Genomic DNA, 116,284 nt, shown 5'->3' with positions numbered 1-116,284 from the left:
ACTTTTGATGACAATAGTGATAAAGAGGGTTATACACCTGCAAAAATGTACTTAGTCAATTGCATCATGACAGCCAATTCTGTTGGAACCATAAAAGCACACAAAAGGCTTATCAGAGAAGTGATAAAAGCACACTATTCCATCCTGTAAAAAAAAAAATTATTATCACATTATCCATCCATCCATCCATTATCTATACCCGCTTTATCCTTTGCGGGGTCACGGGGGTCTGCTTGAGCCTATCCCAGCTCATTTCAGGTGAGAGGCAGGTGTTACACACTGGACAGGTCACCAGTCCATCGCAGTCACAGTATTCAGTTAGTTGTTATCTATGCCTTGGTTATAGGATGAGCAGTCCAGTTTAAACCAGAAGGTCCTCCAGTGTAATGTTTTTCAATTAATCTATGGAAAACATTCATGCATTCTTTATACCTGCTTCATATTTATCGGGGCTGCAGGGGAAGGTGGAGCCTAATCCACCTTAAAGGACGAGGGGTAAAATATAGCTTGGACAGGTGCTCAGGAAAACCTTTGTTAGGAAATCATGGACAGAAGAATACAGCTAAAGGGACAAATAAGCATTGATGTGAGCCTAATCTACACTATACATGTTAGTGTATATGATAGTCTGGCCGACCATATTGTGACATGCATCGTTTCCCGATTGGTTTGTATGCCGATCACATGCCATCCAGAGGCAGGCTGTCTTACATAACTTTGTACTGACTAATTAAAATCAAAGACGAATTCTTTGTATCAAAGTGTCTGTCCAGTGATGGACAGACATTTCCATTCCCGCCTGTTAATTAACACTGAAGCTCACACAAGCCACAGCGTTCACTGTGAAGTTTTGATCTGTAAAGAGTCCATGAGTGTGTTCACTCAGCACAATCCACATATGCCATGGGCGTGACACTCAAAGAGAACATCGCTCGAGTCTCTCGCTGTATCAAGTTATTAGACGCGAACTGACCAGATTTAATTTGAGCTTTTTCCTCACATATGGTAGCATTCATCCATTATTCACCAGCACTCATGAAGCACTGAAGTGCTGGGTAGAAGCATAAGCTATGTTCAAATGAGGAAAAAAATGATCTACATGTTATACAACAACCACAGTATGATTGAAGGTTAAGGAGGAAAATATTTGGAAAAACCCATTCTACATATTGTGAAACAATTCGGGAATAACTGGATAAATAAGATGGTAATCTTATTAATGTCTATCTATAACACTGAAGAGTGAATTAAAAGGTTAAAAATGGTCTGTTGTGGGGTGAGGTGCACAGGAGACTGGAGCGGCAGGAGTTTCAATAAGGTCATTTTAATTAAACATAAAGGGCTGCTGAGCAGGATACAGACCAAAGCAGCCAAAAAGCCCAAACCTGAAGGGATCAGGCTTGAACTAGGCAGAACCAAAAATAAAGCAAAAACAGGGAAGCAAAAAACTGTAATGTTAAGTAACAATAACAAGCCGAACCAAAAATAGGATGAAGGGAAAGAATACTGATATACTGACAGGACTAATGAGGCACATGTGCAGACACTCAGGGCAAACTAGGACAAAGGAAGACAAGGTTAAACTAAACACACAGGTCCCGACTTTCAAGAAAAAACATTGTAGTTACCAGAAAACCGATAAGATTTGAGGCAAAACACAAGACAAGACCCGAGAACACCAACATAGAACTGAACCCTGAACAACACGACAAAAACTGACCCTACATTTTACAATGTCAGACTCATCCTGGGCCACATCATCACCATGGTTACCAGTTGGTTACCGGTTATATAGCAATTTCAAGGCTATTTAAATATAGTTACTGTTGAATCGTATGTTTATTATACATGCCTCTGCATTCATTTATTATTAAAAGACCTAAATCATGACTCTCACAATTCAGGCTACCAGAAAACGGTTAGATGTACCGGTATAGGTCTTTTTTTTTTCAATTCTTAGATTTTTTGATACCTTTCTTGGATTCTAACATTCTATAACTTTTCTTCGAGTTGAAGCACAGAAACAAAGAGAAAGTTTTATCAGTTACCTCTAGGGGTAATATTGGACTCAGATCTGAACTTCAACAGCCACATTAAATCAATAACATTAGTAGCTTTTTTTACCATCTAAAAAACATTGCCAGAATCAAAGGAATAGTGTCTAAAACAGCTTTGCTTGTGTACAAGTCTCCTCATGGCTTAGTGCCAAAGTACATCTCTGACATGTTGGAGTCATATGAACCAACTCAGACTGTGAGAACCTCAGGGAGTGATCTCTTGCTGGTGCCCAGAGTCAGGACTAAACGAGGTGAAGCTGCGTTTCTGCTTTATGCTCCAAAAATCTGGAACAGTCTTCCAGAAGATGTGAAACAGGCCTCAACTCTGACAATGTTTAAATCCTGGCTGAAAACAGTTCTATTTAGCTGTGCACATGACAACGGAAAGGATTTTATATGCATGCTTTGTTTTTAATTTAGTTTAATTAATAATTAATACATTTTTATTTTTTTGAATGATTTTATTAGCCTTTTTGTGATTTTATGTAGCTGTAAAGCACTTTGAATTGTTCTCTACAAATAAACTTGCCTTTAAATATCCTTCCCTCTGAATAAAGGTTTCTTTTCTCCGCGGCATACTGAAGAAATGAGATGACTAAAATACTAATATCATAAATAATATATAAATAAAATAAATATATATATATATACATATATATAACATAATAAATTAGTAGCAATAACAAAATATTGATGAGACTGACCAGCATGTCTTGCAAGTTCTCTTAGTGTTTTGTCTATTAAATTTGTAGGAAAATCAAGACATGATAAAATTGTTGGCACGATAAAGGTACCGCATAAACATCTATTAAACCAATGTGTTTAAACCATAAACTTATGAAAACATGTAGATGTAACTAACCACGGATTTAAAAAGTGAAGCTAGTAAGAGCCTCAAACCTGCATTATATTCAGTAAACAACCAGTTTGTGCTTTAGTATTTGGAGGAATTACTAATGTCAAAGGGTGAAAAATAAATATTTTGTAAACATTCACAGATCAGTAATTTTCAAATCTTTATTCTGACTTTCCTGTTAATCACAGCAGTTGAAATATTTGACTCTAGTTGCTGATCTTTTGCCTGCCAGAAAAATCCATCTATGTGGGTGTTTTGGAAGCCATTCAACTGTGGGTCGCCACTGCTTTAAATCTTCTTGGTCATCCACTTATTGTTAACTACTTTTGTCTGATGCAGAGAGTAGATCAGAGACACGCTCCATCTCTGTCCCCTATTGATCTATTATAAATGAGCTAGTTGAGATTTGATCCACATGTGCTCAGACACTCATCTATTTATGCAACTTTACTTCACCATCCTCTTCTCCTGGTATGCTGATGCAAATTTTTACAATGAATCTTTGGTGACTTACCGCAACAATGATGTAAAAATCTAAAGAAAAAAAATCTAATGTATATACATTTATGAATGACTAATTAATGGAGTATTAATAAAACTAAATTGAATTTAACTGAATTCAGTTGAATTGAAGTTACAGTGTCCCTTGATGTTTACGGCAACAATGATGTGTTTGAGCCGTGAAAAGGCACAACTGCAGCAACTGATGGTCAAAACGGGGGCTGCCTCATGCGCACGCTTAGAAAAAACACACAGAAATGAAAGATTGTGTTTCACAACTCTATATTTAAAAAAGAAGAAAGCCCACTATTGAATTTCAGATGAAAGAATCATCACTCCCTCTACTTTCTGCTGTCCTCTGATGCCCACACGCTTTTACCTCTTGGCTATTCAGCACGATCCTCTCTTAGCTTTTCATCCTCACACTCTTTATATCTTTGAACAGCTCCTAAAATATATTAATTTTCAATCTGTGGACACTAAAAAAATCTACGTACTCTGCTTTGAAATGTTTTGTTTTTTTCAGCACCACCAACTGAATTCTGAGTCATCCATCACTCATTGTTTCTTCTTTTCTTTTCTTTTTTTCCCACCTCCTGAGTGTGTCAATAATACACACGCTCAGGGATGCTCTAAAACTCCACTCGTCATCAGGGCTGGTAAGGAGGTTGCTAAGATACAGCACTGAGCTGATGTGCCTCATCATAAAGCATCAGAGACATGCTTCATATTAGGCAGAATGTGAAGTCAAACCTCAGCAATTAGAGAAATAATATTCAATAGCTCTATATAGATAACAGCCATACTGTATTTACATAGACTGATGCCGTAACAACATAGATGAAACATTTGACAGTTGCCATCCATTTTTCAGACCCATTCATCATTATGTCCTTTTTAAATGTAACTTTATGAAAATTCCCCAGCCATTTCATTAAGTACACTTACGCCTAATAAAGTGTATTTACTGTATATACATACACTCATGACTTTATTAGGTATACCAAGTGTAACTGATGAAGTGGTCAGTGTGTGTATATATTCCATCCATCCCTTTCCTATACCCGTTTTATCCTGTGAAGGATCATGGGGATGCATATATTCTTTCTTTCTTTTTTTTAATTCAATTATTAACCAACCATGCATTTTCCCTCAAATTTGGATTTTTTTAGTCTTTCGCTCCTTTTTTAAAATTTCAAACCAATCATCATTTCCTCCAGGCAATGCATGCTGCTGTTTTCAACAAAAGCCCAGAATACCCAAACCTGTAAAACTCTAAAACTCTAACATGCAGATGAACTGTATTAGCTTAAAAACATAATGTAGAGGATTATTTAGATGCCAAAGATATCAAGGTGAACTTGTGGTTGAAATAAGTCTGCTGAATATGTTGTAACTCCTGTTCACTGATCCAGCCAAAATGTGTATGTTGTGTCCCGGTGGGGATAAATGGGCTGAAAAATGGGCCCTCGTCTATATATCATTGTCATTGTCTGGCTCCATATTGGCCCCATGTGAATTTCCCACTTGGGGTCATGTGGTTAGCACAAATGGGACCCAGATGAGCCCATACCTATCCATCATCCGTGTACCTGAGCATAACCAGTGCAAGCGAATTACATGGGTCCAACAAGGAACCAAATGGGAGAATGTGTTGTTATTTTTCATCCAATCTATATCAGATTGGCCTAACATAAAAACATTGGCTGGGTATTTTTTCTCCAGAAGATTGAGCTATTGTAGCATGTTAACTTCACATATACTGTTGGCCTATTTTGCAGTAAACTCAATTAATATATTGCATTTAGTCCACCACATAGCTGCATGAGGACAGTTGACAGAAACTATCATGCATGCTAACCCTGACTCCTTAAATATAGAATCCCCAATCAACCTAACATGCAAACATTTGGATCAGGGTAGGAAACCAGAATACCTGAAGAAAACCCAGACACGGGGTGAACAAATAAGCCCCACACCTGCCCGTGCTGGAATGTTCATGTTTATTTTCTTGATGTGAGGTGACAATGCTTACTCGCGTAATCCAGTTTAATTTCCCTTGGTGGAAATTTGTCGGCAAATTCAGTGAAAGCCCTAAAGATGCTCTTGCAAGAAAGCTTTTCGATGCTGCCACAAAACAAACTAACAGTCTTTAGTGACTTTGTGGCTCTTAGATATGAATATTTAACAATATGGAGCAGACACAAGCGGAGGGACGAGATATATAAAGAGTGTCTGAGGTAAATAATAGATGATGTGTCTCTTGTGACTGAAGCATGTTTACTGGCACACTATTCACCGGATTAATCCTAGTGCTGTTACTGTAATTGCTGGATGTACAGAGTTCTTCACATGAAATAGGTCAACCAGGTAAATCCGGGTGAAAGCTGTTATTGCATTATGTTGGTATCGAGTCATCGCGTCCATTTGTTTACATAGAAAAATGAGGTCACAACCATTTACTCTTAATCGTGCGTTTGATGGTGGAGTCACACATAAAAGTCAGGCGAGGAACCTGATTTTGATCCAATTTGCATTTGAGCCAATATTTTCTGCACTTTATTTGTTTGTCGCTGTCCTTCACATGCTGTTTGGAAAAAGAGGCTGCCAACTTTCAGTATCTATTTGAATTAATCCTGGTTCAAAATATTTCTCTCTAAAAAACATAAATCCATTTAATAATTTGTTTGTATAAAGGGGACATTTAATTATGACCCCAATTTATTTTTTTAAAAGAAAAAAAAAGATTTGGGACACTGTAAAATGTAAAAAACACAATGGGGAAATGTATTCTCTCATTTAACCCATTTCTAGTCAAACTAGGAGCAGTAATCTGCCATTTGCACGGCGCCCGGGGAGCAGTAAGGGTTAAGGGCCTTGCTCAGGGCCCCTCGGTTGCAATCCAGGGGCTTGAACCTGGGTCCTCTAGACCCCAGCCCCCCCTCTGTAAATACTAGGCTACCACCCCCCATAAAATCTCATAAATTCATAATTTATTCAAAATGGAACATAAAAAAAACATCAAATGTTCAAACTAGGAAAAAAAGAGCATTTGAGGTCATAATACAAAACAGTGGGGACAAGTTGATGCTTACGGCCGTGTAGCATCTCCTCTTCTTTTAACAACAGTCCTTATACGTGAGGAAACTGAGGAGTCTTTAAGGGAATGGAGACATTGTTCACATCTGATCTAATATTATGAGCTCTTTAGCAGTCCTGGGCTGCCTTTATTGTATTTTTAATTCCTAATATTGGCAAATATTTTCTGCAGTGAAAGTACTGGACTGCAAGCATGCCAGTTTACCACCTTGGCTCTTCTCCCATGACTCCTTGGTTTTGTCATAGATGTGTTTTAGCATTGTATTATTGAAAAATACAAGGCCTTTAACTGAAGAAAAAACTGTTTGGATGAAAGCATTTGTTGATCTGAAACCTATACCTTACCGAGTGCTGATGACGAACAGTGTGGTCCCTCTCTTCAATAATCCGGGGGATGCAGTGTCCATACTTTCTGAAAATAATACCACAGGACAGATTTCCACTCAGTCTCAGTCCATTTTAAATTAGCTTCGGCCCAAAGCTTTGCATTACAGAAATGTAAGCTGGATTTCTGGATGGCATCGCAGACTGTCCATAGAAAGTGACTCCCAGATGTGTTCCTGATTGCATGCAGACCTTTCCATTAGAGTCACACCTGTTGTTATTGCAGTGAGATGCAGTGTAAGACCCTTAATGGCACTTTTCCATTAGTACCTACTCAGCGCGCTTCTACTCGCCACGCCCCGTCTTGCGCTTTTCCACTACGGGCCGAGACGGGTGGAGGCGTGCCAAGTAGATACTTTTTCTGTACCTGTACTGCCGAGGTTCTGAGCGTGTTGAGTCGGCCCTGTATCTGACATCATCACAATACACGCCACCGATTGCCCGGGGCGGCGGGGCCGTCAGACGTTTGAATCAGGAAGCGGGAGTCAGTAGGAGAGCAGCCCGAGGCTTCTTCATTTTATCCGACAGGCAATGGCAGCGCAAAAGTCTGTTTCGTGATCCAACTCTGAGGTGCAGATGTTCATAAACCTGGTGCTGAGGAGAGAATTAAAAAGGGATCTAGACGGGCGATAAGGAACGACCAGATCTACAAGGCACTCGGTCACTTCATAGCTGAAGGCTCCAGCTGAACGCTGATTTATGGTTCCACGTTACACCAACGCAGAGCCTACGGTGTAAGGTACGCGGCAACGCGCACCATATGCCGTAGGCTACGCCGTCGATTTAGTGCGGAACCATAATTCAGGCTCTCATCAGCGCCGACGAACAAAATTTAAAAAAAAAGACGTTGCCGCTTGAAGCTTCTTTCACTCTAATTTTTTAACTTGATATCGAACACAAGCCACAGACCCAGACAGCACATATATCATCTCCTCCAGGTTCTACATCTTTAGTGTTGTCTTCTCTGTTTAGATCACACAATCAAATACGTCACAGCAGCTTCGCTCCAACCCGCCCACTTCTCACCACCTGGGTGTCCAAAAACAAACGAGGACAAAGCGGGTGGAGGCGAGACAAAAAGGGCCATAATTGTGTGTTGTGTGTACTGCTGCTACTCAAGGCGAATTTCCCCACTGAGGGATGAATAAAGGACAATCTAATCTAATCTAATCTAATTATAACCTGAAGACCACGGCCATGCTATACTGATTTTTGACACACATCTCATCAAATTCTGTGAATACTTTGATAATGCTACTGTATTGTAGATGAGTCTTCACAATTTTCTGCATAGAAACATTATCTTAAAACTATAAAATAATATGTATGTAGATTCTCACAAATGGCATCTCCGCTCATCTTTACCTCTTAGAAAACCTCCAAGATGCTCTTTTTCATGTTACTTAACTGTTACCATTTAAGCTTATCATAGCGAGATGTTCCATAAGCTGTTTTGTTTTTGTACCTGTTACTTTTCGAGCTTTTTGCAGCTGCTTTTTTTATTTTTGATATATTGAAGGCATCAATTTAAAAATGAACTAATATTTTTCATGAAATGGTCAAATTTCTCACTTTCAACATGTGTGTGCTTGACCCACAAACACATACCAATTATCTCAACTGGAAATGCTGAGACAATCTACGACAAAGTCAAAATCACCGTATTTTTGATAAAGGACTCAAACATGTAGATATGTTTATGACACTGTGCTTTTTGGCCAAAAAAAAGAGGTTTGTTTTTAAAGCCAACCATGGTGTTTTCATAATCACCCATGCAGATTTCAATAGCTCCACCTAGTTGGTTCTAGTTCTTCAAATAAATTACAGTCTTTTAGTACCAATTCTGAATCTGACAGATTATTTACTTTTTGCATTTGCCTCTCTAAGATTTTGATACCTTTGCAAAGACAATCTATTAAAAATAACAGGAACAAAAGTCCCAAACAAGTATGTGTTTGAGTCCCAGTATGCATACTGTAGAGTAGTCCTCCTGTGAAGGGCATCGTTATGGGTAAAAAAAAAACCTGAAATATTTACATTTTAACTGTGACCGAGGTAGAAGATGCACTGATGAAAGATAATTTACAATAAGTATTGTGGCACTAAGATGTCACAACAGGGAGACAGTTAACGGTTAATAAAAGTTTTAAAACTCATGGGAGATTCCTTGTAAATGACTACTGAAATAAAGATGCTGACACTAAATATACATGTGAAAAATGTCTCAAAAGCCTTACTGGTAAAACATATCGTGGCTTTGATGATGATAAATTACATGCAACACCGCGTAGTCAGGCGCTTGAGTACATGAACATGAATGCATTGGATACATGCCATGTAAGCACTTTGTTTGGAATATGATCAAAACTGGGATGAGAAGCGAGACCTGTGTACAGATTTTGAAAGGGGAAGAGTTGAATTTGTGAGTTGAGAATCGAGGCTAACCTGATGTGGGGTCATGTTGCCTTTTATACACGAATGCTGAGGCAGAATGTTGGCAGATTGTGCTGATCTGTCAATAATAGCGACCTTTGTGCCTCCACTGCTGGGTCACAACAGCCTCTGCTCTTTGAAGAGCAATTCATGATGCCTCTCAAATATGCCACATCTTTCTGTTAGCTCCTAAAAACTGTACACTTAATAACTTTTTCTTTAGTCCATCCCTGCATATTTACTCTTAAGGCAAGTGTATCTTTTGTTCACAGATTTAACTTGCTGGTGGTTGCACATTATTACTTTGAATGACAGCCAGAATGGTCCGCTGCTTGTCAATAGGCAATACAGTAAGCGTGACCGAACTAAGGGATTTCACGTCTCAGAGCAACATGCTGGAAGTCGTTCTTAAATTTTCCTCATCTTTTATTCGTGTACCAACGTACATCAGTGTAAGGTGGTACCAACCACAGGCTATATAAAACAACTAACATTAGTACCAATAATATGTTTTTCACCTTTAATTTCTTAAAGGTATAGCAATGCATTTAACAGAGATTTCAATAACTTCATAATAAGCCCCCAGACACCACTGAACAAAACCAGTTTAGCGCACTTCTTGTTCTCTATGAACACATTTGTAAATTTCAAAACCTTTTTTTTTTTCTTATAAATGTCTCTTAGAAGAAACATTCAAATTGTAAAGCTCCAGCTTTTCAACATAACTTACTCCAGGAGAGATTATTTGCAAAAGAATGGTGAAACTCAAATTTCCGATTAGGTAGTGCTGCGTGGGGTCGTGTTTCCATTGAGCGGTATTTGTCTCTGTATGAGTGTAACTCTCAGTATCTCGTCCTGTGAGACCTCCATTCAAAACAACGAAAAAGAAAATCTCAACTTTGAAGAACATCTTTAGTCTTTCTCAACACTGTTGGGAAAATAGCCATGATACAGACAGCAGATGATCAAAGTTTTTATGTAGGCCTAATGCATGATGATGAGGTATAATAGCACTACTACATTGTATTGTCCTCTCCATTCATCCTTAACACCTGTGGCCAAAAAAAGCTGGAAACTAGATTTTGATGACTTCAGGTTGGTTGACGCCCAGCGCTGTAGTGAAAATATGAAATAACTGTATCCATTACTCTTTTGTAATAAGATGTATTATCGAATTGCCTCCAAAACCCACCTTGCGAAAGCGTAAAAAGGTATTTGCAAAACTTGGGAGTTGTTTTTTTATTTTTTTATAAATGATTGCCGGTTTTCTTTTTCAATATTTAGGTTTTGCGCAAATCTAAAAGTAATGGAAACGCGACTAATGTATAGTTTCCAATTTTAAAACGCAACAGTAAAGCAAGATATTAGTATATTAGTCTTGTGTGGGAAAAAATGTTCTTTTATATCAAAAACTTAAAGATTTATTGACACGTGAAACAAATATCTGGCTCTAAGACAACTATTTATCTGTTGGATGTTATTCAAAGACAACTTGCACTGAGGTTTTACAAATCCTCATCATGAATTTGACTTTAACTGGATTGCTTTAAATGCATAACATATGATTTTGAAGCATCACTTGATAATAAACAATAAAAAGAACAAAGGAAAATGAGTTTAACTTCAAATTTGACCACATTTCAGTTTATTTACAATTGGGTCAGTTCACATGTGATGATCCACTCCACTGGATCATGAATTCTTGCACCAACATGAAACGATCACATTGCTATATTGTCACCCAGCAGGGCAATATTAGTAGTGTTTAATACAAACAGCTTTACAAGGAGAAAAGGTGAATCAGGATTATTGTTTTGCTCAGGAGACTCTGAGCCCTGACTTGTAAGAAGATAACACTGCATCTCTAAAAACAAGTTTTTCAAGTTGCATAAAAAGTATGTACACATAAAAAATATTACAAATTTAATTGAAAGACTAGTGCCGTTGGAGAGAGTAAAACACATGTGAAAAAGTTCAAGATGACATGGACGGAAGAAGTTCTGCTAAGATTGCTGAGGAAGGTGACAACGTGTGGTTATTTTCAAAAACGGTGTGTGTCCAGCACACACACGTGTAAACTCACTAATGTGCACACAGACTCCCTGAAGAAGAGTGAGGATAAAGGACTTTGGAGACCCTGGCTAGCTGCAAATTTTGTAAAGGTTGAATTAAATTGCATGTGCACCCTCACTTACGTTCAGCAAAACGTTCAAAAATAGGACAGATGGAGAATTAAAAACAAAACAAAACAAAACAAAAGAAGAGAGGCAAAGAAGGCAAGAAGATATTTTATGCCTACCAGACAAGGTGACTGTCACTCTCCAAACTCCCTTTTTTAAATATTGTCCCTCCAACTGTTTTGAAGCAGATCAATAATATAATCTGCCAAATGGCTGGTAACTTGCCACAACCAAAGTCTGACCAGCCTCTGGCTGGTAGCTGGTCTTCATTCCCAGCCAAGTGACCATGTCAGCAGGCAGGAGGCACGGTGACTAGATGCTACGAGCACTTCCACACACACACTGCCAGCGTCCCTCCAAAGAACATGTAGAGCAGGTTCTTCACTTCATGTGTGATCTCAAAGCCAAATGCTTCACCAATCACCACGTGCCAGGAGCTGCCGTATTTCTTGTCCATGGACTCCTTGATCATCTTTGCTGCACTCTGAGAGATGAAGGGTGGAAAAAGTGAGAGTAACATTAAAGTGTATTCAGGCACTTTAAAATAGCTATGACAAGGAATTTTTTGGAAGGTCATTTTAATCCTAATCCTGGAGTCACATTTTAATTGATGAGGGACCGCATAAAAACAAGGCTGATATAGCTTAAAACACACACCTCGTTGTTGGTGGCAAACATTTCACAGGCCGTTACACACAGGTCCACGGTCTCAACCCTCATTTCCTCGGCCATGTCTGTGTGCTGAGGACAAACAAATTGTAAGAACCTTCATTCTGCTTCTTCTACTTCAGTATTATATGCAGGTATGCGATTAGACCACTCACATACAACGCATACTAAAGATGGTAAAAGTGACTTATGAGAGAAATTTTAAGATTAAATAGTTGTATGTAAATTTTCAGTCACAAAAGACGTCATGTGTTACCTGGTAACAGGCAACATGCAAACTCACTGTTACTCAGTAGTTGAGCTCAGAATAAATGTATTAATATTCATCACTGATAATTAATATCAATCCCTATGGGAAAAATTGAATAGTCATAGCAGCAATGAAGTAACAAGTTTAAAATGAAAATTAAAAATAAAAACATACAATAGCATTAACATAAAAACTAAAATATACACTTATATTTAACAAATTAAAAAAATTACTATTAACAGGTAAGACAGCTAGTATTTTCCACCTACTCAGTAACAACAGGTGTATACTATGCACCTAATGTTGCTCAGTATATACAGATAAACACGAGCATGTAAACAAAAACCAACTAATGATTCTTGTAATGTAAGGATACATCAACATTAATGTTTTTTTTTTGTTTTTTAGAAATGTAACAGCATTGAAACAACTCGACATTGAAAAACTGAAAAATTCGGATCCCCCTGCAGAACCCAGTTACAGTGAATGCAAATGTTGCAGTTGAACGTTGATAGGAAACAATGTAGCTACATTGATTTGCTTAGAAAATCTGGGGTTTATTGCTCTTCTGGGTCAAACTGAGTCACCAGGCCAGGGGTGCTTGATTATTGCAAAACTGCCAAGGTAATCATGATATTGGTCACGGTTGAAATCATAATTATTTAAGACAATAATCTACTGACTTTTGAATAATGTTCCATTTTTCAAACGTCACATAAAAATGTTGAAATTTCCACTGTAAACTTAAATTGGTAGTAATGCAGACTAAATACGAAAGCTTCAAGCCAACAGCGCAAATACTCCTGGAGTGGCTCAAATAACATTGTAAATGTTGCCAGAAACACCAGTGTGACCTCGAAATTACTTGGGAATCACTCTCCCATAGCCGAATGGAGCCTGTGCTTGCTGTATCTATGCCATTATAGAACATAAAGTGAACATAAAGTAGAATATGTGGGAGTCATACGGACTGCTTTGTCCTCTGACTTCAGACACTGGCATAAATTAATCTACAAAGCTATTCTTGGTGTTCTCCCTTGCTACCTACAGACGTACATCACTTTAGCATCCATCCAAAACTGTAAGTTAGTGTCTTCACTGATGATATGCTTTTTTTTGTGGTGCTGATGTGCATTTCTCATATTTTTGTTATCAATATCTGTTTTGTAGCTCCTGTGTTCTTAATGGTAATCAAGAAAGAAAAATTGAGATTTGTACAAATTTAAAAAAAAAAAAACGATTTAAGAGTCCTGTCTTGTCCTGTGCCTTAATTACACAAAAGATCATTAGTCTAATTACTATATTATTTGTTGAAATATCTAAGTTTCACTTGGATAAAGTTGACATAAATATGCTTGCAACTGAACTGTTCACACTTTAGTCACACTGATTTCAGCTATGAAATGCACCAGTTCATGAAGTTATGAAGATGTTGTAGGAGTTTGGGAACAAAAGAGCTGATGAACTCTTTTTCTCTCCTTTCAACTGCCGGTGTTGTCCCAAAAAGTGATTGCCTGCCAGAATCGGATTTCTTCTGATTTCTGGCCGCGGGAGCGTGCACGGCAACCCGTTGAGCGATAGCGCTAAAATGTCAGATTTTCAGATTATGAAGCTCAAGAATGAGATCAAGTCATATTTAGGCAGAAACAACTTTTCATTAACTGTATTTGGCCTTCAATCAATTTTTGGCAGGTGAAAATGCCTATTTTGTGTTGTAATGGTCCTTTAAAAGAGTAAAAGCAATCCTGTGAGCTCTAGTGTTTATATTATGAAGTTCAAGAATGAGATCAAATCATATTCAGGTAGAAACAACCTTTCATTAACTGTATTTGGCCTTCAATCAATTTTTGGCAGGTAAAAAGACCCATTTTCAGGGGAGAAATCAGATTCTGGCAGGCAATCACTTTTTGGCACGACACCGGGACCCAACAGTAACAGAACACTAACTGAAAAGTCATTATCATCGTTAATAACGGCTAGATTCTTGTGAATTCTAACCCACTGAAACTACACAGTGTCCTGCTAGTGAGTGGCCACAACAATGTTGTTGTTTTTTTTAATATTAAACAGAAAATCCTACAATTACAAAAAGTTGATACAGTATAAATATTCACAAGCGTATAGAGCTTTATGCAAAATGTAATTCATTCAGAATACACACAGTTTTCAACGTGGTCATACATCATATCAGAACTATTGCCAATAACGTCAGTAAATGCACTTGGGTGGTTGTTGACATGGGTGCAGATCCGGGGGGGACGGGGGGGACATGTCCCCGACAATTTCTGAAAAACATGAATTGTCCCCCCCAATAAAAATACCCTAAATTATTCAAAACTGAACAAATGTATTTTCAGACTTAAAGGTTGAATATGTAGAATATTTATTACAAATATATTTCTAAAAAAATAATACATCCACGGTGCATTTTGAGGTGTACAGAATGAAAGCAATGGGTCCTTTTTTTTTTTTTAGAACTGTTTACCACCGTAACTGTATTAAAACATTGTGACGACCCTCTTTGCCTTCCTGCCTTGTGGCTGGTCTTCTCCCTTGCAGGTGGCAGTGGGAGGGGCTGAGGGTCATCAGAGAAGTGGCAGCACCTGTGCTCAATGAGCCTTTAAAAAGCTCTGGCTGCTCACTTCTCCCCTCTCTCTCATCCCTGATGCAGCATTTTGTTTGTGGTTTGGGTTTGCTTTAGTTTTACACCTTACACACATACACCCACATTGTTTCCCGCATGCACTCACTTACACCACTGATCTACTGACTACACACGTCACACTTAATTAAGGTTCTTCTTTTAGGTTTATTATTTGGTATTATTTAATAAAAAACATTTTTGATTGGCTTTCCTTGTGTTGCGTCTCCCTCTTTGTCATGGCCGTGCGGCCCGGTTCGTGACAAGTGGGGCTCGTCCAAGGTTTGATTTGTTACAGGCTGTTTGGTGCCCTAATTGATTTGGGGATCAGTTAGTTTAAACAACTTGTTTAGGGCTCCATATTTCATCCATATATCAATTGATCGTGCATAAAGTAGTCCCATAGGATAAAAGGAAGATGGTGAGAAGAATTTGAGATGAGTAGACACTACATGCCCAAAACCCTTAAAATTATGATTTAGGAATATAACAGTTAAGTAAGCAATGACACACACTGTTGGCTGTTTAGGACAAATAAACAAGAAAGGTAAGCACAATAAATGATTCCCTGTGCAGTATTTTTTGGCGAGCCTTTACCAATGGTGTGAGTTGCATATTGGCTAAAAATTAAAATCACGTTGGTGTCCCCCCCAGTCCTGACATGGATCTGCCCCCTGGTTGTTGAGCTGTCCTACCCTGATGAGAGGGAAGCTGCCCAGTCTCTTGAAGTCGGCCTCTTCTTTGTTCCCTTCTCCAGTCCCAGCCATTCCGACTCCTGCAACAAAACGTGTGTGCATTACACTTTCACATCAATGTACTTATAAAGTCAGAGAAAGTTCCATCAGGAGAACGGAGGCTGCAGCGGTGCACATAACAGTGCTGTAACCCGACCCTGCAGACTGGTTAGCTCCATCACTTAGCTCCTTCCAGCTAGCGACTAAACATATTTCACCGTGATTCCCGCTAGACACAGCCTTTTCTTGCCATAGCAATACTGCCAGAACCCACACAACAGGAGGACAATAAACATGACCGGTCTTTATCAGGCTTACAACTATTAGCGAATCAGGCTGCACTTGCTAACGAATTAGCTTAGCGTGTTTTAAAGCAAAACAGCTGATGCTACTGAATGATGTTTGCAACCACACAGTTATTATATTCAAATACGGCGTAGTAATAAAGCGACTTACAGTACATTGTGTGTAGTGAGTAGATGAGGAGTGTCACAGGCATGCTTTACTTACAAAACGTTTCTACAGCGAAAACTTATGTTTGTCTCTCAGACCGGTTGTTAGGGAAACAACCTGAGCAGCGCGCATGCGCCCCGCCCCCTGCAGCCGTTCTCCGTTCCTATTGGCTGAGAGTCAGTCAGGGGATTTAAAGCGGACTGTCAAGACCACGCCCCCTCTCAACACACCACATAGCTCTGATTTGATTTGATTTATTTTATTTTATTTTATTTTTGTACATGTAAAAAACAACACTTCAAGATAAGGTTAAGAAAAGAAAAGAAAACAAAAAATTTCATCCTTTAACACTTGATATCTTAATTTACATGTGCAAAAAAGGAGTAGGAAGAAGTGTAAACTTATTTAATCCTACCCCACTAATCATTTAATCCGTATTTATAAATACTCACACACTGTACTCACACTGCTAAAACAGTATTATTATTATTATTATTATTATTATTATTATTATTATTATTATTATTATTATTATTATACTCACACACATACCTATACATACATACATACATACACATAGTTGAATATTATTATATATTTGTACACACATGCCCATATATATATTTATATAAATATACTTATTTACACTATACTGTCTCTATTAACTGCATCTGCTCTATATCTATGTATACACACCACTCAAGAAAGTCCAGCCCAGTGCTGGTGTGGGCTATTCTGCCTAAGTCACCTAGCTGGGCTAAGATCTGGGATGGAGTTCTGGTAGGACTCATTTTGGCCTTGGAAGTTCTTGTTTCAGATGTTGTTACCAAAACAACTGAAATGAGGACAGATTTAATGAGAACAAATGTAAAGAAACATTAGTTAGCATCATGAGTTAAAGGAGCCGTCTGTAAGAAATGGCCAAAACTGGTACTGCAGTCACTTTCAAAATATTGTTGAGCGGCGTGTTCCCTCCCCCTCCTCCCCCCGACCAGAGGTTGCCAGGTAGGCTGCAGAATGCAGCAGGAACGTAGGCTGCCATGGCTGCGATAATTAGAGCCGAGCTGGCAACCCGGATGCCGAAACAATACTGACTTGGTGATTGGGAGATAGGTGGAGGGTGGAGCTTCAGAAACAATACTGACTTGGTGATTGGGAGATAGGTGGAGGGTGGAGCTTCAGGCCAAAACAAAAAATGACAACATAAACATCAGTTGAGGGCTGCAACTCCTCTTTTTAAACTGGAATATCCTGGCTTGAGTGCTGTTGTCAGTGACATAAGTATTTGAAATGAACATGATTTTTAAATGTCTGTTGACATATCGGGGTCATTTTATGATTCGTTTTATTATTGCTCTTACATACAGCTCCTTTAACATGAGCTAGGCTTAAAAAGTAGTTTGTGGTCATTGAGTTAAAGGAAAACTCCAGAGTAAATACAATCCTAGGTCTATGATTAGATGATAAAGCATGTAGGAACCAATACAACGCGAGTTGAATCAGTTTTGAGTTGGAATGGACTGGTCTGTTCAAGTCAACTATTGATACAAAGTACTCTCCAAATACACAAAACCAGGAGAGTTCATGGTCTGTTCTTCCATAGAACTGGATTGGAACTTCCATCCATCCATCAATCCATCCATCCATCCATGGATGGCAGCAGAATCTTCGGTTTTTATGTTTTGCTTTTGGTCAACTTTGAATTGGTAATTACAGGTTGTCACGTTTTTGGTTGATTTATGTTAGAGGGCTCCCATTTAGCTAATTCAAATGGTTGCACAACAATAAATTCCTTGAAAGCGTATCACTTGTTCCGCTTATATTTTATTGATCCTTTTGAGTCAAGGTTTATTTCGGGGATCATAACGAACACATCTGACACAGATAAACTATTCAGCTATTTTTATACACTGAGACAGATCATTGGATGAAAAACTGACATACTCATGTACCAGTTCAAGCTTATGGTTAAGGTGAAATAAGGATGCCAAAACAAAGTAACCCTGTGAAAATGTGCCATGAGACAAAGGAACATAAAAGAAATTTAAACAGATAGCAAAGTGTTGGTGATATAAAGACATTGAGAAAAGTTCTTATAAGAAAGGGGGAATGTTCTTTAATTATTTTAATGATAAATGTGATGCGAGGCAAAGTAAAAAAAAAAAAAAGAAAAAAGAAAGAAAAAAGTGTCACAGACTTGACTTAATAACGAAAAAAGCTGTTTGAATGATGGCATTATTGAGCCCGGAGCAATTTGAGGTGAACGGCTGGGCAGCAGTGGATTTATAAGAACATACACAATTGAGGATCAGCAAGAGTTGTGTGACTGCAGAGCTTAGAGCAATGAGGCAAAGTGTTGGCAGCAATAATAAAATCCATCTTTCCATCAATCCATCTTATCTTTGCCTGTGGTCATGACAAAGGTTCAACATTTCATCCCCCATATTTGAGAACAACAACAGAAAAAGGCACGCGGTAAAACGTATGCAGTAGAAATGATGTTATCTGTGTTGGAATAGGCGGGTGGTGGATCATTTGTACATTTCTTTTAAGAAATGCATCCCTCAGACAGAGGTAATGAAGGTAAGCCGCATCTATAATTCAACAGCAGAGGAAGCAGCTTGTTAGGATGGAAAAGGAAGGCCGCCTGTGACTCTGCTAACCAGCTGTGACAAGTGATACATAAACAGCAAGATGGAGCCAAAAGTAAAAAAAAAAATGTAGTGATGAAAAAATATTCAGTGACTGGGTGACTCACTGGGTGACAGACTGATAAACCAACTGAATGACTGGTTGATGACAAGCTGAGAGACTTAATTTGTACTCAACACATGCAGTCATGTGAAATAGAAAGTAGAACCTCCTTTAATTCTGTTATTACTATCAGGATATGATGGAAAATCATTTGGACCTAACTGGGTTTTGAAATGAGGTAGTACTAGCTCAGATGAACAGCATATAACACTTTAAACTATTTAAGTATGTTAAGAAAAACTTGTGCTGTGCATTAAAGCCAAATATCAGCCCTTTGGCCAATACGATCTGATATGTACAGTAGCTCTAGACTTTTGTCCATTTACTCTGAGCATTGGGTCTCACTTCAAGGTGGGCTTGCTGGGGTTTCCACCCCTGAGAAGATGAACTACTGCGGTACATTTTTTCAAAGGGTGAATTATCTTTCTCACCATAGAATGATGGTCTCCAAATTGTTTGGAAATCACTGTATTATTCTTATCAGACTGGTGTGTAACAACTATTACATCTTAAGGATCATTGCTGAATTTATGAAGTGCTTTTATTTTGCGACACCTTGCTGCTACTGCCTCTTTTCCCTCCAGCAGAAGCAGTAAGGGTGTCCACACTGCTCCGGTATAATGTCATGTGTTGTTCTTCATTTGGGGTTGTATTTATTCAATATTAAGATCTGATAAAGACAACATGTGTTATTACCATGTCCCGGTATTTGAAACCATGGGTCATGGACTGTTTTGGTATAGTATAATTGGAAAGTGTTATAGATATATCTAATTCTGCATTTCCTTCAACCATAATGCATTTCCCACTTGTTGATATTTCAGTCTCGACCTACAGAAAGCCTGGTTCTAACAAAGCTTTAGTTCCTGCTTCACAAAAGTTCCATAGGAATATGAATAAGCAGGTGCAGACAATAGATGGATGGGAGTAGAAACCATAAAGTGAGAAAATAATCTTATGAGATATTATCAGTGGGAGGTTACGCATCAGCTCACTGTTAAGCTGACAGCAACAAATGTGTGTGGGAAGATCAGCAGTCACGAATCAACATGGTCGTAGTTAAATCCGTGACTAATATATTATGTCTACAAGATCATACCCTCCATTATGTCTCTGCTGATTGTTGTATCCGTGCACATAAGCTGCTTTTACACCACAGGAACCCTTTTGTAGTTCTTCTCCCTGTGTTTCACTCAGCGATGCAGCTTAAACGTGGTTCAGGCTGCAGCTCTAATTATTAAGAGTCATCTTACCAGACAGTGCAGTGCATTTCAGAAGCATCCTTACGCGTCCCAGAAGCAACCCACCATTCTGCTCTGCTAAAGAGACAAGCTGTCTTATTTTGACTTTCAGCCCTGGCTGAACTGCAAGTTAGACACAGGAAACGGCATGGAGAATTCAGTTAGTCATCACCATGAAACATCACGAATGGACAATGATTTCTATGACATCGATGTTAGTCAGACTAACGATCAGACAGCTCTTGGAAGTGTTCCACTTCTAAAGCACCCCTGGTGGTCCCTCAGGTTGCCCTGAGGATGGAGCAAAAGTGCAGCACAGCCGGAATCTGGCTTTTATGTGTTCAGTGGGAACCGTTGGTTAGAACTCCTAGAGAAAGCTCCTCTTACACTTTTGTGTCAGCACCACATTCTGCTTGTAGTTCACAGAACTGGGTTTTTTTTGCTGTTTTTTTTTTTTCTTTTTCAAATATTGAAACAATGTAGGAGTGCGGTTGATGTAGGCAGAGAAACGACGGAGATTAATTCCTCTTTGGAGAGCACTCCATTTAATTCAATTCACACAGTGAGTAACCAAAAACCACACTCCGAAAAATGTCAGCACCTCTGAGGTGTGTCTGTACTTCTTAAAGTAGCACGTATAATTAAAGGAAAGAATATCCCTTGTAAAAGGAACAACAAGGCATTGTAACATGGGCGAGGTCGCCGTGAATTATAACTCTGAAAATTAACAATTATCCTGTGTATGTATATCCACCACAACAACATGAATTTTTTGATGATTAGTTCAGATGCGAGCATGAAGTGGATTGATTTTCTCCATTTTCTCTGCATTACCCCTCATACAAGCACTCACAGTCAGAAATCTCCTCCGCACTGAATGAAAATGTTGCTGCTGCTCTTGTGCAGATTGTTTTTTTTAAGTTCTCTCTCTCTCTCTTTAGTCAGAGTGAGCGTGGAGCAATTTGAGTGAACCAGGATGTAATCATGGTTGAGTGTTGAGGGGTTAGAGGGGCCCGGTGCAACCGGTGCAAACAGCCACATGAGCAAGGATTGTAAATCTGCACGGCTCTATACTGCGCTCATACATCCATACAGACAATATTTATTACTTAAAATAAGCATTAAGGGGGGAAAAATGACAATGTACATGGAGAGATGATAAGGTCAGGATTTATTGACTTGACATGCAAGAGAGGAATTACAATGTGATTTTCAATAACCTACCACCCACTGATCGGCAGTTGCATCACTTCTTGCGTGCTCTTCTGTGGCACGAATGCAACCAGAGGAAAAGGTCTGTCGTCCCCAGATAATCTCCCCAGGTCACAAAACCTTTAGTGAACCCCTCGTAGCTGGAAATGTGTCTATACACCCATGCACATAATCATGTCAAATTAGTCTCTGCTTAGATCGTTTTTTTTTGGGGGGGTGTATAGGTTTTTTTGTGACTTGCATGAGGATGCATCTTAGATTGGCAAATCTTTTAGAACCTGTTTATCTGAATTATGCCTCAGCTAAAAGAAAAACCTCTAAAATTGCAAGCACTCATGACCTCAACATACGCCACACACAACACTTAACACACTTATTTGACGTAATCTTTGTAGTGAGAACTAATTAATTGTTTTCACAAACACTTTATTGTTTTTTTAACCTATTTTTGAACAATATCATAGTAGATTCATGTTGATGCAAATATAGATAAGCACAACACTGCCACAGCCATCAACAGCCAAAAACCAGGGAGATGAAGAGATACACGGGGAGAGAAGAAAAAAAAAAACAAATAAACATCAACATCTGTTGTTCTCAGCGCGCAAGAACCAGGCAGGCACTTCAAAACGGAAAAATATAACGAGGGTCTTATTTCTTGAGGCAAAAAATGATCTGAGGGATTGTTTGTGTTGCAACGAGAGTTTATGTTGCTGCACAGTGTTGAATGATTACATGTTGGGTGTTTGCCAAAATGAGAATCAAACCCTCAACCTCAGTGTCTGGCTCGCTCTGCCTTTAATTCCTGGGATGTCCAGCGAGACTTGAAGTCATGAATCACAGACATGTTACGTAGATGGTAAACATCTGAGCAAAACCACCTCACCAGGAGCGCTGAAAAGAAAAGCATCGACCCAATTTCAGAACATGCTGTGTGGAGAGCACCACGGTCCTGGCTGAAAAATGTAGTTCAAATTATATTATCCTTGTTAGCAAGAACTTGAAATTGTTAGCACAATATCTATGTGCTGTGATAAAGAGTGGCTGTTGAACATATACAAAAAAGATGACTGTGAGACTAATTACCTTTCCAATCCAATGTCATTATTTTCCTTCTATTCATTTGTTGGTTTTGCTGCTCTTTTTTGATTAAAGCACAGCTGTAACTGGAGATCATCGTGTCTTAATGACAGCAGACCCAGCAGCAAGAGAGAATGTGTAACAATGGGAAACTCTCTCCAGTCCAGACAGTTGTGATGTTCACAGTCAAAAGTTAAAGTGCAAAATGGTTACCATGCCATCTATCCAACGCTTGCATTTCCGTCTCTGTCAGTGATGTCAATATGTTAATATGATTACAAAATTCATCTTTATTGTGGACACCGACACTCTTACAGTTTTTTTTTCCAGAAGCAGGAAATGTGGCTTTGCAGAAGACACTCATGCAGAAATACTTACTATCCATGTGGTCTACACTGAAGGGAGCTGCAGTTTTATCAAACTCATCATGGCATCAGTGTCTGTTTGTTGTTTTGTGAGACGTGAACTGTTTAGTTTACAGATCAGCAGGAGAGTGCTGCATTATCCGACCGCAAACCACCATCACAGTGGGCCTGTAAATTCTGTGACAGGTTTACTGCAACGGGGACAGACTAGCACAGAGCAACACTACCAGAAACACATTACACATTATACATTTATAAGTAAACCGTTTTACCAAATCATGGTATGCAGTACACTGTAGAAAATCTAAAAGCAACACAGACGTTACTCAACAGGATCACACACAGTTAAAAATGAACAGAACTCATTTAGTTTCTCATTGACTAACAAAGTCAAAACAGCCACAGATGTGTTTCATAAATGAATTGTAGCTTTTAACGCAACTTACTTGACACAAAATGAGAAAAGACAGAACTTTCTGTCACTGTGTTATAAAATTAAAAAAGATATGGCAGCATTACAGGTTCATTTCATAACCGCACAGAAGCCCATCAAAGCCCTCAGCCTAAATATTCATATAAGGTCTAACACATTGATAAGACAGAGTATGGTACATTTAAATAAACCCATTCATACGTCTATTGTGTAGCGTTGTCCATTAACTGTTCATGCCATAAGCTGATCCCCCCATAGTCTTCACTATGGTGACAAAACTCACCTCAGAAGTAAACACATGAGCGTTGACGCCAAAACAAAGAACAAAACAGATAGATCCCTCTCTATAACTTAGGCCACGAACAAGCTTCCCACTTCCGAGAAGCCAATTTTACTCTAAACCTCCATTTGAAATGCCTTTAGGCATCCAGATGGACTCTTAACTTGACCCCTTCATTGTTTGGGGCTGGAGGGGCTGGATCTCTGGGAGGCATTGCACGGGTCTAGGGATTCTTTGGTGGCACCGCCGTAGACATCTACGTCGTGATCGGTCCAGGGGGCAATGTTTCCCAGAGCTGGGGAGCTGCAGTCGGCCAGGGCGGCCACCTCTCCGGGCTTCAGCACCCGGTCCCAAAGGTTGAACAGGGACAGTTCTCCAACCAGGGCCTGAGAGGCATCAAAACGCCCCCCGAGGGTATCCTTGGACACAAACAGTTGGCAAAAACAAGTCTGAATGTCAGAATGTAAACATGAAAAAAAAGAAAAGTATTGCTGGGAATACACCAAAGTCATTTTTTATCATGGTTGACACACTGTATCCAAATAATAAAAATGGTTTATGGAGTGCAATGGAAATAAGTGAAATATCCCATGAGGTGCATTTCAATCCCAGAACATTATTCCAGGAGCCAAAGTCTTCTGAGGCGGTCCTTTTTTTTTCTATCAACTCCATTTCCACTGCATTCTGAAAAAAGGCCCTTTAGTTTGGCTTTTGGGGCTTATGGACAATGAGGGCAATGGTAATCCTTTCTTTTTCCTTCCACAATAGAAACACGCGAGGAAGTGTACTTTAGCCCCACTCCCTTTAATCTGTTGTTCTTTTAGAGCTTTTATTGAACTTTTCTCTTGCTACAGTGGGAGCTGTCTTCATCACAGTGATGCACACAGTGATTCTCAGCTGATTGTATGATGGAGTTGAAATTTCGTGTGTTTTCAAAAAGTAAGAAAAATAATCCTGTGCCACAACTTAAATTAAAGAGGTTTAAAGAATGACTGTGTATATCAGAGTCAAGAAGATTGACATAAGGAGGCAGGAAACAAAACAATTGGAGCATTTGACCAATCACAAATGTTCAGCACTGACCTCTAAAATCAGCGCTCCCTAATTAAGCTCCTCGTTTAATGGATTCATAGATCATTAACAGACTGGTGCAGACCTGGATGACAGGCTGATGGTGATCCATTCATTTGAACCAGGTGTGTTGGAGCAAGAAAACCTGGACTATAAGCCGCTACTTTTTTCATAGGTTTTCAACCATGCGGCTTGTACAAAGGTGCGGCTATTCTGTGGGTTTTTCTTCCACCGCTAGGGGGAGTGCTAACCGGAATTAGAATAAAAACTAAGACAAAATAAATGCAAAGAAGAATACGCTACTTCTTCTTTAGCAGATAGAAGTAGGTAGAAGCAGATTTCAAACAGATAAATAGATAAATAAATACTGGTTATTTTCTCTTGGTTCTGTCCAGTTTTAAGTCCAGTTAAAAGACACCGTTAGGAAAGGATCTATTTAGGTACAAACATGTACATCATTTACAGTTCAAAATCGCTCTGTACATGTAGTAAATATCTAATCTAACAACATAAATATCTGCGGCTTGCATATCTTTTTTTTTTTAAATAGAGCGGATGCTGCTTATATGCAGGTGCGGCTTATAGTCCAGAAAATACGGTATATATATATATATATATATATATATATACATATATATATATATATATGTGTGTGTGTGTGTGTGTGTGTGTATCCAATTCTGCTTCAATTTTATGAAAACCAGTACTGACATTGATATACAGTATATTTCTGAAGCAAAAATGAAACTTCCACCAGCAAATTGCTTTAGTACTGAGTTGTCTTCTCTCGTTAAATAGAGTTTAAGCCATGCACAGATATACTGACTCCTGATGTTTCCACCTAAATGAGATTAAAAATGTTTTCCTCCTTTCGGACTACTCTCGCGAGTGGGATTTCCTAGGATTTTCCCCATAAAATTGATCCAACACATTGGCACAAAAGTAATTCATCAATCATCCACCAGGGAGATTAGAAGAAAACACTTGCTCCCTCTCAAATCTATCCATTAAATCAATTCTTGTCTCATCATTGCGTCATCTTGCTGAATTGGACTCATGCCTCCCTGCTTTATATCCTTTCTGCATGAACAATGAACCGCAGAATGAGCTTCAGTTTCTTGCTGTGATAACATCAGATTTCATAATGGTTATGTAATGTAAGAGACTCAGTAATGAAGAAGACGAGAGGCTCCCCAGTGTGAGGATAAACACAATTAGGCTTCTGCCTGTGCATGTGTGAAGAGCTAATGACTGTCCCTGAAAATAGCTCTTTATATATCTATGAGCCTCTTCATCCACAAATCCTTCCTTCAACCCACATTACTTATCAGAGGATCATCTTCACTTCCACCAACCACCTTCCCATCCATATGTTTATCCATCCCTCCATCCATCCATCCATCCATCCATCCATCCATCCATCCATCCGCCTCACCTGTTCCTGTCCCAGTATGAGAACCCCCCCTGGTTTGATGGGATGCCAGGCTGCGAGTCCCTCTCCCCTCCCTCTCATCTTCCCCCCCTGGTAAGCCTTCCACACTCCATCCCTCAAGGTCCAGCTGACGCATATGTGCTGCCACTCATCCTGTGGCAGGGACAGAGGAAGCTGCGCCACCTGAAAGTCAGAGGACACGGTTGCTCTGCTTACACCCTTTTATTTCATCAACCTTGGACTAGGTCAAGCTCCATGAACGGATGTTGTACAACAGTAGACATTCATGTGTTAGCATGAATGGTTTGTTTTGAAGAGTCCTCCACTCCTTGCTTCCATAATAACTGAAAGAGTGGGCATTAAAGTGTACAAATCTCTGCTTTGTGACACATCCACTTAATAGTGTGTGTGAGCCGTGGGTCTCACCATGGCATCAATATTTAAACAGTTTGTCCTGAACTCAGTGCCTTTTCTAAAGAAAGTTTTTTTTCTTATCTCCTCTTGTTTTCTGAGATTTTAAATATGAATGCGTTTTTCAAAAGCACCATCTGTTTGTTATACCTTTTCTGTACACGTTGGACTCCAGAAACCACCTACAGACTGATTCCAGTCCTACTGAGTGAAACACTAATGAACAGCTGTGACATTTTCAGTTTTTACTCTATTTTTCCACCTCTCACGTACTGTGTATGGCACATAAGAAATACATTTATAAGCACTGTTCTGTGGAACATTATAATCATTTAGTCATTATTTCCTTTTGCTTGACCTAAGAGGCTTAAAACCAAACCTAAAAGGGTGCTAGACATTCACATTTTTCACCAGAATGAGCCATCAATTTAAACATAAAATCCCTTTTTATCATCTACATTAATCATTAGGGGTGGGCAAAAATATCAATATGGCAATATATCGCAATACTTTTCCAGCCGATTCAATATCGATATTCAAAATTTGAATATCGATTTTTTATTTTTGTTTTATTTATTTTTTTATCCCCGATTTTTTTCCCATTATATCACCCAGTGCTCCTACCTAAGTGACAGTCCTGGACATTGCCACTCTCTACCAACCCTGGGAGGGCCCTGCACTGAGCTCAGGTTTTATTTCACGTTTTATTTCATTTTATAATTTATTTTTTATATAACACAATTGCCTGTCCTTAAAAAATGAAAAATAATGGACAGAGGTTTATTTATTTATGGATTTATATCTATACTGACTGATCACTGTGCCTGTCCTTGGTTTTAGTACCATCTTTCTGTATTTATTATCATTTGCCACATAATTAAAGCAACCTCATACTAAATTTAATGTTAATTTCATATGATGTAAATAATATGAAAAACATATACAAATATGTTCTAACTTTAGCTTGTATAGTTATAATAAAACATTGTTTTGACTCAGTTTGTCCCATGAATTGTCACTATAATCTGATGAACGTGCAACTCGGATTTTAAGATCCATCACTATCATCTGATGTACATATATACAACTTGGATTTTAAGATGTGTAATGCATTTTTAAATTTTTCGGTGAACTATGTAGAATATAATAATCGGGATATCGCATAATCGGGATATCGCAATTTGTATCGTATCGTGGCTCAAGTATCGTGATGCATATCGTATCGTGAGGTCCTTCCCAATACCCACCCCTATTAATCATCATCTACATTTATCACATAGCTGCTAATTTTTACCCCCAAGCTCCAGGTATGAGAAACAGGTACTATTGTTAGATGTGAGACAATCTTCATACCTTGTCATTGATGAGCAGCTCTACAGGATTGTGGACCCCCTGCAGCAACACCAGCTCGTTGGGCTGCCCCGGCACCGAGTACGAGAACGGGGTCCCGATCCCCCCCTCTTTGACCTTGAGCCACACACAGGCAGTGAACGCGTACATCTCAGTTATCTCCTTCCTGACCAGACCGTACATGTAGTTGGTCCTCATGGGGAAGGACAGCACAAATCCATCGGGGAAGGGAGGCTCTGTCAGCGCTTTGGAGATGCAGATGGAGGAGATGAAGAGAAACAGAGATTCAAAGAAAGGCAGATGAAGAGACAATGAGGAATTTAACATTCAAAAATGCACACTAGGACAGTAGTGTTACTTTTTCTCTTCCAGTTTATGCAAATGCACACACATGCTTGTGCTTTGCAAGCGCTCCATTGATCAGCCTCTGTCACGTGAGGCCACACTCGCTCCTAAAGCAGAGAAGCTGCTCGAGGAGATTTGGGGAGCCACACATTTGATTTTCTTTTATTATCAGCTTTCACATTGGCAGTCCTCAAATTCTCAATATGTTTCCAAAACATCCACCTATCAAATACACATTGTTCTCTGGGATTTTTGTTTTAACTAACAGTTCCATTCTTTCTCACTGCGAGATCATGTAAAAAACTTTTTTTTTAAACCACGTTTTCTTCCAATTAAGGGATAAGAATCAGTCACATTAATGTAAAGAGTAATAGCAATTTTAAATCTAGCAAACAAAGTTAGCAAATGATTCCAGATAATTTAATTTTCATTTGATTTATTTGAGCTGCATGAATTTTTCACGACTTGTCCCTGTTTGACATTTCACAGCCTACGGCTCTCATTAATGATGTTATTTTAATCTACAGTTTTTTCTCCACTGCTGTGATGACCCACTTCACCCACGGTGCTAGTTAAACTTTCATTTCACCCCTGTCTCACAATGCTCTCATGTACTTTAGTTTGACGATGCAGCTGTCTTCCCCCTAATAAGCATCAATTTATTGTCTGCAACGTTGCCCCGAAGACTTACTGGTCTCCAGCTCAGTGACGCGGTGGTTGACGGTGTCAATGCCCTGGTTGATCTTCTCATGTTGGCCCTGTGTCTCCTTCCTCATAGCTTGCCGCTCCTTCTCCAGCATCTTTATCTTCCTCTCCAGCTCCCCCTCCAGGTCCTCCACCCTCCAGGTGCCCTTTCCTCGACCGAGGGGAGCCTTTGAGGAGGGCTTGGAGCCGGGGGAGGCTGGGGAAGCAGGACGACGGCCTCCGGGAGCAGCCACTGCTGGTGGAGAGGAAGCGCTGCCGGTGGGCGGAGAAGGAGCCTTTCCAGAAGTACCTGGCGAGCCGCCGCTGCTGCCGACACCACCGCTGCTACTTGCGCCCACAGATGTGTCAGTGAGGTTCAAGGCAGCAGGCCCTATCTCCGCCTGCAGGACGGAAGAGAGAAAAAAAAGTTTGTAGCAAAAAGCAACTGCATCGTAGCCAGTTAAGCAACTTTTCTTCTCCTAATAATACATACTGTATTTTTCTGGACTATAAGCCGCACCTGCATATAAGCCGCATCCGCTCTATTTTTTTAAAAATAATAAAAAAAAGATATACAAGCCGCATCCGCTCTATTTAAAAAAAAAAGATATTTCAGCCGCAGATATTTATGTTGTTAGATTAGATATTTACTACAAGTACAGAACGATTTTGAACTGTAAATGATGTACATGTTTGTACCTAAATAGATGCAATAACAGTCCTAACAGTGTCTTTTAACACGGCAGCAACTTTGCTGATTAAAACGGGACAGAACAAAGAGAAAATAACCAGTATTTATTTATTTATTTATCTGTTTGAAATATGCTTCTGCCTACTTCTATCTGCTAAAGAAGAAGTAGCGTATTCTTCTTTGCATTTATTTTGTCTTAGTTTTGATTTTAATTCCGGTTAAGGCGTCCCCTAGCGGTGGAAGAAAAATCCACAGAATAGCCGCACCTTTGTATAAGCTGCATGGTTCAAAACCTATGAAAAAAGTAGCGGCTTATAGTCCAGAAAATACGGTAATCAGTTTGTTTGTCCAAGCTAGAACACGCCGTACTTAAAGAATGCTAATCGCATCAAGTATGAAATAAGCGTATATAATGAAGACACGTGGATATGTTTTATAGTTATTTTACAATGTGCCTAAATCTATTTTTGGAATAATAAACCATGAACCCTCACCCCCATTAATATTTTTGTTACTTCACAGTAAATGTGACGTGCCATCCTGAGGGCGAATTGATCCCTCAGCAATAAGAAGCAATGTAGCAGAAGCTTAAACAGAAGCATGCAGCATCTCTATCAAACATTTTGTACAGTGAGAACGCTATACGCTTCCACACTGTGATAGTCACCATGAAGAAAAATGTCTGCACTAAAAATAAATCGAGTTAAGTTGATAAAGAGTGGAAAAGAGATTTGTGCCTTAATAATTCTGCAAAATTGAAACGATTGCTAGTGAATTTGGTATTTATAATCTTCTTACAACTATCTTTAGGCACCTCCATCACCCCACTTGCGGAAAAGCTACTGAAGGACGGAGCAAACAAGTGAAGGGAACATAATTCATTAGTGACAGCACACAAAAATCACCTCAGTACAGCAGGTCTATAAGGGATCCACATGCAAGTCGGAGTAGAAAAGATCATAAGGAAAATGTGATGGATCAAATCAAATGAAAAATATTGGTTTTCTGTTTTAAGTGTGATTTATTGATTTATTGAATTATTCTGAGATTTTGTATGATGATGCACCTGTGTTGGATATTTTTCTATGAAATTGGGTTTTGAGGAACCAACTTTTCCAGCTACCATGCTTACAAAATGTGATCGCTCCCTGCCAAATGTTTTTTCTTTGATACATACTGTATCTAAAACATCTCTTTCTAATAAGACACATCGATTAGACTTCAGAAAGGAGAGCCTTTCTTTTGCAAGATAAAATTATGTTATTGTCAACAGCGTGACACAACAATGATCTGCAATATGTTTTCTTCCTTTTAATTTTCTGTCTATCTTGTAATTGGATTTCCAACTCTGTATAATTTAATTTCAGGTTAGATAAAGTCTCATTGCTCAAGTGTCCATGAACAGTCACTATATCGATAAGTGTCACTTGTATTTTATAGAGAATTTATACAATTTATTGTATTGATGGTAATAAAGATAATTTATACACTAAAGGTAGGGCAAGAGATTTCTGGGTGATGTCAAGTTTGTTGATACGAAATCAGAACATCAACAAAACATGGAAACTAGCTCCTTCCTGTCCCTTGAGCGCTTGCAGAGAAATATCCTCATAAACTGGTGTGTAGCTGAACAGTGAATGTGATAAGAGGTATTCTGGGTTTAAATTCATGTAGAATTCCTTACCTTACTTTTAATCATCAAAATTAAATTAAAAAAATATGGTCAGGGCTCACCTACCAATTCAGTGGCTATTTAGAATTTTGCTTGTTGGCCGATGACATCTACAATGACTTGGAGAAATAAAGACAATAAAAGGAGCCCCTTCCCTCTGATGCTGTAACAAAAATAATGTTTTTTATCTTTTTATTTTATGTGGTTTAAAATAGTTTTATTGGTAGTAGAAAAGCGCAGCAGTGGAAGTGTTGGAAGACTATGCAGAGCATGAACTGTAAAAAGGTGTTGGTGAAGCAGAGTAAATAGAGGTAGTGCTGTTAGTGTGGATGAGACAGCTGCGAGAGCGATATATAATATCAAGAGAGTTGCTGAGGCAGGATCTGAACATCCAGGATATTAATTCACACTGACAGAGACAACCTTGTAACTGATTGTGCTTGGAAAGGACCTGCAGTGATGCAGCAGCGTTTGTAACGTTGGTGTCTATGCATACAGTATATGTTAGCCTGCCTGTGTCTCGATCTCAGCCCACACAAATACGCACAAGGATGACACCCTGCACTCCCCCCTCCGCCACTCTCCTTCCTGTCCAGCTAGCTGCATGTTTTATTTATGTCTCTTATCCTGTTGTTGGATGCTGGGGTAGAGGGTGAAAGTATGAGGGAGGGAAGATTTCCCCTGAGAACTTGCGCAAGACAGAAAGGACATCTGTGTCATAAGTTACTTCTCAGAGTGAGGTGAGCTCAAGTTATAGGAGGAGGGGAAAAAACAGAGCTGGGGAGGCAGAGAGTGGACTAGACAACAGAAGATGGCATAGAGACCCCCTCTGAGAGGCATGACTATCTCTCTGCTATTGAGAGATACAGATACAGATAACCTGAAGGATTTTTCTCATTTTGGTACACAAATAAGAAAATCAATGAAGATGACTTCTTAACGTATATTGTACATCGAGTTCACAGTCAAATTCAGCCTAACAGTGGGATGTGTATCTGTTAAATGGACCAAATAGCACTATGCATATGTAGTCTATCTAAATTAGACCGGGAAGGATTACAGTGAGCATAATTCTGCTATGTGTCCAATTATCCTATAACTACGGAAGAATATTAGGGCCATGCAAGAGAAGAAAAATTATGGAGTGGAAGATTTTTTTTTATTGTGCACTTCGAGAAAAAAGTTGCAATGTCAAGAAAAAAGTTGAAATGTCGGGATTAATGTTGAAATACAATTTCGAGGAAAAAAGTTGAAATTTCCTTTTCCTCAACATTTCAACTTTTTTCACGAAATTTTTACTTTTTTCTCAACATTTCGACTTTTTTCTCGACATTTTGACTTTTTTCTCAAAATTTCGACTTTTTTCTCGACATTTCGACATTTTTCTCAACACGTCGACTTTTTTCTCAACATTTCGACTTTTTTCTCGAAGTGCATAATGAAAAAAAAATCTTCCTCCTCTAAAATATTATTTTTTTTATTTTTCTCCTGCCTGGCCCTAATACTCTTCCGTATATTACCACACACAATTTGAGGAGAGTATACCAAAAGAACAACAGGTTTGGGTCGTTCTCGTTATTCTTTCGTGAAGGATGAATTTTATGGATCTGGTTAAATACAAACCAGTGCAAATAATGTTCAAAGCAAGGAATAATATACTACCAAAAAATATCAGAGGAATGTTCACAGAGAGAGAAAGGGGCTATAATCTAAGGGGAGAACTAAATTTTAGAAAACATAAAGTACAAACAACAATGAAAAGCATGTGCATATCGAACTGTGGAGTGACTCTGTGGAACAGTTTGGAGCAGGAAATGAAACAAAGTACTAACATAAATCTGTTTAAAAAGAGATACAAAAAATAATTTATAAACAGGTATATGGAAGAGGAAATGGGTTAACGAGGAGTGTGAGAAACTAATAAAATAGGGAAAAAGGTATATTATACTTGCTTAAGATATGTTTAGATATTTATGTGGCTATTTATGTAGTATATATTAGGCTATATGTTGAGAGGGATAGTTAAAATTATGTTATATATGTTATGTATTATTAGGTATGTAGCACATATATATTTATAGGGATATTTATGTAGTTTATATAGTGTATATTTATATAGATTTATATAATATTTGTATTTTCTATATATTGATATAATATGTATGTAATATTTATATTTTCTATGTACTTATATGGATAATTATGTAGTAATAGGCATGTGTACGTAGTATTTATATAGACTATATGGATATTGTGTATAATACTAACAATAATGTAAATTCATATAAAGGGGTAGGAACTAGGAAAAAGTGTATACTTCCTACTCCTTTTTTCGAAAATATATGTGAATATGAAGATGTTACTGTTACTTTTATTTTTTTTAATTTTTTTATATACATGTTCGAAATAAAAAATGAATTCATTCATTCATTCATTCATTCATTCATTCATTCATCCATTCATCCATCCGTTCAAGGCGTACCTCGAGCTTCTCAATGCGGTCCTTCAGCTCCATGATGGCCCTGGCCAGCTCCTCCACGGCCCGGGCCGTCTGCAGCTGCGCGGCCGCGGAGGAGCTCACGTCGTCCCCGGCCATGGCGCGGCGGCCGCCGCTCCACACCCCGACGCTGCGCGCCGGCGACGGACTCCTCTCGTCCTCCAGGCCGCTCTCGCACTCGCTCAGCTTCCCCGTCAGCTCCCGGATGGTCCGCCGGTCCATGAGGATCTGGTCGTTCTGCTGCAGCACCGTCTGCCGGAGCTCCTCCGCGGCCGTCCGCAGGTCCTCATCCCCGGCTCCGGCTCCGTACAGCGGGTCGTCCGCCTGCTCCTCCCGCCGCAGGTCTCTGCTCCTGCAGTCCCCCGCGGGGACGGGCTTGCAGATCAGGCGGCTGAAGCTGAACTGTTTGGCCGACCCCGTCCCCGTTTCCTCGCCGAGGTGGAGCTCGTTGAGAGGGGGCAGCTCCAGGCCGAGGCCGCCCAGCCCGTTCCCCTCATCGTAGGAGCCGGCGCCGGTGAGGGCCCCCAGGGGCCCGGGCTCCAGCTGCAGCAGCGCCTCCGAGCTCAGGGTGCCGTTGTCAGCGGAGGGGGCCCCGCGGTTCCGGGGATAAACGCTGGCGACGATGCAGATGACCGCTCCGAGGAAGGCCAGAGTCCCCGCTCCCACCAGCACCACCACGAACTTCATTATCACTGTGGATATAAAGACACGGTTACAAAATAAATACAGCAAATAAGACGAATAAAGCCTGGATTATGGTTGCGCGTTAAATCGACGCGGAACCATAATAGTACTGTACAGTGCGCGTCGCCGCGTACCCTACGCCGTAGGCTCTGCGTTGGTGTAACGCGGAACCATAAATCAGCCTTAATAGTCTATAGGCCCATATACTCGAGCAGCCTTCCATCACGACCCTAGCCATGTCAGTCGGTTAACTCAAGCTCCACATTTCACACTCAAAACAAGAGCTGTTGTTTTTGGACAAAGATGTGACACTTATAATAATAATAATAATAATAATAATACCTTTATTTATAGAGCACTTTTCCGAAACAAGTCACAAAGTGCTTTACATGCAATTAAAAACAGGAAACAAACAATTGGTACAATATTAAGACACAATTGAGAGATAAAAACACTTACGTGGAGTAACAGCTGATTCACGACTGTCTGTGTGCCTATGGCGCTGCTGTCGTCTTCCTGCCGCTCTCAGGATGTAATACTGATGGCACCGCGTTGTCTGCTTAAAGATGCTCCCTCTCTGTCTCCTTGTTGCTAGGCTGCTCTCCTCCGCGCGTTGCCATGGCGACCGCTGTTAGGGGGAGGAGCCACACCCGGGTGAGAAAGTCAGAGTTAAAAGACAGCCTCCTTCGGAAGCTTATGTACAGTATGTTATAGTATGAGGAGGAAAACGGGAAAAAAACGATGAAACATAGGTCGAAATATGGAGTTTGAGCATGCATGTGTCCATAATGTATTCATGTTTTTTGAGTGGGTTGGTCTAGTTCATTTGAATTCAAATCAATTCATTTCTGCTCAGTTTTAGGCTTACTTCAAAAAGTAAGTACATTTTGGCAATAGGAATTAGTTAGTCAGAATGAGTATTAACATTAATATTAGTCTAGTATTGTTATCATCATCCATTATAAAAAATAAGGATGCCATGAAGCCAGCCTATACAGATACTTTGATCTTTGTCTTAACCCTTTCTTTCTGCCCACATTTTCCGTCTCATATATATATATATATATATATATATATATATATATATATATATATATATATATATATATATATATATATATATTATATTATATATTATTATTATTATATATTTGGAATATAATCTATTCCAATCTATTCCAAATTACTATATATCCATTTGGAGAAGAAACTATATATAATAAATATATATAATAAACTATATATAATAAACTATATATATAAACTATATAGGCTATATATATATATATATATATATATATATATATATATATATATATATATATATATATATATATATATATATATATATACGAGACGGAAAATGTATACATATATGTATATATATATATATATATATCAGTTTAGAGACACAAAATCTTTTATTTTTATTTTTTAACATTCATTAAAATTAAAATATGACTTTCAAATCAGTTGCAAACCCCCACAGAGGCAAAGTACAGGTCTGTATGTGATCCACATAACAGCAAGTACACTCATAAACCCACACACTTATAGGGTCACAATTTAACACATCAAGCCTAATTGCATGACCTTTTTGGCAAACACACAAGCGCACAGACTGTCACACATATAACATTGGTCTAATATTTAATGCAAATATCTGTTAAAGGGATGGTTATAGTGAGTGGTAGTGCGGAAAGAACAGATGCTGTAGAACAGAAGAGAAAACAAAGATGTAGGACTTATGCACAAAGGTCTTTCAACTGAGTAGGAGTAAAAGAGTCCAACTTCCATCTAAAACTCACCTCTGACTCTAAAAGAGATGATCCCTTGCTGACACAGTAGTCCTCTGAGGCTTTATAGAGGAATCACGTCTCACTAAAACGCCCTTTTTGCTCTTTCTCTTTGTTCTCTTTTCATGCAAGTTTGAGTTAAATGGAAACATGTAATGCAGAAAGTACCCTCTCATTATGAAATGGTCACGTAACCAGAGAAGCTGCTCATCAAATACTACAACCATAAAAGAAAGTCTCAACTTTGGACTCTTTCCATCAGTATATCTTGTATTTTGTGTAGTTACAATTACAAAATTGTCACTCAAACCTCCATATGCAACATTTTTGAATGATAAAATATTGAGTTTACATATTGTTTAAATATTGCTGCATGAGCAACGACTATAAAACAGAGCATGGCAATATGAGCAGGAATTAGAACAAAGTACGAGGTGAATCTTCTAAGGTATCGTCTTTGCCAAATTCAGAGTATACGCTACCCAAATGGGGCGCGCATCACGTACTACAAAAGGATTGCTTTTTAGACAGGAACGCGGTGCATGGAGTGCTGCTTGGGTATTTGCAAAAATAGTATCCCTCAGGTGCTCTTCAGTCGGGGAGATCCATAAATTGTTGTAGACAGAGAACTGAGGCACTAATGAGGGTAAGATTAATAAAATGCCTTTATTATTGCATGGCTAATCCATTAAAAGCGTGTCTACGCGTTTCAGCCAAACTGGCCTTCGTCAGGACAAAAGTGAAATGTTTGTCAGACAGCTCAATTCACAATTAAATAGGTAATTTCAAACAGCTGCTCAGTGTGAGCAGGTAGGAGGTCACATGACCTGAACAGCAAGACCTGCCAATGACAAGCAGAGGGTGAGAGGCTCTGTACTGAAAGAAAAAAAACAAAATCACAGTCAATAAATCAACATTGCACATTTAAACATTGCCTATAGTCAATTCAATAAATCAAAAATGCATACAAAATAAGTATTGAGCCTAAAAAGAAACTAAGGAACCGTCAGAGTCAATCTTAAAGGACAACAGAACACACTAATAGTCAAAGAATGAATACAAAATACACTTACAGAAAAGGAGAAAAGTCAAGTTCTCCATTCAAGAAGGGTTGAATGGAGAACTTGACTCTGACGGTTCCTTAGTTTCTTTTTAGGCTCAATACTTATTTTGTATGCATTTTTGATTTATTGAATTGACTATAGGCAATGTTTAAATGTGCAATGTTGATTTATTGACTGTGATTTTGTTTTTTTTCTTTCAGTACAGAGTCTCTCACCCTCTGCTTGTCATTGGCAGGGCTTGCTGTTCAGGTCATGTGACCTCCTACCTGCTCACACTGAGCAGCTGTTTGAAATTACCTATTTAATTGTGAATTGAGCTGTCTGACAAACATTTCACTTTTGTCCTGACGAAGGCCAGTTTGGCTGAAACGCGTCGACACGCTTTAAATGGATTAGCCATGCAATAATAAAGGCATTTTATTAATCTTACCCTCATGAGTGCCTCAGTTCTCTGTCTACAACAATTTAAGGATTGCTTTTTAGTTTGCAGAGAAGTGCATATATCTCCCTCACCTGAGATGTATTCATCTATGTTTTTCGGTGTTTTTTGTGTGATTTGTAATTTTTTTAAATATCTTATATACAAAAAAAAAAAAATCAACCTCTGCAACTCAGCTTGAGATGTTTTAACCATGTTCACAAATTGCAGTTAAGCAGGCTTTAATCCCAAAACAGACAGAAAATGTTCCTATTTTCTCTCTTTATTTTAGCTCTAACTTCATGTCTCTTACAAGCAGCTATGCTTTATTTTCTTCTAATTGCTGAATAAGAACATTAAGTATTATCTTGCATGAAGCGCATTGTTTTCGTTTCAGCTGTTTACAGAAAAATAGTCACAATCGTCAAACATTTTAGATTCCATTCAATCCATAGTGACCAATAACCCAGATTCTGAATTAATCTCCAGAGGTGACTGCACAAATATACATGCATATGCAAACCTTTCCTGCTGTCATCACCATCGTTGATGTCATATTGATGCACATTCAAGCTCCTCACGCTAACTATCATAAACTAATGCCCAACATCACCTACGCCCTATCAGCAACCATGAATCTGAGTTCTCTGATATCTCATTCATGGGGTTAATCATACTTCTCAAAAAGCTGCAGAAGCCCAGTTATAGTAAATAACAGCTTTTCCAGACACCATAATTGCATTTTGAATAAGCTCCACCCTAGACACGCATATACTGTACAGATGTGGGCCACTGATTTCATGATTACTATCTGGGTCACAAGCTGTTTGCATCCAAAAAGACATGGCAGAACATCCCATGAACTAATGGAAAAGCCACAGGTAGTACCATTTTCTGCATACATACACTAACAGTATGGTGTAATAAAGTAACTGCCTGTGGAAAGAGTCAAACTGAAAAAATCCTCTAGACGAGAAACAGCCGCCATACCTCTCAAAAAGTGACAATTCCTCTGATTTCAGAAAACACATGCTGCAAGTGTGACGCTACATGCACCCAAGCAGTTCAACAGCGCCTCCCTGTGGTACACTTTGGTATTACGCTTAAATTAACTACACAATATTTTAGGTAATTTTGATCATTCCTGTGTTCAGAAAATATTAGGTGAAAGTACTACTCAATGTGCTTTAACATGTTTTTGTCGGTATAAGTGGGGTTCTCTTTAGACCACAGTGATCTATTCTGAAGGCCTTAGAGACATGTAAAAGTAAAACTTGAAAGGTGGTGCAGTTTACCATTAAAAATTGTGTAACTGCAGTTTTAGCAGCTTTATGGCACGAATTTCCCAGAGATTATTTCTGCATCCTGACCCTGACATCCGTAAGCAGTAAGCAGGGAAAATGGTATGAAGGGACAGCTTAAGAGGCTGCCCGTTGTTTTTTTTGTTTTTTTTAAAGAGCTTTTAATTAAAAGCCTTGTACAAGAAACACACAGAAAACAGTAACAGGAACAGCAACACTGAATACATAATCTGTACAGTAAGTGTTGGCAAAACATGCTTCATAAATTCAGATACATAACAATGACATTCTCCACCTCCTCTTTATTACCATCAATACAATTTACTTAATTCATATTAACATAAAACCAGACAAAACTGCAGTCTTGATACACACAAAAGAAAATTCTGATCAAACCCATACTGGATTATTAAAAATGACATTAAAATAAAAAGCATCACATTGGCATTATTATGCATATATTAAAAAGTATTACAGTACAAACAGGAAAAAAACATAATTAATTACTTGAACATCTTAATTCATATATTTAAACAAGTATCCTTCCTTTTGGCCAATTAGTGCCAAAGAAATCTAGCACTTACAAGTTGCAACACATGACTTGGAAAAAAAAAATGTCAAGAAAAAATAAAAGCATTAAATTCGAATAAAATCAAGAGCCCTATTTGGTTGCAAGACAGGCCACTAAGTTCAGTTGTGCTACCCTATACATGAAAGAAAATGAAGAAAAAGCATTGTTCAGCAGCCCAGTATCTTACAGATTCACCAACTGCTAAGTTATTTACCACCACCTAAAGATATTAAAGATACAGGACATGAAAAATAGCAAAATAATCTATTCCAAATTACTATATATCCATTTGGAGAAGAAACTTACCAACTCAGTGGAAAATATGGAAAAACAGTTTTAGTAACTGTAATTTATTTCTTCAAATAACGGATGCGTAATTTGTGAACAAATCCTTCCATGTTTAACCTGGTAGAGTATATGAGAATAAGTAGAACCGGTGCATGACACGGGAGGAGGCAATGCCATCCTCCAGAAGACAGAGCATGCTGTTCAAAGCGTTCGGAAAACTCAGAAACCGATTCATTACAACAACGTGATTGTTACAGTCACCAAGCCTAAGTCATGATTAATGAAATGTTTTTTTTAGATATTTAATGTGACAAGAGCCAAAGTAGGGTGAACAACAAAGCTATAAGGCAACACATCCAGAGGAATTATAACATCCATTAGATTAAACATCAACTTCAGAGAAGGCGTGGTGGAAAGAGCAGCAAGCACCACAAAAGTAAAACCTCTGTGAAGAGTGTTGTTTTTCTGTCAAGTGGGGAAAAAGCAAGAAAAATCTAATAAAAAAAAAAAAAAGAGATCACTTGAGCTTTCTGGGATTCAACTGGAGGTGACCTGCAGCCATAAACCTTGAGAAGATTTGCCATCAAGAACACAAAGTTGATGGATCAAGCCCTCTGAGATCTAACATCTTTTCAACACCAGGCTACCCGATGCCATCGGTAAGACGACTAGTACCAACAGCGTCTTCAATTAAAAATATTTTGTTTCGTTTCTTACGAAGACGGTAAATCTAATTCTGTAAATTGAGAATCTGATTTAGCTCTATAATCACCTCAGAGTGGCCAGAATATACAGTGATGTAAAAAAATAAAGCATATCCTATTTCACTTTCACAGTTTGATATTGTATTTTGGGAGATTTAAAAAAAGAAAAACAAGATTACAGGTTTTTTTCTTAGGTAAATACAATTTAAGAACCTCACAACATTAGCTATCACACTATACTCACCATTTAACAAAACCTAAGCCAAGACGCAGAACTATGTATCAAAAAGAAAGTGGTTCCATGGGGGGGAAAGGCACCAGTAATTAAGCAACTGCTGCTCCCTTTCAGTCTGAAAAGGGTTGCAAAGCCATTTCCAAGCAATTTTGAGTCCATCATTCAACAAGATTATTAACAAGTGGAAAGACGTTTACCCATATTGCTATGACTGCACACCCAAGGTTTACCCAAAAGTCAGACAACGGTCAAAGAAATTGCAAACAACCCAAAAGCTACATTTCAGTCTCTACAGGCCTCAGTTAGCACGTCAAATCTAACGATGCCCCATTTAAAAAAGACTGTACAAGTATGGCTTGCTCAGAAGGGTTATCCAGGGGAAAGCCTCTTCCCCCATAAAAGAAGCAGAATAGCTTAGGGTCGCAAAGTTGCAAGTGAACAAACTTCAAGAATACTGAAACAATGCCCATGCTTAACAACAATGTTGTTAGGCATGGTGGGGGAGGATTGATGGTCTGGGCTTCCATTGCAAGTCAGTGCACCTACATAGCATTCAAAATAATGTTTAATTATTGCATTAGTCCCACTGAAATTGTAGTTTTAAAATGCAAGTAAACATCTTAGTCCATCTGAAACTGAAATTGACCAACCCTCTCAAGTCATACCAACAAACGCAGACAAGGCGGCTGAAGTCGTGCTAATACCTAGACTTACAAATTGATACAGAGAAGAAAAATAAAACTAACGCTTACAGGACGTATGAAATGTACAGAGCTGTCGGTCTGTCCAGTTCACCGTTTGCCTTTTTTCAAGTTTGCTGTCCCAAACTAAGCCAAAGATTGATCTGTAGTTCTGGTGTGTGGCGTCAATAAGAAAACAGTTCAGCCACCCATCCCCGTGGAGTTCCTTTCCATTCACATGCATGTATATTGGAAAAAATAAAGTCAGTTTATTAACAGGGCGAGCTATAAGTGTCACCCGACTGAACTGTGCATGTAAAAGTATTGACTATACGTGACCGACAGCTGCTTGGCCGAGCTTGGGTAACACAAAAGACCAATGATGCGAAGGAAAACAGCTAATGTACAATAGAGTAAGTAAAAAAACAAGATTAAAAATTCTTCCGCAATGATGCGCAACATATTTTTGCTACAGGTAGTTCTACAAGATAGACCATCTGTGTTTTTACCCATTGCTTTTGCATTTTGGCTTTGACTTTGATAAATGCATATGGTCACATTTTCCAACGTTATGACCTGGAACAGTTTGTTTTTTTTAAGTTGAGTACTGATACGCAAAATCTCAAATTGAAAGAGGGCGTACTTTCTTTTTGACATGGCTGTACATAATAGATACGTTTATCTAGATGTTATAAATAGGTCAATTTCTGGCTATTCTCTCTCCTCCTTGCAGCTGGTCAATCAACACTTCCAGTGGGCAGCGAATGACTTCACTTCTTACGACAAAAGAAACATCTGGTTTCAAGTTCCTAGCCCTATGACTAAAAATATTGTTGTTTTTTTTAAAACCACCAGAACAGGGAACTATCCTACACCACTTCTAGTGATGGCCACAGCTATTGTTCTACATCTTCAGTCACAGCTCAAGATGTAGAGTGATCTTCCCATCAGAAGATCATAGTTTGCTCCCAAACCTCTTTCATGCAGCAGTTGTATCATATTGGTGCTAAAAGGCCATCTTCGTTGAGCTGCCACCGTTCCTCGTTGGAAATTCACACAGACTGAACGGACGTGGCTCTGTGCAGCACGCCAGTTTTGCGTGACAGAAGTGTTAACGATAAGAGCCACGAGGCTGATCTTTGCATGTCAAACTCATCTCTTTTTAGTTTTATCCCGATCACTACCTCCCAAGGCGGAACAGAGGCACAATGACAACACTCTGCCGTTCTGCCTTGAAGTCACTTGTATACTAAAGTCTTGCTTCGAAAGTGCTGCGTGGAAGGGACGAATGCATTCCCCTAACTCTACATTGTCCCCAATATGCTCATTGTTGCATGATTGCAAAAGGAAAAAAGCACTACATGTTGTGTATATAGAGCACATATGTAACAAGAAGCACTGCACAGGGGGTCGTGAGTGAATGAAAAACACAAAAAGCGCTGATGCGGACCATTTCATACTAGTACTTTAGTATTAAAACATATTAATAAAGAACATTTACTGCAGCTAAAAGACTAACCAGCAAGATATAAACGAAAAGTGTGAAAAGCCGGGTTTTTTTACTAGCTTTTTAAGCAAGTTAACAAATTTCACTGCAGATTTTCCACAGGTCTGGATCATCAGCCAAAAGATTCAACATACTACAATATTTTTTGGTTTAATTTTATAAGAGGCTCATTCTTCAACTTGATGGAGTGAAAACTTTTATGGTTCAATTCTGGCATTTACTCTGGATTCATTTTAGGCCAGTTTAGGCATGAACTGAACACAAGAGAGTTAAAGAAGATGATGGGTTTTAGAGAAATTGAGGCTTGTAGCGAAATAGATCGCAAGGACAACAGTAAGTTAAAAATCTGTTGTTTTTGTCAATTATTTTGAAGCTTTTAAGGTTATGTGTGCATGTAAATACTTGTACTGTACGTATATATGCATGTGCGTTAGAGAGCAAGAGAATAAGGCTTTTAAAAAAATTCACAAACTACAATTACTTGGTTTTTCGTAATGCAGTCAAGTGCATTGCATTTACCTTGCTGTACGGATGCAATGTTCAAGAGTTCAATGGTCTCAAGTGCAAAAACATCTCATTTAACCTCGACTACCTGAACTTCCAATGACAAGATGAGTCAGGAAACTGACAAGACATCTAAAGACTGTCAATAGCAGCCTACACAGCAGAGTATGCATCTAAAAATAGCAGGTTTCTTTTACTTACAGCATGTGTGCATGAAGAAAAGTTGAATCCACACACCAGATGAGGGAGGGGCACACAGTTTGGACAATTGGTATTGCACCGTGAAGGCTAAAATTGTATGTGTGTATATGGAGAATAAAAAATATCATTTTCATCCAAGTCTGCTTCAAAGAGTCAATGCTGTGCAAGTGGACAAAATATGGCAATTTATGGCATATTAGCTGCCGGTTTTGAATTTATACATCATCTTTAAAAAAATAATAACAATAATAATAAGCTTTTTTTTTTTTTCTTTCTTTCTTTTTCTCCTTAAACTCACTGGCTGGGCGGTTTTGATTTATTTTACATTTCATGAACTGTTTCACAAGAATGGACGTACCCCTGTAGGTAAGATAAGATAGGGGCGAAGGGGCAACAGTGGCACGATATTTTTCATTCATCTTTGATGGCAAATCATCTTTATCATATTTGATCTCTTATGGCTTCAAAGTTGAGGGGTCCTGTGAGGTGACAGGAAGCGGGGAGGAAGAATTTTTGGGGCTAGCAGAAGGCGAGGCCGGGCCAGAAGCATGAGAGGGGAACTCTTTTATAGTGACGGTGACGAGGTTGGTAGTCACATCCGTGACGACGACATCCTTGCAACTTGGTGCCAATTCTGGATGCCAGTCAGGGTCTCCCTCGGCAGGCACCCTCTGCGGCTCAACAGGAGCCGAGGTTTGTTCCCCAGAAGTGACAGAAGGAAGTGTGGTAGGCGGCTGATGTTTGGCTCTGCGCTGGGAAGGACTTTTCCTGCTTCTCTCTGTGGGAAGCGAATGGTCCACAGAACCTTCCTCATCACCTTCTAATGAAGAAGATGGTGATGAAGGGAAAAAGGTAGATGTTGATGCCACAGGATTTGCATCTGAGGACAAGTTGGAAGGAGATGAATTTGGGCTCAGGCCCTTCTGGGCTCCTGAAGACTTCTCATTGCTGAGAGAGGGTGCGTCGGTGGCAGGCTGAGACTGTACAGTCTCATTGGTGGGGGATTTTTCCTCAGACCCGCTGGAGCTGGAAGGAGATGGGGGTGACAAGTACTGAGAGGAGGGGGCGTGTTTTTCTCTAGTGCCTGTGCTGGCGCATGAGCCTGGATGAGAGTGAAAAGAAACGGGGCCTCCACACTGCAGCCCGAATGGCTTCCCATACATTGGGAACCCCAACATCTTCAGAGGAGGCTGAAAGGGTCTGTAAGGGCCCTCTCCCTTCTTACCAATAATACGATTGCGAGACGGGATGGTTTGGCGTCCTGCTTTAGTGTTCCTACCACCTGCAGCTGCGCCACCTCTACCTGGCTTGTCAATTACTTTCAGGTTGAGGATGATCCGACCTCTCTTCACCTCCCGAGGTTTCACTCTGCGGTTAAGGATGCGGACGGTCTCAGAGAAGGGGGAAACGTGCATCCGGGAGGAGAAGCCACCTGCGCTGGAAAAAGTGGTCGCCAGGGGATCTGAACGCGGCAGAGGACGCCTGGACATCCGGTGACAGCGGTGAATGTCTTTCTTTAGCTTGTGGGTGGCTGCAAGAGAGTTGAGTTTAGGAGAGGGTGCCACAGATGCAGAAGAGGTGGATGACGATGGTAAATGATGAAGTGAGGCAGAGGAGGAAGGAGCTGCTCGACCGGAGGTGGAGGAAGAAGAGCGCGTTGTGTTCTGCCGGCTACTTGAAGCTTGGCTGCTGGTCTCTCCTTTGTGTGTACGAGCCTGCGGGCGATCACAAATTGATGAATACAAATGTTCCTAAACAGTCTGAGCAGCTCAAAGAACAGGAGGACTACTGTAACTGACTGGCTTACAAAAAAAAAAAACAATCAATCAATAAAATCGGCACTGCCCATAATAGATATAGGGGTCATTTCTGTGGCTACAGGTAGTTTAACATATCTTATTACACCATTCCTCCTCCATGCAGACTGAAAAAGAAAGCAGGGAAGCACAAATGCTTTTCTGAGTCATCTACATTCATCTACATATTTTCGTAAAAGAGAAAAGTACGTTGTAAGATGAAAGCTTGAAACAGATTTTAAAATATACCAAATGAATCAAATCAAGAAATGTTCACTTCTCTGCAAGATGCAGCAGCCTGAACAAAGGAACCCATTTGACCCGACACAGATTAAATTCATTCAGTGTTCCATTTAGCTAAGACAAAATTATTTAGCAGCTCTATATAAATAGCTACATTAAAAATGGAGTACACACACACACATGCACATAATATATATATGTATGTCCAGAATGAAAAGTTGTACCTTCATAACAAAGTTTTTGGGTTTTGGTCCCCGTTTCTTTGGACCATGCAATTCCCTTTCCCTTTCCCTGGTAAAGAAAGAAAACAGAAAAGTGGATAAAGATATAAAAGCATTTTCAACTTTAATTGCTATGAGGCAAATTCTCTTAAACTGGAAATCCCCTAACTCGCTAAAAATATCCACGTGGTTGACAGATCTGATGTGCTATATTAAGTAGGAAAAGATCAAATATACACTTGGAGGATCTACAGGCCTTTTCAACAGCACCTGGAACCCATTGATAACTTATTTTGAGAGAGTGAAACTTTACCAGGAAGTCCTGGAACAATAGCCTGTGGGGTTTGCAGGGACAATGAATAGCATGGGCCATGGTGCAGCACCCTGTAGTATAATGGGTTCTTTTAAGCATGGTTTTATATATTTATGATTATACATAAAGTTTGATGTAGTAACAAGGCTACACTGGGATTGCAAAGATGCACAAGGGGTTTGGGGAGGGGCAAGTTGAGAGGATATGAGTGTTTACAGTTTGAAAAATAAAAATGATTATTTGTAAGTATGTAACTTTGTATGCAAAGTTATTTTCTATTTATAAAAAATATTTTGTTTTTTTATTTGAAAAAGTTGAACCAGTTAAGCAAAATAAAACACTAAAAAGATAAACAAAAGGATGCAACAATGAGAATGAATATAATAAGTAAAGGGAGATACCAGTGATGAAAGTTGTTGATTGTTATAACGCTGTTAAAAGCAGACTGAAGCAGCATCTGAACACGGCCTGATTTCTTTGTTCTTGTGACCACTTGTGTTTCCATTTCATTTCTGCATGCGAGGGACTTTTGACTACCAACTGCCAAGTTTCTCGTAAGCGTTCAGACAGATGTAAGAAGGTATAGAGCAGAGGTCTTTCAGGGTTTACACCTAGGTCACATACAATGCAGTGGGGAATAAAGTAAGCCCTTTTTCAATTCAAAGGCTTAAATATTAAGACATCAAATAAAAAAAAAAAAACAAAGGAGGCTTTCCCAGAGTTAAATAAAAATAGTTAAATGCAACATCAGATGAACAAAACATGACACATTACAATGTGGCATTAAAGGATTATGCAAAAGGTCATCGTGTGGAAAAACTAATCACATTCCATGAATCAAGGGCCTGTAAAGACCTCACTCAATAGAAGTCATGTACAACATTATCAGTCACATTTTTGGGGCAGAATTATGCAGAACGCTGTGATTGAAAGAGACTTCCAGGCACTTGTTTATGCACAAATCTAAAAAGGAGTCACCACCGCATGTCATTCACATCAAGGTTTGGATTTTGTTATGGCCACAGCAACGCACTGTTTCTTTTCTTTTTCAGCCAATTGCCTCTAGATTTGCTGGTGTGCTTGGGATCATTGTCTTACCACACGACCTAATTACGACCAAGCGCTAACAAATCGGTCAAGCAGCCTCACATTTGTTTATAGAATGCTTTAGTATGCAGAGAAGTTAATGATCGAACCGATGATTGCAAGATACTCGCACTCTGTGGATGCTAATCCAGCCCAAGCCTGACAGCTGCTGTGAAATGTTTGTGCTCACATGGTATGCTTTGATTGTTACCAAAGACGTTAGTGTGCAATCTGGCCAAACACGGCTCCAGAAGGCTATTGGTTTGTTTAGAAGCAAATTTTCAATCCTAAACTATGGTCCTATAGTACTTTTTTGAGAGAAAAAGCTTTCTTCTGTCAACCCTTATACAGACAACTATACTTGTACACTTCAACAATGTACTTCCATATATAAACATATGTTCATTTAGGTTTTTGGGAGCATTTTGGGGTGAATCCTCTATAACAGTTGTCTTTAATTACTAATAGAGTGGCTATCCTTGTGTTATTTGGAGTAATGACTTAATTGGATTAATATTTTGATGCATCTTTGATCATTTATTTTGTTTACCTTAGATTTCTATATTGCATGTATAGCAATGTTTGTTTGATAATATGTAATATGTCAGTTTTTTTACAAGGGAAAAGTACAAACTTTGATTACACAGTGTAAAAAAAAAATCATTAAACAGTGAGAATAAATAAGTAAATACATTTGCACTCCTCATGAACTAAATTTACTTCTACTCACTTCTGTTCAAAGCCCATTATCAGTCTGTCATCCAAAATATTCTCCTCTGGCTCCCAAGTGCTGTGCCTACACAGAGCAGGAGCAACAGACCAAAAACAAATTACATTATTACAAATATATGTGATTTCAAACAAATTATATTTGATTCTCTTTTTAGCCGAAATTAAAATCAAACAAACAAAAAAACCTCACCAAACCATAAAAAGACTGGGCTTTTGAAATAACAGTTATGTAACTTGGAGTAACACTTACTTCATGGCCCATCCCTTCCATTTAACTAGGTACTCAATTCTTCCCTGGAAGAGAAAGACAAATGGCGGAATATCAAAAACTGATATGGAGATCAGATTACATATTTGTCCAGTAAATAAAACCATCCATCCATCCATCCATCCATCCATCCATGCATACGATAAGATAAGATAAACCTTTAATAGTCCCACAGAGGGGAAATTTGCAGTTTACAGCAGCAAAGGGGATAGTGCAAAACAAGAGGCATCAATAGAAAAATAATAACACAGTAATAATAATAAACACACTATAAACAGTAACTGGTATACAATAATAATAAGAAGAAGAAAGATAAATAATAAGAAATACTAGTATATAAAAAGATAACAGACGGATATTTACAGATGGATATTTACATAATTGCACGTTGCAGTGAGTGAAAGATATTGCACATACATACATATACATACATACATACATACATACATACATACATACATACATACATACATACATACATACATACATACATACATACATACATACATACATACATACATACATACATACATACATACATACATACATATTGTTAATTACATGTTAAACAAGGAGTTACAACAAGTTGAACCTGGGAATATTCTTGATAATTCTCATTTGGATGAGAGCTTTTCTTAACCAAATATTCACATTTACTCTTACTAAAATCAAAGTAAGTCAACAGCTATGAAGTAGTAGCTGTCAACTTGGAAGTACCATTCGGCCTGGAGGGCCTGCTGATTCAGAGTACAAGTACACAGATCACTGCAAACAGCAGCGTGTACCGTCATCTGTAGGCATTTCCAAGCACATAAGCTTTGCAGCATTGAGTTACATTTCTATATGCACTCAATTATTTGTGGTCGAGTTTTTTGTGAGTTCTAGGTAAACACTGTGGCTATAACTATATCTCTCACACACTGAGATCGCCATCGTTAAGCTGCCTTTAATGTGGACGACACACACACACACACACACACACACACACACACACACACACACACACACACACACACACACACACACACACACACACACACACACACACACACACAGTGACTTCATAGCTTTAGCTGCCATTAGCTGGCAAATAACTCACGTCCCTCCATTTCACAGCACAGCCCACATCCCACAAAACCGGGCTGTTTTGCGGCTCGCCCCTTCTATTCTTTGCGTGTCTGTTTTTATTGCCCTGCCAGTGCCCGCATCTGTTTATACGAGCCGTGACTTATCGCCTCTTCTGCTGGTTAGCGCATAGCTCGCCCTGGCTAACAACCTATACATGCATCCGCCACAGTCTGGAGGCCTCTAGGACTGTCTCACAAAATTAGAATACTGTGATAAAGTTCTTTATTTTCTGTAATGCCATTAAAAAAAGAAAAGTGACATACATTCTGGATTCATTACAAATCAACTGAAATATTGCAAGCCTTTTATTATTGCTGATTATGGTTTACAGTTTAAGATTAAGATTCCCAGAATATTCAAATTTTTTGAGATAGGTTATTTGATTTTTCTTAAGCTGTAAGCCATTATCAGCAATATTAAAATAATAAAAGGCTTGCAATATTTCAGTTGATTTGTAATGAATCCAGAATGTAATGCTGCGTTCCATTTACCTCGGAAGTCGGAACTCGGAACTAGGAAAGACGTCACAACCGAGTTATCAGCGTTCCAGTTACAAAGTAGGTAAACAAGTTTGTAGTTCGCATATAGCACATGAAAAATGTAAATTACACTATAGCAGCATATATATGCCGAACAATACTTGTATACGACTGATTTAGTGTGACCAAAACTAGAATGAAGTGCTACGAATTTTTACAGAGCTCTCTTCTACTGTTTACAGCCGGGACAGCCATCTTGGAATGTGAACTCGGGGATGGTGAAGACTCTCCCACTTTCCCAGTGGGAAATCCCACTACGAGGGGCGTTCCAGTTGAAAATTCCGACTGGGAACTGGGAAATCCCCACTTCCGAGGACAAATGGAACGCGGCATATGACATTTTTGTTTTTGTAATTGCATTACAGAAAATCACAATATTCTAATTTTCTGAGACAGTCCTGTATAGTACCGCATAGGCAGCGCTAAAGTAAGACCGCTCGGAGCCCAGCAGAGCCCAGCTGAGCCCAGCAGAGCAGAGCCCAGCAGAACCGAGCCGGCCGCGGCCACACATCTGCAGGCAGAGCCCGCACCACGCGGGGCGGGAGCGGCTCACCTTGCGGACGCGGCGTTTCAGGATGGATTCCGCGGCGAAAATGCGATCTCCCGCCGCCGAGGGTTCCATGTCTCATGCCCTGAGCAGGAGCTACCTGTCTCTCTGGTTTGTGAGGAGGTTTCGCTGCTGTCTGTCTGCACAGCTCGACCACTACTACCACACTGTAGTGTGAGAGAGAGGCGAGACGCGCATATGCACTGCGCAGCCTGAATTATGGTTCTGCGTTAGGTCGACGCAGAGCCTACGGCGTAGGGTATGGTGTACGTTGCGCGTATGCCGTGGTACCCTACGCCGTAGGCTCTGCGTTGGTGTAACGCGGAACCATAAATCATCGGCGGCGCGGCGAGCCCGCTATCTGTCACGTGGCCAGGGTCAGCCCCTTCGGTCGCCATGGCAACGGTTAGGACACTCACGAGGATGCGAGGAACAGCCGCGCACAAGTTTACAAAATAACATAAAGAACTTATTTTGCTGGTTTCATTTATTTATTTATTTTTTTTTTACAAGTTTTTCCAAATCACAAATCTTTAAGATAAGATAAGATAAGATAAGATAAGATAAACCTTTAATAGTCCCACAGAGGGGAAATTTGCAGTTTACAGCAGCAAAGAGGATAGTGCAAAACAAGATGCATCAATAGAAAAATAATAACACAGTAATAATAATAACACACTATGAACAGTAAACTGGTATACAATAATAATAATAATAATAAGAAAGATAAATAATAAGAAATACTAGTATATAAGAAGATAACAGACGGATATTTACAGATGGATATTTACATAATTGCACGTTGCAGTGAGTGAAAGATATTGCACATTAATTGTGTTGGCAGCACCCTTCTAAGCTTGGTTTTGACCTCACAGTCCAAGAAATATAACTCCAAAAATATATGAAATCATAAAGCACTACATTTAATTTATTTATTTATAGAAGAAGTTGCAGGTAGCATATAATGATGCGTTCAAGATCCTCCTTAAGCTTCCAAGATGGACAAGAGCAAGCACTTTATTTGTTAATTGTTGTGTCCCCACCTTCCGTAACTTCTGAGGAATTTTATGTTTAAATTTATGTGTCGACTCCATGAGTCAGAAAATTGTCTAATAACTGCACTCACTAACATCAAACGGAGTGATACAAGGTACACATCTGGACTATGGACACATTGGAACAGATGTTTGCATGTATTTTAATGTGTGACCTGTAATTTTTATGTATTTTTATGTATTTTATATGGAACCTTTTGAGTCTGTAATAAAGTATTCATTCATGTTGTTCACTAATAATACCTTATATATCGTATTGTGTGGGAGTGTGGGGCTCGACGTATAAGACAACAGTAAATGCTATAGTATTCTTACAAAAACAAGCCATACGTATTATTATGTAATAGGGTGGGATACTATGAACATACAAATCCATTGTTTATAAAATCCCATGTTATGAAATTTTATGATTTGGTTTATTATAAAATAATGCAAATAATGTATAAAGCTAAATTAAAGTTACTCCCTGTCTGTGTGTGTACAACGGTTTTTCTCAATACATGAGTCAAAATATAATTTGCGTGATGTTTGTAAATTTGTTGTACAAAAAGCTAGAAAAGAGACTAAAAGGAGATGTATATGTTGTGGGAGTTAAACTATGGAATGATGCTAACCTATATTTACAAATGTGCAGCTCATTTTCGGTTTACAAAAAAAAGATTTGTAGAGCAATCTTTGAAAGCTACAAATGTCAATGTTTATTTGTTTTTGTTTGTTGCTGTTCTTCTCTGATATTTATTAAAAAAAATCTTCACTACTATATATGTAAACCTTATTGGTTAGTTTTGCTATTGTTTGTTTGTTTGTATGTAGGACAGGCATTAATATAAGCACTATGCTTCTGCCTGTGCCTTTTCAGTCACTATTTTTTCGATAATGTTTGTGTTGATAATGCTTGTAGTGTGATGTGACTGAATAAAGAATTTCAATCAATCAATCAAAGTCACGCTGTCTGTGAACTGTCTATATTTAGGGTTTCCAGAATCAGAATCAGAAAGAAGTTTATCGCCAAGTAGTTTAACACACACAAGGAATTTGTTGTGGTGATTGGTGCAATACAAAAGAACAAATAATATTAAAAGAAAAAATGTACAACATGTTGGTTTTAAAGTCTGTACAGAGGTGACCTAGGATAAAATAAGATAAGATGATCCTTTTTCTCCCTCAGTGGGGAAATTAACTCAGCAGCAGTACACTTAACACACACATGCAGGGTACGGGTAAAAAAATTACAAAATATAAACAGTATATACATTGGAATGAAAAATAAAAAAAGTAGTGCAGTACGGGAAAAGAAAGAAAAACAGTGCAAAAAAAGCAGGTAAGATGTGTGTAAGGTACTGTAGATAGATATTGCACAGATATTGCACATAATGTGTGTTAATGTGACGCATAAGGTGAGAAGTGGCATCTTTACATTAATGTAACGTAGAGTGGTGTGGGGGGGTAGTCTGTGGTAGACGGGGGAGGGCGAGGAGAGATAGTGAATATATTGGTAGAAGGATGCTGAGTTTTAAACTGCCATTCAGGAGGCCCAGAGGAAGACCAAAGAGGAGATTTATAGATGTAGTGAAAGAGGACATGAAGGTAGTTGGGGTAAGAGAAGAGGATGCAGAAGACAGGCTCAGATGGAGGCAACTGATTCGCTGTGGCGACCCCTGAAGGGAAAAGCCGAAAGGAGAAGAAGAAGAAGACTAGATTAAATTGGTGTTGTTTTTTTGTGCGTGTGTGTGAGCCATGGATTTCATTACATTACATTTAGCAGACACTTTAATCCCGAGCAATTTACAACAAAGCAAAACAATTACTCTACATGGTAAATTGCAAAGTAAGTGCAGTTAAATCAGCATTCAGTTGCAGGTTAGAGGTTAAAGTAATAAAGCAAATTACTATAAAAGGTATTCTTGGAAGAGTACCCCTCGAAGAATAAAAGGCAAAAGATAAATGGAGGACAAAAAAATAAGGGGGAAAAGTGTTTTTGTAGGAGTTTTGAACATGAGCAAAAACTGTTGAAATGTCCTGTTTTCACATATTTTTGTTTTCTTTGTTTTGGTAGCATTAAGATGTATATGCTATAATATATTGTGATTGGTATACAGGGCAGCATGGTTACTTGGTGGTTAAAAATGCTACTTCACAACAAGAAGGCCCTGGTTCAAACTCCAGTTGTGGCCTTTATGTGTGTATTTTGCATGTTTTCCCTTGCAGGTCTAGTCTTCATAAACTACAGTTTTCTCCCACAGTTCAAAACCATGGATGTTACAACTGTTTGTCTTGATTGAATTGAATAAAATGTAATTGATTGAATTTAATTGAATTTAATTGAATTGGATGAAATGCCTTTTATTGTCATTTTACATTGTACAATGAAAATGTTGAGCTTCTCCTATGCCCAGTGTAAAACAATTAAAGTAAAAACAGCAAAAAGTGCAGATATGCAAAATAATATAAAAAGAAAAAGTATGCAGTCTTAAAAAAATTATGATTACTGTACATATTGTATCTTGTATTTGTTCAGGATGCTGATGGCTTTTGGAAAGAAACTTTTTCTCAGTCTGTTTGTCCTTGCTTTTCAGTTTCTGTGGCGCCTGCCAGACGACAATAGCTCAAACAGCAGAGAACTGGAATGTGAGCTGTCATTGGGGATGTTGCGAGCTCTGCTGAGGCACCGGGTGGAGTAAATCTCCATCAGGGAGAGAAGACGACAGCCAACAATCCTCTGTGGTGTTTTGACTGTCCTCTGAAGCCTCACTGCCTCAGTGCAGCTCCCGTACCAGGTGGAGACACAGTACGTCAGCAGGCTCTCGATGGACAAAGGACAGCAGCAGTTTACTGTCCAGATTGTTCCTCCTGATGCTGCTGAGCCTTCTTTATGACAGCTGTAGTGTTGTGTGTAACCATGAGAGGTCATCAAAGATCTGGACTCCCAAGAACCTGAACGTGTGGACTCTCCCCACACGCTCGGCGTTGATGAAGAGGGGGAGTGGGACGGTTCTGATCCTCCTGAAGTCTATAATGATCTCCTTTGTTTTTGCTGTTTTCAGTGTGCGGGTGTAGGAGAGGTGGGGGCCAAGTTTCAGTCTGGGGTCGGTTGGTCAAAAAATCTTTGATACAGGTGCAGGTGAGAGGAGGGAGGTCCAGGATGTCCAGTTCGGTAATTATGGTGTTGAATGCCGAGCTATAATCCACAAAGAGCTCCAGATGTTTTAGCACAGCTTGCAGAACTATGGCAATGTTGTCGTCTGTGGATCTCGCTCAGTGAGCAAACTGATGCAGGTGGAATGTGAGGGGGAGACAGTCCTTGATGTGCTTGAGAACCAGCCTTAATGTGGCTGCATGATGGACTGATGGACTGATGACCTGTCCAGGGCATACTCTGCCTTTTCTCCCGTGACAGTAGGGATAGGTTCAAGTATGATCATACCCTGAATGAATTAGTATTCAACACTGATAAATAGCATATGCTTTATTTCGATTTTAGAAAAATACCCGTGGATTAGTAGGTAAAAATCAAACAGTGCAAGGATGCATAAGGAGGCAGCTGTTTTAACTTGCACATTGTGCGACATGTGCTTAACAGTTAAGAATTGAATGAGCAATTAAAAAAAAACAACACACAATTTAGGTTAAAAAAATAAGAATCAAAAACCCAAACTAGCTGAGGTACACATCCTGCCCTTTTTGCCCTGTGGTGCTGGAAAGAGAAGCAACATTGATCAGAAAGATGAAGAGAGACTGCCTTTGACAACTGACAAAACAAAACTGTGAAACAGTAAAATTAAACCTATTTTACAGTAGAGGACAAGGGGTTAGTGACTTTGATAAATATTAAAATGAAACAAATTACTTGATGTGGCCCTTATCCCTGTGGCCCTTGGAGTGTTATGCTTAACTAGACTCTCCACGACTATCATCAAATAACAAATGAAGGATTATTTATTTGAAAAAAAAAAAGGTGTTCCTCTTTTCCAGTTGAGTTCTCCATGATCCAGAATCTATCAATTTCATGTTTCTAGAAATATTGAGTCTGAGTGATGGTTATTTAATATGGTCAATAATCCAGAACGCTGCCGCCAGAGTCCTTACAAACACCAGGAAACTGGACCACATTTCAGTCATGAAATCACTACACTGGCTTCCAGTGAGTAAAAGGATAGAGTTTAAAATCTTACTGCTGGTCTACAAAGCACTGAATGGTCTTGGACCAAAATACATGGTTGATCTGTTAGTTCCTATGAAGCTCCCAGACCCCTGAGGTTCATCTGGATCTGGTTTGTTGTGGTTCCCAAGAACCAGAACCAAGTAAGGTGAGGCAGCGTTCAGTTATTCTGCTCCTCACCGGTGGAACAAACTTCCTGTAGACCTGAGGTCTGCTCCAACTGTCAGCTCCTTTAAATCAGGCCTAAAAACATCACTGTTTACTGAAGCGTACTCCTAAATGAAATACTTACCTGCTGTACTATACTGCGCTTACTTTTTAACAACTTGTGTTTTTTTTATTTTACCTCTTTTCTTATCATCTTATTTCATTTAATGTGTTATTTACTGTTTAATTGTGTCTTGCCGCTTTTAATGTTGATGCAAAGCACTATGAATTACCTTGTGTTGAATTGTGCTACATACAGATAAACTTGCCTTGCCTTGCCATAGTGGTTTACTAAGATAAGATAAGAGATAAGATATCCTTTATTTTCTCCCTCAGTGGGGAAACGTATTTGTTGTCAGCAGTACACACATATATGGGAGGGGTAAAAAGACTGAAAAGTCAGAAATAAAAAATATATAAAAAATACAAAAGATACGTATAAAATATAAAATGTGAACACAGGATATGAACAGTAGGATATGAACGGTAGTATGAACGGTAGTACTTATATAGTGTCACTGACTGTCTTAGGATCATTTGGTATAATTTTCATTCTTATTAATGGTTTAAAATCATTATTAAAAATACATAAATCTAATTTAAAAACTATCAATGACTTTAACACTAATCAAAGCTTTTTAAACATAACAGCTTTGTAATATAATGTTTCATTAGGTTTGTAATTTTTTCCAGCCCAACAAAAAACAAACAATAAACAAACAAACAAACATATATTTTCATAAATATTGTCATAGAGGACAAACATAATTAAATTGAAAGCGATGAGGGTCATTGATTTGGCCGGTGATAGGTATTTTTTCCTGCGACGTAAACGTCCATTACTTATAATGTCCCACCTACTTATCAAGCAGCGATGTAGTACTTGAGCTCTGATTGGTTAAGCTGACGTCAATCAGGATCCAGCAAGGTTGGTTGCAGAGGCGGTTGTTGATGTAGCTGTCAAAAGTCAGGCGGTCAGAGCATCAGCAGCTAACAGGTAAGCTGCGGGCTTTCACACTGGTTAATGCGCTCAACTCCAGCTGTCAGGTAGCAAACTGTAAAATGTTATATTTTCAGGATGGTTTGTGGTCTTTACATCAAAACGCAGAGTAAAGACCTGCTCGGATGTAGGCAGGAGCTTTTGCCGGTTTTTAAAGTTGGTTATGAAAGCTATCTTGGCTTACTTGAAAATCGTGGGCAGAAGGAGTAGAGTTACTTTTTTATCATTTAAACAAGGACGAGCCTCCTGTATGGCCAGACTTCTTAGACGGGGGAGTATTATGGAGTGTAAAAAGAGCTGGTTGACAGCTAACTATAGCCTTGCTAGGAGTGAAACAATTACATGAATGTATACCATTAAAACAATTGCAAGTCGTCACTTCACTCAGCTAATAGCTTATGGAGACTGTAAGTAATGGATTGAAATCTTTATTTCGAGCATATTAAATAAAAAAGAAAAACAATTACACAAAACATTTTTTTTTATAAAAAACATCAGAAAAGAATACAAATAAGCAGTCATTAAACAAAGCAAAGGGAAATAAACCTTCATGCCCGAAAAGGAGTAGGAGGAAGTAAAATAACTTATGAGGTCCTACCCCTTGTTTCTTTTTCAATTTTGCTTGAATACAAAATAAAAATGAATATAACAGCAAGCTTTAATTTCTCAAAAAATATACCTGTTATTACATTATAAAAATATTACAGCACTTCATTGCAATATTATACCTGAGCATTCTAAATATTATTATAATAAATGATATACCAGAGCAATTATAAATAATATACATATACACACACACACACACACACACACACACACACACACACACACACACACACACACACACACACACACACACACACACACACACACACCTTATCATAAACAATATCATCATTATTATATATACCATTTTATATACGTACATTATGCTGAATCCCCACACAATCACTACCTCATGTCTCCTCTTCCCTGTATTTGGCAAAAATCTTTTCTTTGTATTTGCTTTTGAACCTGTAGATGGTTGGACGTTGTTTCAGCTCTTTACTCAGACTGTTCCATAGCCTCACTCCACTGTTTGAAATGCAACATTTTTTGCTTGTAGTTTTACATGTCTTTAATTTAAAATTAATTGGTGCCCTTAATTCATATCTGTAAGTGTAATGTACCTGCACCTGTACTGGGGATAAAATAAATAATTAATTGCTGTTGACAACAATCCCAGAGACCGTAGAGCAGAGAGAGCTGCCAAAAAAAGGCAGAGCTGAACAACATTTCATAGACACTGTAGTGCAGATTTTTAATTTTGTCTTTTTCTTAACCATTATCCCTCATCTCCATGTTTTCAGGCAACAATGCAATTCCTTGGCCGTCTGCTGGACACAGTCTCCTCCGTGTCGACTCTCTTCACAAACCCCTATCGGGTCAGGGAAGTGCCCCTGTCTGAATATGGAGGAGGAGGATCTGGAGGAAAAGTCGTGTTGAAAGAGGAAGGGCGCATTGTCCTGTTCAAAAACACGCAGTATCAGTCATGGGACTGTGTGCTTATGTGTCCTGAGATGTCAACTGTAGCTCTGAGGTCAGCATTCATCACATCCTCTGTTAAGTAGGAGATCAATGTGAGACATGTCTTTAAGACAAACACTGATCTAAGTCTAAAGTTGCAGATGCCACGGGTACATCTTTGATGTTCACTCACTGTATGGTGTCTTGCTAGTACTTTCATTTTTTTTAATCCTCTCGATTTAGTTTATCAATGTTATGCAAAACGATTGCTTAACAAATTGAAGTATTTAATTTTGAGTAATTCTGAAAAAACTGGCCCTCTTAGTTTACACTTAAAGGAGCTGTATGTAAGAGCAATAATAAAACGAATCATAAAATGACCCCGATATGTCAACAGACATTTAAAAATCATTTTCATTTCAAATACTTATGTCACTGACAACAGCACTCAAGCCAGGATATTCCAGTTTAAAAAGAGGAGTTGCAGCCCTCAACTGATGTTTATGTTGTCATTTTTTGTTTTGGCCTGAAGCTCCACCCTCCACCTATCTCCCAATCACAAAGTCAGTATTGTTTCTGAAGCTCCACCCTCCACCTATCTCCCAATCACCAAGTCAGTATTGTTTCTGAAGCTCCACCCTCCACCTATCTCCCAATCACCAAGTCAGTATTGTTTCGGCATCCGGGTTGCCAGCTCGGCTCTAATTATCGCAGCCATGGCAGCCTACGTTCCTGCTGCATTCTGCAGCCTACCTGGCAACCTCTGGTCGGGGGGAGGATGGGGAGGGTACACGCCGCTCAACAATATTTTGAAAGTGACTGCAGTACCAGTTTTGGCCATTTCTTACAGACGGCTCCTTTAATTGTCAAAGCCACTTTAAAAACGTGATAATTCTTGGAAGCGCTCAATAAGTTGGCAAACTTTAAAAAAAAATGTACCCAAATAATACAAAAAGTAAATTTAAAAGTGATTGCAGAAGTTACATGCAGTGAATAAAAGGAACTTTTTAAAGGCAATTATAATTAATTGCGATAAAATTCTGTGACACATTTGCACATTTACAGTGCCTTTTGAAATCTGATTTTAGTATGTTAACCCTCAACTGTCTGCAGGCTGTTTCAGGTGGCATCAGAAGCAGATGCCATGAACTGGTTTCCACAGTATGCCCTCAAACTTCGACCCTTTTATGAGATACTGCCTTTGAAAGCTGAGACCGTACAGACAGTTGTAGACTGCATCCGCAGCCATCCAGACTGGAGTTCTGCCCACATCGCTGTGGACACGGGGCTGAGGGAGTGTCTCAAACACAACCATGTCCAGAGGTAAGAGTTGATTATTATGCTTTTTTTTTTTTTTTTTTTCTCTTTCTCTTCAGGTTCAGTTCTTAGGACTGCTTCAGTCTCAGTGAAGTTAGGCTTTTGCCCTTATTTCTACTACTATTACTCCTACTACTGTCATTTAGCAGACACTTTTATCCAAAGTGACTTACATCTGAGAGAACATACACCATTTCGGGAGCAATTAGGGTTGCTCAGCCACTATAGCCACTAGACTACCACTCCCCCGGCAGCAACAAATGTCAGCAGGATTTGTCAGCAACAAATGTGGACAAATGTGTTGTTACCTTACATTAGAGAAGGAAAGGAAAATAAGGAAAAACCCACAAAGGTCACTGAGATAACTTGAAACTGACAAAAATAATAAAAAAAAATTAATTGGCTGAAAATCAACTAATGAAAATCAGACATTTCTTTTCAGTTATGGCTCAAAGGAATCATTTTGAAACGACTAATGAAATTGACCTTTAAAAATTAGTTGATACCCATAGAGAACACACAACTTAAACACTCAAGAATGTCAAGGGACAGAACATTGGACTATTCTGAAAGTTCCTTCCAACAGGCCGGATCTAAATCCTTTTGAACATATGTGGAAAAAGCTGAAACATTCAGTTAATTTTAAACCTGAGAGAAACCAGTTTAATTACAAGGAGTGGACCAGTCTACAGGTACTGAAGTCAGAGTCACAGAAATATCTTCATTGCAGTGATGGACTCAAAGGATGTTCAGCGAATACTTAGTTGAGGGTCTCTACTAATTTGCCAAGGCCAGTTTAATTATTTATTTATTTTTTTAAACTAATTCTGTTGAACCACAATTCAAAACCAGTGGCTGATTTTCATTAGTCAATTTTAATGGAATTATTTTTATTAATACTTTTTTCAGTTTCAATTTATCTTGTGACTATTGTGGGTTTTTTTCTGTTCAGTGGAATGGTACTGATATGGTTGTCCACATCTGTATGTGTCAGTCTATAGTTCATACAATTAAAAAAAAAAATGACATTACACATCTTCGGATGTTGGGTATTTAATAAGCCCAAACATACTGTACTTCTTAGTGTTTTTAGTTTAGTTTTTAGTGTTTAGTTTAGTTTGTTTTTTGTTAGAGACCAGGTTCATTGATAAATGAGCCAGCTAAGGAAAATAATAGCAATAACTACTTGTTTGACCTGTATTACCACTCAGGTAAACACTAGCCTGCAATAGAACATCAGCTCCTCAGGACAGCTTTCACACTCTGATATGGCCTTATGACTTCTGAGAAGGCGGGATATTATTTCAAAACTTGCTCTGTGTTAGAAGCTGAGTTTAGCAATCTAAAAAATGCACAACCACTTCAATGTGCCCCAGTGAATTAAAAAAAAATATGATGAATCTGTGTGTCCAGTCAGATCAATGCTCGGGATGCTATAGGTCAGACGCCGCTGCACCTGGCATGTGAGCGTGGCGACCTGGCATGTGTGAAGGAGCTATTGGAGGAAAGCCAGGCTCGCACCGACATCTCAGACCGCAATGGAGAGACACCCATGCACTCTGCCTCCAAGCAGGACTCTCCTGTCATCATCCAGGTGAGACTCTGTCACAGGAAGGAGTTTAATTTGAATAAGATTGAAAACATTGAATTTGTTCTGTTGATCTTATCTTCACATGACCCTCCCTCTCTCTGCCGTGATTCCTCCTCCTCCCCTCATCCAGGCCCTGTGCTCGCGCTTGTGCTCTGGAGTGAATGAGCTGAACAACAATGGGGAGACGCCGCTCCATGTGGCCTGCCGTTTGGGACGCTTGGATTCCGTCAAAGCCCTGTTGGCTGGCGGGGCCAAGTGTGATGTCATTGGTTCCAAAGGCTTCCCTATTCACACTGCTATGAAATATAATGAGACTGGGTGAGTGGGAGGAAGGATGAGAACAAAAACCTACTGAATTAGTTGTTTTAGATCCCACAAAGCAGCATCTGTACATCTGGTGCAGAAGATTATATGGTGTTATAGATATGAATGGTTTCTCTGGTTACTTCCCTGACTTGTCTTTATTTTTAATAGATCACTATGTGGACATGATATAACATACAAAAGGTGTAAAAATGATCCCTGACAGTTGCATTTATCCAACATCGATAAATGTTTGAACTGCAGAGAAAAGAGAAGTTGGTGACCTTTTTCAAAAAGATAAGCATGGTACTATTAAGAAATGAAAGACTTACTAAAGGCACAAAAATTGGAAATGATGAAAGAAACCCTTTAATTGTGTCATAAAAAATGCTAATCTTGAATGAGGAAGACACAAAGCTTCTACTTTATTAATCTGTAAGACCAAACTAAGAAGTCAATACAGTAATACAAAAACATTCAGAACAATAAAAAAAAGCTCAGAAATGGGATCAGTGCATTTCTATGCAACATATTTTGGGATGTTAACTTTGTGTTTATGTTCAGCTGTGTGGAGGAGATCCTGAAGGCAGACCTGGGCCAGCTCCACGCTGAAGACTCTGCGTATGGTGGGACGCCTCTTCACTGGAGCAAAACTGCTGAGGTGACATATAACATATTTATAGTGAAACAGTGTACTTTGAGAGAATTGTACACGCCAAGATAGTATTAGATGTTTCCTTTTGATAAAACTGTATAAGCAGAAAAAAATGTAATCCTGCACAAATCTGTGGCAGTGCTTCTTGATGCTGAGAGTGAGAATCAGACATCAGAATGGGACTGTTAAGCGTAAAACCCTCAGTCAGATGTTGTTATACTTTCTATGTACCAGATGTGTCGTTTGCTGCTGGAATGTGGCTGTGAAATAAACTACCTCAGTAAGACCGGGGAGAGTGCGCTCCACATTTTGACCAAGAAGGGCCGCTTCGACGCAGCCATGGTGTTGCTCACTCATGGAGCAAATGCCAATCTGAAGGGTCAGGATGGGAACACAGCGCTCCACCTGGCTATGAAGGTTTGCACACAAGGCATATCGCTTGTCTGATCTTTTTGGTCAAAACTGATATTCAGGATTAAATCAGTAAATAATTATGCACAATGTTTGGGACTCTGTTCATTAGCTGGACCACATGGAGTTGATCAAAGCTCTGATTGTCTTTGGGGCTGATGTAGAGATCCACAACGACCTTGGGGAAACACCTGGACTCATCGCTGCACGCACCAGTAAAGGTAAGAGTGAAAGAAATGGTGAAAAAAGTGAACTTTAAACTGTTATGTAGATGAGATGAGAATCTTTGCCTCTGGGTGGTGTACAGGAATTGCATTGGATGTTTAAAAAAAAAAAAAAAAAGTCTAGGTTTAGAAAGTGAATGCCAATAACATAAGAACTTAGTGTGCATGAAGTAACAACTGATCTAATTGAGCCTTTTCATAAACTGGTCTTTCACTGTAGATGGTAGAGATCTGCACAAAATGGGAGAACTTTAAAAATGCAAAAGAACTGAGTCATCTTCAGTGACATTTCTCTGTAGGTAAAATCCTATTTTTATGGGAATCAGGATCAGGATTTGAGACTCTCAAGAGGCAGCATGTTCAGAATTATTTTGAAAAAAAAACTAAACTCCAATTATTATCTATAAATTATGTTTCCATATTTAACATTTGTTCCATTACTGTTAAGGGAAAATATTAAGTGAGTAAGTGATTAAACATGATAAACATATATATTTATTTTTATGATCACTTGGTGTGTGTAGCATAAAAATGTTCCTAATAACTTTGGTAGTGGAATTCACAAATGTTCAAATTGCCTCCTTGAGATGTTTACTTTCTGCAGTGGAAAAAAATGAATAAAGGAAAAAAAATTGCAGATAAACATTTTTGGACTTTGGTCTACATCCCAGTAGGGCTGGGCGATATGGACCAAAAGTCATATCTCAATATTTTCTAGCTGAATGGCGATACTCGATATATATCGATATTTTTTCTGTGCCATAATTGGGGTTCCCCCCAAAGCATTATAGCATAGCAACTCTGTTAGCTTCATCTTTTTCTGAGGCAAACCCTTAAAAAAACAGTCAGTTTTAATACAATGCCTCGTGCCAAATGTCACACAGGTACCTTTTATTAACAGAGGTCTGCACAATATCAAAATGTATAAAAACAAATGAAATAAAAATAAACTGCCTGCATATATAGAATAAAAATGCTTCTTGAATAAAATAAAACAAATATCCCTTTCCTGCATAACAATTAAATTAAAATACACTGTGCAATTAATACAATGTAGACAGTAACAGGCAGACTTTTCCACTGAGGTTGACAGTTGTGCAAATAACAAAACATTTGTGCAAATCTCAAATAAAACATTCAAGTCAATTTGTCACAAAATAAGCTATATCAAAATCATTAAAAAAATTTAAATCGATATAAACGATATTGTCTCGTACCATATCGCGTTTGAAAATATATCGATATATATTAAAATCTCGATATATCGCCCAGCCCTACATCCCAGATATTAGTACAGTTCCAGAAGGGGATAAAACCAGGGACTAAATTTACCTTAAAGATCCATTATGTGGAATGTAGAGACACCTAGTGGCACAAACTGGAAATGGCAACAAAACAAAAGCCTCCTATCACACTCTCCCCAACCAACAGTGTGGGGAAAAACAATCCCACTGTTCAACCAATGTATGGTGTAACCCTTCTAGGCTATTATGTGTCAGAAAAGAAAATACCGGTATTTCTTATTTTAGAGCATAGTTATGAATATCGTACTGGACCTTTTGTCAGCAGATCTCCTGAAATAGTACATCATTTGACTTTCTAATAAAAGATCTCATCATTTTTACTCCTCAATTTTGAGTTATTTTCAATTTATTGTTTACACATGAAGGAGACTTGGTTATGAAACCACTTACTGGGTATACTGAGGCTCTAATTGAGGTAAATCTTATTTTCTGTTATTGATTTTTGAAAATGCATGATAATTGCTCACAGCTTGCTTATTTGCTCTCACTCTCTCTTTCCAGTTCTCCATCTGTTTTCTGTCTTTCCACCTGGATCTCTTTCTTTTCTCTGCTGTTTGATGTGTGCATGCCTAACATGTTCGCCTGTTTGTTTGTGTTTTGTATTAACATGAAAGGCCCTAATAGAAAGATACTGCTGGACATGCTGTGTAGTGTAGGAGTCCAGCGTTGCCTCCCTCCCTCCCCCTGCAGCCCTCCTCCCATCTCCGACAGGACCAAGCCTCAAGGCATAGGTAACGCCATCGTCCCTCTCTCCGTCCCCTTCACTGCTCTCTGCATCACTGTCCTCCACTTGGATGTGTGTTTCTGTGTTATCAAGGCAAAACAATCACAGGGGATTTCTTTTTCAGATTCCACATAATGATGTACTTTATTTATTTATTTATTTTACTGAACATGAGTTGCATTTTATACATGATTTTGTCTCAAAGAATCGTAAACCTGGGGCCTCATTTATAAAAGAGTGCGTAGGATTCATACTAAAAGTGTACATATGCTCAAAAGCCAAAAATGGCGTGCGCACAAAAAAATCCTGATTTATAAAACCGTGTGCACCCACACCTGCACGCAATGTTTGCTTTATAAATCACAGTCCACCTGGAAGTTTGAGCACGTGAATTTGCCTCATATCCCACCCTCTACACGCCCACTTTTTACCATGTATGGTCAATGCAAACTACTTGGTGACTGTATTTGCATATAAATGAACCTGCTGAGCATGCGCAGCGCCTGTCTGCAGGCTGTTTCTGCTGTGCGTCAGGATGAATGAGTCGTGTCGAGCCACCGTGCCACTAAATTTCACGGAGACTGAGATCGAGATGTTTTGGATGAGGTGGAGGCCAGGAAAAAGACATTATTTGGTGGTAACAGTAATGACATCACTAACAAAAATAAAGCGAGTGAGTTACCTGTCTGATTTCTGGCCGCGGGAGCGCGCACAGCAGCCCGTTGAGCAATAGCGCTGAAATGTCAGATTTTCAGATTATGAAGCCCAAGAATGAGATCAAATCATATTTAGGCAGAAACAACCTTTCATTAACTGTATTTGGCCTTCAATCAATTTTTTGGCAGGTGAAAAGACTCATTTTCAGGGGAGAAATCAGATTCTGGCAGGCAATCACTTTTTGGCACGACACCTGCATGGCGTGTCCTGCACCGCGGACACGCCGTGCAGGTAGGATGATTTGACAGATGAAAATATCCCGTCAGATCACGCTTCCACATAGACATCAACATTTATCTATGTGGAAGCGTGATCTGACGGGGTATTTTCATCCGTCAAATCATCCTACCTGCCAATATCTATGTGGGAGCGTGATTTGACGTTTTTTTTTCTTCCGCCGAAGCGTCGTACCGATAGATCTATGTGAAGCACATTCTGACTTCCTGCTGTTAAATCGTCTATTTGCATGAAAAAGCCTTTGAAAAAAAAGAAACTGAGATAAAAGAAACGGGGATCGTACGGTAGTATTTTTTGCCGAGGTAGGACAAATCGGCAGAACACCGGCTTGGGTGTACATGGATCTATAAGTCTGATATGTGATGACATGAATCTGGCTTCATTTCACCACCTACCGCCTGCGTCGCCAGTTCCCCATATCTTCAAAATGTTCATGCGCAAGGGTCGGGGTTGGCGTAGACATACGCACATTTTTCAGTTGGTTTTTTTTTTTTTAAATCCCAAAATTTGCGTAGCCGTCTTTCAAGCCCTGTTTTGTGCGCATGCAAGCTTTATAAATGAAGCCCCTGGTCTTTAGCAATGTTTTAACATTTTTCATTCAAATTGCTCAATACTTTGTCAGAAAGAGTTGCAGTAAAAATATTGGCACTTGTTCTTTGAGAAACATGGGAGAGGTATAAGGTCAAGCCTGGGTCATTATAAAAAAGAAAAAAAGTTGTAAAGCAGTAATATTGTTTTCCCAGGCAGTTTTTTCACAAGCAGCATACTGAGGCTGAGGGTTGCTGTGGTGATGGTAACGGTGAAACAAAGCAAATATTGTTTCGTAAGACGTTCTTTTTCCAGACAGCGAAACAATACTTACTGTAGACTCTTTGTAAACTTTCAGTATGACTTGCATAAGACCCATTACCCTTTTCTCATTTTTATTTTTATTTTTTATTATTATACTTTCATGCTCAACTTTGGTATCCTGTCCATGTCCTGTCTCAGTAACCTTTGTGGTGGGCTTGCAGGGTTTGAGGACATCATGCATATTGGTGCTGCAGTGGGTGCTATGCACAGAGGCCCATCTGAAATTGACGGCCCCAAAATAGAGAAAAAGAAGTGAGTATGAGAACATTATTCGGAAGGAAACAAGGAATGTAGAGAGAATATTGCATACTTGTGGAACTTGGCAAAAAGAGGACAGTCTAAAAAAAATGTAATAAAAGATGACAATTCATCAGACTCACTTGGTGGTTATTTTTTATTACAGTATTTAGACACTGGTAGAAGGCCTGAATTGACATAAGTCGACATCAGAGTAAGTAAATATTTATAAGGCATGGCGATTTTGGTAAAAAGAAAAAAATGTAATGTTATGATGCTGCGCAAATATTTTTTTTTTCTTTTAAATAAAAGGATTGTGGATGACTTTATTTATTTGTTATGTACAATTCAATATATTTGTTTTGTCCTTCTTCTGGAAGTTTGTGTATAGCAGTCAAAACAACTTAATGATTTCATTCATATGTCTATGTATTTTGCAGGTTTGACAATATCATAGCACTTGGATGCGCAAATCATTTCCAGTATGTGGTCTGAATTTTTCTTTCTGTTGTGTCCTGCAGGATGGACAGGTTGCTGTGTCTGGATGGTGGAGGGATTAAGGGCCTGGTGCTGATCCAGATGTTGATCGCCCTGGAGAAAGAGGCAGGCCGACCCACCAGAGAGCTCTTCGACTGGATAGCTGGAACAAGCACAGGGGGCATCCTTGCCCTTGCCATAATCCATGGTGGGTTTTTGTTTTACTTTTACCCTTCTTCCTGTTTTTTTTGTTCTTTTTTATCTCAATGATGCCACTAGAGTAGTAATGGTGTCTCTTCTGTGTAGGTAAGTCCATGGAGTACTTGCGCTGCCTGTACTTTAGGATGAAAGAGCAGGTTTTCAAAGGGTCAAGACCATATGAATCAGCGCCGCTGGAGGACTTCCTGAAGAAAGAATTTGGGGAAAACACAAAGATGACAGATGTCCGATACCCTAGGTAAGAGTTTGTGTCAAAATATTACTAAATACAAAATAGTACTAGGCCAGAGCCAGAAAAATGAAGAGAAGTGCTTGGAATAAAGACACTGAACACATGCTCTTCTCAGAACAGTTAATGATGAAAACACTGTGTTGTCTCTGAAATATGCAACCATAAAAGATAAAAGTCTGAACCGATCCAGGAGTTGATCAATAAGTTCCCACAAAAGAGCATTTATTTGTTTTCCACCGTTTTTGCAATTGGCATCTGTGTATGTAGACATTCTCTCTCTCTCTTTTTTTTTTTTTACTTTCCTTACTCGTTACTCTTTAGTCTTGGGCAGGGGAATTCTTTACTACTTAAAAATATGTGCAGCTATAGCATTGAAATACTTTGGTGCATTTCCTGGTTTCCCAGCTTTAAATATGATTTCATGTCTCTTTTTTTTTTCTATAAATAAGCACACATGTCAAAAGACCACCTGTCCTTTCTTCAGTTTTCACTTTCTGTTTCCACTCACATGTTTCTCTCTGAACAGGGTGATGGTAACCAGTGTTCTAGCTGACAGACATCCAGGTGAGCTACATATCTTCAGGAACTACGACCCCTCATCCATCTCCAGAGAGCCCCCATATGCCACCACTGCCACCTTCAAGCCTCTTACCATCCCACAAGGTACTTCAAGAATTGGCCATCAGGCTTGTTGAGCTGCTGCATTAGTCTTCATGTGGGGCTTTTCTACCAAAGCGAATCCGGTGTTAGTTCGGTGCTAGTGCCAGACTTAGCACCAGCTTTTTGCTTTTCGACTGCCGGCTGTGAAGAACATTGGTGCCATGCTGGCCCCCAAACCTTGCTGGGCCAGATGCAAGACGCACTACCAAACAAAACTATGAACCGCCATATTTAAACAACCTCTGTGCTTTTAAAATGTATATAAGCAGGCAATTCTGGATGCATTCTTACTGATTTTACCGTGCAGTCTAAAATATGCTCACTATACAGCAGAAACATGACTCTAAAAAGACTTGCTTTGGTCCTGATATGTAAACGCTGATGATGATCAACTTGGATGAAGTAAATATTGGACCCCAGACAAAAGAAAAGCAAAACTCTGAATTTGCAGCGAGGGGCAGGTGTTTCCATTGAACAGTGTTTTTCTTTTTATAAGCTTAACTCACCTCGTTCTCTCTCAGTATCTTTGTAAGTCTCCGTATCTCCTCCTGCGATGCTTCTCTTCAAAACTAAGAAAAAGGAGATCTTGACGTTGAAGGACAAAAACATCTTTAGACTTTGAGAAATGATTGCGATTGATGCTACTGCTGTTGCGTAAATAGTTAACTGAGTATGAGGACAAGGGATGATCATTCAAATGGTTATTCAGAGGCAAAGCTCTCATGTAATGCATAATGATTAAGTAGTTTTATATCACAACTACTTCGTATTGAGGCCAAAACAGCTCAAAACAAGATTTTGATGAATTTATATTGACCACAAGACGTGCAGATTTAAAAAAGGCATTTCCATTACACTTTTGCAATAAACCGGATCATTGACATATTGGAAAAACCAACTTATGAAATCGTAAAAAGGGTTGGTTTATTTTCAATATTTGGCTTTTTTTTTTAATTAGAGGTGTTTCCATTACTGCTTTTTCTTTGCAATATTTAGGTTTGGCACAAATCTAGGGGTAAAGGAGATGCAACTAGTGCTGTTATCCTGAGGGATGGAAAAGCAAGCCAGTTCTCTGAAGAGCCTGTTTGGAACTGGCTCTGGCACCGGCTTGGCACCAGCCCTGATTCTGAGTTGGTCGAAAAGCCCCAACTTTGTTTGTTTGGTCTTAAAGAATGTGAAAGGCATTGATAAAACCACTGGATCGTGCCAAAGTGAGAAGCTCTCCTGCTGACAGTGGATTTGAGCTCATCAAAGAGGCGATCCAACATGAACTCCACAATCCATTTGGACACAAAGTGTATATCTGAATTTTTATGGCATCACATTCATGAAGACGTACAGCTGCTGTATTGTTTGAGTGCCAGCCATGTTGTTGTTACAGGATGGGAGGATGAGGATGTGTTGATAGTAGGATACACAGAGGAACCACCCAGAAAGCGTAGGAAGGTGACAGATGAAGGTGTGTGGACATATGTGGACAAACTTCCTCCAAAGAAGACCCTAGACAATATTAAATATGCACATCTGTAGATAGAATGTCAATTTGAATCTTTTTGATTTATTTACTTCATTATTTATTTAGCTTTTTCCCCTCGTTTTTAACTATTAGATTAAAAAAAAACCTATTGGTGGTTTCAATAATCCTACTTTTTCCTTTTTTTAAACTGAATTTCAGTAACCACATTAAACTATATTCAAACACTGTCATTGCTCTGAGTTATGCTGCAGTAGCTTGTAGGTTCCATATTTCAAAGTGGATGTCAAAGGTTTTAGAAAATACTTAAATCAAAGGCTTATTTTGAAATAATAATTCCATATTTTTCTTACCATTTACCTCCCATGAAATTTGTAAAACCATTATGAATTATTGTCATACATAAATGAGAAAATGCCGCTCTTTGCAAAAAAATATTTTTTTGCTCTACTGTTTCTGCAGGATAATGAAAACAATAAAAAGAAAACGTATAAAATATTTTCACCAAATATAACTTCTATCTTCCAATCCTAACAAACAAAACAAAAAAAACCTACTAATCCCAATGTTTGCATGATCAAATATTATCTCATCCAAAGTACCTTTTTATGATTATCTTTTCTTTTTTTTAAAGGTATAGTTGCATTTAAAAAAAGGGATTCAGCAGTCCAGTGAGTAAGTTTTAGGGATAACTTGTAATCCTAATTCCAGCCTCCCATCCCATTTTGCCTCTTACTGTATGTGTGTAGACAAAAAAAAAAAACAGTGGCTGGGAAAAACGAGAGACGTCTGCTTTTTAGCGAGTAGCCCTTCTGGGCTGGTGTAGTTGCATGGCTGCCACTAAGCAGAGGGGAGAAGAATTGGAAACTGTGGATCTTTGAGTAGAAACTACTTGTTGGTGTAATGAAACTTGGTCATTCTTATTTTAATACAATTCTGCAGCAGTGAAAATAAAATCACATATATGATATTAAACATCTCTCAATAGCTGAGCCCAAATGTTCTACACTGGAACCAACGTTCCTGTGCACAGATTCAAAGTTTCAGATCTTCTTTTTTGTCTTACTGAGATTTTTGTCTTGAAAACCAGAGCAACTTGTGTGGAGAGCTGCACGCTCCAGCGGTGCTGCTCCAACCTACTTCCGGCCAATGGGCCGCTTTCTGGATGGAGGGTTGCTGGCCAATAACCCAACACTCGACGCCATGTCGGAAATCCATCAGTTCAACAAAGCCTTAAAAGATGAGGTAAGCCATTTTTTCATGTCTTCTTTCTGTAGTTTGGGCACATTCAACTGCCAACCCTGCTGTTTTTTTTTTTTTTTTTTCAGGGCCACAAGGAGGACATCAAGAAGTTGGGTATAGTTGTATCTCTTGGTACAGGTAGGCCTGTAAACTATATTTGAACATATTAAGTGATGCATCTCATTTTAAAAGTCAGGGTCCATGTTGTGCATCCATCCTTGGCTTGTATGTTTTATATAGATGGATAGATATGTTTTTGTTTGGCATGAATGTATGATGAGATGCTCTATCTGGTGATAACGTTTTAAATAATGGGATAAAAACTTGTGTTCATATACACAATTTTTTCAGGAAAACCCCCACAGGTGGTGGTGAGCTCTGTGGATGTTTTTCGGCCCTCCAACCCTCTGGAGCTGGCCAAGAGTTTCGTAGGAGCAAAGGAACTGGGCAAAATGCTTGTAGACTGTGTGAGTACACCACTTTTTGTTTACTACAGGGTTACTGGATTCTGGCATATTAATGGCTTACCAGAGCATTTCTGTTTGTTTTTTTTTTTTTAATATGCTTTTTCCCATCCTATTTTGATCCACGCTGACCTGACAGTGCACGGACTCTGATGGCTGTGCGGTGGACCGGGCCAGTGCCTGGTGTGAAATGATCGACACCATCTACCGCAGGTAAGCCAAGCTGAGCTGATTTTCTTTTCTTTCCTTTTTTGGAGGGGGGGGGGGGGGGGTTGTCATCCTTTCTCTCCTGCTATATCTCTCTGTCATAGCTTTCAATCTGATTAAATCTATCATCTTTCTGTGGCCGTCATCATTACTTTAGCCACTTCTTGTTTTCAAGTTCTTTCACGGCAGAATTTTAAACCACTTGTATGTCTGAAGTGACTTCTTTAATCTTCCCCGACACCAAGCAGGCAAATACTGTAGGTCTGCAGTATTCAGGTGTTAGACATTAATTATAGTCATCAGTGAAAGAAGACACAACTGATTGGCGTCAGACTTGGTTGAGAGGACAGGACACTAGTGATATATACATCGGTTTAAAAGCAGAAGAGTACGATAATTCATAAAACCGAACCTCGAAGCAGAGGTGGTGTTTTCTGAGGCGGCATGAAGCAAGTGTGCACTGGTGTAATATGAGTGTTTTAGAGTGGTTTAGTGATGGCTTCAGCCTGACGTGGTGCAGATGGGACTGTCTCTTGTAGTTTGCTGTACACCCAGTTAAATTAATCATTAATTCTGGATGTAGTTTTCTGAGCCAGGAAGAACATACTCATGATTGTCGAGCACCTAAAATCTGATTTCAAAATGAGCTACTGAATGCTTCTTTTTCTTTTGGATTATTGCGGTCATTTAAAACACTTAAGATGTGACGTATTGATGCCACATGGCCACTTTGCAACAGTCAACAGCTCATAAGCTGTGAACAGCTTGTGATAAATCTTTAGTGAACGAGTTACCTTAACAAGTTACAAGTGAATTATGGAATAAAGGAGGAAATCCTGCAAAACCTTAACCTTTTATTCTGCTTTTCATAGTGTTTGTTCTTAAAAGGAACCCTGGTTATTAAGACATGTAGTCCCTAATTAGCCACAATTGTTCTCTTATACTAAAATATGTTGTTAGAAACACATAAAATAATCTAATTGCTTTAAAAATCTACAATGTTTATCACATATTTTGACCTGCGGGAGGCGCCATGTTTTACCTGCGCAATGGATTCTGGGGGCGATGACGTAGAGCGGTGGCTCTGGGAAGATAAGCCGCGTTAGTTTAACTGCGACAGGTATCCAAAACATAGATGAGCAGCATCTCCCGGCCGTGGAGGCTGACGAGGGAGCCCATAAGACGTCTCGGTTCAGGCAAACTGGATCAAAGTTCTGTGATGCACGGGAGATCTGCAAAAATGATCAATGTCGTGCACATCTTACCAGTGCATTAGGCTCCTGCGTAGACGGCGTAGCCTACGGCGTAGACGGCGTAGCCTACGGCGTAGACGGCGTAGCCGGGGCTTTAGAGCCTGCAGCGCACCGCCATCCGCTCTCCGCTCTTGCCGCCGCCGGGTTGGAGACGCCGGTGGGCAATATGCACGTTTGGGTGGGCATAGCCCACCCCTGCCCCCCCCTAAAACCGGCTTCGGTGCTGATGACAGACCAGAGGCTGAGGGGACGAAACGGAAGGCGCAGACTTTGCTTCAAATAGGCAAGAACATCTTTATTTAATTTAATGACACCAGATCTGGCTGGGGTTTTTATTGTAGCATCGGCTATCTGCTAGTTGAAACGTGTGGTCGGTTAGTCTATCTGAGTTTTATGGTGTCGTCACCTGTTTAGCTGTGTTTTGATCTGTTTCTGGGTGTCAAAACAGTGTACGGGGGCCAGCAGGAGCCACCGTGTGACGTTACTACCCAGAATGTAAACAACAATGGCGACCTACATGTTAAATTATATTTTCAAATTTTATAAAAACGAAGACATCAACAAGGTTTTTTATATCACATTGTTATAATTGATACCAACATTTATCTTTTAAGACCTACATGTCTTAATAGCCAGGGTTCCTTTTAATAAGTGGCCATGAAGCTTCCCAGAAATCACTGTGTATAATGCGTTTTCCACAGACTGAGTCCACAACTGTCTCAGGAGGTGATGCTGGATGAAGTGAGTGATGCAATCCTCGTGGACATGTTGTGGGAAACCCAGATGTACCTGTACGAGAAGAGGGAGATCCTCCAGTCTCTGGCAAAGTCTTTGCTGCAACAAAACTAAAAGCACAAGAAAATCCCCAAATAGAGGCTGCAAGAATTAGAAGTGGACAAGATACTAAGATTAGTGAGTCATGTGTTTAAGACTGTTATATAACTGTTTGTGTGTGTGTGTGTGTCTGTGTGTGTGTGTTTTCTTATATAAATAATAGCAAATTGTCTTTAACTTGTCAACTCAATTGAGTGCTCAGTTGTAGATAGAAAATCCCTGACACTTCGCACAGGAAATAACTGAAAACGGACTTATTGAAGAGCGAGTATGTAGCATTATGTGACCTCATGACTGATCTTTTCACTTGCTTACATTTTGTATATGAACCAGTGAAGAATAGTTCATTGATCTGTAAATACTGAGGATCTGAAATGGAATCAAGTTAATTAAACAATAATGGGGAAAAACCAAACAAAAGCCGACAAAGTAGCTAGAGATGCACCGATTAACAGGACACAGATGAGAATTTGCAGATTTTCAGCTTGACTACAGGTTAACAGGCCTACAGGTCACCTTCACTTTTTTTATTTTTTTATTTTGAATTAATACATTTTTACAATTACATTCTGGTCCCTTTTGCGCATGCCCACCATAATGCATGTAGCACATTGAAACCGTGAGCTCCAGACCCCACGTGACCTGTACAGTGCCATTGTGGCAGGAACGAGAACAGCTTGTGCAAATTAAAAGTCATGGTGCAATTATAAATCTTGGAGTGTCTGCGTTCCCTGCGCGTTACAACCCAAAGGATATTGAAAACTATGTTGCTAAAATTGAAAGACTCAATATTACTGACCCTTACAATGCTCTGGGAGTACTTTTTAAAATCTTTAATATATTGTTATTACAGCGAAATATTCTTTTTCACATATTGTTTAGGTGATGAAATCAGAGATGAGAGCTGCGTTTAGGTGACGCCTTGTGTCCAAGCTTCATAGCATGACGATGACTGATGAGGAAGTGCTGATGGGTAACCATTGGCTAAGCAGACTACAAAACAAAAAGCTTCACCCCATAATATAAATACCTTTACTGCTTTGCATAAATTCATCTGAAGTGGTATTAGTCTTATTGGATGTGAAATCTAGTAAGGGAAACCAATACAGTTCTTTGAATCGGTATTTAAATATGTTTATTTCTGATGCAAACTTGCACATTTTAATATGCAATTCAATAAGGGTAAATTTATATAAAGCCACAGCATTTAATAAAGAATATCAATGTCAATTCTTGTCTTTGGAAAATGTTGATGAAATGTTTTGATCCACTTCAGTTGCTGATGACAGTACTAAAGTTACTGTTACTAAAACCCCACAGTTGGATGAGCTTCAGAGAAGGTTCAGCAACACTGAAGAGAAGCTACAGTCCACTCTGGCCAGTTATTGATCACAAGCAAGTTATAGCCTGCTGTTTCAATAATAATAATTATAATTAATAATAATTTAAAAAATGCATACATGGCAGCAAAAAGTATATAACTGCTATCACGGATTTTACAGTAAATAAATAATAAAAGCCATGATGTAAAAAAAGATAGAACTTTGAATATAAAAATACAATTATTAAAAAAATAAAAAAAATCGGAACCAGCAAAATTGGTATCGGCAGGTCACACTCTGAAAAATCTGTAATTGGAATCAGCCAAGAAAATTGCAAATGGTGCATCTCTAAAACTAACGTCATCGACTGTCATCCTCTCACTCCCCAATGTGCTGGACAGGCGATGGTCTAAACTTGTATGTGTTTATACCAGTAGGACGGAGTAAAACTGCAACTCTCCTCCTACTTCCCTCTTCACATGTTTCTCTTTTTCACCTATGTAGCTACAAAACCACACCAGATACAGACGTTTGCCCCAAGGCCTTATGATCAAAGCGACCCTGCCATACCACCTGGACGTCTGCGTTACTTTGTAGTGCAGTTTGGGGATAATGAACCAGCTATGTGTCCGTACCATATCCCCCTTTCATCATGACATTTTCATGCCTTTGTAAGTTATTTATACTGACTTTAAGACAATATTTAGCCTAACACCTTACTCATAACTTGCAGAATTTGCTCAGTGAAACCTTGTGTCTACTGTTACTGTTTGTTCATATTACTGCACTTGATAACAGCTGAAGTGAAAACTTACTTGAAACGCAAAGGAATATAAAACCTTCTGCTAATTGCACAACAAAAACAAGCGATGACTAATTGTTTTCTACTTTTTTTGTATCTGAATTATTTAATTTAATGTATTCAGGTATTGTAATAAAATATAATAATGACTCCATATGTTTCTATGACTGAGTTTATTTTTTGTTTAATAAAGTGCAGTAAAATTCTTTCTTTATATCTCATTCATCATTCTGGTTGTTTTTTCTTTTCTAAAGAGAAATTCAGTCAAAAGCAAAGCTAACCATTCATGAATAAGTTGAAAGTGTAAAAACTAATTAAACAAATGACCATTCATATCGTGGTGTTTTGGTTTTAGGTGCTTTTGTGGTCTAGATTGGTAGAGAAACATTTGTATTTGAAAAGACTGAAAAAGGTCTTTAGTGTCATTATAAAAATGCTGTTTGTGGTTTAACTGTTGTTCCGTCTAGTATCAAAGAGAAATGAAATATTACCACTATGATACTGATCCACAAAGCTCAGGTGGTGGTGACTTTGCAGATCAGTTTTTATTTCATCATTTTAAGTTTCTTCAGCAATTGAAAAATAAAAGGCCAGTTGCACTGGTTTATCAGAGGGCTAGACTTTAATCTGGTGTTAAACCCCCATGAGAGGTAAGACACTCACCTGACCTAAACAAGTGGCACTGTCATGTTTGCGGTTTAACTTGCAGCTGAATGTGAGCTTGATCTATAGCTATACAATGTTGTATGTGAGCAACAGTATATAAATAAACTAACCTTTCCTTGATTAATCTCCTTTCCTTTACTTAAAACTGATACAGGTACGTTTTTAACAAGAGGAAACGTGTGTCTCCTCCCAGTCCACTAATTTAGTTAAAGCATCACAGAGGAGCACTTTTAAGGAAATTGTCATTTTTAAGTTGATTAGAAGTAATGTTTGCTTACTTTTATGAGATGTTGTCTAGTTCATGCAGTCTCGCATTTCTACAATTAATAAAACCTACCCAAAATAACTTTGGACCCCTGCAAGCACCTAAAACCAAAACACCATGATATGAATGGTCATTTGTTTAATTAGTTTTTACACTACATCTCTTGAAAATATAACTTTTCAGGACTACATCAAAATGCGCGTCTCAATCCTGCAACGATGCGCATTACTTTTCTCAGTCAAAAGCGTTACCGTGGCGATGATAGACTCCAAAAAGCGAGCCCCCCCCTTCATCTGATTGGTCTGATTTGATAGTTCCTACTTTCTGCCATAACTTTTGAATGGTTTGACATAAAGAGTCGTGGGTGGTGTCATTGGATTTGGTTTTGAGTCCTTAACCTTCATTAGTGTAAATTGCCTCCGCCCCTTCTTCTGATTGGTCAATATTTGATAGTTCCTATTTTCTGCCATAACTTTTGAATGGTTTGACATAGAGAGTCTGTTTTTTTTATGTTACCAGTTTGAGAAAAGGCTTGGAGGAACAAGAGTGTGTTTCATGGGTGTCTTGTGCAAAACTGTGTAAAAGCTTTTGCTTGCACTTCCAAAAACAAGCAACAATGATCTATTCATTGTTTTCATCAGGATTCTTGATTTCTTCCTGCTCATCCTCTGAAGACTGCTGGAAATTAGCACTGATCTGAGATCAGTGAAATTAGCAAAATGCAAAGAGTAAGAACTGAAATTAGTTTTAAACATCATATAGAAACCTGTGAAGCAGATGCTTTGATTCAAAACAAACTTGCACATGGGAGCCATGTGGGATTCAGTTTAGTTTACACAACCTGTAATCCAGTGTATTATCCCTTCAAATATGGGATATCACGCAGCTTCTTGATCCTTGTAAGAGTGGGTGTTTGTGCACTGGGGACTCTCGCCCAGCAAAGCCTGCTCAGTCTTCACATAAAAGCGGTCAGATTAGTCCAGACATAGGCGCCGAATTATGTTTTTGCTGGTGGGTGCTGAATGTCATGTAGTGTAGTGTAGCATTTCAGCAACGTAGATTTAACAGCGGTAACGGACATGAACGCCGCACGCACACACACACAGACACACACAAATAATAATCAAATTCTAAACAAATTCGGGTGTTCATCTGAGGAAAAATGAGGCTATTTTTCATAACCAAGATCATTCTTTCTTCCATCTTGATCGTTTCTAATCTACAACAGTATATTGAATTTTTTTTAATTTCACCGTGCGCCCTGTGACGGCATCTGGGCGGTGTCCAATAGGAGAGAAGGTGGAGGGAGAAAAAAAAGTTGCAGCTTGTAGATCAGAGACGATCAACATGGAAGAAAGAATGATCTTGGCTGTGAGTCTGTGAGGAGCTGTGGGATGAGACTGCAGGACTATCGGGACATCAATAAAAAGGGACAAAAGTGGAGAGAAATCTCCCAGAATTTGGACACACCTGGTGTGTTTAAAAGTGGTAGAAATGTGATATACTTTTGCTCTTTTAACAATAAAATGTTAATTTAAAATAAAATATAGCATTTCCATGCCTCATCTGGGGATCAATTGAATCATTGATCAATATATGGTTATGAAAAGACCACGTGTCAATACTTTTGCAAACTGAAGCACTACAGGTCCGCTAAAATGACTGACATGAGCTAAAAAAAACAACATAGTTCAGAAAGGTTTTTTAATAAAATATGATTCAGCCTGACCTGGCCATCATGGAGCTCCCGAACGAGCCTGTATTCCCCCAAATCCTGTCTTCATGAGGATTTCATGATGGACCCATCCCCTCCTTGCTGCTGCTGCTCGTCTCCTCCTCCTCCTCAGAAGAACTAAAGCCAGGGCTTTTCTTTGAATCAGGGACACATGCATTTTGCAAACCGAGCTGTAGCTACTGTACGTCCAAATGAGTGGGAAAACGGCGCCAGACCGGAAAAACTTTTTTTCAGTCGCCAAGCAACTTGCAACAAATGTGTACACAGGTGTATGCGCGCAGGCTCTGCGTCACTCAGACCCTGCGCTCTTGCGCAGCGGCAGTACATACACTTGAATGGGAAAGCCGGCGGCGGCTGTGCGCCCTTTATTTGAAAACCGCTTTAGCCAATCAGTGATTGTTGACATGGGGGCTCCCCTACTCGGCTCTCCCCGTGGGTGCTCGGCCATCTCCGTGGGTGCTCGGGCCCCGAAGCACCCACGGTTCCGGCGCCTATGGTCCAGAACAAGATACTAATCACATAATTAGACCAAGGTGGAGGGGGAGGGGATTTGTGCAGCAGCCAACTGTGCCTCAGTGCTTCCTTTGCATATGCCTCCTACAGACCGACTTCATATAATGAGGCTTCAGCAACTATGTAAGGCCCTCTGGTCCCCCAAAACACACTTCCCTCCTGTTTGTTCACCTCCACAAAATATTAGCACAAGGATATAATAGAAGATTCAAATTTGGGATAATGTTTGGAATGATGGGAGAAACAATATGGGCTTTATCTATGTTTAGTATGATGCCCACCTTGACTGCAGAACCTGGCAGCTATTAACAAGTTTAAGAGCAGTGCATGTTGGGAAAGAGCAAACACAATTCAGAGATGGGGAAAGCAAATTCACACATAATAAAGGTAAAAGCAATTAAAAATTATTTAAAAATAGATAAATAAGGAAAACTAAAACAAATGCAATAAATGGATTGAACTACATGCATTTTTGTGTATTCATTTGTCTTTAGATTACACACTTTTAACTCACTCATTTATCATTTCATCAATTGTTCCTAAGGATTTATTAATTGATTTCATATTTAAAAAATTGTAAAAATAAATAAAATAAAATAAAAATCTTTTTTTTGCTGTGAGCTTTGGTCCTCCAGAGGGCAACATTGTCACAGCAGAAGTAACGTGATGTTGCTGTTGCATTTGTTGACCTTTTTACTTCATGCAGATTATATATTTATCAATATCACCAACAATACCCAATATTTTTTACAGGTTTTTATATACCTGTCAATGCATGTTCTCTGCTTTTGGTTTCTGTAATTCATTCAAATTCAACATAAAAATGTGACCAAAGGTTTGATATCCACAACAGGTGTTGTGTCTGTGTGTGTGAACAACCTACTGTATCAAGGTTGAAGACGAGGTTTACCTACAATCAAGCCATAACATTTGTGGAGAACAGGAAGGCCCTACTCACGAGACAAGGCCATACTTATGTGTGTTTGTGTGTGTGTGTGTGTGTGTGTGTGTGTGTGTGTGTGTGTGTGTGTGTGTGTGTGTGTGTGTGTGTGTGTGTGTGTGTGTGTGTGTGTGTGTGTGTGTGTGTGTGTGTGTGTGTGTTGTCTTTACAGTAGAAAAGTGGTTCATGCCTCTAAAGCATTTTATACTTCTTGTTGGTTGTGTGTCAAGTATTATAACATTTCATTCATTAATGAATGAGGAGTTATGCATAGGCAACAAGTCCTGGGGTTGTTAACAATTAAAACTAAAGTAAAAACCTACTACATACAACACACCCACCTGCCCATCAACCGCAGAAGAGCCAATGGCTGTTGAGTATCGGCGGCAGAGGGACCAGAGCGCCGACATCTGTAGCTTGTAGCGTTGGAAGATCCTGAACTCTCAACTCTGATCTGCTTTATAAAGTTTATGCCAAAAATGTTGAACGGTAGAGTACATTCATTTGGTGGTTTAATTAATTCTCTGGTGTTTCTAAATTGTTTATGTTAAAAAAAATTGTTTATGTTTTAACTGAAAATTACCGGCATGCATTTTATACGCCTTCATACAATCCCTGTGAATGAAGAAGCTGTTTTGCTGTGCTCATGAATAATTAAACAGGCTTCACGCTGATTGGTTGTCTGCACTGTGAATATTAGATTGGTTGGTTTACGCCAAATAAGCTTGTCCAAGGTAGGAATTGTCACCATGCAGCGATTCAAGCTGGTTGGAGATCATTTGCACACATCGTACTGACTTTTAAACTGCATGTGAACACCTTAAGCCAGTCAAGTCAATCTGATCAAACCGGATTCATCAACCCGCTTGCAGCACCTAGATAAGCCAGTCGCAACCGCCTTGTTAATGCCATGTGTACGGGGACATGGATATTACAGTCTGCGCATGCTCGAGAATTTCCCCCGGGTGGGGTTTTCCCCCGGGGGAGGGGATTCACCCGGAAGTGAAAGGAGACGACGCGAAGCTGCTCAGTAGTAGCACCCTGGGGTGTCGTTTGACTGCTTCAGGGATGTCGTCAAAATATTTCCTATTCTGACATTTCATATATAAATACTGTATTTTCGCGACCATACGGGCGCCGTGTGGAAAGGCATAGCCTCAGTCTTGTGTCATATCTGTATTTAAAACACACGGCGCACCGACCGAAAAGGCACACACACAAGAACACACACACACACACACACACACACAAGCACAGGAGTGTGCGTATTTAAAAATACAGCGGGAGCAAAACTTTGTTTGATTGTAGGCTACTTTATTTCAGTTTTTACATTAATCAAACCCATTAAGTCTCATCCTCTGTTTCTGCATTAAAGAGCTCCGCTAAATCAGCTGTGCCGGTCCGAATTCCTCGCTGTCAGAGTCACGTTCCGTGCCGTGCGGCGCCTTGGAAATGCACGCTTTTGCAAAAGCTCGCAAAATAATCCCAGCAGACACGTTAGCCCACGCATCAACAATCAATCTGCAAACTGTGGCATAAAAAAAACAAAATAAACAGGACTTATGCATTTACAGTCAGAGCGATGCAGTGCGGTTTTTAATTATATTTTACCCTGGGGTGTCGTGAGATTTTATTCACTTTTGAAAGGTGTCATGACTGAAAAAAGGTTGAGAAAGGCTGTTTTAGACAGATTATTAATAGGAAAGCAGTTAGAATGCACTTTTTCCTTTCCTTGTTGTTGGTAAGCGGAGGTCAACCGGAAGTGGCTCTTTGTTGAAATGGTTACCATGGTTACCTCGGGTACAGCGCCACCTAGCGTCACGGAGTCAGCCATGCTCTGGTTACAGTGGTTTATTCAATCTGATTCAGTCTGATCTCAGAACAGCATGTGTAACAAGTTGATCCAATCTTCTGCATGTCATTATCTGATCAGATCTGCAACCATGTTGAATCGCTGCATGTGTCCTGACCCAATCACAAGACAGTTGAAGGCCTTTAAATGTGACGCTGCATAACAAGATAAATAAATAAACAAAAAAAAAAAAAAGCTGCTAGACGCAATTAACATTCAGAGTGACAACCTTAAATCGGTAATTTTATTCAGAGGTTGATGAAGGGAGTTGAACTATGGCCCAGCCACTGCAGCCACATAACACACCATGTAGGCAGAGATGTTCGGAGGAGGCAGACATTGTTGGACAAGGAACCAGCCAAGTGAGCAGAGCTGCAAGCCTGTCCATCCATATTTTAACACTACATCATGATGCTGGATGCTGTCCATCTCATTTTAAAAACCTCTGTTAAAAAACAGGAGTTAGGGATGCTGCTCCTCCCTCAAAGAAACTCAGTGTGTTCTTAGTCAGCTCCAATTATCTGATGGGGTTCCATCCGCCATGATGCATTAGCAACGGTGACATTTGAAGTTTGAGAAAAGCACTCAACCCATTAAAGGCTGACTTATTAAATACTACACAGTAAACAGTGTTTTATAAGCCTCTGAAACCAAAATGAGTACACCCTCCAATGTGGAATAAAATAATGAACATTTTGAAAATGTTTTCCACACTATAATACCGTTTTGACTGACTTTAAACAGATTTTTTTTTTTATTTATTATTGGGTCAAATAGTTGTGAACAAGTGACAGTATTTAGTGCAAGAAGGATTTAGATGTAATTATTTAAATGTCATATTTGATTACCGTTGTTAAAGTTTTACATTAAAAATAGCAGCAATATTATTATTTTGTTTTTTGTCTTTTGTATTCAACAGTGATTAGACTGTCATGAATCACAGTACAACTGCAAGGTATTACAGTAATAAACTGCTGCAGAAAAGACTCAAACGCTCCAAAGTGTGAGACTGTGGAGCTGGGAGGTAAATCTCTGTTGATACCACACATTTGTCTTTCTTTGCTCGTTCATCGAGACACTTTTAAATCTTAGGTTCACTGATTCCTACATAAATGATTAAGCAAAAGTTAACCAGCTTTAATAGGTTCATTTAAAAAAAAAGGTTACTCCTTCTGTTTTCACTTTATACTTAATTTTCCAAATCATTCATGTATGTCATCAAGTGTTAATAGTTAACACTCCATGTAACCTCTGACGCCAAACACACCCCAACAGATTAATTAAATAAACTGTGTCTCCTAACACTGGAGCGAAGCTTCATCATAGCCTCTGCAATTTGGCCTCTTCTCATCATGCTCAGCCCCTCAAGCTCAGGCTTGTTAAGTGCTTGTGTACGACTTTTCATGACTTCTTCACAGTTGCATGCTGGATGATAATGAGGTCTGATGAAAAGGGGAGCAGAGCCAGGCCACTTCATGTCTCAACAGAAGTGAGAATCTCTGTCGGCCCGCCATCACCTGCTGGCAAGATAGCAAGCTGGCGAGCAGGTAATAACAACCCTGTATAATTCACCCATAAGCACACACAAGTATGCTTCAGTTTGGTTCACTGTGCCAAAAATGAACTTTGGCTTTAGGTTGGGAGTTTTTAGTAAGCGGTATACATTATTAAAAGGCCATTAGTGGCAGGTTTGGATCAAATATGTTATGTTAATTGGGCACACGCATACATTCTTGTGTAACAAACCAGTTGCCTCTCCCTTACAAGTGTCAATCCGTATTGCACTTGCTGATGTGACGTTAGAGTCCTATTGACAAAAAGTACTTGTTACAGTTGAGAACTTGTGTTTTCGGCTATGTTTGCTTATTTTTTTTCCCTGAAAGTTTGAAAAAGCATTACAGTTACATTAGGTATTACAGTTTCTCCTGTTAGACAGAAACAGAGTCACTGAGGTGGAAAACATAGATTTTGTTTGAAGGGTGAAATCTATGGCTGTGGCTCAACTTAATCAAATGCAATGTATGAGTTCTTGGGGATAATTAATATGAGATGAAGGAGAGTAAAAGGCAGAAATAAAGTCCAGGGTATTCTCCACCAGTTGGAAATGTCCAATGTTGCAATTCCCACCCCCAAGTTCAGCTACTGGGTAATCTCAAAAGAACCACCTTCCCACTAAGATCATAGGTTGGTTTACATTAGTGGGACTCTGGGGTAATACTTAGTGGGTTAGAACAGTGACAGGGCCAACTTCCTCCTCTGTCTTTTCAGTCACTGTGTTACCATTACAGCGTAGGATCCAGTGGCCATTCGTAATAATGTAATTTTCAACAGTTTCAACGGTAATGTAAGTGTTTTTGTGATGGTTTCAATGCATCATCAATATAAACAACAAACTAGAACGATGAGCGTAAAATATAAGAATGGTTTCTGCATTTCTGTTTGCCGTGTCTGTGTACATGGTAATGGTGGCACTGACTGAGAAGAGAAGTCTTGGATTTGAAGGGGAACATTAAGTGGGATGAACATTATCTTCTGCCCAAAATGTATCAGTAATGAGTATATACACACACCCACCCAATGTGACTTATCTATTCCAAGACAGGCATTTGTCTCAACACTATAAAAAAATAAAAATAAAAAAATAATTCTTGTTGCAGGGTGGTTCCTGGTAATTGAGACACACCCAGCATTCAAAGCGGTGGCAAAACTTCCCTGAACTGCAGCCAATATAAACCAGTTTAATTTCTGGGGATGAAATCTCTCCACTAGACCATTGTTTATTGTTATTATTATGAGCTTGGTTTCCATGGGGGTCCAGGATACAACCCAGGAGGCAGTCAATGTCTAAGCACTGACCTCCTGAATAGTCATATCAGCGGTGGTGTCTCTACAACAGATGGCCAAGCAAACTGAAATTCCATAACACTTGGTTACAGTAATGTCATTGTTCACCAGCAGCCCATGAAATTAAAAAAGATGGCTATGGAAAAAGAAGAAAAACGAGGGGAAAGGTATATTAGAAAAATTACATAAACATGGAAGAAGATGGGATGGTTGCTGCAATTCTCTTTTCTGTGCTAGCATAGAAAGTGATGGTGGCGATGCATAAGAAGAAAAGATTTGAATCAAAGAAAATTCTTGTTTCAGCACCATTCTTGGTAATTGAGTTGCACAAACCAATGGCTGAGGCCTGTTATAACTAACCTGCTGACAAAAACCTGCCTATAGAAACATTCCTGAAAGAACCCATTTCTGAAAATGATGCTTGCAGTAGAAATGCAACTCAAAAAATGCCAATGTACTATTTATTATTATTATTATTATTATTATTATTATTATTATTATTATTATTATTATTATTATTATTATTATTATTATTATTATTATTATTATTATTATTATTATTATTGATAATAATAATAATAATTCATTTTATTTAGAGGCGCCTTTCAGGTCACCCATGGTCACCTTACAAGTGATACAAACACACATTATATAAAATACAGTTAATACAAAAGCAAAAAATACAATACAAAAAAGCAGCAACAGACAGCATAAAAAAGTGTATTGACCAATAAATAGAACAAACTGGTGTAGTGTAGTGCACAGTGTCCAGTTAGAGTGAATGAGCGAGTTTGAACAGGTGGGTTTTGAGTTGGGTTTTGGGTTATTCATTCATTCTACCATCACAACTGCTGCTACCTCATTGCAACTGGAACTTATGTTACAGATCACAAATGTCTCTCTCTAACTCTTTATTTTTTTATTACTTTATGACTTTATGTAAGGTTACTTCTCCTGATGTGGGTTTTCCTTCAGTAAGATGTGTCTTTTTATGTAAGATGCGTGTTCTTATCCCTTTTCAACGATGTTGGAACATGGAACTTGAATTTCCTGTTTTAAACCTCCTCAAGGGATTAATGGTTGGTTGGGTCTGAGAAAAGGGTCTTAAGTAAGTGGCAACAGGAGCTTTTGCAGCTTTTGGACGGCATGGACAAATTGAACATTTATATAGGTAAAGGGAGAAGTTCCTTTGCTTTTTTGTGTTGGCATTGCTGAAGATACAGTCATTTGTACTTAATGAAGCTGTTTTTACTTTTACAGGTTCCATTTTTGGCTCCAACTTCACAGCAGTAGTATGAATGGAGCTATCTGTAATATACCATACCATAATTTGTCCAGATGACAGAAGTGTACTCTGGCTGAATTTTACTACCATTAAAATCCAAAAAGTTGTTAAAGTTGTCTTTATAAACAGCGGTTTTACACAGTTGTCAATAAAAATCCAACTGAAGGGCAATGCAATACACCAGTTGCAAGCCAATTTGAGTTCTTATTTAATTCATTTTTTATCTTCAGTGAAAATATAATCAGGAAAGAGGCCCATGAAACTAAGATGTACCATGATGAGAACCTCAGAGAGCTTTGGTTTGCATGATTCAAATTAAGCATGAGAGGAAGATTTGTGTAAAATTAGTTACTATGTAAATTAAAGCAAATTATTTACTTATTTTACCATTAAATACACTTTCAGTCATTTTTTATCTGCAACATCTGAACCCTGGTGCATTATGCATGATTCACATGGCAGTGTTGCATATGTCATCGGTGTATGTCTCGATTAACTTTGAATGGGGTGATGTCATTTGTTACTGATATTAATTTAGGTTTGCATGCATTGCATTACTGGAACTCCCTCCATTAAAGTTGGGGGATTTTCAACTTTTACTGTGTCCGTGATGGGTCAGCCAATCAAGATGCGGTTGTGCAGCTAGAGCCTAGCCGATGAAGTCTTAGAAAGCGGGTCGTTTTGAATAACATCGGCGGACAATTGGAGAAAAACTCTTCATCGCAATCGGATATTTACCTCTCTGCCTGTATTTTTGACGGACAGAATGCACTGAAAAACAAGGGCTGGTAGATTCACTGTGGAAAGCATAGATAATACCATGCCATGACGGCAGGTTTGGGACAACACACGCTGACATTTCTTGCTGCAATGCTGCTGGGTGAATCCAGTGTTAAGGTCTGATGTTGGTAGAGATTCACAGTCATCCAGGTCATAGTAATCCTAAATGCCTAAGTAGGGAATTGTGCAAAACCAATATATGGCAATAAAAAACCTGTAATGGAAATGCCTTAAATAAAAAAAAAAAACTCAGATTTTGCTAAGACCTTTTTACGCTTTCATGAGGTGTTTTTTTTCGGACATGCCAGTAGTCCACATAGATGCAAAAGTATAATAGAAACACTTTTCTTGTATTTGCACATTTCCGGAACTACTGGATGTGACATAGTCAGTCATATGACCAGACTATATGACCATTTGAATGAACATCTACTGCCTTTGTCTTCTGTTGACTACTTTCGCAACAGTAGCAATAATTCAACTGGTCAAAAACTAAAGATGTTTTTCTGTCCATCTTCTTCAAAGTCAAGTTCTTCTACTTCTTTGTTTTGAAGAGAAGTCTTGCAGGACAATATTGTAAGAAAGTTTTGCCCATTAAAAGAAGTCTCTGGAGAATTATGCACGTTCACAAAACTTTTCAGTGGAAGCACCAGCTCCACCTGCAGCAATGCCATGCCGTAATTTTAGAATTGAGAAAAAGTGTAACAGAAATCTCCACGGGCATAATCAATAAAGCAGTATTTCAATTTCCATTTCCATTTTACTTGAACTGAAAACACACTTTGCTTCTTTGTTCAGCTCCGTCTTTCCCGCTCTTCATTACAATCACACAAAGCCTGTGTGTCGGCGTCCTGATTTGGAGTTAATACGATGCTTCCTCCCTTCATCTGGAAGCCAGCGTGGCCTCCAGAGTGATGCAATGATGTCACCTCACACTGAGTGTGTGTATCATATGGGAACACACACACACACACACACACACACACACACACACACACACACACACACACACACACAAACACATAGGGTAAAACATTACCTCCACTACTTCCCTCTATTACCCCCCTTCAGACAGCGCTGCATTGTTTCCGAGCCAAAATTACCACATCAGCAGCCCTCCAAATACACCCCACATCCTTCGCTCTCAACCCGGCGACAATGAGGGAGAAATCCTTCTTTTGGAACAGGAGACAGGGGGATTTCTTCTCTCTCCAGTTCCCAGCGTGGTAATACCTGCCGTGAGAGCTTTACTAATTGGACTCTTAATCCTTTGAATCGGGCAAAATGGAGCATCAAAGTGGGCAAGAGAGGTTGAAGCGGAGAATGATATGCAGAGAGAGCGTTAACTTAAGACAACATAAGATACTGCACTAGTGTCATGTGTGAACATGCCTTGCTCTACATTAGAGTGAGTGGATAAGTGTGTGATCAGTAAATGAAGAAAAACAGTAAGTGCATGCACATAAAAGTTGTAAATGTACTATTTCAAGTTTGTGGATCATGCATGATCTTCCAGTTTGCCTGCATGAGTATGTTCACATTTTTGTGAGTGTGTGGTCGGAGGGACTGCAGGGGTGGGGAGGTTACCAACGCTTCCTGATGATTCATCATAGGAAAACACAATTAACTCCCTCACTGCCCCCCAATTATTTCCGGAGAGGAGATTAAAGTCTCCCAACTGAAACGACGAACAATCAAGGATGGACAAATGTTGGCCTCAAATGTTCCACTGGTCAGCGACGTCTGTTTTTGCACTCTGGATTCATAGCTCCCTAACAGCTGTCAGCTGGGACGACCCATCAATCCAAGTACCGGTACTTGTTTTTTTTTTTTCTCTCTGGTAACTCAGGCCCAGCTGCATCTATTGCAGTAATGTTGATCATCTCATTATCACATAAATCTATTGGCCTTGGAGGTGGAGGTGATAGAATTGGAGGAAGAGGAAAGAGAAGTAGGTGTTAACCTTCCTTTGCAGCTGGTTTCAAGAGGAAAATGGCCTGGCTTGGTACCCACAAACAGAGAAATTGAAGCCAAGTTGACTTTTGAAATGGCTCAAACAGTTGGGATAGTTAAGGACAATCAAGTCTGGAGTAGGCGTGGATAACCTTCCTTCACTTCCAGGGAAGGAAATGGAAATGTTCTGATCTTTCATTAGACCACACTAATCTACACTATCATACTGAATTTCAAACCTCATCAGAATTATATGACATCAACCTTTTTGCAGCCTAACTACAATGGCTTTGACAAAAAACAACAACAAAAACTGAAAAAAGTTTTTCGGGGGAAAACAGTGTTCTTTTATTCTTTTTTTTTCAATTCTGTGTGCTTACAAAAAAGCAGATAAAAAAAGGCTGTTTTTATAAAATCGTTAAAATTCAGTTGCAGATATTCAGATTATCACCTTTAAAATATCCTGAAATGTGCAGTGCATTGCATTAAACTGTATGCTGCTAAAGATACAGTTTCACATGATGAAAAATCTTGTGGAGTCTTGTCTACACAAATCTTCCTGCGTCTAATCTCTACATCAGAACCATAAAATCTGCTTTGATCCTCTTGAGTGTCACAAAGGGTTTTTTAGGTCACATAGGCTTATATGGGGATCACTGAAGTAAGAGTTTAATTTCAGGTTTATTGAGCTGGTTTTCCTTGAGTAAAACCCGAAAAAGATTAAAAAAAATACAAAGGAATTCCTTGTGAATGTCAAGCTGTACAGTAGTACATTCTTCTACCAGGGCCATCAGAAATATTCAGACATCTTTACAAATTACCTCGCACCAAAATGTATCTTTTCTTCCCATTGCATCTCATTTATTTATTTAATATAAAACTCTGTCCACAAAATATCCAAGGGAATAGTGTGGATTTTTTGTTGTTGTTACATTTGGGTTCAGAACCAGTTAATTAGATTCTGTTAGTACTGCAACTCCACCACATGAACTGAAAGTTGCGCAACTTGCAGGACAACAGAAAGAGCACAAAAAAGATTCCTGTCGTGTCATGTTTACTTCAAATATTCAGACTCCAAATGTTCACATGAAGGTTACTTTATTTTCCTGAACAAATCGATCACTTCCACACTTGCAGCTGTAGCCCAAGTGGTGATTCCTGGCCACACCTGGAAGTGATTTGCATCACTAATCTTTTCTCAGAGTTGATCTTTGCTCACTCAAATCAGTTTGGGGACCAATTACTGTGTTGAGCAGCTCATTATTGACCAGTTTAAGGACAATCGCACCCCAGCTGATGCCCAACTTGCCTTTGATTGACAGGTACTGTTGCCATGAGAACATAAGGCAGGCACCTTTTTTTTTAAAAAAAAGAAAAAAGCTGAGGCAAGAGCACAGACATGAATAAATAAATAAATAAATGAATAAAGCGGATATACCAAAGAGGATGTAAATGACTTCCAGTGGGGGTCAGAATGCAAGCAGAGGTCCTGGGCGTGCAAAACAAATTCTCTCTAATGTGAAACTATTTTGTTTTTTTCTATTGAGCTTCTTAAAACCTCATTCATACCCCACTTTGGCACGTTCATACATCCCATCCATTCCGAATGCTGTTTTCATCACTATCCGCTAGGAATGGGTGATATTTTACCGTTCACGATAAACCGTCAAAAAAATTCCCCACGGTAAGAATGTGTCATCTCACGGTAAAAATGATAAATTCCTGTTGATGACGTTTTTGTCTAAAGCTGATTTATGGAAGGAAGGAAGGATGGAAGGAAGGAAGGAAGGAAGGAAGGAAGGAAGGAAGGAAGGAAGGAAGGAAGGAAGGAAGGAAGGAAGGAAGGAAGGAAGGAAGGAAGGAAGGAAGGAAGGAAGGAAGGAAGGAAGGAAGGAAGGAAATGAGCGAGAAAGAAAGAAAGAAAGAAAGAAAGAAAGAAAGAAAGAAAGAAAGAAAGAAAGAAAGAAAGAAAGAAAGAAAGAAAGAAAGAAAGAAAGAAAGAAAGAAAGAAAGAAATTAGGAAGGAAGGAAGGAAGGAAGGAAGGAAGGAAGGAAATGAGCGAGAAAGAAAGAAAAATTCCCGTTGATTACATTTTTGTATTGGTATTTTTTTTATCGTTACCGGGATAAATGCCAGAAATTATCGTGATAATTTTTTAGTCCATACCGCCCAGCCCTACTATCCGCATACTTTTGTACGTCATTTGTGTTCATGGTTCTTCAGGAGCAGCGCGAGTTTGTTTTCTAATTTTACCCCTCAGGGAAACTGGTGACAAAACATCATTTTCCAAACGTTTGACAGTATGGTTCACCATGCAGCTCACCTCATCAGGCGGAGAGGACCAGACAGAACCCCTGTGCAAGGCTGAATGGCTTCATTTCCTTCTGTTTCATTTTCTTGCATTTGGTTAACAACTGGTTCACCATGCTCAATACTGCCCCCACGACCTCTGGCGGTATTGCACCGTTTCGTCCGTAATATTAAGCATCGAGGCTACATACCAAAGGACAGATGCAAACAATGCAGGATAGGGACAGAAGGCTCCGTCCATCTCTGCATCTGTTTCAAATGTTAAGTATAAATGGGTTTTAATTCCACAAATACAACTGATAGTGATTGAAAATGAGAATAATTCAACTTGTTTTATTGGGCTCTCAACATTTGGCATAAATATGATACCATAGATTCCTAGTATGCTGTTGTAACTACTGGCACTTCACTGGAAGAGGAAGCAATAGATTTACTTGACATTTATTGCACATAATGATGAGCGCTTTTATGAGATTGTTGTAGACCAGGCAGCAACTGCTATTTGTCTCATAAACCTTCAAAGTTTAAGTTGAGCCCTGCCTTCTCCAGCACTACAGGGTTCATTATCTTTGCCTTTGTAGTGTTCCGTCCATGCTTTGAGTCCTTGAAGCAGTTTGTTGTGTCATAATTGGACAAAGTAAGTAACGACTGAAGCTTTTCTGCTGGAATTTGAAACAAACATAAAAAAGAAATAAAGATAAAACAGTGAGACACGATGTAAAATATTCCCCTATCCAACCAAAGCTGTTGCATCATTACATGTTTTTCGTCATGGGGTTAAGCAGACATGTAAGATGATTATTTGACTAAAGGGACTGACCAGGATCCCAGATGCATGCAGCAGGACGGAAAGTACTCATGCAAGTGCTATTTGGTCTCAAAGGTCTGATAAGAAAGTAAGGACACGTCTCTGCCTTAGCTGAAACATATCTTAGCAAAGTTCACATGTTTATTTTGTTTTGTTTTTTGCAGCAGGTATTTTCCTCTACCTTTGTCAAAGTAATGTTTTATGAAATGGCACCCAATTATTACATTTTCATTGAGAGGAAGGAGGTAATGGTGGCATTGATGGAGTGAAGTGATGTGCTTGAATTTATTTTTTTTTGTCTTTGTCTAGCTTTGTTTTATAATGCTTATCTGTACAAGGTGTACACCGCTTCCTGCCTGGTGACAGCTGGAATGTGCTCCAGCAACCCCCTGTGACCCTGAGTAGTAAAAATGGATTGAAATGGAGGATAAATGACTAACGTTGAAGCAGGTTTTCAGCTTTGGACTATTTCAGGATTTTTGTACCGAACAACTGCAGAATATCTTGTGCACAACAGAATGAATGAGGGACTAGTTTACTCACTAGTGGCTGGGATTTGTTGTTGTGGTTTATTAAGATCTGCAGGAAACTGTTGAACAAAGTGAATAAAACGGTGAACAGAGCTCAGTCTCTCGAGTTCCCACTTCTGGTCATCAGGTGTATTTTTACATGCTCTAAAAAAGAAAAGCTACATTTACAGATTACAGATGTGACAAACAGTGTGAGTTAAGAAAAGTCTGTGCAAGTCTGTGCACATTAATAAGTGCCCAGACTCTGACAGACAGGCTGTCAGTCATAACCCCAAATATGGTATGCGGCTGTTCGGGGGAATTAACAGGTATTTTGGATTTAAAGAGACCTCTCCATTTCTACGTGTCGGTCTACTCCAGCGTGCAGCTAGCAACATAAAAGTTAAATCTATGAATAACTTTGAAAATTAAGTCAGGGGTCGTGAGCACAACCCCCTCATTTATAAAGTCGAGAGTCATATACTTTAAGCAAACAAAATCTTTTTTCTTTAGAAAAAATAAATAAATCATTTGATTTGATTTGATTTGTTTATTTGCACAACATAAAAAAACGGTACAAAAGTTTAAATGAACATAAAAAGCATGAAAATATGTGCAGGTGAGAAATGGGCCTAAATGGGCTTATTCAAAGTTCTCACCAAGAAAAATACATTGTATTGAGATAATAGCAAGAAAAAAAAAAAAAAAACAGCGTTCAAAAAAGATGGGTATAAACAGACAATTTCTTGGTGTGCACGTGCAGAAGTGAGTCCACATTATTAAATGTGACCATATCATACCATATCATTAAAATGACCATAATGATTGAAGTATCTTTGCATGTTTTTGGTATACTACATACCCTGAACTGGAGCTGCAAGGCTGATTCTTGGTTTTTGCAATAGGAAATTCAACCCACCGTCTAACGCCACCCTCCATCACTTTCATTCATTTTAACTAATTCATTTCACAGAACCTGCTTTAATCTTATTCAGAGTCATGATGGTCGGCTGGATCCTATCCCAGCTGGACTCTCTGAAGGGGTCACCAGCCTGTGCTCTGACAACAATGTTTGTTTTAATAATTACCCAGATCCACCTGCACGTTTTATTCATGTAATATTTGCAGCAATCACAGCATCTGGTATTTGATTAGTAAATCTCATTTAAATTGATGGGAGGTCCGGTACCAACTTCATGCCCCCTCCAGTAAAGCCAGCTCTCTGTGTTCATGACTCTGAATTCACACAACACAAGGGCCCTTTGTTTTCACTTTCCCAAACAGTCCTAAATAAAGCCTTCTCTCAGACAGAGCCTTGTGGCGGGTGGAGTGCTGAGTTGTCATGGTTCTGGGGTGACATTACATATAGGTAAATGCCAGCATGTTTTAGTTGGTAATCCAGGATAAATCCCCAGTTGGCTGATGACCAAGCATTCAAGTTCAGCACAATTGGGTTTGGCAGGGGTCCAATAGTGGACTTACTCTGAGCATAACAGTGAAATCCATTCTGACTTTTTTTTTTTTTATAAGGATTTTAATAATTGATGTCAGCTGGACAGAAGAGAGAATGAGGGAAAATGCTTATAATGGGTTTTTACCATTCTGACTACATTCATGGAAGGCCCTTAACCCCCACCCCGCTCATAAAAAATGTTATCCCTCGGTGGATTAACTTTAATTCCCTGTGTTTCTCAAACACTCGTTTTTCAAATCTCTGTCATTCTCCCCCCAGATCTGACTCATGTATTCATCTAACAACATCTTACCTCTCCGTCATGACAGCAGTCTGGGTGGCGGGGCTGATTGTGTGAAGCGTATCAAACACTGCTAAGATACGCCTGAGAGCGGTCAATAAACCCCCCGTGTGGTGGCTGTCTGCGTCTGTGAAAAGAACTGGAAAAATTCATTAGAAAAATAAAAGCTTTTCCCGTGGGCTGTTATAAATAAACTTGATATCCACTTCACTTGGAAGGTTACGTGGGAGAAACACAAGTGGGAGGAATAGAATGTAAAGTATTTGGCTGAATCCCTTTTTGGATGAAAGATTTAGGCTGAAATGATGATAATAATGACACTGACAGACAATATCTGGATAAGTAAAATCTCTTTAAAACTAAGAAAATATTAAATTCACTGCACTAAATTTAGATTTTGCAACTTTAACTTTAATGATCCATTTTCATACATCTTTATTTTAATTTTTATGTGGATAACGAATTGAATTGAAAGCACAGTGGTGTTTGTAACAGTGGCGACAACCGTCTTGAGTAGTGATTTTATTTTTCACACTGCAATTTGTTTCAGCGTTGAGCTGTGTGTGCTTTACTAGAGCTGAGTAAAGGTGCGCTGTTGTCCCTAAACTGTCTTCAGCATTGTCTCCTAACATATCAAAGGAGATCAGTCACACGGTCTGTGATTTCCTAACAACATAACAACATAACAACCACGTGTCCCTGCAGCAGCCAGTCCTCCAGAGCATTTTCACATATTGAGCATGCACAGTGATGTGGCAGGGAAAGCAACAGCCGTTGTTGGCTATGCACTGCAGTTCCCACTGGATAGTTTTTGCCATGTGATGCCAACTGTGCACTCTACAAATGCACCAATGCAGAGTATTTCAACTGTTGAAAAAGTCTGTATCTAATTCTTTGCAGAGTTCCCAGAAATGATGTGTGGAAACAGATAATGACAATGATATTGCCTGACCAGAACCAGTGGGTTCCCGGGGCCAGTTCCTAGTTACTTCCTACCTGTTTGCTGGTGTCAGTGGAGTCATTTACTGACAACACCTTGCGTGAATGCTAAATGATTCACTGGTTCAAAACGTGGATGAATTAAAGTTTTAAAGTTTCTGTAGTTGTTGTGTGCCCTTTTCTCAATCTGGATTGAGAATCTGGGAATCCTGCTGGCCAAAGACAGACAAAAGAAGAAGACAGAAGAGAACAACTTAGATGCATCAGAGGCTTCAACAAAGAAGCTGCTGCCAGGAGGAAGTGACAGCATCAGGCCACCAGTGATGCCATTCAAGATCCAAAATGGTTCTGACCCATTTCTCCTCAATCTTTCCGGTTCTTTGTCTGTGTGTGTGTGTTTTCTTCTTCTCTCTCTCTCTCTTTGTATGAGCATGCTGGTGTGTGAGTGTTCAGAAAATCCAGTCGGTGTTGAACCAAACATTCCCCCAATTAAGGCCCATTTACTCTGACAGAGGTTAATGCCATCACAACAAGAATCCACCCCTGCTTCTCACCTTCCACACCCCCCTGAAAAGCTTCAGTGTGACCAACAGACAACCCCCCGCCACCACCACCACCACACACACACACACACACACACACACACACACACACACACACACACACACACACACACACACACACACACACACACACACACACACACACACACACACACACACACACACACTCACACATGCACATATACCTACATGCTTGTCTTCTTTTATCCAGATGGGTTTCAGTTTGGTATCAACAAGCTCTTCTAACAGATTTTTCATCCTTTCAATTCTTTTTCCCCTCCTTTTTTCCCACTCATCTTTTGTCTTCCTGCTTTGTCCTCACTGGAACCTTAAACAGCGATGCCTCTTAACTGACTATGAATGTTAATGTTTTTGTGAGTATGCCATGATTTAAAGGACAATGGATGTACATGCGTGTGTGTGTGTGTGTGTGTGTGTGTGTGTGTGTGTGTGTGTGTGTGTGTGTGTGTGTGTGTGTGTGTGTGTGTGTGTGTGTGTGTGTGTGTGTGTGTACATGAAAATAAGAAGCAGACAGAAGGAGCATAAATGTGTACGTGCTTGTTTGAATTGTGGAGGCTGGATTATTTGTAAATTCCAACGCTGCTTTATGAAGTTTTAGTTCTGGATAAAACCCACAGCTCTTTATGTTTCCCAAACAACTTATGCACTTACTCAGAGAAATGGGTGAAGTAAACAGCTTTTCACTCACTGAAGCTCAGTAAATGAAAAGCAGTTTGCTAAATACCTTCCCTTTTTTTTGTGTGTATTTTTCCATTACATGGCATGTCAAGCCTTTTTTTTTGTTGGCAGTACTATGTAAGTAATACTAAGCGATTAACTGATAATTCTTTGTGGTAGCATACTTCACTTTGTGTTCCAGTCAAACTGAATTTATTTGTAATGGTAGAGTAAAGACAGCCTTGATCACTGAGGGGTATAATCATCAGAGGAATCATTACAGGATATGTGAGATGTGATGTCTAATTCAATGTCTTAAAAAAGAAAGGTTACCAGAAACAGCCATTTACTTGTTTCAAGGAAGCATCTTTTCAGACAACAAGGACCAAGTCTAACAGTCTTTCCAGTATCTGCAGTGCTTTATTGTTCACATCTCTTCAAGATTACTTCTCAGAGGCTGCAGGTGGATCTGCTGTCATGATCTGTAAAATACCCCAATGATTGTTGAAGCAGCTGTATAGAAACATAGTACAGAAAACCTCTGAGTGTTTTCTGTTGTCCTCGGCACTGAACTTTTCCCCAACAGGTTGGGGAAACGTTCTGTAAAGCAGCGTACAATACCACTGTTTTGCACCATATCTGTTACTTAAGCCGGCGTGTCTCCATTACACTGTAGCGCCACACAAGAACCTTTTTTTCCTATAGCACAGCTGACCACCAGGCGGCGGTAATGCACATAATTTGCTGTTTGCAAATAGCCAGCAGCATAAGACGAGAAGAAAAAGAAGAATGGAGCAGATGAATAAAGAGAAGAAGAAACACATAAACAACAAATGCTACTTGCTTTTTTTTTGAAACATGCACTGCGGTCATCGCGACTGGTATGAAAAGAACCCCCCCGCCCCCGACCTCTATATTGGTATAATATGCCAACAAGACCTGAACCGACTCGGCCCATTCATGTTTTTTTTTCCTGTACTCTCTGACTGTATCAAATGTACTCATAGCAAAATAGCTCTGGTCCACATGCTTAAATGATTTGTGGTCACATAATTTATGTTCATGTGAGACGGCGGAATGTAATTTCCGGCTTATAGAATACCCAATCATCAGAAACCACCCACCAGGTAGCCCCTCCAGGCCGAAAAATGTCCCTCTACAGGGCCGTTCTTCAGGAACCTTTACTGGGCCAAAAAACGGCCCTGTAAAGGTTCCTGAAGGCCACATTACAGGGCCGTTGCTGGTAACGGAAACACGCACAACCGGCACAAATCTACCCGGAACTCCCGTTAGTGGAAACAACACTTTTGTTAGCATAAATCTTCTCTTTTTTGTCTGTTGTGGTGAGCACCTCCACCCCCCAACTACTCTGTGTTCACTCTGCTGCCATTGGCTACCTTAAACCAATCAGACAGATGAGTGCCAATCACAGGCGGTGACAACAGATGATTGGAGGAGGTTCCTTTTTGAAATGGATCTCTATAATAGGGGCAGAGCTGACTCCACGTAAGGATAGATGCATGGGCTGTTTATCTGGGACTTTTTTTCATCAACTGATGCATCTCTTAAAATGGCGGCGATACCGCATTCACAATAGGTATATTGCAGTTTAAACCAATTTAGAACCTTTTAAAATCTAATAAGACAGAATATGGGATCTTTAAGCTCTTTAGCTCTTTAGCCAAACAACTGAAACTGTGGTTTTGAAGATGATCTGACTGAGGTGTGGGCTATGTTTTTATTTCAACTTAAAGGGGACCTATTATGGCATCTAATACCTATTTTAAACAGGCCTTGAATGTCTTAAAAACAAGCTTTTGATTGTTTTTGCTAAATAAATTCTCTAACCTCATTATCTATGCAGGATTCTGAGTGGGCGGGGCTATGATAATGAGGCACTGCGCTGATTGGCTGCCTGAATGACGCGATACGCCGTTACGAAAAAATGGCGGAAGCTCCGGCCGGCGGAGTTAGTTGTTGTTGTTCCGGCCAGAGTTAGTTGTGGGCGTGGTTTCACGCATCGGAGGCCAACCGATGTTAATCGCATTTTCGTAACGTAATGAAAGGGATCAGAATCTGAACGGCTCGTAGAAGCCACATGACACTGGATGGCTCATCCGGGCGGCTGTACAGATACTGCAGAATTTGGTTGCTTTCCTCCTTCTCTGAGTTGGCAGGCTGAGGGGAGACCACTTTATATATGTTAAAACAAGAAAAAACTAGTTTTTCATAATAGGTCCCCTTTAAAATAAACATTGGTATCCTTGTTTGGTCGTGGGAATGTTGGTTCAACCTAATAACGGGAAACATTTCAAGGTTATCATTAGTGTTTGAAAGGAAGCTTTTATGATGATTCTATCTTAATCACTTAATTAAGCGCCTACGGGGAAATCACTATTATGGCACTTTTCCACTAGTACCTAATCAGCCCTTCTTGTTCATTTAATTTGACTGTCTGTTTCATGATCCAACTCTGAGGTGCAGATGTTCATAAACCTGGTGGCTGAGGAGAGAATTAAAAAGGGATCTAGACTAGACCGGGCGATAAGGAACGACCAGATCTACCAGGAGCTCTGTCACTTCATAGCTGCTCGCGGCTCCAGCTGACTTTTCAGCAGCACAGAGACAAACTAAAAAAAATTAAAAAGCGCCGCCGCTTGAATCTTCTCTCACTCTCATTTTTTAACTTGATTATGAACACAAGCCACAGACCCAGCAGCACATATATCATCTCCTCCATGTTCTACATCTTTAGTGTTGTCTTCTTCGTTTAGATCACACAATCAAATATGTCACAGCAGCCAACACAAACCAGGCCGAGTTGATTCGAGCCGAGCTGAGATGAGTAGAGCCAAGTAGGTACTAGTGGAGAAGTGCCATTATTGACATGACACTTTAAGAACCACTTTATGTTACAAAGACTAAGAAGATGTGATGGGGGGAAAAATAGCCTTAATGACAGATGACGCCATATCCACACCCGTGAGCAGACTGTGGAATTAAATCAGGCACTGAATGGCATCTTTTAGTGACACGATCTTTGATTCAGTTCTTCACTGTTGTCCTCCAGAAAGTTGAGGTAAGACAAAAAGATATCAAGCATCAGGTCACATGCTGCACCTCGATGAAGCCATTTTTCAGCAGGTCCCCTGTCTACAGATGCAGCAATGCTGAGGACCTAAAAATCGTATGCAAGCGAATGGAAGTGGATGCAACAAAGAAGCACCTAGAAGCCATCCTGTAAGGGGTTTTATGTCCTGGTAGCATTGGTTTACCCGCTGTCCAAATACCCTCATTTTGGTCTGTTTGCTTCTAAAGCATGATTTATTTAATTTTATGTGCCTGTCCTACCACCCCCACCCCCCTCACCCGCATTTGAAATCACCTTAAACCAATGAATAATAGCCGAGTACAGAGGTCTGCTTCATTTCCCTCTATCTGTTACTTCACAGCAGACACTCATAAATTAGCTTGATTACACAGCAAGTAAACATCTGACATGGTCACTGATCTGCACTCCTGCTGGCTGCCGGAGAAATGCACACTGACCTGAGTAAACAGAATACATTTTCTTTGTCTTTTGTTTGCAAGCTTGGGCTGTTTTGCATTTAGGACGCAGCTTACATTGTACCAAGGGCGTAGGTTTGGTCTCAACATTGGTAGGGACGATACAACAGCATAACCTGCATGTACACTTTTTGCTGGGGACGGGACATTAATAAGACCAAACAGATTGGGTGAACGGGGGTCAGGGCTACATTTGTCACGAATATGAACCTAATTAATTGATAGGCTAAATGATCAATGCAAAATAAATCTGTATTGACTTATACTAACTTTCATGTGTATTGGTTCACCTGATACACGGTTCGATTCAAACCTTTGTTTTCAAAAACTACTAAAGAAACATTTTTAAAACTTCCAGAATATTCCAGGATTTTATTAGCAATTTAAATTGCAATATTTGAACATAACTTAAATTATATTAACATACACAATAAATACAAAATGTTAGCCTACATTGTCCTTCACCACAAGAGTAATACATTGCTATAAAATAATTCACTTAATAATGGTAGGGTCAATTCTATCCTTACAACATTTGGGGAGACAATCTAAATTATCTTTATATCTGAACTCATTATATAATGCAAATAAGGCTGCTTAAAAGTTGGTGGGGACAATTTGAGCCTCCTGAAAAGTTGGTAGTGTTATGTCCCTACCGTCCCTATGCAAACCTACGCCCTTGCATTGTACACAGTGAGTAAAATTATCAGGATCATAGCAAATAAAAGTAATTCCAAAGCACACATCGAGCATCGGTGTTAAAATGTGAATGATGCAGAAAGTTTTCAAAAGGATCTGCTGCAATTCCCAGAATATTTCTATGTGGTTGCCTGAGTTAACGCATCCTACAACCCTCAGCAGTGTATTGTGCAGAGCGCGCACGTGGAGTGGAGCGAGGACGCGCACATCTATATCCTGTAACTGAAGCATCTCCACTTCATTCAGCCCGGGGATCACAGGACACGCTGGGAGCTCTCATCCAACTTCTCTGGAGGCTGCACTCCAGAGCGGAGATATTTTACCTGTTTTGTTTGCTCACATGATTTAATTTTCGTCATTTCGTCATTAGGGCTGCTAATGTGGTTAGATTTAATCCAAGTGTATCGTTTGACCACACGAAATACCAGAATATCAATTTAAATTCTGGAACCCGAAAAACCATGTGATTTTTAACCGGATCACGTCGGGGACAAATTAATGGATATTACTGAATTGGTGGAAGTAAAATAAAATTTACAAATTTTCATCACTTGTTCTTCTGATGGCAAAAAAAAAAACTTTGGAGCGCCTGGACATTTGTTTGAGCTCGTTTAAGTGAAATTGTTGGAGGTGTTTTACGCTTCAATGAAATGGCTGTGAAACTCTGAGACCCCCCCACAAAAAAAAAAAAAACTCTCTTAATGGGTTCATGGCCACTCTTATGTCATTTTGGAAAATACGCCCCTTTGTCACCTAAAGTGAATAACACTGGATGCACGAGACGATCACCGCTGCTGTTCTACATTGTGATTATTTAAGAATTTTAAAAGACTTTTGACGTTTCTTAAGCGCATTTATCCTCCCGAGGGATGGTTCTGGGCTCTCCAGGACAGGGAGCGACAGCCCGGCTCCTTCAGTGGACTTTTGCCCCATCTTGGTGCCTAAGGAGGGAATCTGAGAGGAGATGAAAGCCGCAGTCTACCACCTCCTCGCCGGCTACTTGTGCCTGTTACGCACCGCGGCTGAGGTAAGCCACATGAAAACAATACGTGATAGATGTTTCCTGATACCCACGCTTGCATTTAAATGTATGTCATGCTTTATTAGCCTAGAGCAGAGCCTTCACTTTCAAAGGCGTGTGCTGTATGTAAAAAATGACACTCCATCTGCGTAATTACGCACGGAAGATTTCATTTACGCACAAGTTTATTCAGACTCAGTAACCATTTACTTTTTTTTAAAAGGGTCAAATGATGTTTGCATGACCATTATTTTGAACCTTGTACGCACCAGTGTGCACAGCGTTATATTTCCACTCCAATAAAAGCGACCACCTCTCCTCACAGGAGTCCCCGCTCCCTCGGGAGCTGCTGGAGCGGCTCTCCCGCAGCGAGATCCGCAGCATCAGCGACCTCCAGCGGCTGCTAGAGATAGACTCCGTAGGTAAAGCACTTCACTGTACCGCATTCCCACCAGTTGGATTAGTGGCGCTTAAAAATGCATTTTCTGGTCTAAAAAAATACGTCCAAAGGACACCAGTTGTCATAGAACCACCAAAGCCTTGCCCCCCTCTTGCAATTTCATTGATGAAAACCAAAAAAAAAAGGATCTTGATCATCGCAGGACACCAGAGGGGGTTTCTACTTAACTGCGGGTTACTTACTGACACACATCAGACACTGGAACCTTAAAATTACAGGTCAGGGCTCTGCCTCACCCCCTTCTGTTCCTTGTAAGGTTCTGAATTGAAGCATTACTTTCATCTAGTCTGGTGTTGAGTGTAAGGATACTGTGTCATCTCATTACTGGGAGAACACGGCAGATGTTGCTGTTAGCATCATTTTTACACTTAAAACCTTACTTGTGAAGTTTATGTTTTTGTTTGCTAGACGATCGGGCTGCAACCACTGACAAGTCTTTGTTTTTAAATGCTGTTAATGTCAATGGTCTACAATATTAACAGACTTTTGTATTCATTGTCAATAAACATAGATGTCAGCTCTCACCAGGAGCTAAATCAGAGCCAGTTGAATTAGTGAATTAGACAGGAGAGTATAACTGCGGTCTAAAACAGACACTGAGTACAACTCAAAATTCCAGCCACACAAACTGCTTTGCAGCCTGGAACGTCTCGTCGCCTGTGAGACGTAGCCGATTCATTTTTTTCATGCCTGCAGCCCAGAGCGGTGCCACCATTAATCCTGGCATCATTGAGATGCAAATGTCGAGTGTGATGGCTCCCCTGCTCGGTGGGGGTCAAGTGGCTCGCTTCATTATGCTGTTGTCATGCTGCCCATTATTTGTTTGAGCAGAGGGCTCGCTAGAAGGCTGCTGTGCTGTTATGTTTAATTCATGCTCAAATTCCTACACGTCAAGGCGTGCAAAATAGAGAGGGAGAGAGAGACACACAGAGGGAAAGAGGGAGCTGTTGGAGGTCATCATTACTCTCATTTCCTTGTATGTTTCTGCTTTCTTCTGTCAAGACTGACGAGAGACACAGTATCAAAGGTAATTCACAATAGATGCCATTGGGAATATTTCAAAACTTCTACAGATATTTGATCTGGAGATCTTTGCCGCACTTATTCACAAATTACTTTTCGCAGCTGCAACTTGCCAGTCACGTTTCCATTGCCCTTAGATTTGTGCAAAACGAAAAAGAAATCCTGTAACAGTTCATAATCCAAAAAACTCCCAAATATAGGAAAAACCTTTTGACACTTTTACAAGGTGGTTTTTCAGCCATTTTGATAATCAAGTTTATCCCAGAAGTGAAATGGAAACACTTTTTGCGCATTTCCATGTCTGTGGCAGTGCTGGATGTGATGTGGCCTCATCAGTACGATGCAGTTGCACTAAAACACTTCTTAATCATTTTGTATCACATTTGATACAATCATCAGATTTGAGATCTTCCTTTTCGTTGTTTTAAAGTGAAGTCTTGCAGGACAAGATAAGCAAAGTTACGAGAAAGAACTAGGAGAGTTACACAAAACAAACAGACCACTGCCACCCCCCACCTCCAGCCACCCCCCTCCCGATGCCCCACCTCTATCGCATATTCGCTTTTCTTTTGCGAAAAAGTCTACTGGAAACATGACTTGTGTCAGCCCTGACTTCCTGAACTCACTGAACTCCTGTCTGATGACCATCCCATATCAGATGTAAACTGACCTCAGTTTCACGTTTGTCTGAAGAGTAATAGATAACTGACATAAGTAAAAGTATTCAGGTGCACGGAAAGATTGAAAGCCTTAAAAACTTGATTGACAACGTCCTGCTATCCAGATGAGCAAACGGTTGCACCAAAGCCACATAAATGCTCTAAATAACTCTTAATTCCAGCAAGCTGACAGAAGTTGACTGACTGTCCGGCTTTAACAGCTTAATGCCTCAAACAGTGACTCGGCTGATGACCTTTGACTGACCTCAGACGAAGCTCCTGATCCAGTGATGGTGTCGGTGTCTCTATGTGAATTTGATTTAAGGTCTGTGCTATTTCTCTCAGGGAAAATTAACGTGCAGAGAATCTGTTGACACAAATAAACATAACTCAGTTAGAATAACAAGGTTAAACTCCAACTCTGATCAGGAGGTGCTTGATTAAGCTGTTACATGCTTTTGCATGCAAGCATCCCACTTTTCCTTCATTCTGATTTATGATCCGTAAATTCATCTTCACATAGTCAGTTTGAGATGACAGGGTTGCACTATAAACACCAATGAATCAGTTCAGACTCTAGAAGGGTTCTTGTTTTTAATCTGTTCCAAAAGGTTTCCCAAAAACTTGATGTACAGATATGACTGAATGCTCAGATATTCTTTGTCTTTAGAGGATGAAATCAGGACTGAACTTAGAAAATAAATGCTTTAGAAGTGCAGTATCCTGAATAAGTATCAGATTTTGAGTGTGTCGGACAGATGGAACCAGTTGTTAACAGCAAGAGTGTGTGTTATTTTGTCTCCGTCCAGAGAACGAGGTGATTGAGGAGACCAAACAGAGCTACCACAAGGACTTCTCTCACAGTTTTCCTGATCATAAGAAAACACATACACACACAAGACAGAGGAGAAGCACTGGTGAGACACACGGACTCACAATTTTCTTGTGGAGAAAACAAGACTTTCTCATTAAGATTTACACTGTTGTCTATCACTGTTGCATCTATATCCAGCTAAGCAAGTGCTTTTAGTATGTAAAAAAAAACCAACGTTTGACATCTTTGTTGACTTCCAGTGGTGGAAGAAGCCCTTCCAGCAGTGTGCAAAGTGCGCACAACGATTTATGAAATCCCCAGAAGCCAGGTTGATCCCACTTCGGCCAACTTCATCATCTGGCCTCCCTGCGTGGAGGTGAAACGCTGCACTGGCTGCTGCAACACCAGCAACATGAGGTGCCAGGTGGCTCGCAAACACCACCGTACTGTCAAGGTAGGAGTCAAAAATCTGCTTCTTGTATCTAAAACATGTCACCCATTAGGGATGGGCGGTATGGACTAAAAGAATTATCGCGATAATTTCTGGCATTTATCCCGATAACGATAAAAATGACGATAAAAAAAAACCAATTCAACTCCATCTTTTTAACTATAAATCTATCACCACATTCAGTCTCTGGAGCCAAAACACTGCTCTAAAAGAATACTAAATGCTACCGTCATCAATGGGAATTTATCTTTCTTTCTTTCTTTCTTTCTTTCTTTCTGGCTCATGTGTTTCTTTCTTTATTTCTTTTTTTCTGGCTCATGTCTTTCTTTCTTTCTTTCTTTCTTTCTTTCTTTCTTTCTTTCTTTCTTTCTTTCTTTCTTTCTTTCTTTCTTTCTTTCTTTCTTTCTTTCTTTCTTTCTTTCTTTCTTTCTTTCTTTCCTTCTTTCTTTCAGGCTCATGTCTTTCTTTCTTTCTTTCTTTCTAGCTCATTTCTTTCTTTCTTTCTTTCTTTCTTTCTTTCTTTCTTTCTTTCTTTCTTTCTTTCTGGCTCATTTCCTTCCTTCCTTTCTTTCTGGCTCATTTCCTTCCTTCCTTCCTTCCTTCCTTCCTTCCTTCCTTCCTTCCTTCCTTCCTTCCTTCCTTCCTTCCTTCCTTCCTTCCTTCCTTCCTTCCTTCCTTCCTTCCTTCCTTCCTTCACGTACGTTGTGCGTGGATTTAACGCAGAACCATAAATCATCTTTACACAAAAACGTCATCATCGGGAATTTATCGTTTTTACCGTGAGATGACAAATTCTTACCGTGGAGAATTTTTTTGACGGTTTATCGTGAACGGTAAAATATCACCCATTCCTATCACCCATATGTACTGTGTTTGAACGTATTATCCAAATGAGTGTGCAAATTTGTTAACGTATACAGTAAGTTGATTTTCAACGATGATGTCGTCCTGTTAGCAGGGAATGCTGTTGCAGGTGTGTGTATGGGGAGGGCGGGGACATTAGGCTTCCACTTGTTTGTTGGATTGGACATTGACTTTGACAGGGGTGATGTCAAGCGTTGCCCTAATTGTGAGTGCCCTGCCTGGCTTTGGAAACGTCGCTTGCATCAGAAGCTGAAAGAAGTTCAACTTTTCAGGCTTCAATGGAAGCGTCAGCATATCAAATTACGGCGAGGTGCTAGCCAATTAAATCATAAATTGCGGCGACTATGTCGACAGGCTCGACCACAGGTGCTGGGGGAACGCTTGCTCCACTGCATTTTGAAAAAGCTTTTATTATTTGTCCTTAAGTGGCAGCAACTCAAGGCAAACACACATACACAACTGATGAAAGCACATGTGAACACATGGCCACTTACTGGAGGTAAACAGTCTCAACCTGCCAAGTACAATCACTATCCCCAGTGTAACAAGCGTGTATGTGTTGGTGATTGAGTGTTTGGCAGAGAGTTTGTTCAGGAACATAAGAACTTCCTTTTGATCTCATCCAGAGCTGGAAGTAAGACTCAGTAAACCCAGACTCACTCACAGTCACAGGCTGCCAACTGGGAGACGACCCAAGTTGTGTATGTGTGTGTGTGTGTGTGTGTGTTTGTGAGTCTTTCAGTTGTTAAGACTGCAACATTTGACTGAATGAAAGTTTTGATGATGAATAAGCCAGAGTATTTCTGTTAAATTACCTTTTTTTCAGCTTTGACAGCTGTTAAGATGGTTTGAATGCAGATTGAAGGACACTGCCCATAAAAGTCAATTTTCTGAGGCAAATCTGTGTGCAGAAACATTACAGAATAGCTCATCTTATTGGCTTAAATCAGTCTGAGCTGAACAGGTTGATCCATCACCTTCCAAGTAATTTCCTCTCCCTTTTCCAAACTGTTTCCAGCTGTGTTTGGATTTTTTACCCAGTACTGTTCAGTGTCAGGTTAATTATGTAAAACCAGCGTGAAATATGAACATAAGTTGATGTATGAACACTGGACTGATTACTACCAAGGTTTTCTGGGGGGTTTTTGAAAAAGAAAGGGAGGTGTTGAGAAATTGGTAAGAAATAAAAGCACAGTGAGTTGAAAAGTGGAAAATAGGTGTTAACCAGAGGTCGAGAGGGAGAAACGGAACGTAGAAGAAGGAAGAAAGGGTTCTACTTTCTGAGCTGTGGCCTACTGAAATGCAGTCTGAGATGAAAGGACTTGTTTATTATCTGCTTACAGAGGAAATCAAAAATAAAGTCACCCACATGTGCTGAGATTCAGCATTCAGATGGTCACGACTGCAACTGTGCTCACATAAAGCCGGGGGTGGGGGTTTGTGGCCACATGTGAGAAAAGGAGAGCAAAAAGAGCGACCCCATAAATTCTGATGTCTTAACCATAACAACGGTGATATCTGGCCCATGTCACAGGGGGAATGAGACTCTGTATCTCCAAGGTAAAGGCTCTGCTGTGGAATGATGCATTGTCTCTCCATTAGGAGCAAGTTGATGTACCACGTTTTGGAGTTCAGTGATCTTATACATGTACGCATACATGCATGACTGTTCAAGAATGAGGGGTGGCAACAGCAGCTGTAGTTTAAGTATCGGGCCAGTGTGAGCTAGCGTTATCACTGATTCAGCGTCCGATTGTGTCTTGGGGGCTTGAAAGTCAGCCAAAAATGTATTTACATTTGAACTTTTGGGCTTCTGGAGTGCTGCCCTAAAACCCCCTTACAATAAGCTGCGTTGTTGTGGGTTTGTGAATAATTAAAAACCCAAACATTATGACAGAATTAAAATTACTAATTAGAATGACTAAAAATAGCATCACTCATTACTAAAAATGAGCATCACTCATGTCACTGTTTAGTAAGTGAAATGAAATATTTGTGATAAATTAATGCCAGAAAAAACAGAGAGAGAGAGAGAGAGAGAGAGAGAGAGAGAGAGAGAGAGAGAGAGAGAGAGAGAGAGAGAAAACAAAACTTAGGCCAAATACAGAAGCCCATGAATATGTAACCTTTTCTGACCAGTAGCCTACTATTGTCATTTTCAACTGTTCAACAGACGACAGAGGGTTTTGCAGCAAAATATCCTGCTATTTGTAGCTATTCATTTGTCCCTGGCCCAACTGAAGCTGAGAAGCCCCACAATGCTTCACTGTTGGTATGGTGTTCCCTGGAGGATGTTTTGTGTTGGTTTTGCACATACCTTACAGAATTAAGGTCAAAAAGTCCAACCATTATCTACTCAGACCATTACACATAGTTTGGGACGACTGTGAAAACCTCTTGGGTATAATTCATCTTGCATTTTTCTATGTTTTTGTAAGAAATGGCTTCCATTTCGTCTGAGAAAACAAGCCAGACTTATGCAGAATATGGGAGATGGTAGTCACATGCAATGAGCGACCAGCACCTCCTAGAAACTCCTGTAGTTCCTTTCATTGTTGCTTTTGATATGTTCGTATGTTTCCTGTTAAGTTTTGTCCTCATCTTCTCATGAACTTTGGAGGATCATCCTGATGGCTCTGTTGTGCCACATTTAGTGAATATGGTTTTGACAGTGGTGCATTCAGTGCCATCAATATTCTTTTATACCCTTCTCCTGATTGATACTCATTGTGGCCCCTGACTCTCAGCTGAATGCAACCCCAAACATTCAATCAAACTCCACAGCAACAGCCAACTTTCATCTGCTTTTATATCAGAATCACTTTAATTGATGACAGATGCATGCCATTTACATACAGAGTTCTGAGGACGAGTTAACTCTAAGAACAGTGATAGCAACCATTATGAAAGGATGTGCTGGGCATGGCAAATGATTAGCATTATTGGATTTTTGATTTTTTTTTTTAAATATGTCCCTATACATTTCCTCCCCTTCTGGATATTTGTTAGTTGGAACACATTAAAGATTTGACAGTTCTGACATTTATGCAGTTGTTAGTTTTAATCGTCATATTCTTATAATACTGAGATTTCAGAATAGTGTGTAGAATAATAGTGTAGCATGCTACGAAATGATTTTGCTACACCGAACTCCTCCCAGAAGTTTTCCCCCTCTTTGACACACCCAATGATCTTGGTAGAGTTTTATCTTTTAGTACGCTACGTCAGGTTCTTGTAACAAAAAACCAGTGAGGTTTTCTGCAAAAACAATACAATCTGATATGCAAGCAGTTTAGAGCTGGGTTGCTGTATGAAGACATGGGTGAGATGGGTAAACTGCAACTCAAACTCAATGAGTTAGTGGAAAGAGGGAGACAAAATAATGTCAGAATCATCAACGTACTCCTGGGGGTTGAAGAAGAGGACTCTGGCAGATTACCGAAGACCACGATGCCCAAATCGATACCTGAGTTAAAAAACAAGTCATCAACACATCCATTGGACATGAATGTGAACCATGTGAACTTGACAAAGTCCTCGAAGGCCAGTGAGGTAGTTCTCTGAATTCTTCAATATTATGACTGCCAGACAATTCTGCAAACTGCCAGGGAGGCAAAAACAATCTCTGCGTGACACTGCACGCTTGAAATGTCTATGCTGAGACCACATGACAGAGGAGTGTCCTTTAAGAGCCCATTTTGCCAGAGGAAATTAAATCTTTTTCGATCAAGCAGAGAATGCAACAATCAAAAGTAATACCGAGAGCAAATGATTCAACTACATTTTTTACTTCTTTTTTATGTTTTACTCCTGCTTGTTGATGTGAAATGCATCTCAACTTGAGACAATAGACAAAGGCTCTTCAAGTCAGATCCTCAAGGGCCACTGTCCTGCATCTTTTAGCTGTTTCCTTGCATCAACACACCCTGATACAAAACCATTGTGTCATTAACAGACTTGTGCTCACATTAATGAAATGCCGATGATGACCATTCATTTGAATCAGATGTGGTGATGCAACGAAACACCTAAAACATGCAGGATGATAACGTGATAATGGCTAGCCATTGGCTGAGCTGACTGGCAATCAATCATATTAGAAATAAACGTAATGCTTTATATAAATTCTCATGGGACGGTAAGAAAAACATTCATCCCTCTCATGGTTTTCATGGGTGTGAAATCAAACAATTGAGACCCAAATAGTTTTTTGAATCAGGCTGGAAATATGTTGATTTCTGCTCTTTGGTTGGACATTTTAACATGAAGTCAACAAAGATTGACTAGCTTTTGCAGCCAGCCTCCATCGGTCAGTCAAGGAACTGCAACGAATATTAGTTCCCCATGAAACTCAACACGGAAGTCAGATGGTTGGTACCTGGTTGCTTCAAGAAAGACTGTGTAGGCCATGCTGCATGTAACAACCGGAAAAGTTGGACAGATCTATAGAATGGATGTCCTCATTGACAATACACAATTAATAATAATACTTGTAAGGCTTTTATTTACTCTCTAACTCTGTTTTGAGAAGCAGAAACATACATTGTTCTTTGCCTGAGCCGAAATGCTCACGAGTGGTAGCAGGACATGCTGATAAATACACATTTTAGTTCCTCTTGACAATGGTCCTCTTATATATTTTGGTTTTGAAGAGCAAATACTTTACTGAACCTTAGTCACGTAATGTCTCTGGCAGGTGGCAAAGGTGGAGTACTTACGGCGGCGGCCAAAGCTGAGGGAGGTGCATGTGAAGTTGGAGGACCACTTGGAGTGCATGTGCACCAGCAAACGCCACATCAGCCCCGACGCAGACACAGACAACGGTGAGTGCACAGCTGTGTGTGTGAGGGTGGGAGTTAATTTATGAAGCGGCTCATTTCCCATCTGATGGTCTCTCCCATCAAAGTGTTTCCGTTAACACCAACACAGCTGATAACAGATCTGAGGTAAACCCCCCCCCCCCCCCTTGCAAATCTGGCCTCAGGGCAGCATCTCCACTTATCCCCCACTCCCTCCTCTCTCTCCATAATACATAAATCCTCTTTCTTAACCCACTTGCAGTTTGACTCTCACAGGAATAACCTGCGTGCTGCTCTCTCAAGCCACACTTAGTTGAAAATAAGATGTAACAATATACCGTAGTTGGTCACAGATATGCCCCAGGTAATAAAAATGTTAATGCAAATGTAAATGTAAATGTTTGGCATTTATGTGATCACGACATTTATTTAGGTTTTTACTGTTTTCTTTTGTCATGAAAAGGAGCTAAGAAAAAGCTCCAAAAAGAGAGAGGAGCTCATTTGTATTGATATTCACTTTGTTTTTTATTTGAACAGGCATCAGGTGAAGCAGGACAGACAGACAGATGAAAGGCTGGGGGAAAGAAAGAAGACTGAACGCCTGAAGCAGAAAATAAGAACTGCCCATGTAATGTCCTTGCCTACCGTCAAGCGACAGGCTTTATGGAGCACATGGAATCTGTGGGATGTTTGATGGAGAATAACTGACTCATTTGGACCTCGGCTGTATTTTTTCTTTTTGAGAGCTTGCTGAAAATGCAAAGTATGGGGACCCCAAACAGGATGATACTCAGTGACACCAAGGAACTTATGAGTGTCCTGTATCTTCGCTCAAGTAAAACCCGCTCAGCAAATCACATTACATCACATGCACTGGTTGGAATCCTTTTTCCAAACAGTCTTATGGATTAGGTTTTGTACTTCATAAAAACACTCACACACATGCATGTATATTTTATTTGTTTATATATATATATATATACTTGTGTGTGTGTGTGTGTGTACATATACACTCTAATTTTTCTATTGTTGTCATTTTCTGTATCTGGTATTTTATCTGCATTAAGAATTGTTGGTTGGGGGAAATCCTCATGGCTTGTTAGTAACACTAATAAAATATTTATATAAAACAAACTGGGTGTGGTGATAAAACAGCTTTTAACTAACATGTCTGTTAAAAAAGGGGCAACACTATAGGACGGAAAGACGACTACTCATATCAGGTGTAATCATTTAAAACGTGTATTTGTAATTACATATATTGTGTTTTTATAAATGTAATTATAAAAGGACAACTAATTTGGGAGATTATAAAAATCCTATCTAAACTGATCAGTGCTCATAGCAAATATTCATGTAGTACCAGGGTGATCAAAGGTAACTGCTGCTGAAGAAATGAATGACATATAGAGGAAAGGTGTCTTAGGCAGAATATAAAATTCTAAAAGGAAGGAAAAACTAATAAATAAAAATCCTGATTTCTGAGCTCAGTAGCCAAACAAACCTACCTCTGCCTTCAGTGCTCTTCCAGGAACTGCATCCCTGAATTCATTGACATCAAATCCCAAAACTCATGCACACAAAAGAGAAAAAACTGTTCAGACACTGCCTACTTATCAAATTTAATCTGATCAGCCGCAATATAATGACCATTGACAGGTAAGGTGTGTAAGGACTGCTCATATTTTTACAGTGCAATGTTTTGCTGAAAACTTTCGTCCAAAGTTTTCACAAATGACTCCAAACTCTAAGACATATTCCATAATATTTAACTCTGCTTAATTCAATTCAATTCAATTCAATACAATTTTATTAATATAGCGTCTATTCCAATAGAAGTTCTCTCTAGACTCTTTCCAGAGACCCAGAACATTTCGCACAGGTTTCGCACAGTTGTACTGGAGGCCATTACAACGCCATCTAATCCCTTCCTAAAATGCTTGGCACCAAAAATAACAACTGTTTTATTGGAATGTAGAAACAAAAACTGTGTGAACCCAGTCCTTGATGTCCTTAATGCATGCCTGAAGTTTATCTAAAGGTTCTGTTTCATCTCGCTTCATAGACAAATAGAGCTGCGTATCATCAGCATAGCAATGAAAATTTATGCCGTGAGTCTGGATTATACTTCCCAATGGTTGCATGTATAAACTGAAAAAAAATTTGCCCTAGCACTGAACCCTGCGGAACACCTTAGCAGACGCTCGTCTGTCCTGAAGGAACCTCATGTACATGAACAAACTGGAATCTGTCAGATAAATATGATTTAAACCAAGCTAGAGCTGTCCTTTTAATCCCAACAACATGCTCTAACCTGTGCAGTAAAATGCCATGATCTACAGTGTCAAAAGCAGCACTGATGTCCAGTAGAACCAGTATGGACACTAATCCCTTATCTGAGGCCATAAGGAGGTCATTCGTGACTCGAACCAGTGCTGTCTCTGTGCTATGATGCATTCTGAACCCTGACTGAAAAACTTCAAATAGATCACTTCTATACAAACGGTCACATTCTGTAACTGGTTTGCAACTACCTTTTCCTGATTTTGAGATAGAAATGGGAGGTTGGAAATTGATCTACAATTAGCTAAAATTTCTGGTTCAAGAGAAGTTTTTTTAACTAAAGGTTTAATTACTGCAACTTTAAAAACCTGTGGTACATATCCTGAGTTTATGGATAAATTGATGGTCCAGTATTGTCGTATCTATAAGAGAAAAAACATTTTTGAGTCGAGATGGGGTCTAACAAACAGGTGGATGATTTAGCTCTATTGACGACTCGAGGGCGACTGAAATGAAAAAAAAAACAAACAAAAAAGAGTTGGGTCTTAGGAGGTTAAACATTCACACTTCACAGGTTTGATGATGCTTTGTGTACGTTTCACATGATGAAGATGATAAAGTTTCCTAAATTTCACAAGTGTTTTTCTTCTCGAAGAAAAAAAGCCACAGAAGATGTCAATGAACCTTCCACATATGAAAACACTGCTGTTGCTTGACCTTTCTTAAGCTATTAAAACCAAACAAATTGAGACCATTTGCTATGTTATTCTTATGTAACTGGGCTAACTGGCTGAATGCCTTGATCACACTTTTCTGTACTCAAAAAGATATGAAATCTCTTCAGAAAGAGCTATGAGTTTCCCCAGCACAGTATGACTTTTACAGTTGACTACCATGCCCAATCAAAAAAAAAAAAAAAAGCAATTAGGCTGAGTATGAGCACTGATGATAATAATTCAGTATGACTAAAAATGTCATAATAATTCAGGGGCAAGCATTATCTGGATCCAGATATATATATATATATATATATATATATATATATATATATATATATATATATATATATATATATATATATATATACTAAATAGAAAAGAGGTTGGTTACGAATGTTGTGAGACCCTTGCCTCCTTGGTCCAAACCTAAAGTACAGAGGCGGTTCCACTCTTGGCTGGCATTCCACAAACATGCTATTTGGACCAGTATTAGTGGGATGCCACAACTTGCAGCAACCTCAAACAGCTTTTTTCGCGTTTCAGACATAATTATTACATGCTTCAACGCCTGACTACTTTTACTTTAAACAGAGGACAAAACAAATGACTGCTGGTTAGAAAACAGACTGCTGAGAGACTTCACGCAAGCTTGAGGTCAATTCTGCAAAAGTTACTTTGTTGGGATATTGGTCTTGGAAGAGCTGGTGCAAACCAAGTGCAGACATTGGCCAACAGTGGGACATTAGTTGGTGTAAATGCACATATTTTATATTAAGGGTGGTTTTATGCAAGCTGCACAAAGAGAATATTGTTGACTTAAAAAAAAGATTTGGAGCCCGTGCTGTCGTTTCATCTGTTTTGTTTCCAAGACCCAGCTAAATAACCAACAAGCAAATGCGTAAAGCAGACAGTATCATGTGTGTATAAAAAGCAGTTTCCCTCTTGATGGGAAAGCAGTCCAAAGGGAAAGAGGAGAGAGGAGACAGATGGGGATAAGACTGTGGAACAAGGTCTGAAAGGTGAGAGGGAGGAAATGAAAAAAAAAGGATGAACTACAGTGTTTGTGTGTGTCTGTGTATACATGCATGTATGACACAGAGGGTATAAAACAATGTAGTGTGTCCTTGTGTGACAGAAAGCATAAAGAGTGGGCTTGTGTGTGAAACAGAGAAACTCCATCTCTCTAAAGCTTGGTTAAGCAGATTAACAACAGGCTAAAATGCTGAACGCTCCGCAGGTCAAGTACAAACTGATATAAACTGATGCAAAGCCAACTCGCCCCTTTAAATACTGAGTTCCGATCAGATTACCAAACCTCTGTATTTTTAAACTCAGCCACTAAGAAGCTGAAACCGTATCTGATTAGAGGTCAGGACGGTTTTCTGGATAAACACCTTCAGATCCACTCTTCTCTGGTCCCGTAGATGTTTTTATTTTATTTATAGTTAATAAATAACGTGATATCTTCTTACAGGGGGTTACATTATACTGGTTAGACTTTTGTTATAACCTTTGAACAGAGTTGAGGTACAGTAAATGTTTCTCTCCTTTTTTTCCAGTCATTATGTTCAGTTAACCATCTCTTGGACAGTTTTATGTTTATCATGCTGGTGGAAGACTGGTATCAGCCCTCTCACTCAAGCGAATGAGGTCTCTCCTCAAAGTGTCTCTCGTGGTCAATCAATCACCCACCTTTGGTCCCGGCTAAGTCAAATTAACTCAGAATGAATAACAATCAGTCTTTCGTTTTCCATTACCAGATAAATATGTCTGCCTCCCACCATCAGACTTGTTCCCACGACTGGATACAGTCGGGAAGGAGAACTGGAGAACTAAAGTTGAGGTTTGGCATCATACGCTGGGATTAAGTTTAGTGCTGCGTGGCCAAGGCTGACGTTTTAGTGCTGGATCCTGTGTGGAGCTTTTATTTCCAGTCTAGTGGTGTGAACAGGCAGGATAACAAATCTTAGTTTCCTTTTTCATTTACCTGCTGCCTGTTATGTTGCCAAATTTTCAGATTTCCATCTGAGTCCCACATGTTTAGGTATAATGAACACAGGAGTCACCTCAGCCATCACTTTCCTCCTGATAAATTTGATAGGCTTTGACAGTTTGCCCTTTTGTTTTGTCTTGGTTGGAGCCGTTTCATTCAGCCCAGTTTCACAGTAAAAAAATGTATTATAAATTCATATTTGGATAAATCATAGTACTGTATTTTGCGGATCAATATCTGCACCGCAT

General features: G+C 39.3%; 4 protein-coding genes across 9 annotated transcripts; 2 read left to right on the top strand and 2 right to left on the bottom strand.

The window, feature by feature from the left end:
* Positions 1–10,766: 10,766 nt before the first annotated feature.
* Positions 10,767–16,395, bottom strand: LOC133452237 (dynein axonemal light chain 4-like). 2 transcript variants are annotated; one of them, XM_061731459.1, is made up of 4 exons: positions 16,315–16,395; positions 15,766–15,845; positions 12,168–12,251; positions 10,767–11,994 (listed from the first exon to the last, which is right to left on the bottom strand). In XM_061731459.1, the coding sequence occupies exons 2-4, from the start codon at positions 15,835–15,837 to the stop codon at positions 11,830–11,832; spliced, it is 321 nt and encodes a 106-aa protein (XP_061587443.1). In that variant the 5' UTR covers positions 15,838–15,845; positions 16,315–16,395; the 3' UTR covers positions 10,767–11,829. The 2 variants fall into 2 exon arrangements, with proteins under 2 accessions (XP_061587443.1, XP_061587450.1); XM_061731466.1 differs by having other exon boundaries at positions 16,261–16,366.
* Positions 16,396–23,698: 7,303 nt separating this feature from the next.
* cbx6a (chromobox homolog 6a) lies at positions 23,699–50,757 on the bottom strand. Its single transcript, XM_061738631.1, has 11 exons — positions 50,608–50,757; positions 48,370–48,413; positions 48,118–48,183; positions 45,992–46,058; positions 44,187–45,443; positions 34,919–35,087; positions 33,761–34,467; positions 28,923–29,316; positions 27,890–28,131; positions 26,129–26,308; positions 23,699–24,041 (listed from the first exon to the last, which is right to left on the bottom strand). The coding sequence occupies exons 1-11, from the start codon at positions 50,674–50,676 to the stop codon at positions 23,796–23,798; spliced, it is 3,441 nt and encodes a 1,146-aa protein (XP_061594615.1). The 5' UTR covers positions 50,677–50,757; the 3' UTR covers positions 23,699–23,795.
* Positions 50,758–56,962: 6,205 nt separating this feature from the next.
* Positions 56,963–86,429, top strand: pla2g6 (phospholipase A2, group VI (cytosolic, calcium-independent)). Of its 5 annotated transcripts, XR_009782557.1 has the most exons (21): positions 56,963–57,019; positions 58,375–58,604; positions 59,645–59,854; positions 61,262–61,442; positions 61,570–61,757; positions 62,307–62,403; positions 62,632–62,814; positions 62,921–63,029; positions 64,951–65,067; positions 67,028–67,118; positions 67,625–67,788; positions 67,887–68,037; positions 68,558–68,694; positions 70,073–70,150; positions 71,256–71,410; positions 71,494–71,545; positions 71,759–71,874; positions 72,011–72,084; positions 74,033–74,243; positions 83,679–83,807; positions 86,365–86,429. XR_009782557.1 is itself a non-coding variant. In XM_061720461.1 (19 exons), the coding sequence occupies exons 2-19, from the start codon at positions 58,381–58,383 to the stop codon at positions 74,178–74,180; spliced, it is 2,475 nt and encodes an 824-aa protein (XP_061576445.1). In that variant the 5' UTR covers positions 56,963–57,019; positions 58,375–58,380; the 3' UTR covers positions 74,181–75,725. The 5 variants fall into 5 exon arrangements, 3 of the variants coding, with proteins under 3 accessions (XP_061576445.1, XP_061576470.1, XP_061576461.1); XR_009782556.1 differs by lacking the exons at positions 83,679–83,807; positions 86,365–86,429 and adding an exon at positions 75,992–76,478; XM_061720461.1 differs by lacking the exons at positions 83,679–83,807; positions 86,365–86,429 and having other exon boundaries at positions 74,033–75,725.
* A 14,778-nt stretch (positions 86,430–101,207) lies between these two features.
* LOC133452227 (platelet-derived growth factor subunit A-like) lies at positions 101,208–112,086 on the top strand. The gene is made up of 6 exons (XM_061731448.1): positions 101,208–101,977; positions 102,297–102,393; positions 104,923–105,030; positions 105,188–105,381; positions 110,939–111,065; positions 111,579–112,086. Exons 1-6 carry the CDS (start codon positions 101,915–101,917, stop codon positions 111,587–111,589), a joined length of 600 nt encoding a protein of 199 aa, XP_061587432.1. The 5' UTR covers positions 101,208–101,914; the 3' UTR covers positions 111,590–112,086.
* The last annotated feature ends 4,198 nt before the right edge of the window (positions 112,087–116,284 follow it).

Source organism: Cololabis saira, chromosome 1, assembly GCF_033807715.1.
Source record: "Cololabis saira isolate AMF1-May2022 chromosome 1, fColSai1.1, whole genome shotgun sequence".
In the NCBI taxonomy this organism is placed as follows: Eukaryota; Metazoa; Chordata; class Actinopteri; order Beloniformes; family Belonidae; genus Cololabis; species Cololabis saira.
This window is presented reverse-complemented; position numbering and strand designations above follow the sequence as displayed.

Excerpts from the sequence above, each read along its gene's own strand:
- LOC133452237 (XM_061731459.1), bottom strand. The coding sequence starts at position 15,837 with ATGGCTGGGACTGGAGAAGGGAACAAAGAAGAGGCCGACTTCAAGAGA. Across the intron at positions 12,252-15,765 it reads GCAGCTTCCCTCTCATCAGG|CACACAGACATGGCCGAGGA; the intron begins GTAGGACAGCTC and ends GTTTGTCCTCAG. Across the intron at positions 11,995-12,167 it reads TGTTTGCCACCAACAACGAG|AGTGCAGCAAAGATGATCAA; the intron begins GTGTGTGTTTTA and ends TTCATCTCTCAG.
- cbx6a (XM_061738631.1), bottom strand. The coding sequence starts at position 50,676 with ATGGAACCCTCGGCGGCGGGAGATCGCATTTTCGCCGCGGAATCCATC. Across the intron at positions 45,444-45,991 it reads CCAAAAACTTTGTTATGAAG|GCTCGTACACACAAAGGAGA; the intron begins GTACAACTTTTC and ends GATCGCCCGCAG. Across the intron at positions 26,309-27,889 it reads AGCTGCTCATCAATGACAAG|GTGGCGCAGCTTCCTCTGTC; the intron begins GTATGAAGATTG and ends TCTGACTTTCAG.
- pla2g6 (XM_061720461.1), top strand. The coding sequence starts at position 58,381 with ATGCAATTCCTTGGCCGTCTGCTGGACACAGTCTCCTCCGTGTCGACT. Across the intron at positions 63,030-64,950 it reads CGCTGCACGCACCAGTAAAG|GCCCTAATAGAAAGATACTG; the intron begins GTAAGAGTGAAA and ends TTAACATGAAAG. Across the intron at positions 68,038-68,557 it reads ACAGATGTCCGATACCCTAG|GGTGATGGTAACCAGTGTTC; the intron begins GTAAGAGTTTGT and ends CTCTCTGAACAG.
- LOC133452227 (XM_061731448.1), top strand. The coding sequence starts at position 101,915 with ATGAAAGCCGCAGTCTACCACCTCCTCGCCGGCTACTTGTGCCTGTTA. Across the intron at positions 101,978-102,296 it reads TGTTACGCACCGCGGCTGAG|GAGTCCCCGCTCCCTCGGGA; the intron begins GTAAGCCACATG and ends CTCTCCTCACAG. Across the intron at positions 105,031-105,187 it reads AAGACAGAGGAGAAGCACTG|TGGTGGAAGAAGCCCTTCCA; the intron begins GTGAGACACACG and ends GTTGACTTCCAG.